Source organism: Phytophthora ramorum (genome assembly GCF_020800215.1).
Source record: "Phytophthora ramorum isolate Pr-102 chromosome Unknown Phyram_PR-102_s0002, whole genome shotgun sequence".
Classification (NCBI taxonomy): domain Eukaryota; phylum Oomycota; class Peronosporomycetes; order Peronosporales; family Peronosporaceae; genus Phytophthora; species Phytophthora ramorum.
Genome location: NW_027150648.1, coordinates 4,508,920 through 4,622,001, shown reverse-complemented (window position 1 = coordinate 4,622,001; position 113,082 = coordinate 4,508,920). Strand labels below are relative to the sequence as shown.

Below are 113,082 nucleotides of genomic sequence, written 5' to 3'. Positions count from 1 at the left end.
TCCTCGGGCTGGTCCTCCGGTCGGCCGTTCACGCACATGTCGGCGAACTTGAACGTCTCGCGCACCGTGAGCGTCGGGATGTGGTTGTCTGTCTGGTCGACCAGACCCACCAACTTGATGAGGTCGATCTCCTCGCCCTTGAGACCCGAGTACAAGATCTCACCGCCGATCTCCGTCTGCGCGTTGTCCTGCAGCTTGCCGGCCAGCGCCTTGAGGAACGTCGACTTGCCGGCGCCGGGGTTGGCCAGGATCAGCGTCATGGAGCCCGGCTTGATGATGCCGCTCATCGGTGCAGCGCGTGCTTGGTGTGTCATGGGGATCTTCTGCCACGGCGTGAAGATGGAGGCCAGGTGCGACCCCACCGTGCCGTACGCGCCAGCTTCAGCCGGCACCTGCACCGAGAACGACAGGTTCTCGAAGCGCACTTCGGGCGTGGGCAGCTGCAGGTTGATCTTGCGGGACAGGTGGTCGTACTTCTTGTAGAACCGCTCGAGGCCGCCGTTGAGCATCGTCTCGAGGTTCTCGGCTCGCAGCGTGCTGTACCGACTGGCCCTGCTGTCAGTGTGCTGGTATGGGTCTTGCAGGCTGCGGAAGTTAAGTGAATGGTATACACCAGGCACCTTCTCAGTGGGCCCACCATCAGCTTCAGGGCGCAGCAGACCTATCTTGTCTTCCTCTTTCGTCATTTCACTTGGGTAGACTGTATCCGAGAGCGAAGGTTGGCTTGTTGGTTGCGAGGAAAATTGAATAGTGAGACGACTTGGAGGCATACGAAAAGCTAACATCTACAATACGAAGTGAGGCACGTTATCATACCAATGGTCTAACGACAGGCGGGGCAGAATGCATACACCCGCTCGCATGCAATGGTTCTGACCACTTCTGTGGAGCTCACCATTTCGTGCAGGCGAGAAAAGGGGTACTAGCGAATACGTGCAGACAAACCACCGCTCACAAGCACAAGTGCCGACAAGAATGGTCCTATCGAAAGTGTGTTTGCGATTTCGGCGGTCGGTCATAAAAGTCCTGATAACTCAAGCAGAAGTTCACTAAACGCAAGTCAAATATTGCATTAGTGTACACTTCCAAGGCGGCGGTACATGTACTCGAATCCGACATGACATTCAGATATCTTCAGTCTACCGCGAGATGGACATCAGTGCGCATTGATCGCGTCCAACGACTCGTCTCGCTCGTCGTACTGGGGATGGGGTCCTGTGTCGGTGCGGTGGGGTCGCTGGTGCTGCTACTGCGGGGATTTTAGCAACTTTTGCCATTGAAGACTCGTGTTCTCGGGGCGATAAGACGCTCGTAGGGTTCAGCGCTAGAGTTCGTTGGAAGACCGGACGAGGGGTGAGTGCAAGATTTGTACGCTGAAACACCTCGAACTCGTTGTAGCCTCGGTTCTCCAGCGGTCGACGCGATCGAAAAGCGTGGGGCCAGCGAAGGGTTAAAGGCACGGACGCACTAAGCTCCTCCTCACAGATCACTTTTTTTCCAGCACGAGGCAAACGTCCAGGCTTGCACCGGGCCCAAGCGGCCGGGGCGTTTTCGTAGTGGTGGAGGCGCTATGCCGTGCGGTCAGCGTCGCTCTGGCCTGATATGAGCTCGTGAGGGGATTACAACCGGCAGCGGGAACCCAATCCAATATCTTCGCGCTGGCGCTTCGCTATCGCACATGAATCCGCGCCAGTGGTGTGTCGGCGCTATATTTCAGTGCGGGGCTGGCGTTAGAAGTCGACGCGGTTTGAATAGGCAGTATCAACGCTGTAAAGTTGGGTTTTCTCTATAAGGAGGCGACATTTCGATCACACGATAGTTCTCGTCGAAGTCTTGGCGTCTTATTTGCTCCGCCATGGAGCTGCTGATTTGCGTTGTACATGTACGTCAAGCAGTCATACTCGAAAGTACATGTATGGGTTCTGCAGTCCAGACTGCACCCGTGCTGACTGGTTTGTACAGCAATTTTTGCTTTCACGTACCAGCACGCGCAAAGGCAACATGCAACGCACGCTTTATCATTGTATTCTTGCTGACTGACTGAGGCGATAATCTATGCATCGTAGCCACCGGGTGCCCAGTGGAATTGGTAAGCGGTTTTGATGCAGAGCTCGTCCGAGCGTAATCGACGTTAAAGTTAACGGTAAAAATCAAACCAAACCCAAAACAACAACGCGAAGATATTGGATTGGGTTCCCGCTGCCGGTTGTAATCCCCTCACGAGCTCATATCAGGCCAGAGCGACGCTGACCGCACGGCATAGCGCCTCCACCACTACGAAAACGCCCCGGCCGCTTGGGCCCGGTGCAAGCCTGGACGTTTGCCTCGTGCTGGAAAAAAAGTGATCTGTGAGGAGGAGCTCTAGTGCGTCCGTGCCTTTAACCCTTCGCTGGCCCCACGCTTTTCGATCGCGTCGACCGCTGGAGACCGAGGCTACAACGAGTTCGAGTGTTTCAGCGTACAAATTTGCACTCACCCCTCGTCCGGTCTTCCAACGAACTCTAGCGCTGAACCCTACGAGCGTCTTATCGCCCCGAGAACACGAGTCTTCAATGGCAAAGTTGCTAAAATCCCCGCAGTAGCAGCACCAGCGACCCCACCGCACCGACACAGGACCCCATCCCAGTACGACGAGCGAGACGAGTCGTTGGACGCGATCAATGCGCACTGATGTCCATCTCGCGGTAGACTGAAGATATCTGAATGTCATGTCGGATTCGAGTACATGTACCGCCGCCTTGGAAGTGTACACTAATGCAATATTTGACTTGCGTTTAGTGAACTTCTGCTTGAGTTATCAGGACTTTTATGACCGACCGCCGAAATCGCAAACACACTTTCGATAGGACCATTCTTGTCGGCACTTGTGCTTGTGAGCGGTGGTTTGTCTGCACGTATTCGCTAGTACCCCTTTTCTCGCCTGCACGAAATGGTGAGCTCCACAGAAGTGGTCAGCGTGGGAGCTAAAACTTTGTCTGCATCGCGCTGTGAATACCGTAAGGCGTAGGATGTTGTGAGCTCGCCCATGGCGGCTTGTACATGGAACCAGCGGAAGGCCGAACCGTCGAGGTCGTCGGCGTCGACCGTTCTCAACGCCCCGACGGCATCAGCTGCACATTTGCCATGTTGCCGCCATTGAAGCGGGAGAAGAAGCGCAGCCCGCTGTCAGGAAATGAATACTCGCTCTTGCTCTGGCCCGTAGTCGCCACGCGATGCAGAACCGAAGCCTCGTCATGCTCGTGAGTGGGCATGTTGCTGGGGTTGCGATGTCTACTGGGATAGTTCAACTTGTTACGGCACTGACGACAGGGTATTCCTCGAATAAAAAACTCGCGTTCACATCGTCAATTCGGTCATCTGGACAACGTAGTGTTGAAATGAACCCAAAAGGTAATCCTTGGATTCATCGACGAGTTGATAGAAACACGCTTGCACCAAGCCAAAATGGTTCGGATGCAACAGCACCAGCTCTTGGTAGAGCTCGACACTTCTCCGAAATGGAAACGAGAGCGCCTTGCGAAAAGGGTAAAACAGCAACCTATCCTCCGCAAGCTCGAGGATGTGCTTAGGAGTAAAATCCTTGAACGGCATGTAGAATTTGCAAACCACTCTGCCAGATTTTCCCAAGTCGCTGGGTCTCGATTCAGCGTAGATACGCTCACCTATATCCGCCGTGCTCAATCCGACTGTCGTTTTCGTTTTCCGCTGAGGTACATTGATGTCACTTAGTTATCCTAAAAACGACGTATTATGTCCGTTCTAGTCACACTCAATCCGACTTTGCCACATACGACGTGCCCCATATCTCCCGTAAAATTCAAAAGAGGTGCGAGCTGTAAGAAGTACAAGCCCTTTGTCCTTGCCCCCCCCCCGAATTGGTGTCTCGTTTATCAACCGGTCTGTTCTCGACCGGGTCGGGCACTCCTCGTTCACAGGACGATCCACTTGCTCCAGAATCATTTCATCCGGGCCGCAACCGCGTCAAAAATGTGTTTTCCCGTCGCCACTTTTGAGCAAGCCACGTGATAATTGGGCACACACACACCGGAAACGAAGCGATGCTCGATCTTATACTTCCCATCAGAAGCGCGGACGAGCAGTTCGTTGTCAAACCATCTTGAGAATATTCACGTCCGCCGCCATTAGCTCCTGCATGCGTCTCTCGACGTGAAGGGCTGAGCGTGAAAGACAGCATACTGACACCATGGAGAGCGGAATCCGCTCTGACATCCGCTGTGGGCCTCCTTCGTGCAAGCAAGGCAAATCTCGCCTGTGGGATGCGGATAGACTGTCCGAGAGGCACAGCCCAAAACGATATCTTTAGTTTGTTTTGGGTTCGCCCGGAGAGCCAGGAGGAGTCCATAGAGTCTATGATAGACTGAAGGCATACGGTCCGGCATCCGAAGAGCGTGTGACTCGTTGCTTCAAGCAGCAGCATGTGGTCTCTTCAGCTCTTGAATGCTCCTCGCTGGCCTAACCACCGCATATGGTGCGCTGCAGCAGCGCTTAAATTTGAAGCGAATCGAAATTAGGTACGAGCACAGGAAAAAGATTCATTCAAAGCTTCATGACAAACATCATACAAGGCCCGCTTATCTCTTGAGGTGGCTCACATACTTGAGCGTCAGGTAGATGGCGATCTGCACCACTGCCCAAATCACGAGCAGCCCGACCATGAAGTTGTACTTGCGGTTCGGCCGGAAGTCGTACGTGATCTCGATGTAGTGCGCCACCGTCATGTCCGTCGTCGTGTTGCCCGACGGCACAGAGATAATGTCCTGGCTGTCTCCGAACTGCGCACCCACCAGCGCCGACAACGAGTAGCTCGACGGCATCAGGTACGTGAACCACTTGTAGCCCGCCTTCATGGCCGTGCGCGGCAGCAGGTAGCCCGAGAACAGGTTGAACAGACATGAAATCGCACCGACTGCCACGTTCGCCACCTTCTCGTTCGGCATGAGCACCGACATCCACTGGCCAACGTACGTGCACGCCGACGTGTACAGGTAGAACACGAACATGAAGAAGAAGAAGTCGCCAGCATTGTCACTCCAGCCCACCAGCCAGTACTCGATCGCCACGAACAGGATGATCACCACAACCAAATATGGAACTTCGGCGAACCAAAGAGATAGGCTGTACGGCAGCGGGCCGTAGTAGTTCGACATGCGCTCGCGGTAGAACACGGCACGCTCGGCGCATGTCACCTCTAGCACTGTCATCAAATTCACGACGCCAATGAAGTCCATGCTGTTGTAGATGAGACCGATGTGCGAGTTGATACGCTTGACGCTGTCTGCCGACAACTGGTAGAACGTCGTGCCGAAGATGACTGCAAAGATCGGGAACAGGAACATGCGCATGAAGTTGTACTGTGGGTTGCGCCAGTACGTGAGCTGCTGCTTCTTGGCGAGTTGGCCAAGCTGGTTCCAGAACCCCGTGGCGATTGACCGATAGTTCAGCGTTGAGTGGCGCACAAAGTCATCAGACACCTCACAGAGCTCTAAAGTGCGCTCTCGGTTCTTCGCACACAACTCGCTGTTCTTGTACTCGACCGAGTAGTCCTTCACGTCGCGACCGATACCAGCACCGATCACCTCCAACATGTACGTGGCCGGGTTGTATTGAGGACGAATCTCCTCCGTGCCAGGAATCGACGCGAAGTACTCGAGCATCTTCACCGAGTCCACGCCCAAGTCGCCGAAGTAGGCCGTGAAGCCACCCTTCTGCAGCAGCAGCAGTCCGTCGAAAAGCTCGAAGATGGAATCGGCTGGTGGATCGTGCACAGCACCGTACGGCCCGTACGCGCAATCGACTGCACGCCGCGCATCACGATGAGTGCTGAGCGAGCATCGAGGCCGCTCGTCGGTTCATCCAGGAACAGGACGCTAGGGTTCGACACCACCTCCACGCCAATCGTCACGCGTTTCTTCTGCTCAACTGATAGCCTGCCCACCATCTCGCCAGAAATCGCTGTCAGCTCCAGTAGATCAAGCGTCTCGTGCACCAGGTTCATGCGCTCCTCCACAGTGAAGTTGGGCGGTAGACGCAGATTGGCAGAGAACACCAGCGCCTCGTAGATAGAAGCTGCCTCCGAGTGGATGTCCATCTGCTCGCAGTACGCCGTGATGCGGCTGAAGTTCGCCGGGTCCTTCAACTCGCCGTTCACGTAGATGTCACCCACAATGCGGCCACCGGTCTTACGTCCGGCAATCACATCCATGAGCGTCGTCTTACCGGCACCCGTCGCTCCCATGAGCGCCACCATGCGGCCAGGCTCGAAGTGTGCGGTGATTTTCTGGAGCAACTGCCTCTCCTCGCCCGACGGCAACGTCACAAAGTAGTCCAAGTCCTTGATGCACAGGTTTGAAGGAGTGAATGGTAGGCCTCCTTTCGCACCCACCGATGCCTGGTCTGGCCCGCCAGGAGTCTTGACTTGAATGTACACATCGTCTTCATCGGGTGTGTTATCCTTCAAAGCCTTGGGCGTGACCCCCTTGTACTTTTCATATCGGATAAAGTGCAGTGCAAGGCCGTTAAACGTCGTGAACACGAAGTAGTATGCCAGTAAAACAATGACACCGAACCAGATGTAGCCCGTGCCTTGGGAGATCGAGAAGCTTTCGAGTAGAGTCTTGCTCTGCGCATCCGAGTAGCGATCGCTTGAGAACTCCGACAGCATGTTACTGCGTAGCGCCCACGAGATCGGAGAGAACCAGTACATCCAGATCCAGTAGTCCGGGATCAAGTCAGCCAGGATGATGTTACCCGAGAAGAGCAGAAGAAGCTCACAGAGATCGAAGCAAGAGCCTGGCCCACCGTAATACTCGGTGACAGTGCACTGAGCATCGTCATGTAGGCGCTGATGGCGTGCTGGAAGGACACGAGCACCAGGAAGAACACGATGTACTTCTCGAACGTCCGCGTCAAGCCACTCATGAAGTAGAAGAACGTGCCAAGAACGAACGAGACGACCAGGTTCACCGGAATCTGCACCACACTCTCGGCAATTGCGTAGGATCGTACGGAAGAAGTTGCGCGGACGCTGTTTGTAGAACACCCTGCGCAGCTGGAACGAGATGGTGATCTGCTGCCACGCCTGCCGCTGGAACAGCGCGATGCTGAAGAAGATCATGCGCAGGTAGTACGTCGAGCTCACGTCGAAGTAGATCATCCCCATGACGAGTCCAATAATCAGCGCCTCCGTCAGCTTGCCCCACAGCAGCGGGGGGTCCCGCAGCCACACGAGCTTCTGTCGATTCAGTAGCAGCAACGTGCTTGGCACGAAGGCCAGCCCAAACTCGGACTTCTCCTTCGAGCGAGCCAAGTTCACCACGCTTTTGGCCTTCTTGAAGTCTTCAGGACTCTCAAACTGGTGCTCATTGAAGCCCTTGCCGATCGCCTCGTGGGTTTTCCGGTAGATGCTCGACTGGCAAAATAGGTTGTTGAAGTCCTCCGATGCCACCGCCAAATCTTTGATCGGAATGCTGCCGTTCGCGTAGCGGTGGCCCCGTCCCGACGTTACTTCAATCAGGAAATCTGCCGGGTCAACACGAGGCGGACACGTGAACCCATGACCTTCAAAGTAGTTCAAGATCTCCGTCCTCGGACCATGGTAGACCATGTAACCTTCGTTGATCATCAAAATGTCGTCGAACATCTCCACCACCTCCGGCGTCGGCTGCAGCAGTGCAATGACCGCCGACCCGCCGAGCGTCTTGCACCACGTGCGCATCGACTTGATGATCAAGGTTGCGCACTGTCCACCCGTGGAGATCTCGTCACACAGAACAAGCTCTGGCCGCCCACCAGCACTTCACCAATCGTCACACGCTTGCGTTCACCACCACTGACGCCTCGTAGCAAGGCGTCACCCACGACGGTGTTCGAACAGTCTTCAAGCCCAAAATCTGGATAAACAGCTCCGTCCTCAACGCAGCAATGTCGCTCTCTCGTCTGGTTGGTCCTCGGTCGGCCGTTCACGCACATGTCGGCGAACTTGAACGTCTCGCGCACCGTGAGCGTCGGGATGTGGTTGTCCGTCTGGTCCACCAGGCCCCCAGCTTGATGAGGTCGATCTCCTCGCCCTTGAGACCCGAGTACAGGATCTCGCCGCCGATCTCCGTGCTCGCATTGTCCTGCAGCTTGCCGGCCATCGCCTTGAGGAACGTCGACTTGCCGGCGCCGGGGTTGGCCAGCACCAGCGTCATGGAGCCGGTTGATGATGCCGCTCATCGGGTGCAGCGCGTGCTTGGTGGTCATGGGGATCTTCTGCCACGGCGTGAAGATGGAGGCCAGGTGCGACCCCACCGTGCCGTGGGAGCCCACCTCAGCAGGCACCTGCACCGAGAACGACAGGTTCTCGAAGCGCACTTCTGGCGTGGGCAGCTGCAGGTTGATCTTGCGGGACAGGTGGTCGTACTTCTTGTAGAACCGCTCGAGGCCTCCGTTCAGCATCGTGTCCAGGTCGTCGGCACGCAGTGTACTGTAGCGACTGGCCATGGTGTCGCGGTTGTTCGAGTACGGGTCCTGCAGGCTGCGGAAGTTGAGCGAGCGGTAGACCTCGGGCACTTGCTCGCCGCCGTCGTTGGCCTCCGGCTGCAGCAGGCTGGTTTTGGCCTCGTCCGTCGCCATGGCTGGGGATCTGATGGAGATCGACTTGCTTGGCGCGGCGCAAAAGCGGGAGTGAGCGGAAGTGACCGAGGCCGCCGTGGCAGAGCTAAGGGCTCACGAGGAAGTTAGTTGCCGGTGAGCGTGGCGCGATATACTCAAACCGAGTCATTTTTTTCATGTTGAAGTGAGCCGCGCCGTTTCACAGGCACGCAGCTTTTAAGCGCGCTTGGATGGGTGCTTAGTTTAGTCAAGTATGTTTGAGCGGCTGCGTTTGCAAGTCAAAGCTCGGCTTTTACGGGCTATGCGCGCCGTCATCTTTCGACGCTGGCCCAGCACTCGGCAAACGCTCTCGCTGGCCGCACTGATCCGATGCCCGCAGCGATTTGCTGCCTACGCGTCATATATCGGCGGCGCTGGCAGCTGGCGCGGCTGCCGGCTGAGCGAGCGGCTCGTTCTGGCACCACATTGCAAACTGCAACGGTCGGGGCATCTACCGGTAGTCTTCGCCGCTTGAGGCAAGCTCTCTGGCAGGGCTCGCGCGGTTGGCTCCCCGCCACTCGTGCGCTTTGCCGTCGAATAGCTTCGCCGATCTCGACTTGCCTTGCGTGGCGCCAGAGCGCTTCAAGGTGATCAAGCAGACGTGCGTCAACGTGCAATTGAGGCCTCTCGACTCAAGCGCTGGACATGTACGTCCGGACCGTCGGGAACGACTATCGAGGTGTTGTCGGCGTTGTCGCAATAGAGTGCACGGTACCGCAAATCCTGTCAAGAAGGTACACCGACGGACATTATGCAAGGTGACGAGCGCGGCTCTCGTTAATGCATAGGACCAGCAGTGCAACCAAAAGCAAACTTCAGACTGGGTGCAGGCTGAAGTTTCGCACGGTGGCTCTCGCGCGGGATCACCTGTTCAACACCGTACATACATGGCCGAGAGGAAACAGGCTGCTGCTGCTGCTGCTGCTGTGGAGCACAGCTTTTTTGCAGTCATAGAGGCTGTACAATTACAGCCGCGTATGAATCTCGCTGGCAGCACAGCATACATGTAATCCGCGACCAGCGTCGACGCGAATCGAGCCGGTGCATTGACTTCACCCTGGAGAACAAATACCCCGGCGAATCCGCTGGCATCGTCTTCGGTGATGAAATCGTGTAGATGGTGAAGTATACTTGACCCTGCCAAATTGAGTACTTGTGCCATCGGATGTACTGTAGAATCAAGTACTAGATAGGGACAGCCCAAAATTTCGCATTCTGAGGTGCCCAATAGACCGGCTATGCGCGGTCCAGTCCCAAAATAGCCAAAAGATATCATTTTGGGTCGCGCCCGCTCGCGCAATGGCGGTCTCTGCCGCGAAGTCCGTGGCGGCCACTATAATAGGGCTCATTCGCATTATGATCGCCCCAGCGCTTGCCCGTCTGCCGCTGCCATCGATGTACGAGCTTCTTTAAGTCTACGAAACCGCGAGCTGGCTAAACCCTGACCCGAGCTCCGCTGCACAGCTTGATTTGCTGATCCGAGCGGCTTCAAGCCACAGTCGAATTCGGGCCGGAACAAGGCGCGGGCCCGTCGTCGTCTTGGCCGCGAGTCCAGCTGGTGGAGCGCGACCGAAGACAAGTCCGTTCATTGCATTTCCTGCGTACATGTATTCCTCCGCTTCGTCAACGCGCGGTATGGCGACAAGGCACAACGTAATACACAGGTTGATTAAAGTCGCAAATCGCCGACGCGGGCCACGCGCCTTCGCCTTCGAGGGCCTCGAGGCGAGGCTATCCTGCCGAGCCCAGCGACCTTTCACGGCTGTCAAGCCCGCTTATTCGTAAAGGTACCACTTTGGAAATCGTCTCGGCGCTGCATGTATGTTATTTCCGAGTCACACGGCCCATCTGCTTCAGTCGTTAAATCGCATCACCCTAGCCTCCGCTACGTACGCGCCGTGTCCCTCTATACAGTGAGCCTGTCAATCAGAGTGAGCGTCTTGGTCCACACAGCTCGCTCTTGAGCGCCTTCGCCACCCACCAAGTCACTCTTCAATTTGCCTCGGACCGCGAGCTCCATCCGAATCGAAGAGCCCCAGTCCAGACCACCCATGGCCACGGAGGACAAGAAGACCGAGGCTACGGCCAGCCTGCTGCAGCCGGAGGCCAACGACGGCGGCGAGCAAGTGCCCGAGGTCTACCGCTCGCTCAACTTCCGCAGCCTGCAGGACCCGTACTCGCACAACCGCGACACCATGGCCAGTCGCTACAGTACACTGCGTGCCGACGACCTGGACACGATGCTGAACGGAGGCCTCGAGCGGTTCTACAAGAAGTACGACCACCTGTCCCGCAAGATCAACCTGCAGCTGCCCACGCCAGAAGTGCGCTTCGAGAACCTGTCGTTCTCGGTGCAGGTGCCTGCTGAGGTGGGCTCCCACGGCACGGTGGGGTCGCACCTGGCCTCCATTTCACGCCGTGGCAGAAGATCCCCATGACCACCAAGCACGCGCTGCACCCGATGAGCGGCATCATCAAGCCCGGCTCCATGACGCTGGTGCTGGCCAACCCCGGCGCCGGCAAGTCGACGTTCCTCAAGGCGATGGCCGGCAAGCTGCAGGACAATGCGAGCACGGAGATCGGCGGCGAGATCCTGTACTCGGTCTCAAGGGCGAGGAGATCGACCTCATCAAGCTGGCGGGACTGGTGGACCAGACGGACAACCACATCCCGACGCTCACGGTGCGCGAGACGTTCAAGTTCGCCGACATGTGCGTGAACGGCCGACCGGAAGACCAGCCCGAGGAGATGCGCGAGATCGCGGCACTCCGCACGGAGCTGATGCTGCAGATCTTGGGTCTGGAGAACTGCGCCGACACTGTTGTCGGTGATGCTCTGCTGCGAGGTGTGAGCGGTGGTGAACGCAAGCGTGTGACGGTGGGCGAGGTGCTGGTGGGTGGCCAGAGCTTGTTCCTGTGTGACGAGATCTCGACGGGACTGGATAGTGCCGCCACGTTCGACATCATCAAGGCGCTTCGCACGTGGTGCAAGACGCTGGGCGGTTCCGTCATGGTGGCGCTGCTGCAGCCGACTCCCGAGGTCGTGGAGCAGTTCGACGACATCCTGATGGTGAACGAGGGCCACATGGTCTACCACGGCCCGAGGACGGAGATTCTGGACTACTTCCAGGGCCTCGGTTTCACGTGTCCCGCCGCGTGTGGACCCTGCTGACTTCCTCATTGAGGTGACGTCGGGACGTGGCCACCTCTACTCGAACGGCAATGTCCCTAACAAGGACCTCGCTGTTTCGTCCGAGGACTTCAACAACCTCTTCTGTCAGTCGAGTATCTACAAGAAGACGCACGAGGCGATCAGCAAGGGCTTCAACGAGCACCAGTTCGAGAACGCGGAGGACTTCAAGAAGGCCAAGAGTGTGGCCAACCTGGCTCGCTCAAAGGAGAAATCCGAGTTCGGCCTGGCGTTTGTGCCGAGCACGATGCTGCTGCTGAACCGGCAGAAGTTGATCTGGCTGCGCGACCCGCCGTTGCTGTGGGGGAAGCTGTTCGAGGCGCTCATCGTGGGTCTGGTGCTTGGTATGATCTACTTCGACGTGAGCTCGACGTACTACCTGCGCATGATCTTCTTCAGCATCGCGCTGTTCCAGCGGCAGGCGTGGCAGCAGATCACCATCTCGTTCCAGCTGCGTAAGGTGTTCTACAAGCAACGCCCTCGCAACTTCTTCCGTACGACATCCTACGCAATTGCCGAAAGTGTGGTGCAGATTCCGGTGAACCTGGTCGTCTCGTTCATCCTGGGCACGTTCTTCTACTTCATGAGTGGACTGACGCGGACGTTCGAGAAGTACATCGTGTTCTTCCTGGTGCTCGTGTCCTTCCAGCACGCCATCAGCGCGTACATGACGATGCTCAGTTCTCTGTCGCCAAGCATTACGGTGGGTCAGGCTCTTGCTGCTATCTCCGTGAGCTTCTTCTTGCTCTTCTCGGGTAACATCATCCTGGCCGACCTGATCCCGGACTACTGGATCTGGATGTACTGGTTCTCTCCGATCTCGGGCTGCGCAGTAACATGCTGTCGGAGTTCTCAAGCGACCGCTACACCCCTGTCGAAAGCCAAACGTTGCTGGACAGCTTCTCGATCACGCAGGGTACGGAGTACGTTTGGTTCGGTATCGTCGTCCTCTTGGCGTACTACTTCGTGTTCACGACGCTGAACGGCATGGCGCTGCACTACATCCGCTACGAGAAGTACAAGGGAGTGAGCGTGAAGCCGATGACGGCCAAGGCTGAAGATGAGGACAATGTGTACGTTGAGGTGAACACCCCTGGTGCTGACGGTGCCAAGGGTAACAGCGGTGGCCTGCCGTTCACTCCGTCGAACCTGTGCATCAAGGACCTCGAGTACTTTGTGACGCTGCCTTCTGGTGAGGAGAAGCAGTTGCTTCGTGGCATCACGGCCCACTTCGAGCCTGGCCGCATGGTGGCGCTCATGGGAGCGACGGGTGCTGGTAAGACGACGCTCATGGATGTGATCGCCGGACGTAAGACCGGTGGCCGCATTGTGGGTGACATCATTGTGAACGGTGAGAAGGACCCGGCGAACTTCAGCCGCATCACGGCGTACTGCGAGCAGATGGACATCCACTCGGAGGCCGCGACGATCTACGAGGCGCTCGTGTTCTCTGCCAACCTGCGTCTGCCGCCCAACTTCACGGAGGAAGAGCGCATGAACCTGGTGCACGAGACGCTTGATCTACTCGAGCTGACGGCAATTTCGGGTGCCATGGTTGGCAGCCTGTCCGTGGAGCAGAAGAAACGTGTGACGATCGGTGTGGAGGTGGTGTCGAACCCGAGTATTCTCTTCCTGGACGAGCCGACCAGTGGTTTGGACGCGCGTTCGGCGCTGATCGTGATGCGCGGCGTGCAGTCGATTGCGCGCACGGGCCGTACGGTGCTGTGCACGATCCACCAGCCGAGTATCTCGATCTTTGAGCTGTTCGATGGACTTCTGCTGCTGCAGAAGGGTGGCTTCACGGCCTACTTCGGCGACTTGGGCGTGGACTCCGTCAAGATGCTCGAGTACTTCGCGTCGATTCCTGGCACGATGGAGATCCGTCCTCAATACAACCCGGCCACGTACATGCTGGAGGTCATTGGCGCTGGTATCGGTCGACGTGAAGGACTACTCGATCGAGTACAAGAACAGCGAGCTCTACAAGTCCAACCGCGAGCGCACGCTGAAGCTTGCTGAGGTGTCGGACGAGTTCGTGCGTCACTCGACGCTGAACTACGATCCGATTGCCACGGGCTTCACCAACCAGCTTGGTCAGCTTGCCAAGAAGCAGCAGCTCACGTACTGGCGCAACCCGCAGTACAACTTCATGCGTATGTTCCTGTTCCCGCTGTTCGGCATCATCTTCGGCACGACGTTCTACCAGTTGTCGGCTGACAGCGTCAAGCGTATCAACTCGCACATTGGTCTCATCTACAACAGTATGGACTTCATTGGTGTGATCAACCTCATGACGGTGCTGGAGGTGACGTGCGCCGAGCGCGCCGTGTTCTACCGCGAGCGCATGTCGAACTACTACGGCCCGCTGCCGTACAGTCTGTCGCTGTTCTTCGCTGAGGTGCCGTACCTGGTCGTGGTGATCATCCTGTTCGTGACGATCGAGTACTGGCTGGTGGGCTGGAGCGACAACGTCGGCAACTTCTTCTTCTTCATGTTCGTGTTCTACCTGTACACGTCGGCGTGTACTTTCGTGGGCCAGTGGATGTCTGCTTTGATGCCGAACGAGAAGGTGGCGAACGTGGCGGTGGGCGCTTTGTCGTGCCTGTTCAACCTGTTCTCGGGCTACCTGCTGCCGCGCCCTGCCATGAAGGCGGGCTACAAGTGGTTCACGTACCTGATGCCGTCGAGCTACTCGCTGTCGGCACTGGTGGGCGTCCAGCTCGGCGAGGTCCAGGACATCATTTCTGTGACGTCGGGTAACACGACGACGGAGATGACGGTGGCTCAGTATGTTGAGGACACGTACGACTTCCGGCCGGACAGCAAGTACAACTTCATGGTTGGCCTTATCGTGATCTGGGCGGTGCTGCAGGTCGCCATCTACCTGACGTTCAAGTACGTGAGCCACCTCAAGAGATAAGCGGCGACGTTGAAGACAAACGTTGTCACAGAGCCATCGACACACTGTTTAGCAGCGAAGAGATAGCTGCTCCTGCATTTGACTTTACTTTTGAAGTAGATTTTTGTTTGATTGCATCCTTGTTCAGTTTTTCGTTTACATGCACATTGCTGGAAGCAGAACAACTTGCTCGGCACCATAAGCTGCGAAGGTGGCGCCGACCAACGCAGTGGACTCACAGCCCGAACACGCAGTGCCGCATGGTCGAGTGCCCCGTGCACAGTACGTACCTGGGCGAGGGCTTCCCCGGCACACCTTTGGACGCCACCAAGCCCATCCAGGGTCCGTACGGCACGGTCAGTCCGGCCCGGCGTTCGGCAAGTGCCCCGTGACGAGCAACACGGCGTTCGAACAGGACGACGACGTCGAGTTCGCCCGCAACCTGAACCTCAAGAAGCTCAACGCGTTCGCGCTGGGCCACGGCTGGTACTTCTGGAACTTCAAGACGGAGCTGGGCTCGCGCTGGAACTTCCTCGAGCTCGTGCGGCAGGGCGCGTTCCCCAAGAACGTGTCGCACTACCACGACAGCGAGGCCGTGTTTCGGCCTGCGAGAAGGAGGACCGGGGCGAGTTCCTGTGCGCGGCCAAGCGGGGCGTGCACCCGGACGACCTCAAGCGGGGGATCGGCTTCGCGTGCGGCGGCGACCACGTCGACTGCTCCGAGATGGACACCAAGTTCTTGACGCTCGAGGAGCGCGCCGACTGGGTCTTCAACGAGTACTGGCACTCGCACCGCCACTCGGGCGCCACGTGCGACTTCGGAGGCGCCGCTCACCTCCTGAGCACCAGCCAGCAGCCCACGCCGAGTCTGGACGAGCAGCACCTGCACCTCGCCACGTCGCCCTCCTCGCCCGCGATGGTCGTCCTGTGGAGCTTCGTGGGGGTCGCAGCGGGCATCCTGTTCGTGGTCGTCGCGGGCGTGCGCATCATGGCGCGCCACAAGCGGCGGCAGGAATACTCGCCGCTCATGCAGGTGACGCAAGTGGTGTAGATCATAAAGCACCAATGCACATTCATTATTCAACCTCTGCGTTCTAGTTCTAGCTACCATGCCTTGGGTCTCTCTTGCCATCGCGGAGACAGACTTGCCTGCTTCAACCTGCTGGCTGGCTGCCGTTAAGCTTAAGCGCGCTTACCTGCCACGCCCTATGCATCGCGTCGGCATTGGCCAGGCAGCGAAAAGGCCGACCCTTTCAACAGCGTGAAGTGATCGCTTGAGCGCTTTGCGTGTCGCGGAGGTGTTGCCCGCCGGGTGGTGGCGGTGTCTTCGCCGCGACGTGCATGCAGGCCGACGACGTGAATCTGCGGCGGCAACTTTATGCGCGCTCGTCGTGAGGAGCCCAAAATTCCCTTGGGGGCGCCCAACGCTGACTCCTATAGTGAGAGCAAGTGTAACGATTTAAGCGCGGCGTCCCGGCTGTGCATTCGGACCCCTTTCTCTTGCAGATGGACCCCTGGCTCTGCGTGCGCACCCAAAACAAGCCAAAGATATCGTTTTGGGCTGTGCCTCTCGGGCAGTCGTCTTGCCTTTGACAATCCTTGCCTTGTTTGCACAAGGCATGAAGACTCCCATCTGCCAGCACAAACCACAAAAGACTTATCGCCGACGACGGGTTACGCTTGCCAGCACAGGCGAACAAGCCTTGCTGCAAGCGCCTGACGGTCAGGCTGCAGTGTGGAGGCCAGGCGACTCAGCGTGAGGTCGCGGCACAGCGCAGGGCCAGCACGCAGCCGCGCTCTTCACGCTCGCTCGCAGATAAGGGTCTTGAAGAGATACTCTCTTGCACGCTCAGCTCTTCACGCCGCCGAGAGAGTCTCTCGGGAGACCCACGCCTTGGTTGCCTCGACGACGAGCGTGACCGCGAAGCAATCGTGTGCTGAACACGCATCCAACGGTGATGGGTACAGGCCGGAACATTACATTAGAGAGCCGACCAATCACAGACGCCGGCCCTCCATAGATTATAAATGACCGACAACGGTTGACACCTAATTACATTACTGCATGCAGGCGAGGCCGCCACTGCTCCTGCCTGCCTTGCTGCAACAGCAATGCCCAGTCATGCAAATAAAGCGCGGGGGCGACAGCCTCGTTGAGGGAACGACACCTTCTGCTCGACGCCGACGACCTCGACGGGTCGGCCTTCCGCTGGCCGCGTGCAGGCCACCAGCTCCACGTTGATGCGCGACTGCGGCCCTCGTATGCCCGGGTACTTCAGCGTCCCGCGCAGCCTCTTGGGCGACAGCTCTCCGCCTTGGGCCAAGTGCTGCACGTCTCAGCGGCAGCACACCTCCCCAAAACCGGAACTCGTCCAGCAGCCCATGGAACCCGTACCAGCCTACGAATTCTGCATGTGGGAAGTCGCCCCCGCCTGCTGTGATGTATCCCGTCCCGACCTGTTCGTGGAGTAGATGCTGCCACTCGCGATGCAGTGATCCTGTTGCAGACCACACCTTCTCGCCGTCCAGGTACACGTCTTGCCGTTCACGATCGAGATCGTACGTCAGCACGAGATGGTACCAGCGATCGCACTTGAGGTCCTTAGCTACGGGCGTCTTGAAGTCCAGCACCGAGCAGTACAAATTCCGCTTCGAGTCCACCATGACGAATTGCTGGTGGTACTGCGGCCAGTTCCTGCTATCTCGTTCCTCCGACTGCAGTCCGAAGATGACTCCTCCTGTGTAAGGGGTCTCGAGGCCCGGTTCAGGCGTCACCTCGGGCAGGAGACTGAGCCACAGGTCAAAGCTGAAGCTCTCCTCGTAGAGCGTTCGTAGTCCAAAGTACATCCGTCGGAATTGGCCCCAGTCGGTCGGCGGCGGGTACTCCACGCAGGCGAAGGACGCGCGCATGAGCTCGTCATTGTCGTCCGTGGCCAAGCCGTGGAACTGCATGGATCTCGCCCTGCATATAGCGCCGCTTCCATGTGTGCAGCAAGTGCTGCTGGTTCTCGGGGATTGCGCCGTGCACCAGCCTCTCGTGCCAGAATAGTCCGTCGGACAGCAAGCGCAACCACCAGCTGCTCGTGTGCGACAGCTGAAAGGCATCAAAGCCCGGCAGGAAGCCGCAAATCGCCTCCACCACCTCCGACGGCAGCTCTTCCAGGCGCATGGAACCGAAACGCGCGCGACCAGTGCAGTTGAAGAATGACAGCCCGGCTGCCGCGCCGCTCTGGAGCTCGGAGGCAGGACCTATGGACAGCCCGCCCTAAAAAGAGCCTTGAAGTTGAACCTTTCATAATTTACAGTAGTTTACAGATAAATTACACGCAGGCGACTTCTCTGAGCGACTATAGCTTGCCTACCGGAGCCGGCTTATCTAGATCCAAATGAGCCTCTCCGTCCGACCACCACTCTTGCCATTCCGCACTCAGTTGCCAACCGAAGATGGCGCACATGTTGGAAGCGCGCATATGCTCGTTCTTTCACTTTTGGTGCAAGGTCAGGATTTGGTAGTAAATCGATAGTAGTACTATGTGATTAAGTATATAGTACTATTGTAAAATCTAAATGTAGCCGCTGGTACTAACGAAAAACTAGTAATCCGAAATGTTGGGTGCTAGCACTAAAATTAAATACTATTTTACAGGATCAAGGAACATCTGTGTCGAGTCAGGCCACTGAGGGCGATGCGGCCGGCCTCGTAGTCTCTCAAAGCTAAAGCGACACTGAGTCGCAAAATTGATGCTGGTATTCCTGAAGACATCGACCATCACTAGTCTCCAAGAGCTCGTGATTCTGTGTGGAATGTGATTCATTTGTGGACGACGCCTGTGACCGTCAATAGGAAAATGTACACGCACATTTGCACGATTCGTACAAATACACAGCCCTGGAAGAAAAATCTCTATGTATATGTGCGTACAGCTAGAATACCTTTCCAGCGATAGCTTTTGCTCGCGCGAGTCTGGCTGGGCCGTTGTTCACCGACAGCTTTACAAGAGTGAGAGTTTTCGCCGAGATATTTCGTCATACTAACTCTTCGCACGCTTACAAGCAATGAGCGAACTCAGCGTCAGCTACATGTACCATCACAACACTGTTTTGACTCGAAGCTTTCTATCTTATTATTGTTCTTTTTAATTAGTAATATTACCTTTTCAACCTCACTCACTTCGTAACTACTATTCATATAGTTTGTAAGTAAAAAACTATCTCATATTAGTACTATTACTGATATCCATTTTACTACAATCGCCATCAATTTAGAGAGACCTCCACGTTGCTGTTTCAATGGCTCGGAAAGTCGGATCCTCCACGTGCTGTTTAAATGGCTCGGAAGTCGCAAAGTGGGCAAATCGTCCTCCACTGGAGTGTGAATTGCCTACTTTCCGACTTTCCGAGCCAAACAAACAGCAACCAAAATAATATTTGGGCAGTACCACGATGCTCTCGCCACCTAGCCCTAATTGCCGTTTCTCTGGACTGCGGCACTCTCCATCGACATAAGCGCGCTTTCCAGTGATCCCACTTCAACCAGCTCGGAAGTGTTCCTCCACAACAACAACGTCAAACCGCGCGCCACGCCTCCGCATCGCTCACTTCCCAATTTGCCAAGTCCCGACCCAAGCTCCTCCGTCCAAGTCGGCCATGTCCAAGGAAGGCGCCAAGACGAGTTTGCTCCAGCCGGAGGCTGCCAAGGCCGACGGAGACGTGCCCGAGGTCTACCGCTCGCTCAACTTCCGCAGCCTGCAGGACCCGTACTCCCAGAACCGAGACACCATGGGCAGTCGCTATAGCACGCTGAGGGCCGAGAACCTCGAGACGATGCTCAACGGAGGCCTCGAGCGCTTCTACAAGAAGTACGACCACCTGTCACGGAAGGTCAACATCCAGCTGCCCACCCCCGAGGTGCGCTTCGAGAACTTGTCCTTCACGGTGCAAGTGCCCGCGTCCGTGGAGGACCACGGCACGGTGGGGTCCCATCTGCGGGGCATCTTCACGCCCTGGAAGAGACCTGCCATGGTCACCAAGCACGCGCTGCACCCCATGAGTGGGGTCATCAAGCCTGGCTCGTTGACGTTGATCCTGGCCAACCCTGGCTCAGGCAAGTCGACCTTCTTGAAGGCTCTAGCTGGCAAACTCCAAAGCTCGTCAAAGACCAAAGTCGGGGGAGAAATCCTCTACTCGGGGCTGAGGGGGGACGAGATCGACCTCATCAAGCTGGCCGGTCTCGTGGACCAGACGGATAACCACATCGCCACGTTGACGGTGCGGGAGACGTTCAAGTTCGCCGACATGTGCGTCAACGGGCTGCCCGAGGACCAACCGGAGGAGATGCGCGACATCGCCGCGTTGAGGACCGAGCTCTTCATCCAGATCTTGGGCATGGACGAGTGCGCCGACACGGTGGTGGGGGACGCCCTGCTGCGAGGAGTGAGTGGTGGTGAACGCAAGCGCGTGACTATCGGCGAGGTGCTGGTGGGTGGCCAGAGCTTGTTCCTGTGTGACGAGATCTCCACGGGGCTGGACAGCGCCGCGACCTTCGACATCAAAGTCGCTGCGTACGTGGTGCAAGACGCTGGGCGGGTCGGCGGTCATTGCACTGCTGCAGCCGACGCCCGAGGTGGTGGAGATGTTCGACGACATCTTGATGGTCAACGAGGGCCACATGATGTACCATGGCCCGCGGACCGAGATCCTCGACTACTTCGAGGAGCGCGGCTTCACGTGTCCGCCTCGTGTGGATCCTGCTGACTTCCTCATTGAGGTGACGTCGGGACGCGGCCACCGCTACGCAAACGGCAGCATCCCGACCAAGGACCTCCCAGTGTCGTCGGAAGACTTCAACAACCTCTTCTGCCAGTCCAGCATCTACCGGAAGACGCACGAGGTCATCGGCAAGGGCTTCAACGAGCACCAGTTCGAGAACGCGGAGGACTTCAAGAAGGCCAAGAGCGTGGCCAACCTGGCCCGCTCCAAGCAGACGTCCGAGTTTGGGCTGGCCTTCGTGCCCAGCACGATGCTGCTACTGAATCGACAGAAGCTCGTGTGGCTGCGGGACCCCCGCTACTGTGGGGCAAGCTGACGGAGGCGCTGATTATTGGACTCGTCATGGGGATGATCTACTTCGACGTGAGCTCGACGTACTACCTGCGCATGATCTTCTTCAGCATCGCGTTGTTCCAGCGTCAGGCGTGGCAGCAGATCACCATCTCGTTCCAGCTGCGGAAGGTGTTCTACAAGCAACGGCCTCGCAACTTCTTCCGTACGTCGTCGTACGCGATAGCTGAAAGCGTGGTGCAGATTCCCGTGAATATGGCCGTCTCGTTCGTCCTGGGCACGTTCTTCTACTTCATGAGTGGCTTGACGCGCACGTTCGAGAAGTACATCGTGTTCTACCTGGTGCTGCTGTGCTTCCAGCACGCCATCAGCGCCTACATGACCATGTTGAGCTCGCTCGCGCCAAGTATCACGGTGGGCCAGGCTCTAGCTGCTATCTCCGTGAGCTTCTTCCTGCTCTTCTCGGGTAACATCATCCTGGCCGACTTGATCCCGGACTACTGGATCTGGATGTACTGGTTCTCTCCGATCTCGTGGGCGCTACGGTCCAACATGCTGTCGGAGTTCTCGAGCGACCGCTACTCGGACGCAGTGAGCAAGGCGCAGCTGGAGAGCTTCTCCATCAAGCAAGGCACGGGCTACATCTGGTTCGGTGTTGCCGTGCTCATCGTGTACTACTTCGCCTTCACGAGCTTCAACGCTTTGGCGCTGCACTACATCCGCTATGAGAAGTTCAAGGGGGTGAGTGCGAAGGCCATGCAGGAGGAGAGCTCGCACAACGTGTACGTTGAGGTGAGCACTCCATCAGCTGCGCAGCCAGGCATCGGATCGACGAAGGTCAAGGGTGGCGGTCTCCCGTTTACCCCTACGAACTTGTGCATCAAGGACCTGGACTACTACGTGACGCTGCCGTCGGGCGAGGAGAGACAATTGCTGCGTAAGATCACCGCTCACTTCGAGCCTGGCCGCATGGTGGCGCTCATGGGAGCGACGGGTGCTGGTAAGACGACGCTCATGGATGTGATCGCTGGGCGTAAGACCGGTGGCCGCATCGTGGGCGACATCTACGTGAACGGCGAGCTGAAGGACCCGTCGATCTTCAGTCGCATCACGGCGTACTGCGAGCAGATGGACATCCACTCGGAGGCCGCCACGATCTACGAAGCGTTGGTCTTCTCCGCAAAGCTGCGGCTACCGCCCAACTTCACGGAGGAAGAGCGCATGAACCTGGTGCACGAGACGTTGGAGCTGCTGGAGCTGACCTCGATCGCCGGTGAAATGGTGGGCAGTCTGTCGGTGGAGCAGAAGAAACGCGTGACGATCGGTGTGGAGGTGGTGTCGAACCCTAGCGTCCTGTTCCTGGATGAACCGACGAGCGGCCTCGACGCTCGCTCAGCACTCATCGTCATGCGTGGAGTGCAGTCGATCGCACGCACGGGCCGTACGGTGCTGTGCACGATCCACCAGCCGAGTATCTCGATCTTCGAGCTGTTCGACGGACTTCTGCTGCTGCAGAAGGGTGGCTTCACGGCCTACTTCGGCGACTTGGGCGTGGACTCGGTGAAGATGCTCGAGTACTTCGCGTCCATTCCTGGCACGGAGGAGATTCGTCCTCAATACAACCCGGCCACGTACATGTTGGAGGTGATCGGTGCTGGTATCGGTCGCGACGTGAAGGACTACTCGATCGAGTACAAGAACAGCCAGCTGTGTGCGAAGAACCGTGAGCGCACGCTCGAAGTGTGCAAGGTGTCGGACGAGTTCGTGCGTCACTCGACACTCAACTACGATCCGATTGCCACGGGCTTCACCAACCAGCTCCGTGCGCTGACGACCAAGCAGCGACTCACGTACTGGCGCAACCCGCAGTACAACTTCATGCGTGTGTTCCTCTTCCCGATCTTCGCCATCATCTTCGGCACGACGTTCTACAGTTGTCGGCTGACAGCGTCAAGCGATCAACTCGCACATCGGTCTCATCTACAACAGTATGGACTTCATCGGCGTGACGAACCTCATGACGGTGATCGAGGTGACGTGCGCCGAGCGCGCCGTGTTCTACCGTGAGCGCATGTCGAACTACTACAGTCCGCTGCCGTACAGTCTGTCGCTGTTCTTCGCCGAAATCCCGTACCTGATTGTGGTGATCATCCTGTTCGTGACGATCGAGTACTGGCTGGTGGGCTGGAGCGACAACGCGGGCGACTTCTTCTTCTTCCTGTTCGTGTTCTACCTGTACACGTCGGCGTGCACGTACATCGGGCAGTGGATGTCTGCGTTGATGCCGAACGAGAAGGTGGCGAACGTGGCGGTGGGTGCTTTGTCATGTCTGTTCAACCTGTTCTCGGGTTACCTGCTGCCGCGCACGGCCATGAAGGCGGGCTACAAGTGGTTCACGTACCTGATGCCGTCGAGCTACTCGCTGTCGGCTCTTGTTGGCGCTCAGTTCGGCGACAACCAAGACATTATCGCGGTGACGTCGGGCAACGTGACGACGCAAATGACGGTCTCCAAGTACATCGAGAACATCTACGACTTCCGGCCGGACAGCAAGTACAACTTCATGGTCGGGCTCATCGTGATCTGGGCGGTGGTGCAGGTCGCCATCTACCTCACGTTCAAGTACGTGAGCCACCTCAAGAGATAAGCGCGATCGACCGTGACCAACTTCTGCAACCCCAAGCTTCATCTGGTGCTTCCTTTCTGTATTAACACCCACAATCAATCCATGCGTAGCTCGTGACTTTCACTCGTGTTCGGTCACGCTGCCTGTGTAACGTCGTTGGGGCGCACCATGAGGCCGTGGCTCGGCGAGCACTCGAAGTATCTCACGCCTTTGATGGAGCCGTCGTTCTTCCCTACTGGAGAGCTCAGCGCGACGCCCACAAACTCACCTTTGGCGTAGTGAACGTTTCCTGTGAACATGACAACCTGCAGTTCCATTCATTGTTAGCCTTGGCGACTCAGCAGCACCCAGAAGGAGAGTACGTACCCCAGAGTGCTTCCCATGGATGCGCACTTTGCTGCCGATGGTTGGCGCCGATCCTTCGTGCTTTGAGCACTCGTTCGGTGAGGAAGGGCTTGCCTTTGCTGCTTGCTTCAACGGACCCCTCTCGACCTCGTCGTCGTCGCTGCTCCAAGTAGGACTCTTCGAGCCGAAAGCCACACCCGAGTGCTCGAAGAAGCTCATGAATTCGTCCTCCCTGTCACCACAAGGAGCCGCCGATGAGCTACACAGCAAACACAAATCTCACCAAGGAATACTCATCACGTACAGTCCTGCACCCGCGCCGTCGAACATCATGCCGTGCGCGAACATGTCCATGAGCTCCTGGTCGACGTAGGACGGGAAGCCAGGCGGTTCTTGAGGCACTTGGCGCTTGCCTGTCCGTCGGAGATTCACTCGAACTCCCCCGTTCTTCTTCCCGTTCTTGCGGCTCCGACCTGGTGGCGAGGCCCCAAACAACATGTCAAACATGAAGAGCATCTCGTCCATCGACGGCATGTCGAGATCGTCGTCAAACTCGAACTCCCCATCGAAATCTCCTCCGAAAAAGTCTTCAAACTCCCGATCGCCCGCACTCGGCTCTCGTTTCAAGTGATCGTCCACGCGCTTGTAAGCCGCCGAGAGCTGCTGGAATTTGGCGGTCGCGGCCGGGTCCGGATTCTTGTCTGGGTGGAACTGCAGTGCCAACTTCCGGTATGCCCTTTTCACTTGATCTGCGGTGGCATCTCGCGTCAAGCCCAAGGTATTATACGCTTCGTGGATGGAGATCGTCATGACAGGATCAAGGTGGAGCGCGAGTGCCTGGCAGGCGAGCGACGCTTCAAATGGATGAAATCTTTCGAGGTAACGGACAGGAATTCATTCGTGACATGGAACTCTACTTAGGTAAATGTATATCTACTTACACGGTTGTCCCCGTCTTGGTGCCGTGACTACGCGAGGCGGCATTGTACAATGCCCACGAGCGGGTGAGCCCGTCGTCCATGGTGGCGTCTTGGAGCTTGGTCAGTGCGTCTTCCTGGTCCACAGCGGCCTCGTTCACTAGAAGGAGCGAGAGCCAAGCGTTCGTCGTGTTGGCCTCGGTGACGATGGGCTCCTTGGACAGAATGTCTTCCCACTCCTGCTGGATGAACTTGGTAGTACGCACCATGGCGTTGATGGGGGACACGGGGATCATTTGGATGCCGTGGATGGCGTACTTCTCGCGCTGAACCACGTCGCGTACGCCGCCTTGTTGTCGAAGAAGATGCCCGTCACGTGGTTGGGCGAACTGCTTGGGGTGGATGGTGTTGTCCGACGTCATGAGGAAGTAGGTGCGGATGGCGCGCGCGTTGAGGCGCAGCATGAGGCTTCCGAGGTCTTCCACGGCCTTGTTCTTGGACACTTGGCCCAGAGCTTCATGCCGTAGTAGAAGTTGACGTCTTCGGACGTGCTCTCTTCGTCCTTGCCATCAAGCATCGGAGTCACGCCGTGCGAGTACGAATGGCCGAGGTAGAAGGAGAAGTGGCGGAACTTGGGGAAGAAGGCGTCTTCGGAGCTCGGGTTGGCCACGTCGCGCAGCATCATCCAGATCATCGAGTCGAGGTCTTTCATGCGCGCCCACTTGGGGTCGAGGCTCTTGAGCATGGCAGAAGCCGCCACCCAGTAGCCGTAGTGGTAGTGGTGGTCGTTGTACACGGTGTTGCCAAAGTCGGCGTTCACGTCGTTCACGGTGAACCCCAGGCTGCTCACGAGACCACCGTACGACGTCTCATAGTTGAGAGCAGGTGCGAGCGTGTTGTTCAGGAAGGGCTCGATGAGCGTCTCCAGCTTGGTGAGGCAAGTCTTGAGCAGCTTTTTATCTTTCCCCACGACAGCAGCGTCCGCGGCCAAGAGGCACAGCGACGCGTACTTCTGGTACATCTTGCCGTTGAAATACCAACTCGTCTTGTTCAAGGACCATTCCTCTGCAATGTCGGACTTGAGGGTCTTCAGGAGACCAATCTTCGAGACCACCTTGGCGGACGGCTTGACCGTAGGGTAAAAGTCGGCTTCCAGGTCGTCTTCAGGCTCTGAAAGCGACCAAGACCCGGTGGTGGTCACCTGAGCGACCATTTTACCTCTCGTGGCTGAGTTGAGCACGATGGCGCCACGGCTTTTGGCCTTGATGGCGCCCTTCAAGGCTGGCAAGTGGTGAGGCAGGGCGAAATGCAGCAAGCCGTGCGTGCCACAGCTTTTGCCCACCGTTTCCCACTGGAGCGAGTACTCGGTGCGGGACTCCACGGAGATGTTGCCGCCACGAACATGGCACGTCCGGTACTTATCGTACACGCTTGTGGCTTTCGCTGACGGCAGAATGGCAGCGCGAACCGTGCCGGTGTAGACCGCGCTGGAGACCAGAGCCTTTCCCGTCTCATCAAGTGCGAACTTGGCCTTCTTGTCCGTGTACACGACCCACGTCTGGTTGCCACCGAGCTCGACGATGTACTTGCCAGGCACCGACTTGTCGACGATCTCCATGGTGTACTCCGACTCGATTCTGGCCGTCAGACGATCGTAAGTCGCGGTGATGAAGGCCATGCCGTGCACAAGGGCCGAGTCCATACACTGCTCCTTGTTCTCGAGGCACGCGCGGACTTCGATGCCGAAGTCACTGAACGAATACACCTCGTAGATGGGCTTCGCCTCGGCAGTAAACTCCGCGGCCGACAAGGTGATGTCATTGACGAAGTCGTGCAGGTAGAACTCGGCTACACCGTCGGTCAACGCAGACAACTGGCGGTAGTTGTACGAGTAACACGCCTGGATGCCGTACGGGGCCTCCTTGGGCAGCTTGACTGCGTACGGGTTCGACCAGCCGGGGTTGGCCTTCGTGTTCATCTCCTCGGCCGTCGTGTGGATCATGTTGCCCCACCACTTGTTCGTCGGCAGCGGCTTGCCTAACAACCCTTAGCAACGTTAATGATCGGTGCCATCTCTCCGAGGGCATCCCGAGGGAACAGCGTCTCGGGTGGTTCTTCCGTTGCGAATGGCGCAAGGAAGCCGCCACTTCCAGTTGTGGGCGTAGCAGCGGATCCTGAAGAACTCGCCACACTTGGAGCGGATCCAGAAGACGACAGACTGGCAGCAGTCGAAGTGGAAGCAGCAGACCCAGAACGCGAATAGCTGGCAGCGGAGCCGGACGTCGAGAGGCTCGCAGCGGAGCCGGAGGTCGAGAGACTGGCACTGGAGCCCGATGTTGATGCTGACGTACTACCAGAAGCAGATACAGCACTTCCGGAATCTGAAGTGGAGGCGTCGGATGCAGAGGTCGAGAGACTGGCACTGGAGCCCGACGTTGATGCTGATGCACTACCAGAAGCAGATAAATCGCTACCGGAGGCATCGGACCCAGAGGCCGACAGACTGGCGGTGGAACCCGACGCGGAGAAGCTGGTTGTGGATCCCGAGGTTGATGCAGTGAGGGAGCCCAACGCAGGAGCTGGAGTTTCGATCAAAGCTTCGCGCTCTTCTTCTTGCTTTGGGGCGTGCACGGTGCCCTCGTGGAAGTTGGTGTCGTCGTCCAGCAACGACAAGTCGAACGCGGCTGCTGAGGCAGTCGTCATGGCGATCGCCGCAGCGACTCGCATCCATCGTGTTATCTTCATTCGCTGGCAGAGTTACACGAACTCGTCGCTTGTATCGCGTTAGCCGTCCAGTGAGCAAATTTGGGAATGACAACTTCGACGTCTCGCAACATGGCGGTCTCTTGATGACGAGGGCAGCCAGCGATGCATTGACAGATCCGAGCGCTAATCTTACGCGCAGGAAAATTTTGGTCGGCGGTTGTCTTTGTGAGCCCCAGCTCCCCGAATCGTAGCCTGCAGCTCAACTCTGGCAGCACCAGCTGGGTCTAGCGATCGGGACTAAACAACACTCAGCACCTTTGTACGTGTTGTCAATGCAGGTTCATGCAACAACAGACCCAGTGTTGAACTTGCCATCCTTGTCGAGCAGAAAAAAACGGAACAAAAACTAGGAATTTGATATAGAGTCGCAGGCCGATCTCAGCAACGCTCCTGCGGGCGCAAATCCAAGCACGACTGCTGCATTGCCGTCGCGGTTGAGACCTGTGTCAGCGCCTGCGCGAGTAAGTGGTGACAAAGTTCACTGATTCTACATGTGCGTTTGCTTCATCGGTTGGCAGTAGTTGCCAAGAGAATGAACCCTATTTTGAACACCAACACGACGAAGCACGGGGCTATCGGGTTTGGCCGTGGTGCACGTCTATACTCGGTAGGAAGTTTGTTTTGTTTTGCTGCAAGTCTTGTCATTACTGAAGTAATACTGTAGCATTGCGTGTTCGTCAACGCGATTTGCACCACGCAGCACACCGAGTTCTCTTCATACATCTGGCCGCGGCAATTTTTGCCAAAGAAACGAAATATCCCTGTGGAAGATCGTTTTTGGGAACGGTCCTCCTGGTCTACATGTATAATACAGTGCTCGCTGTCCAACACCTTCAACACGAGCCACTCAATTGCACCGACGAACTCCAACTACATGTATTATAGTAACACCGTGATGCACCCGCAAAATTTCCAGTGCCGCATCAATGAAAGATGCGTAGTTGCAGCTACCTACGATGTGAGTGCGAGAATTTGGTTTGCTACTACCAAGGGTGTGGAAATTACTTTATTTGGTCGAGCCATTAAAACAAAATCAGCCAACGCAAGGGTGCCGACACCAATACCATAACGAATTGAGTTGCAAACATACTGCAGTATTCTGAAGGACACGACTTCAAACATGCATCAACAATCAAGCAAACTGCTTGAATAATCGTTCTTGACTGGACGACTGAATCGTTTTTTAGTTTCTTGTGCATCAACAATCAAACAAAGTGCCCGTAATCGTCAGAATCATTTTCAGTTTCTTGGCTCCAAGCCGATTTGTCCGACATGACTTATGCGGATTGGAAGATTGCAGCTTTTTCAATGGCAAATTATCATGCTACGAGTGAAGTCGAAGAATGGCAGTAGGCAATGCTCGGAGCACGCAATCGCGTGTACTACCTGTATGCATCAGCGGCATAAAAAGAAAGGTGTTCACGAATGGTTTATAGCCTCCGAACTAGCAGTTCATGAAAAAAGTGTGGCTTGCCGTCTCCTTCAGGTCGTCGTGAAAAAATGCAAATCAATACAGATCAATACTTGTGTACAGTCCAGTCCAGTCGGCAGTGTCGCGACCAAATTGATATCGATGTCGGATCCAGGGACTGCGTATTCCTTTACATGTATTTGGGACAATATCCTCAAACATGTTGGCGACATTAGCCACATTCATCAAACCTCCAGTTAACAAGACAGCAACAACACCAGTCACTCTACAACAAACCACTTGTCCTTGGTAATACCCTAGGTGGTGCTAGCGGATTGGTGGCCTTTCCAAAATGGAGTCCCACCCACATGGTGCGAGATATGCGATCAACACGGGCCCAACACCGCTTCAGGTCACTGCAAGACGGCGTCGAAGCGCCGGATAAAGTGCATTTGGTGAAACTGTCCGCTAGGCCGAAGTGGACGCACCCAGCTACGAAAATGCCGAAATCAGCGGAGGATAGCAATAGCAATGCATCTTCCCAGCAAAACTACACAAGCTGCTTGACTAGTGGAGGAGCTGAGCGAGTGACATGGTCGATTCTTTCAGTTTGCCGTGCTCGCAATGATCTGACCTTCGCCTGCGTGGAATACCCGCCGCCGACCGACTGGGGCCAATTCCGACGGATGTACTTTGGACTACGAACGCTCTACGAGGAGAGCTTCAGCTTTGACCTGTGGCTCAGTCTCCTGCCCGAGGTGACGCCTGAACCGGGCCTCGAGACCCCGTACACAGGAGGAGTCATCTTCGGACTGCAGTCGGAGGAACGAGATAGCAGGAACTGGCCGCAGTACCACCAGCAATTCGTCATGGTGGACTCGAAGCGGAATTTGTACTGCTCGGTGCTGGACTACAAGGCGCCCGTAGCTAAGGACCTCAAGTGCGATCGCTGGTACCATCTCGTGCTGACGTACGATCTCGATCGTGAACGACAGGACGTGTACCTGGACGGCGAGAAGGTGTGGTCTGCAACAGGATCACTGCATCGCGAGTGGCAGCATCTACTCCACGAACAGGTCGGGACGGGGTACATCACAGCAGGCGGGGGCGACTTCCCACATGCAGAATTCGTAGGCTGGTACGGGTTCCATGGGCTGCTGGACGAGTTCCGGTTTTGGGGAGGTGTGCTGCCGCTGACGGACGTGCAGCACTTGGCCCAAGGCGGAAAGCTGTCGCCCAAGAGGCTGCGCGGGACGCTGAAGTACCCGGGCATACGAGGGCCGCAGTCGCGCATCAACGTGGAGCTGGTGGCCTGCACGCGGCCAGCGGAAGGCCGACCCGTCGAGGTCGTCGGCGTCGAGCAGAAGGTGTCGTTCCCTCAACGAGGCTGTCGCCCCCGCGCTTTATTTGCATGACTGGGCATTGCTGTTGCAGCAAGGCAGGCAAGAGCAGTGGGGGCCTCGCCTGCATGCAGTAATGTAATTAGGTGTCAACCGTTGTCGGTCATTTATAATCTATGGAGGGCCGGCGTCTGTGATTGGTCGGCTCTCTAATGTAATGTTCCGGCCTGTACCCATCACCGTTGGATGCGTGTTCAGCACACGATTGCTTCGCGGTCACGCTCGTCGTCGAGGCAACCAAGGCGTGGGTCTCTCCGAGAGACTCTCTCGGCGGCGTGAAGAGCTGAGCGTGCAAGAGAGTATCTCTTCAAGACCCTTATCTGCGAGCGAGCGTGAAGAGCGCGGAAGAGCGCGGCTGCGTGCTGGCCCTGCGCTGTGCCGCGACCTCACGCTGAGTCGCCTGGCCTCCACACTGCAGCCTGACCGTCGGGCGTTTGCAGCAAGGCTTGTTCGCCTGTGCTGGCAAGCGTAACCCGTCGTCGGCGAGAAGTCTTTTGTGGTTTGTGCTGGCAGATGGGAGTCTTCGTGCCTTCGTGCAAGCAAGGCAAGGCAAGGCAAGGGTTCTCAAAGGCAAGACGACTGCCCGAGAGGCACAGCCCAAAACGATATCTTTGGCTTGTTTTGGGTGCGCACGCAGAGCCAGGGGTCCATCTGCAAGAGAAAGGGGTCCGAATGCACAGCCGGGACGCCGCGCTTAAATCGTTACACTTGCTCTCACTATAGGAGTCAGCGTTGGGCGCCCCCCAAGGGAATTTTGGGCTCCTCACGACGAGCGCGCATAAAGTTGCCGCCGCAGATTCACGTCGTCGGCCTGCATGCACGTCGCGGCGAAGACACCACCACCACCCGGCGGGCAACACCTCCGCGACACGCAAAGCGCTCAAGCGATCACCTCACGCTGTTGAAAAGGTCGGCCTTTTCGCTGCCTGGCCAATGCCGACGCGATGCATAGGGCGTGTGGCAGGTAAGCGCGCTTAAGCTTAACGGCAGCCAGCCAGCAGGTTGAAGCAGGCAAGTCTGTCTCCGCGATGGCAAGAGAGACCCAAGGCATGGTAGCTAGAACTAGAACGCAGAGGTTGAATAATGAATGTGCATTGGTGCTTTATGATCTACACCACTTGCGTCACCTGCATGAGCGGCGAGTATTCCTGCCGCCGCTTGTGGCGCGCCATGATGCGCACGCCCGCGACGACCACGAACAGGATGCCCGCTGCGACCCCCACGAAGCTCCACAGGACGACCATCGCGGGCGAGGAGGGCGACGTGGCGAGGTGCAGGTGCTGCTCGTCCAGACTCGGCGTGGGCTGCTGGCTGGTGCTCAGGAGGTGCGCGGCGCCTCCGAAGTCGCACGTGGCGCCCGAGTGGCGGTGCGAGTGCCAGTACTCGTTGAAGACCCAGTCGGCGCGCTCCTCGAGCGTCAAGAACTTGGTGTCCATCTCGGAGCAGTCGACGTGGTCGCCGCCGCACGCGAAGCCGATCCCCCGCTCGAGGTCGTCCGGGTGCACGCCCCGCTTGGCCGCGCACAGGAACTCGCCCCGGTCCTCCTTCTCGCAGGCCGAAAACACGGCCTCGCTGTCGTGGTAGTGCGACACGTTCTTGGGGAACGTGCCCTGCCGCACGAGCTCGAGGAAGTTCCAGCGCGAGCCCAGCTCCGTCTTGAAGTTCCAGAAGTACCAGCCGTGGCCCAGCGCGAACGCGTTGAGCTTCTTGAGGTTCAGGTTGCGGGCGAACTCGACGTCGTCGTCCTGTTCGAACGCCGTGTTGCTCGTCACGGGGCACTTGCCGAACGCCGGGCCGGACTGACCCGTGCCGTACGGACCCTGGATGGGCTTGGTGGTGTCCAAAGGTGTGCCGGGGAAGCCCTCGCCCAGGTACGTACTGTGCACGGGGCACTCGACCATGCGGCACTGCGTGTTCGGGTAGCCCGGCAGGTTGTCGTTGAAGCCGTTGAGCCACATGGCGCAGTTGTCGGTGCCCAGCGACCACTCGCCGACAATCACCGGCATGACCGCGTTCTCCATGCCAGCGATGGTGTACTTCTGCTGGCACGCGTTGGCGTAGTAGTCGGACTTGGTGCCGGGGGCGTTCCAGGCCTGGTAGATGTGGGTATCCAGCGCGATGTCCGGGCAGCCCACCATGAACTGCGACCAGTACTGCACTCCGAAGCGGAACGAGTCGTGGATCACGAACTTCCAGTGCGGGGCGCGCGCCTTCACGCGCTTGTACGAGCGCCAGTAGTATTCCTTGAGTAGATCCATCGGAGTGAGCTCCCACGGCTCGTTGGCAGGCTCCAGGCCCTCGATCGCCGGGTGCGACGCGTAGCGCTCCACGATAGCCACCACCGTGTCGAGGGAGTGGGTCATGTGCTCGTAGTTGATGGATGAGTAGGTGCCAGTCTCCGCATCAAAGTCTCCGACCCATTCGGCGGACCGAACGGGCCAGTGCTCGAACATCGTCGCACCCACCGGCTGCGTGCTCATGGTGGACGTCCACTTGACAGTCGACGTCTTGCCGCTGTTGTCGAAGCCATTCTGCGAGCCCACAAGGCCGTGGATGTCCAGCAGGAGGCCGATGTTGTACTTTTGCGCCAGGTCGGCGACGCGGTCCAACTCCTCGACAGCACCATCCGTGCAGCCGACGTAGGGCTCGTAGGGCTTGAACATCCAGTCACCGACGGGCACTCGCAGTGAGTTCACCCCTGCCTCCGCCATCTCCTTGAGGTCGGCTTCGGAGACCCAGTTGGCGTAGTGGATCCGAAGCTGTCGGTTGGCCTCCTCCTTGCCCAGTGCAGTGCAGAACGAATGAGTATCCATCGCTGTCTTCTCCGGTTCTCGCGTCCCCAAGAACTGGTAGAAGAGCGAAGGAGTGATCCACGGCTCGAGCACGAGCCAACCACCGAGGTTGGCACCTCGAACTTGCTTGTCGAATGGGGTGGCGTGCAGGTCGCTGGAGCACGTTTGGTTCTCGTCGTTGGGGCGGAAGTCCGCGAAGAAGCCCGTGTCGGCAGCGTACACCGGGTCCTCCTCGTTCTCCCAGACCCACTTGGCGTCCTTGTGAATGGAGGTCTCAGCGGCAGCGAGACCCAACGTTGTCGCCAAAATGGCCGCTTGGAGCAGGGAATTGCGCAACACCATCGTGGAATGCAGCGAAGTCGTCGGCTTTGGTGGCTTGTGGTCTTCGAGGCGCAAGTTTGAAAATGAACCAAGGTCGTCGCCTGAAAACCTCGGGCACTGCTACGCACTAGAGACGATCAACTACATGCATGAGTGTGAGCGCCATGTATGGTACCTCCTCGCGCGCCGACAACCGGCTGCTCCCCCGGGAAGCAGCCGGCATGGCAGCCTCCCCTTTGAAACCAACGCGGCGCAGCCGACGCGCCCGAAACTTATCCTCTCGATGGGAGAGCGCCAAGCGAGACGTTGATGTTGGGCGAGCCTGTCCCGGTAGGAGGATGCCCCCACCTCAGCTCTACCCAACGAGAAAGGCCAGCTCGTCGGAATATCCTTCACGCGAGTATGCATGTGTGCATGACATGTAGAAGTTGCGACGACCGGGAGTCGTTGAGGGCCCAAGTTGCGGCTGGAAGCGCGATTGCAGCCGCAATTCGCGGTGGACCATTGCAAATGCTCGTCGCCCACAATGCGGTGCCTGTAGGAACTGGTGCTGGACCAAGTGTGTGGAGGTAGACGGATAGCCTCGCACTAGCAAAAAAAGGTGATGGAGCGCGCGTCGGCGGCCTCGGCCTCGACACCAAGCAGCCGATTTGCTGTGCTTCACTCGACGATCAGCCTTTTGGGGGGCGTGGGACTCGGACAATTTTGCCGACGAGCCGCGCAATTGCGGCCCAAGCAGCGACAAACCATAACGGACAGAGGGGGCCACATGACGCCCATAACGGACGCCCCAAGCTGAAGTTGCCTTTTGCAGTTGCACCGGCATCACCAAGATGGGCAGCGATGGGGAGGAATTCACTAGACGCACGGCGAATGGAACTTGACAGCGCCCGCAGCGCCACCTTTTGATCGAAATGCTGCATTTTCATTTCAAACGTAGCGCAGTGAGCTGCCGCCGTGCCGATAGAGGAAGACTTTGACTTGCATTCTCACCTTTTTGAGGAAGTCCCAAAATTTCGCCCGCCTGGCTACGTCCGTTTGTCTTGGTTTGACTATGCCTCCATATGTATCCATCAGTAAAGGAACCCAAAATAAGAGAAGATATCGTTTTGGGCTGTGCCTTGAACGTGAGGCTGCCATCACCTGGAACATTTCCACTCGGAAGAACAGGTCTGCCCGCCTGGAGTGCTGGAAAGCACCCGGAAGGGAATGTGAGGCTCGTTCGCTGTCTGGGACTTTGCCTACCAGGGATTGATCCTTCAGGATGCACTGAATGGGTCGGGGTTCTCTTCAATTATTAACTGATCTGATCGGCGTGGTCGAGGTTGCTTTGTGCATGCATACATGCACAATCGGGCTATGCGCTGGATGATTTATTGGGTATATTTTCATCGCAGTGAGGTGCCGCACTCCAAGGTTGTGATCTTCGATTCGAAACAAGCTCTTGGAGCCACGATTGTCCATAAGTATGGACGCATACTCTCACCAGGCCTCATCGACGACAGTGCTTAAGGCTACTCCAGCCTCGACGGCTATTGCAGTGGTGCGATATTGCTTTGACGTCTGCAGAGCTCTACCGTCTTGATCATGAACCTTACGAGCACTTGTTAATTGGGTACCCAGAATACCGCAAACTCGTGAGGCTAGCACAAGACGAAGTTCTGATCGTAGGAGTCCTCCCGGCAGGTTACCACATCCGAAAGTGGCGTTTCATGCTCGCACTTTTATCGTAATTCGCTCGAATTACTCACTGCAAACTAACTAATCGACACACTGATGCTATGTCTGATAGTCCACGAAAGTCGATGATACTGATTCGCCGTATGTGATGGATTCGGGGCTCTTTAGGCTTTGGAGAGAGGGTTTTAGCTGCCAAATTCTTGTGAATTGCAGGCTGGGAGCTCGTGAAAGTGCCGTCTTTAGTAGGTGCTAAAGCGATGCCATCCTCGCCGTCCGCGGTTGCAGCATAGACGTTATTCAGAGCCATGAGCAGCTAGTGAACAATCGAGACATCAGCTGAGGCGGGGAAGTTCCCAATCACTAATTTGTACTACTACAGTAGTATACGTGAGGAATTCCAACAACGACGAGCTTTATTTGGGAATTGTGACGAAGATGGAGGTTTGGTCGGTCTCGAGCACTAGACATTATGTTTTAGCCGTAAGTCATGGACTCCTGCAGGAATGAGTAGTTTCACTCGAAGTGTGTTCAGGACTTTCACGAAACCAAGTTCGGAAAGGTAAACATCTTCATCAAAGACATGCATGCAGTGTCGAGCCTGGAGACTTCACTTTTAGCGAGTTTACGTTTGTTTTCTTCATGTGAGCAATTCCCCGTTTGTTGGGTAGAATCTCTCTCAAGAATCGCCTCTAGTACTGCGACTCGGGGTTCTTGCTGGTTTGTGTTTCTGGAAGCCTCAGCACGGCGTTGCAGTATGAACTCCTTTATTTAACCCATTTCTTGCATTCGAGCGCTCTACGCTTTCATCTTTTCGGATAATATCTCCATTTGATGTTACAGACGAGGAAGAGCACCGACGGAAGTGGGAAATGAGCGTCTTCACACCTTCGATGTTACCACTGACTTGATCGGCATCGTCGAGCTTGCCAGCTTCTATCGGTTGTGGTGAAATGCGCCCACACATTACGAAGAGGAGACCACTTTGGAGAAAGACGTGAAAGTCATGCGAGGCACAAGCACAAAGCAAATCAAGTCCATGAACGTTTTGATTCGTGGAAGGACGACCGTGGGGCTGCAACAGGATAAAACAAAGCGGACGCTTGCGAATATTGGACGCACGTCGACGATGTATAAGAATGTAACGGACGATTTCTTGAGAAGCAGTCGTTGATGGCGACGAATTGTTGGGAGCTTGCGCTCGAATTATTCGCGCTGTTACCGATCGAGGTGTTCCCGTGTGCTTTGGGTTTGTACGATGCACTGCACGTAGCGCACTTTAACAAGCTTTGTCGAGTCTACAAGCTACGCCGCTGCTTCACGAGATCGAGTACGATTTATTCCGACCAACCCTCAGGCATTAGGAGTCTCGTACGGCCGATAGGGTTTTGCGCAGGTGCCTACTACTGGGTAGTATGCGGGTATATGTTGATTGGTCACGCAGAATGCGGCATCTCCCTTCACAAGTGCGATCCTAACGTTGAAACGAGCTGGGTCGTCCGAGATCAGCTCTTCGGAGCGACAGCAAGAAGAAAGTATGACCGAACGCTGTACTGGGCTTCAAGAACGATGCTGCTGGGCTATCAATACCGACACGCTTTTCGGCATCTTCGTTGAAGTCACGGGCGTGCTCTTCAGTTCGTCAATGCTGGCAGCAGAATCGAACCAGAATGACACCACAAACAGATCTTGAGTCAGAAGATAGACCAGTAACACCATCTGACGAATAATGATATGTATTTCGTGGTTACGACAACTTGAAGTACTTACCTAACATGCAAGCATGAAGCTTTGAAATCACACTTCGACTCGTCTTTCGACCGCTTATCTCTTGAGGTGGCTCACGAACTTGAACGTCAGGTAGATGGCGACCTGCACCACCGCCCAGATCACAATGAGCCCAACCATGAAGGTGTACTTGCTGTCCGGACGGAAGTCGTAGATACTCTCGATGTAGTGCGTCACCGTCATCTCCGTCGTCCCATTTCCTGAAGTCACAGTGATAATTTCCTGGTTGTCGCCGAACTGCACGCCAACAAGAGCTGCTAGCGAGTAGCTCGACGGCATCAGGTACGTGAACCACTTGTAGCCCGCCTTCATGGCCGTACGCGGCAGCAGATAGCCCGAAAAGAGGTTCAAAAGGCAAGATCGCACCCACCGCCACGTTCGCCACCTTCTCGTTCGGCATCAAAGCAGACATCCACTGCCCGATGTACGTGCACGCCGACGTGTACAGGTAGAACACGAACAGGAAGAAGAAGAAGTCGCCCGCGTTGTCGCTCCAGCCCACCAGCCAGTACTCGATCGTCACGAACAGGATGATCACCACAATCAGGTATGGGACCTCAGCGAAGAACAGGGACAGACTGTACGGCAGCGGACTGTAGTAGTTCGACATGCGCTCACGGTAGAACACGGCGCGCTCTGCACACGTCACCTCGATCACCGTCATGAGGTTCGTCACGCCGATGAAGTCCATACTGTTGTAGATGAGACCGATGTGCGAGTTGATACGCTTGACGCTGTCAGCCGACAACTTGTAGAAGGTCGTGCCGAAGATGATGGCGAAGATCGGGAAGAGGAACACACGCATGAAGTTGTACTGCGGGTTGCGCCAGTACGTGAGTCGCTGCTTGGTCGTCAGCGCACGGAGCTGGTTGGTAAAGCCCGTGGCAATCGGATCGTAGTTGAGCGTCGAGTGACGCACGAACTCGTCCGACACCTTGCACACTTCGAGTGTGCGCTCACGGTTCTTCGCACACAGCTCGCTGTTCTTGTACTCGATCGAGTAGTCCTTCACGTCGCGACCGATACCAGCACCGATCACCTCCAACATGTACGTGGCCGGGTTGTATTGAGGACGAATCTCCTCCGTGCCAGGAATCGACGCGAAGTACTCGAGCATCTTCACCGAGTCCACGCCCAAGTCGCCGAAGTAGGCCGTGAAGCCACCCTTCTGCAGCAGCAGAAGTCCGTCGAAAAGCTCGAAGATCGAGATACTCGGCTGGTGGATCGTGCACAGCACCGTACGACCCGTGCGTGCGATCGACTGCACTCCACGCATGACGATGAGTGCTGAGCGAGCGTCGAGGCCGCTCGTCGGTTCATCCAGGAACAGGACGCTAGGGTTCGACACCACCTCCACACCGATCGTCACGCGTTTCTTCTGCTCCACCGACAGACTGCCCACCATTTCACCGGCGATCGAGGTCAGCTCCAGCAGCTCCAACGTCTCGTGCACCAGGTTCATGCGCTCTTCCTCCGTGAAGTTGGGCGGTAGCCGCAGCTTTGCGGAGAAGACCAACGCTTCGTAGATCGTGGCGGCCTCCGAGTGGATGTCCATCTGCTCGCAGTACGCCGTGATGCGACTGAAGATCGACGGGTCCTTCAGCTCGCCGTTCACGTAGATGTCGCCCACGATGCGGCCACCGGTCTTACGCCCAGCGATCACATCCATGAGCGTCGTCTTACCAGCACCCGTCGCTCCCATGAGCGCCACCATGCGGCCAGGCTCGAAGTGAGCGGTGATCTTACGCAGCAATTGTCTCTCCTCGCCCGACGGCAGCGTCACGTAGTAGTCCAGGTCCTTGATGCACAAGTTCGTAGGGGTAAACGGGAGACCGCCACCCTTGACCTTCGTCGATCCGATGCCTGGCTGCGCAGCTGATGGAGTGCTCACCTCAACGTACACGTTGTGCGAGCTCTCCTCCTGCATGGCCTTCGCACTCACCCCCTTGAACTTCTCATAGCGGATGTAGTGCAGCGCCAAAGCGTTGAAGCTCGTGAAGGCGAAGTAGTACACGATGAGCACGGCAACACCGAACCAGATGTAGCCCGTGCCTTGCTTGATGGAGAAGCTCTCCAGCTGCGCCTTGCTCACTGCGTCCGAGTAGCGGTCGCTCGAGAACTCCGACAGCATGTTGGACCGTAGCGCCCACGAGATCGGAGAGAACCAGTACATCCAGATCCAGTAGTCCGGGATCAGGTCGGCCAGGATGATGTTACCCGAGAACAGCAGGAAGAAGCTCACAGAGATAGCAGCTAGAGCCTGGCCCACCGTGATACTTGGCGCGAGCGAGCTCAACATGGTCATGTAGGCGCTGATGGCGTGCTGGAAGCACAGCAGCACCAGGTAGAACACGATGTACTTCTCGAACGTGCGCGTCAAGCCACTCATGAAGTAGAAGAACGTGCCCAGGACGAACGAGACGGCCATATTCACGGGAATCTGCACCACACTTTCAGCTATCGCGTACGACGACGTACGGAAGAAGTTGCGAGGCCGTTGCTTGTAGAACACCTTCCGCAGCTGGAACGAGATGGTGATCTGTTGCCACGCCTGACGCTGGAACAACGCGATGCTGAAGAAGATCATGCGCAGGTAGTACGTCGAGCTCACGTCGAAGTAGATCATCCCCATGACGAGTCCAATAATCAGCGCCTCCGTCAGCTTGCCCCACAGTAGCGGGGGGTCCCGCAGCCACACGAGCTTCTGTCGATTCAGTAGCAGCATCGTGCTGGGCACGAAGGCCAGCCCAAACTCGGACGTCTGCTTGGAGCGGGCCAGGTTGGCCACGCTCTTGGCCTTCTTGAAGTCCTCCGCGTTCTCGAACTGGTGCTCGTTGAAGCCCTTGCCGATGACCTCGTGCGTCTTCCGGTAGATGCTGGACTGGCAGAAGAGGTTGTTGAAGTCTTCCGACGACACTGGGAGGTCCTTGGTCGGGATGCTGCCGTTCGCGTAGCGGTGGCCGCGTCCCGACGTCACCTCAATGAGGAAGTCAGCAGGATCCACACGAGGCGGACACGTGAAGCCGCGCTCCTCGAAGTAGTCGAGGATCTCGGTCCGCGGGCCATGGTACATCATGTGGCCCTCGTTGACCATCAAGATGTCGTCGAACATCTCCACCACCTCGGGCGTCGGCTGCAGCAGTGCAATGACCGCCGACCCGCCCAGCGTCTTGCACCACGTACGCAGCGACTTGATGATGTCGAAGGTCGCGGCGCTGTCCAGCCCCGTGGAGATCTCGTCACACAGGAACAAGCTCTGGCCACCCACCAGCACCTCGCCGATGGTCACGCGCTTGCGTTCACCACCACTCACTCCTCGCAGCAGGGCGTCCCCCACCACCGTGTCGGCGCACTCGTCCATGCCCAAGATCTGGATGAAGAGCTCGGTCCTCAACGCGGCGATGTCGCGCATCTCCTCCGGTTGGTCCTCGGGCAGCCCGTTGACGCACATGTCGGCGAACTTGAACGTCTCCCGCACCGTCAACGTGGCGATGTGGTTATCCGTCTGGTCCACGAGACCGGCCAGCTTGATGAGGTCGATCTCGTCCCCCCTCAGCCCCGAGTAGAGGATTTCTCCCCCGACTTTGGTCTTTGACGAGCTTTGGAGTTTGCCAGCTAGAGCCTTCAAGAAGGTCGACTTGCCTGAGCCAGGGTTGGCCAGGATCAACGTCAACGAGCCAGGCTTGATGACCCCACTCATGGGGTGCAGCGCGTGCTTGGTGACCATGGCAGGTCTCTTCCAGGGCGTGAAGATGCCCCGCAGATGGGACCCCCACCGTGCCGTGGTCCTCCACGGACGCGGGCACTTGCACCGTGAAGGACAAGTTCTCGAAGCGCACCTCGGGGGTGGGCAGCTGGATGTTGACCTTCCGTGACAGGTGGTCGTACTTCTTGTAGAAGCGCTCGAGGCCCCCGTTGAGCATCGTCTCGAGGTTCTCGGCCCTCAGCGTGCTATAGCGACTGCCCATGGTGTCGCGGTTCTGGGAGTACGGGTCCTGCAGGCTGCGGAAGTTGAGCGAGCGGTAGACCTCGGGCACGTCTCCGTCAGCCTTGGCAGCCTCCGGCTGGAGTAAACTCGTCTTGGCGCCTTCCTTGGACATCGTGCACCGCGAATTGGAAAGTGAACGTGGTGGGACGGATTTGACAAGATGTTGAAGTTGCTTGAGCTGGCTTCTGATTGGTCAAGAACGACTTTTAACGCCTATATTTTAATCTGTTCGACAAATTTATTATGCGCCGGAATACGTCTGACAAATAAAATAGTTGCGTCTGCCGACATTTACCGACATGCCCATCACCGTTCAAGATGGGTTCAACAGTGAGTCATCCGAAATTCCAGACAGTGTTTATGCGGCCGATTACTCGCCACAATAAAGACCTTCAACGTGACCTATCGCTCCGGGTGGGCGACATAGTGGTTTACCCCGGAATCACGGCTTGCGGGAAGGAAGACCTGTTTGACTGGTGCGTGCGACTGCAAGCCATTCTTCAAATACCTTTCGCCTGCGCAGTCGCCTCGATGAAGCTGGAACTGCTGCCAGTGGAGCTTGTCGAGGCCGTTTGCGGGTTCCTGACGGGCTTCGACGCCTTTGAGTTGTCGCACACGAGCACGAAGTGGCTGCGTTTGCTGTCCGATGGCTGGGCGTGGCATGTGCGATTGGTTCACGGCCCTGCTCCTGCAAACCAGCAGCATTTGCTGCACACTTGGAAGCGACGGTACATGCTGGCCACGTCCATGTTGTTCCACGGGTTGGGCTCAGACGACAATGACGAGCTGGCTCAAGCATCGTACGCGTGTGTGGAGTACCCCCCGCCTACGGAGTGGGGGAGGTTCCGATGGAGACACTTTGCCTTGCGGACACTACACGGAGAGAGCTTCAGCTTCGACGTTTGGTTTTGTCTCTTGTCTGTGCAGACAAAGTCTGTCTACCCCGGCGGCGTCATCTTTGGACTGCAATCGGAGGAGCGAGATACTCTCGACTGGCCAACGTACCACCAGCAGTTCATCGTGGTGGACTCCAAGCGCAGCTTGTACTGCTCGGTACTGGACGCCAAGACAGCAGTGGCGAAAGACCTCCAGTATCACCGCTGGTATCATCTCGTGCTCAGCTATGATCGAGACCTTCAACGACAGATCGTGTACCTTGACGGCGAGAAGGTATGGTCCACATCTGGAGCTCTCCATCGTGAGTGGCACCATCTTGTGCACGAGCAAGTCGGCACGGGGTACGTGACAGCAGGTGGGGGCGACTTCCCTCATCCAGAATTCGTCGGCTGGTACGGGTTCCACGGCGTTCTAGACGAGTTCCGGTTCTGGAGCACAGTGCTACTGGAAGACGATGTTCGCCACCTTGCTCGTGGTGGGGCAATGTCGACGACGAAGACGTTGTGTGGGACGCTAAAGTATCCAGGGCTGCGAGGACCCCAATCCGGTATTAACGTGGAGCTAGTGACCTGCACACGACCAGCGGAAGGACGGCCCGTGGAGATCATCACCTATGGACCAAAGGGTAACACCGTACCGCTCGTCAGAGAAGCAAGCCGCTCCCGTGCCGCCTTTGCGTAGCATCAAAGTTGCAGCGAAGATCTGTATTTCTATTGGCTGGCTAGGTTGAAGTTGTTTTGTGTGGCTCACACAAATATTCACTTGAAGTCGTTCACCTTGCTGTCGAGTTAATCTCACTGTTCGTAGCCAGTTGGTCACACAAAACTCGAAGATCAGTACTATGCCTCTAGCCGCCCGCATTGTTGGCTCCTTCCAGGGTTCAGCTCTACTGGTGTTCAATCCAGACATGCGCAAAGAAGATGGGTTCAACTGGTACGTCTATGCGCCGCAAAAACTCGTCATGGTGCGGCGGAAACGCTCTAGTGTTCGCACGAGAGGTCCGGCACGAGACCTCACTTTCAAAGACCCCACTCCTGCTCAACGCACGCTGCCGACTCCAGCCAAGGAATTGATTTGCCAGGATTCATGCGCCAAGTCGAGAGCCTTCTGGTGCTCGCCCTCACTCTCGTAGCACTTACGAGATGTGGTGTGTCTGCAGTGATGTACTCGGTCACGACACACTACGCGGACAAAGACACTTCGTGCGGCGGCACTCCATACAGGATCAACGTCGAGGAAATTGTGAGTGAATGCAGCGGATCCGACTGTGCTGCATCTGTGAATGGCTTGTACGATGGCGTTGCCTCGTCCACCTGCACCAGAGACTACCAGAATGAGATCTGGACGCAGTTCGGCAGCTCTGTGTACATCCTGAACGTCATGTACCACGACAGCGAGTGCTCGAATTTCGCGTACGCGCGGGCTTATCTTGCGGATGGCGAGTGCCAAGTGGAATCCACAAGCGCTTGGTACACTGCCAAGCTTGAAGCTAATGGATCGGCGACTCTGCATCACTTCACATCCGATGCATGCTCGCCTGACGACATGTTCATGTCCACTGACCGTGCAACCAAGGAGGACCTAGCTAGCGGCGCGTGTGATTCCAGCTTGTCTCAGTGGTTCACGAACCAAGGCACCACGGCGGCACCTCTAGTTAGTGCCACAACATCCGGCAGCGGTAGTGCTTCCACCAGTGGAACCGATGCGACGGAGGCCACTTCAACCGACACTGCAGGCAGCACAGCATCTACGGATACTACAGACACCCACGACGCAGCAACCAGCCCAAGCACTCCCACGGTGGACGCGTCTTCCTCATCAGGAGATGGCGACTCCGGTCTGGGCGCTGGAGGCATCGCTGGCATCGTCTGTGGCGGCATCATCGCCATCGCAACAGTGTATGCGATTGTCTTCCATCGCGACCGCCCCATCTCGATCACTTGCTTCTCAGCCTCTGCAACCTAACGTGTGAATCTACCTTGACCAGCTTCCCGAGAGGTATTCTTCTTCTTATGAACATCTCGATCGTTTTAGGCATCGACTGCGCTGTTACGCGGCAGCATAATTCGGCTCCCATTGCGCTCTTCTCTGTGCCCGGGTCTCGATCGTTTAGCTCTGTTGCTGGTTCATGCTGGGTGCTTGACCGAATTCATGTGGCCTTGTTGGCATTTGCAAATCCCGACAATTCCACATGGATTCGGTAGATGATGATGTGTGCTCTGCACGCCACGGTGGACAGCACGCTCCAGTCCCGTTCGCCCCTGCAGACGTGGCAACAAACCGCCGAACGGATAAGTATAGGAGCCGAGAAACCGACCAGAGTCGGCAACAATAGAAAGCAGACCGGACGTCGACCGACGAAAGCTCAGAGGCAGCCTTACCACATGACCCGGGTGTAATGGCTACAGCAAACCATAAAAACTACAAAGAGACGCCCCAGGTGATCCTCTGGTGGTTGCGGCCAGGAATGAGCTAAGCGAGGCATTCCCCAACTTGCCCCGTTCCGATCACCCCCACGTCCGCCATGTCGCCACTGACGCCGACTTCGCTCACCAACTTGCTCGAGCATCTTCACCTGGAGAGCAGTCAGGCTCCGGACGAGCGGTTTGCGTGGCTGCACCGACGCTCGCAGCACTCGCGGCACCCGCTCGTACAGTTCGACTTCTCTGAGACGCACTGCACGCTGCACATTGTACCCAAGCGACTGCGCAGGAGACCGGACCGCCGTCACAAGTCCGTCGACCATGAGAAGCCAGCGACGGGCAACAGCGGCACTAGCAGCAGCTCGGAAGAAGACAAGCCACGAGACCCGATCTTCATGGAGCTCAAGTGGGAGGAGGTGCTCGGCGCCCACCTGCAGACAGCGTGCGGCCAACCGCTTTGTCGACGATCGATCGTGCCACGCCGAGTGTACTTGCTTGCGCTCTATGCGTGCCCTCCCGAGGGGCTGCTGATCGATGAGAGTCGTCAGCGTAACCACCACCACAAGGATGATCTGCCTACGAAGCGCAGTCTGCGGGAATGGACGTTCCGGTTCTACGGCGACGAGATCGACCGAGTCACTCAGTTGCATCACGCGCTGAACAGGTTTGCCGATCCTCGTTGTACTCTGGAAGATATCCACAGTCAAGCGCTGCTAAAGCCTGACGAGGCCATCTCCAGACCGCTTCGGAAGTTCCGAGTGCTTATTGATCCTAATGAAGGATCCGGCTGGGGTCTACACAAGTACGAGCAGATTGTGGCGCCAATGTTTCGAGTCGCTAACATCGAAACGACAGTGGAGGTCACTGGCGACGCGGAGCGGGTTCGTGAGCTTGCCAAACAGCTCCCACTGGATCACTTCGAGGTCGTCGCCCTCGCTGGAGGAGACAGCTTCCTGCATGAATGTAAGTCCGTGAGCTTTGCTCAAAGAGATTTCCACTGCCACTAATGCTGTTCCTTGCGTTGTGCAGTCATCCAGGGATTGATGGCAAGGCCAGACTGGAAGCACGCGATCCGACAGCCTCTGGGCATTTTACCCATCGATAGCGGATCGTCGAACGGACTAGCAGCCTCCGTTTCTCACCACAACCACGAGTATTTGGACGTGGTGAGTGCAGCTTTCGCGCTGGTCAAGGGCCGGGCGACCGACCTCGACATCACTTCGGTAAGCAACGGGACCGAGACGCGCTATTCGTTCCTCAAACTCGAGTGGGCTCTGTCGAAAGGAGACCAATCCGCTGTGCCTGCTCACACCACCGGAGTCCTCGGAGATCTACGCCACACGATGTCGATCCGTCGGCAGATTGCGCGGACGCCAGCGTTTTCTGGTAGAATCTGGTACCTGCGCCAAGACGCCGATGCCCAGCAACCTCGTAGATACTTACAGGAACATGCCGATGAAGACGAACAAGCTCCTTGCCAGGATCTATTCTCCACTGATCTCGGTCGTGGAAAGTGGATGGAGCTGCAGGGCCCATTCCGTAGTGCGTGGGTTACCAGTACGAGCCACGCAACCCCCTCCGCGTTTGTTGCTCCCGGCGCACAGCTGGATGATGGTTATACCTACGTCACTGTGATCGACGGCACCCACCCGCGCAGCGAAGTGTGGCGCATGCTGTTCTCACTGGAGTCTGGGCGGCATCTCAAGCGGCCAGCAGTTCAGCAGATCGGAACGAGAGCACTCAAGCTGCAGCCCGCGCGTGCGACTGACCGCTTGTGTGTTGACGGACACCCAATGTCCGGGCCATCTCTGATTGCGCAGGTACATCGCGGTCTGGCACGGATAGTCGCTTTACCTCGCCAACGACAGAGAGGAGTCACCTACACCGGATGAACTCGATCAACAACAGCTTGCACATTCAAAATTGTTCATTACGCGAGATCATGTTGTAGGTTGTTACTCAGGGAGCAAGCACTTGGGAAACAGAGTTCGCGCCCTAAAACCCCAGCACCAGAAGCCAGTCGTTGTCCACGCTGCCACCCGACGGAGGCGTGAAGTCCACGCGAGTCACGTTGGCAGGGACCTCCACCGTTGACGTCGAGTAGTACTCACCGTCACGAGGAGAGAACCAGCGAGCAGTTCCCGATCGCTCCGACCCGTTGCCGACTTTGAGGCCGAACGAGTCGCCGTGGCCCGTGTACACGTAGAAGCGGTTGCGGGTCTCCGATGCCAGCACAGAGATGAACCTCGTGCTTTCAAACGCGTTGACAGCAATGTCGGTGTATCCGCTGGGACTCGAGAGGAGGTGGCGGGCGGGTTCTAGCTGTTCGAGTTCGTTGATCGTGAGGTTTTGCAGCGGTTTGGTGGTGTACTGAGCCTGTTGCCCCGCCTCAAAGAAGAGATCCCTGCGCCACGAACTCGTCGAGTTTTCACCCGACGAAGGGGAGTAGTAGTCGCTCTCACGAAGCAGGTCTGTCTTGGGCTCGTACATTTGCCAGACGCTGTTGGCACCGTAGGTATAGCCAGCGGCACCTCCGTAGACGCCGCTGTACAGCCCGGTTCGCACCTGTGATGCGTTCCAAACCATAGGCTGGTCGGCGTCTAGGTTGTCGTGCGCACCTTCGTAGTGGTTTTCAAGGTCAAGTACAGGGCCCGTAAAGCCGTCGCGCATGGCGGCAATGAGCTCGTAGTTCTTGGTCGAGTCCCACGTCTCGTACGGGGTGAAGCCCCCAAGCGCGTCGGGCGTAGCATGACCCGACTGCACTCCATCAATCGACACACGATCCTCCTCCTTTGGGAACATGAGGTGTCCGTAGGCCATGGGCGTGCTCACAGGACGCGCGATCCTACCAGCGGTGGGGTGGAAGATAATGATCGGCTCGTAGCCTTTCCCAGTCTCGGCGTCCTTCACACCGGAGCGCATGCTCACCCAAAGGTGAGTCGTGTCCTCGATAGGACCCAGGAGCGTGGCCGGGTCCACGTCCGGGTTGGCAGCGTACGAAATCATCGCAGCAGTCGTGTTGCGCACCCAGAAGCAATTGGTGTCGCCGCCGAGGATCTTCGGTAGTCCCGGGTAGCGCTCACCGACATATTTGCCCCATTCGTAGGCAGTCGACTCGTTAAAGAGCGACTCCTTCGTACCATGCCACGCCCCGCTGATCCAATTCCCCCAGGCAGGCACAAGAGCGAGGAGGATACCGTAGCTTGCGGCCAAGTCGGCAGTCCAGTCGATCAGCTCGAAGTAGGCTTCATTCGGTTGCGTCGTGTCGGAGTTGTTGAATGGCAAGTCTCCGTAGAAGTTGGGGTGCGTGGTGCCATTGTACGCGGAGACCACGACAGTCAGCACCACGTTGTAGCCCTGCTCAGCGCGGGTACGCAGATAATAGTCGATCGACGTCTTGTTCAGTCGGTGCGTGAGCTCCCAAGCCGTGTCGGCCTTCCAGAAGAAGGGTTCCTCGGAGGTCGTGCGATACAGATAGCGGCCGTACTGCGGGGCGGTGATGGCGAGGTCGTGCCAGGACGGGTCGGCCAACGACGTGCTGGCCAGACCTGCGAGCGAAACCAGACTGGTAAGTGCGGCTTGGATCTTCATGAGTGGTGCGAGACAATTGGTGCTCGAAGCAAGTCGAAGAATGGGTCGGGTAAAGCATTCTAACAAGGTGAGAACGCGCGCTCAACTTCATCCACGACGCTAAGATTCGCACTCGAGTTGAAGTGGGAAAAAGGCAACTATTGTCTTTATTTCCACATCTTCCGTTCATACGCCCGACACCAAGTGACAGCACCAGCGACCGACATGGGCCATGGCATCGATATACTTCGTAATTGAAGTACCCCATTAAAAGGGAGGTGCTGTGCAAGCAGGCAGGTAGACTTGCTTCGTATTCCTGCAGCATCCTCCGGCTTGGAAGCACGCGCTTCCTGAGAGAATGGATAACGCAATTTGTGATGACTCGGGGCAGAAAAGTATCTCTCTAGTTGCACCCGATCCATGCCTGATTGCTGTCGTGGTTGAAGGCCTTCGCTCGTGGGGTCACGTGCCGGAGGATTGGTACCGGTTGATCCTTGCCGCTGGAGCAGTTTCCTTTGGACGAGTACATGCATCAACCGTACAGCAACACGCAGAGTGGAGCAGTGAATGAGATAGCTTCAACCGTTCCACTGCTTTTGACAAACTTTGTAGCTTGGGCGTAAGAATGTTTGGGCATCGCCTTTTGCGCTTCAATATCCTCCAAGTGAGCAGTGAAAGCGAATTCAATGGGCAACCTCATTCTTCAATTCGCCTTCAAGTTCGCCCAATGAAGGCCGGCATGATAATAGTGTCCTTAATTGGGCTGACCAGCACCAGCACTGCGGTGGCCACCCCTTCGTGGCATGATCTTGCTATCACCGCCCCGCAGTATGGCCGCTACCTTTATCGCACCGCTTCCGAGGAGCCTTTCTTCTGGCAGGCCGACACAGCTTGGGAACTCGTGCACAAGCTGAACAAGACCTCCATTGACTTCTACCTGCGCACTCGCGCTGAACAAGGCTACAACGCGGTGCAGACCGTCGTCATCTCGGAGAATAATGGGACGACGCGTGCTAACTTCTACGGTGACCTGCCGTTTGCCAACTCGGACACGACGCAGCCGAATGACGCGTACTTCCAACTGGTCGACTGGACGGTGGAGCGCGCCGCGAGCTACGGCATTTTGATGGTTCTTGTCCCTGCTTGGGGCAACTGGATCAGTGGTGGTTGGCACGGAACCGAGGAGTCCCTCTTCAATGAGTCGACTGCCTACGAATGGGGCAAATACGTCGGTGAACGCTACCCTGGTCTACCGAAGATTCTTGGAGGTGATACCAATTGCTTGTGGGCGCGTAACCTCATGGCTGCGAGCATTTCGTATTCGGGTAACCCGGACGTGGACCCTGCTACACTTGTGGGGACCATCGAAGACACGACCCACCTGTGGGTGAGCATGCGCTCTGGTGTGAAGCATGGCGAAAAGGCTCAGGGATACGAGCCAGTGATCCTCTTCCACCCTACCGCTGGTAGGATTGCAAGACCCGCGAGCACTCCGATGGCGTACGGCCACCTCATGCTCCCCAACGAGGAAGACCGCGTGTCAATCGATGCGGTACAGTCAGGTCACGCTACGCCTGAATCACTCGGGCCATTCACTCCATTTGAAGCACGAGACTCGACCAAGAACTACGAGCTCATCGCAGCGATGCGCGATGGATTCACTGGCCCCGTCCTCGATCTGGAAAACCACTACGAGGGTGCTCACTACAACTTCGACCCAGAGTATCCGATCTGGAACGCTTCGGAAGTGAGAACAGGTCTCTACAATGGCGTGTACAGTGGAGCTGCAGGGTTTACCTACGGTGCCAATAGCGTGTGGCAAATGTACGAGCCCCGCTCCGATCTGCTCCGCGATAGCGACTACTACTCCCCTTCGGTGAACCAAAACGCCTCAGGATCTTGGCGCATTGACATTTTCTTCAAAGGAGCGACGCAGATCCAGTACGTTACCAAACCGCTGCAAAACCTCACGATCGACGAACTCGAACAGCTAGAACCCGCCCGCCACCTGCTCTCGAGTCCCAGCGGATACACCGACATTGCTGTCAACGCGTTTGAAAGCACGAGGTTCATCTCTGTGCTGGCATCGGAGACCCGCAACCGCTTCTACGTGTACACGGGCCACGGCGACTCGTTCAGCCTCAAAGTCGGCAACGGGTCGGAGCGATCGGGAACTGCTCGCTGGTTCTCTCCTCGTGACGGTGAGTACTACTCGACGTCAGCAGTGGAGGTCCCTGCCAACGTGACTCGCGTGGACTTCACGCCTCCGTCGGGTGGCAGCGTGGACGACGACTGGCTTCTGGTGTTGGAGTTCTAAATGTACCTGGCCATGGGCTAGGATTCGTATTGCTGCAAGTTTGCGTAAATGAAAAGCTTTGATGCATGGGTTTGTCCTGGCAGACTTCGGAGCTCGAGACAGTGTAAGGTCGTCAACACAAGCCTCCAGGACGTTCACTTAAAATAGCAAGCCATATATAGGCAGTTTTTACTTGTCCAAACAACACTTTCTTTTATTCGATTGAGTAACTTTGACGTTCAAAACGGACAAGGTTCTGTGAAACGACGAGCAATTGAACGGTAAGACGCCATTCTCCAGCAGCAACCGCCACCTGCAGCTGTGTGGCAATTGCATCGCCGGCGACCAGAATTGACGCAGCCAGCAAGCGCAGCCGGTAGCTCTGACGCCAGCACACATGGTGGTAAACTCGGAAGTCGCCAGCTTTAGAAAGCATACAAAAAGGCAACTGAATGTAGCCATCTGAACCGCCACCCCCGAATCGCCGCCGCGTCGGCTCGCGTTGCGATCTTCCTGGCCGCAAAATCAGAAACCCCCGCTGGCCGTCCACGCCATTCTGCAGTCGGAGCTCCAAGCCGCACAAGTCTCCAGCACCCAAAGTCTCCACCATGGCCGAAGACGCCGCCACCACACCCGCCGCGTCGCCCAACAAGCTGGCGCAGAAGCTCTCGTCGGCGCAGCTCACGGACGCCAAGATCACGGGCTTCCCGCAGTTCACGCCGGCGCACCGCTCGCTCATGGCCAAGCACCTGACGCGCGAGGTCTACTCGCAGCTCAAGGAGGTGCACACGTCCACGGGCTACACCTTGGAGCGCGCAATCCAGACGGGCGTGGACAACCCGCACCTCGGCGTGGGCGTCACCGCCGGCGACGAAGAGTGCTATGAGCTCTTCAAGCCGCTGTTCGACCCCGTGATCGAGGGCTGGCATGGCTACAAGCCTGAGGACCACCACAAGTGCGACATGGACCCAACCCACGTGACGAACGGCAAGTTGCCGGACGAGTTCGTCATCTCCACACGGATCCGCGCGGGCCGCAACATCCGCGGGCTGCCGCTGCCGCCCGCCACGTCTCGCGCGCACCGCAAGGACGTCATGAACCTGCTACAGTCGGCGCTGGGCGCCATGAGCGACGACCTGTCCGGCAAGTTCTACAAGCTGTCCGAGATGTCCCCCGAGGACGAGCAGCAGCTGATTGTGGACCATTTTCTCTTCCAGAAGCCGGGCGGCGGCACGCTGCTGGAAGCCGCGGGCGCCGCGCGCGACTGGCCGTCGGCTCGCGGAATCTTCCACAACAACGACAAGACGTTCCTCGTGTGGTGCAACGAGGAGGACCACATGCGCGTCATCAGCATGCAGGACGGCGGAGACGTGGGGGCCGTCTTCGAGCGCTTCTGCCGCGCCATCAAGAGCGTCGAGGAGAGCATCAAGGCCCAGGGGAAAGAGTTCATGTACAACGAGCATTTGGGCTTCATCGGCACCTGTCCGTCCAATTTGGGCACGGGGCTGCGCGCCAGCGTCATGGTCAAGCTGCCCAAACTGACGGAAGACGTGGCTCGATTCGAGAAGATTTGCGCGCTCTTGCACTTGCAGCCCAGAGGCACAGCCGGGGAGCACTCGGCGTCCGTCGGAGGGGTCTATGACGTGAGCAACAAGCAACGGATTGGCCACTCGGAGGCGGAGCTGGTCCAGACCATGATCAACGGCATCGCCTTGTTGATCGCCATGGAGCAAAAGCTCGTGGCTGGAGAGGCCATTGACGCTCTGATCCCGACGGAAGCGGCGACCCCCGTGGTGATTGACGCCGGGCCGCCGCTGGTGGCGTCTCAGACGAGTATCGCCGTGCTGCCGTCGCACGAGGACAACTACCCCGTGTTTACGCCCAAGCACCGCAGTCTCATGGCTAAACATTTGAGCAAGGAACTGTATGACAAGTTGAAGGACAAACACTCCAGCAAGGGGTACACGCTGGACCAGGCCATCCAGACAGGCATCGACAACGCCCACTTGGGGGTGGGTGTCGTCGCCGGCGACGAGGAATGCTACGAAGTGTTCAAGGAGCTGTACGACCCGGTTATCGAGGGCTGGCACGGGTTCAAGCCCGAGGACAAGCACCACACGGACATGGACGTGTCCAAGCTCGCGAACGCCGACAAGATCGACAACGCCTACGTGCAGTCGACGCGTGTGCGCGCCGGACGCAACATCCGTGGACTGAGCTTACCGCCCGGAACGACGCGTGCCGAGCGGCTGGAGGTTGAGAACCTTGTGGCGACGGCGCTCTCAGCGCTGGGCGACGAGCTCAAGGGCAAGTACTTCCCGCTGAGCAGCATGACGAAGGAGGAGGAAGACCAGCTCCAGCAGGACCACTTCCTCTTCCAGAAGCCCGGAGGCGGGACGCTTCTGACTGGCGCCGGTGCTGCCCGCGACTGGCCTAGCGGTCGTGGCATCTTCCACAATGACCAGAAGAGCTTCTTGGTGTGGTGCAACGAAGAGGACCACATGCGAGTGATCTCCATGCAGAGCGACGGAAACATCGTCGAGGTGTTTGCCAGGTGGGTCAAGGCGGTGACGGCCGTGGAGGAGAGTATCAAGGCCAACGGCTACGGCTTCATGCACAACGAGCACCACGGGTTTATCGGCACGTGTCCGTCCAACCTGGGCACGGGGCTTCGAGCGAGTATGTTCGTCAAGCTGGAGAAGCTGGGCGCCGACCCACACGCACTCGAGGCCATTTGTGCCCCATTCGGTCTGCAGCCTCGGGGCTCGGCAGGTGAACACTCGGCTGCCGTGGGCGGCATGTGGGATATCTCCAACAAGGCGCGAATCGGCAAGTCGGAGGTGGAACTCGTCCAGACGATGATCGACGGCGTCGGGAAGCTCATCGAGCTGGAGAAGGAGCTGGAGGGCGGCAAGTCCTATGAGGACGTGCTGGCATCAGTGGGCGTCACGCCTCACGCACATTGAAGTCGTCTGTAGCCGCTCGAGCCAAGTGGGGCTGATCGCGAAGCTCCTTGCGAGTTGCTCGCGGCAACTGCCAGGCGTTGTGGGAATCTATTGAACAGCCAGCGACCAGAGCTCGGGAGCATTGTACGCCGCGCGAAAGTTCGCCTTTATCTTTTATATTTCCACGTTCAATATATCCACCTCCGCTCTTGCCCGTGCCTGAACTGCTACTTCAGTAAAGCTAGTGGTGGAATGAACGTTTCCTTACAACACGATGGTAAACACACGCATTCAAAGTCAAACTGATGCTCAAAGGAAGTCACGCACTCGCTACCAAGATCACAGCAGCTACAGGAACCAAGAGCTATTCATCTTCCGACAGCATGGCGTAAATCTTCCCCGCAACGACTTTCAAAGCCCCAGGATTGCCCGACGACATCATCACCACATCTCTTTCCAGTTTCCCATCCACACTTCTCGAAACACTTCCGTCAACCCTTCGACGTCCATGAGTGCTTCACCTCCGACGTAGGCTCGAGCCTGACCCTGCCGGAAATGATCTCGCTTCGCCTCGACAACACACACGCGCTTACTGCCGCGTTCAATGACAAAATCGAAAGTCACCTGTCCGTGAACGCGATTCCCGGAAATGGTCACCTGATCCCAGATCCGAGCGTCTCCATCGAAAAGCGTACACACACAGGTGAGCACTGGGAGAATGTAGTGCTTTCGTTCGTTGGCACACAAGCTGGATCCCAACGCTTCGGTCAACATCGCTAGGTATTCCTGCACCACCTCGAGGTTTTCATCCGGAATGGGCTTCCACAGTTGTTCATAAGATCCCACTTGTACGATGTTGTTGACTTCATCGTAAGGAAAATCCGTTGAGGCCTCAGCAGGATCGCTCTTAGCTCTCTTGTTGCTCTCAAGAAGATCGTTCAGCACGTCCCATCTTCTTTTCCGAGCCGGATGTGGTTCTTTTGCAGACTCCCGACTTTCCAGGTCTGGAACAGCCACGAGCATGTGAATTGCGCCATCTTCAGCGTCCGCGTCGTCTTCTTCTGGGAAGCCGAACACAGCGTTGCTGAGACGATAGGCTACGTGCATTTTATTCTGATGGATCTTCATGATATCGTCTCCTTGCACCAACTTGTGCACGTCGTTCGACTTGAGCCATCCGCTGCCGTCTTTCTTCTTAGCGACCCAGAGCGTCACGTCTGCAGCTTCACACGGGACAATGGACGGATGCTTCTCCTTGAGCAGGTTGATGAGATCTCCGACTTTCAGAAAACTCTCAATCCTCGCGGTGACGATTTTCCCGCTTCCAACGGCCAGACACAACTAACGACTTCATTCTAGCGGCAGCAAACAAAAGCAGCAAATGAGAAGACGTTGCAGGCAAGATGGTTTCTGACACTGTTCTTTGTAGTCTCCAATTATCAACCCACAGAATCTGCCCACCATCACAAATTTTTGCTCAACTGCCATGGCGGCTATGTGTACGACTCGGTTAGCTCAGCCATTGAAAACTAAGATCTAGAACCCGGAGTTTCTCGGTGCCTCAAACTCGTTTCACCATCAAGCTTCCGCGAGGAAGCACCCAGCCTCGAGTCGCCTGATTACGGCAGCGAAGACGAGATCTCAACAAGTCAGCATAAATATCTGTCGTATTTATTTTGCCAAAAGCCTCTAAAACGTCCTTCACGACGGCGACTTCCCATGGTCGTCTGTCGACTGCTCTGCGTGCCACCTGGCGTACGGGTGCCGGCGACATCTCGGCTTGGCGTAAATCTCGGGCGACGGCGGCGGAGACGACGAGAAGCCGCTCCAGATGGCCGACAGCGCGCATACGGCCTGCTGCCGCTCCAGTCTCGGGTGCGAGCGAGGCCCACGCAACGGGAAGCCGCTGCACGGAGGCGGAGAAGCTGGCGACTCGTCGCTGGACGACATGGACGACATGGACGAGCAGCTGGACGTCGTGTGGCAGCATCTGCGGCGGTGGGCGCCTCTGTGTCGGTCTCTGTCGTCGTCCATGGCCTCGATGCGCTTCTTCCACGACTGCAGCAGGCACGGGAGGCCCACAGCGTCGTCTGCTCGGTTGCGCAGACGCTGGCGGAGCTGCTGGAGGCGGTCGCAGAGCGAGTCTGATGGGGAGTCGGGGGCGGGTGTGGGCATGGTCTGTGAATGTCGGGTCGGGTCTGGTTCGGGTCTGTGCTGTTTGGGACGCAATGCCGAATGGAGGGATGCGTCGCTCTTCTGGAGGTCCAGCGCTGTGCAGTGCGAGGAAGGAAGGCGAATGGGCTTATTGGTCACTCGCGTTCTTTGTGCGAAAAGCAGGAATGATGGTAAGTTTTGAGACTTGGGGTCGGGTATAGTCGGTTTAAGTGCATTGGGGCGAACTCGATAGCTTGATGACGATTGTGGTCGAGCGATACCGCAGCGCCAGGACAACAAACAGATATTCTGTTGTTTTCGACGGGATCGCTATTATGTAGTGTTGGTAAGCATGCGCAGCTTGGAGCCGATCACGGCAAAGCAGCTTGAGCTGGGGCGCCGACGAAAACCGTCAGTTTACGCTGCTTTTTTTCGAGGACGTAAATGGACCAGACGGCATGCATTCGCAGCGAATGTTGGCTCGGGTTGAGTGATGCCATTGCCCCAACGCAGTACATTGCACATGTTGCGTCGTGGCATTGCGAGATCAGCGCGCTATGCTAGCGGGTCGAAATAGAAATCAGCTCACGCTCCGGCCTGAGGCTCACCTGCCCAGCTCGATTTCTACTCGCCCACATTCCTGGGCCTGCAGCTCTCTGCGAAAACTCTTCTCCACGCACGCCTTGCCTCAGTCTTGATGATCTTCGAGAAGGTGGGCAGGTGCCTTCAACGCGCGTTCCTTGGCAAGTTTTGGACCAATTTTTGCTCTTTCGTCGCAGAGGTGAAAGGGCTCCGCCAAATCCTCGAGGCATGCTAACAACCGTTGCCTTGCCAGCTCGATGTCGATGGCATCTCAACTTCGCAAGCGTCCCGTCATAGTGCTATACTCGCCAACAACGCGAGTGCTCCTGCCATTTCCGAAAGTTCCGCCACGCGCAGCAAGAGAAAGCAGGACGAACAGCGCAAACGCAGAGCCAAGTCCCTCGCGTTCTCAGATCAGTGGACAAATACAAATGGACATGGCGTAGGATACCCCCACGTTCGTCAAACAGGTAAGGACAGCTTGCGTACTTCTACAATCTGGCAGACGATCGAAAGGACAGCACCGCGAGACTGCAGCGTTAAGCTCTCCGACAATACAGCAGCGACTTCGACGCGATTACTTTGGCGACAGCGTAAAGCGGGATGACGATGGCGGCAGGTCCACCGCCACTTGATCCTGGCGGATCGGTATCTTGGAGAGCGGCAACCCCAACGCACAGTTCACGCAGGCAGCCCTCAAGACAACATGCCGCATTTCGTCGGCGCAGCAGCTTCTTCCGCTATTGTCGAGCCAAAGCCCGCAGGTTTGTTTTTCCTCGCGTTGATAATCGTTTCTCAACGGATATCACATCTCACAGTGCTATAAGCGTGATTCATGTTGTTCAGTCGTCATGCATTATTTCAGGGTATGTGTTCTCAAAGCTTCGCCGTGCGATTGGTCCCGTCCGTCTTTCTCAGCACGTAATCACATACAAACGGCAAGTCAAATTATCCGCCGACTTAATCGCTCGTCACTTTGCAAGTTGCTCCAAGACCTCAAGCCGTCCATGTCGCTCTCCAGCCCCAGGCCGCTCTCCTCGCTACTGGCCGAGCTCCAGCTCGAGCAAGTGCACAAGTCCATGTGGCGCGGAAGCAGCCACGAAGCTGTGCACCTGCGCCTCTCGCCGTCGCATTGTGTCGTGGACTCGAAGCTGCAGCCGCTGAAGTTGCCGTGGGGCGACGTATTGGGCGCTCACGTGCTCACAGCCGACGGGGAACATGTGCAGGCACATCTGGAAGTTAATGCTGTCAAAGACGAGGACCAGTTCCTCTTGGGGATCTTCGCCTGCGTGTGCAAGAGCCACAAGCCCAAGACGTTGAAGAAGAGAAGACTCAGCGAGTTCTTCTTCCGCTTCAGCGGGAAACACATGCAGCACGTGCTGCAGCTACAGAAACTCCTCAACTTTGTGGCGGACCCGAGGAACCAGCAGGTCGTGCAGAGTGCAGAGAGTCTCGAGACGTTGCAGGTGCAGGAGACAAGTCCACGCAAGTTCCTAGTGCTGCTGAACCCAGTTAGTGGAGCAGGTAGGGGGTACAGGTTGGAAAAGAGTGTCGGGTGGAGTGTTGAATTATTGATTCTTGCAGGTCGAGCACTACAGATTTACGAGAACAAGGTGGCGCCCGTATTCAAGTTTGCCAATGTGGACGCGGAGCTCAAGGTCATGGAACATGCCAACCATGCCATGGAGGTGGTCATGGAAATGCCTCTGGGCGTGTATGACTGCGTCGTTGCTGTGGGTGGAGACGGCAGCCTCTATGAGAGTACGTTAGGACAGCTACAGGTTGGGTTTGTGAGGCTGATGGTAGATTTTGGATGCTTGCAGTCGTGCAGGGGTTGATGAAGCGGTCAGACTGGAACGAGGCGATCCGACAGCCGATCGGTATCATTCCTGGTGGGTCGGGCAATGGTCTGGCCCACTCGATTGCACACCAGAGTGACGAGAAGGGCAAGCCGGTGAACGCTGCGTATATCCTGGCCAAGGGCATGCCGCACGACCTTGACATCACGTCGGTTCGCAACGGGAAGGAGACGACGTACTCGTTCCTGTCCCTTGAGTGGGCTTCTATCGCTGATGTGGATATTGGTTCCGAGAAGCTGCGGATGCTGGGAGGACTTCGTTTCACGGTTGCATTTGTCAACCAGCTCGTCTTTCAGAGACCGGAATACCCGGGGAAGATTTGGTATCTGGAGGAGGGCGAAAGTGAAGAGCCCGCACACTACTTCGAGACACACGACCCGAAGTCGACGGATCGCCCGACGATGGACCTGTTCGACGGTGAAGGCCAAGGCCCTCCTAGCGCTACCGAGCCTGAAGAATCAAAGGAGACTGCAGATGACCCAGAGAAGACTGAGAAGGCAGTGACAAAGGGCGGCAAGTGGAAGGAGCTGGGCGGTCATTTCCGCATCGTTTGGGTGATGAACGTTTCCCACGCGGCTTCCGACGCCCACATTGCCCCTGGCGCCGAGTTCGATGACGGATTCAACTACATCACGTTCATGGACGGCGCGCACTCGCGCAAGGACCTGCTCGCGATGATGCTGGCCATCGAGACGGGCGATCACATGGACAAGAAGGGTGTGCAGCAGGTGCGTACACGAGCGTTCAAGCTGGTGCCGGAGCGGTCTACAGACCTCATGTGCGTGGATGGCGAGGTGGTGGACGGCCCCTACCTGGAGGCACAGGTCCACCGTGGCCTGGCTCGCATCATGGCCGTTCCTCGCTGGGAGAGCAAGGACGACAACTGATAGCTGCTACACGATTGAGTAGGTCGACAAGCTGCGATGGATTCGGTGGACTGGTCCCGTCTTGTGGTGCGTTTTCCAGCAGCTAGGCCCCTTGAAAACAATTGTAACGGCTCCAATTTGCCAGCCATTTTATCCTTCACAACTCGGCCCCAATACTGTGAACTGCCGCAAAATAGTCATGGGTGGAATGCTCAGCAACCAGGTGCCCGTAGCGGATGAGCGTATGCGGCACATGATCACTAAACTTAAGCGTAAGTGGCGACGACACCTGCCCCTGCGTCGAGCAGAGACTTACTCACTGCTGCAGTGACTTCCAAGGACCTCAGCGTGCTCTACGGCAGATTCTCGCGATATGATAAAGAGGTGAGCATGGCTTTCGCTTGGAATGCGCTGTCTTACTGCGCGGTACTGACCGTGAGTGCTTGCCCACCACACAGTAGCAACACTGAATGAAAGCCTGTGTGAATAGCTTGTGCAGAGCTGACAGCGCTCGTGTGTGATGCGATAATGCAGCAAGAGCGGCACGATCGATCGTGGCGAGTTTTACTCGTCCATCGACGAGAAACACTCAGAGTTTGGCGATGCGATCTTTGCTCTCATCGGTACGCTTCCACCCTCTTCCATTGCGCCTACAGAGCTTCTGCTCACGCTTCATGCTCTTGCAACAGACGAAGACAGCAGCGGCGTCTTGGACTTTAGTGAATACGTCGAAGCGCTGGGGAAGTTCTGCCTCCTGAACAAGGAAGACATGCTCAAATGTACGTTCCCATGGAGCCCGAACCAAGTGCGCAACGCTCACCCTTCGTCCTGTGCAGTCTGCTTCAACGTCTTCGACGACGACAAGAACGGCACGATCGAGGGCGAGGAGCTGACCCACTTGGTGGAAATCCTGCACGAAGACGACCAGACCAGCAACATGAAGCAGGCGCTCAAGAGCTTCGACTTCAACGGCGACGGCAAGATCGACTTCGCCGAGTTCAAGCAGCTCAACTCGCAGTTCCCGAGCCTGCTGTACCCCGCCTTCCGTATCCAGCAGAACATGAAAATCTTCACGCTGGGCGAGAAGTGGTGGGAGCGCAAGATCGAGGAGCTGGTCACTGAGCATCAAGAGAAGATCGCGAACCACGTGGCAGCTGGCAACGTCGAGGACATGAGCGACGAAGCTTTAGCCGCGAAGAGGGCCGAGATCGACCGCGTTGCGAAGTTGAAGCGGCAGGACCAGGCGATTCGCATCCGAATGGGGTGCATGTACTACACGTGCTGCCCGTGTCGACGGAAGCTGTACATCGTCGACGACGAGCAGCCCAGCGACAGCGATAGCGACTCGGACGAGGAACGAGCACGGCGAAAGAAGAAGGCCGCGCCCACCAAGCGCAAAAAGGATGGCAAGAAGAAGAACATCGTGCCTGTCGGGCCTCGGAAGCCTCTCAGCCAAGAGGAGCGGCTTGAGCGCGCGCGGAAGCGGAGACTCCGGGATATGCAGGACCGCCCCACACGCAAGGACTGAGCGGATCTCCCGACATCGCCAGTCTCCAGCCACGCGCGCCTCATCCGTCGCCTGGGAATTCAGAAATGAGCTCGCTGTCGCAGCGCCACGAGTTGGATTGCTCGACGTAAATGCCGCTGGTGTTCATCCGGTGCCGCTGACGCTGCCATCGGAAGCAGACCAATTGACTCGACAGCTTTGTCGTCGCCGAGGACCAACCCTTGACAGCATGCACGTCTTATCGTGCACGCTTTGCATTAATCTGCGATTAACCCTCATGACACAACAGAGACCGTGACACCCTCGCATATAGAGAGCTCTTCGCCAGGAGGTTTGCACGGCCAAGGCAGTAGAGAGTCAGAGGAAACACCGTATGCTGGCAGCAACCCTCGGAGATGGACGTCTGGCGGGCATTTCAAGCGTCCATCTTCCTCATTTGGCAGCAAAGACGTCGGGGATCCACCCCCATCAGTGACATCGCCACCAGATTCCAAGCATGGCCTCGACTATTAATACATGCCATGTGAGCTATTAATAGTGATGGCCGCGTGCATGTGTCGTCTGCTTTGTATCGCCTGACAAGCGAGACTTGGTGGTGCCGAGGCGTATGTCGCGACGTCATGACGACCAGTGCCTCCAGCTTCAAGATGGGCACCTGCGTTTCTGGGCAGAAGGCAGCAACTCAGTCAGAAGGTCATTTCTGAATTACCCAGACAGCAGGAAGTTCTTTGGGTGGCGGTCGTTCCACAGCGCTAATTAATGGCGTCGCGGTTGCTGCTACTGTTGGCGGTGGCACTGCTGGGCCGAGCTGTTGCAGCCAGCGACGATGACGCTACGGTGCCCTTCAACTCGTGGGGCAACACTGTGGACACGCTGCAGTACGCGCTGGCCTTCATCGTGGTGCTGGTAGCGGCCCATCCGCTCGGGCTCTTCTTCCCCAAGCTGTTCAAGCTGCCGCTCATCACCGGATACCTCGTGATCGGTATCGTCGCCGGACCGTTCGTGGCCAATCTGCTGCCCAAGGCGCTCGTGGACATGCTCTCGGGCTACGTGAGTGCGTTGGCGCTGTCGTTCATCTCGTTCCAAGCCGGCCAGGAGATCTACCTGCCGGAGCTGCGGCCGCAGCTCAAGCAGATCTTCATTCTGCTCAGCGTGCTCTACGTGACGGCCATGGTGATCCTCACGGGCGTGCACTTGCTGGCCAACAACGCCTTCTTCTACGACGACTTCATCTTCAACTGCCAGTTGGGGATTGCGCTCATGTTCGGCTCCATCTCGGTGCTGGGCTCGCCTGCAACGGTCATGGCGATCAAGATCGAGCTCAACAGTGTCGGCCCATTCACCAACCTGATGCTGGGCGCGACCATGACCGCCGAGTTCGTGGTGCTGGTTTCCTTCTCCATCTCGCGGATCGTGTGCTCGATCTACTGCGCGGATCTGCAGGTTTCCGTGGGGAACTTGTTCTTCACGCTATCGGTTGTACTGTCGAACCTGCTGCTCGGGGCTCTGCTAGGACTCGTGATCATCCTGATCTTCAAGATCCCGGGCAGCGCCGCGGACGAGCACATGGATCTCCACGACCCCCAGTCGATCGTCGGCTCCAACTACAGCCAGAAAGTCGACCTGGAGTCGTCCATGGACCCGGACAGGATGCCGCACCCGCACAATGCGTACGTGGAATCCACGGACGGCGAGCGCAAGGCCAAGAGGCCGTCGTTCTGGACCACGAGGATGTCGCTGTACGTGAAGGGCTTCCTCTGGCTCACCATGGGCTACGTGTTCTACATCTCGACCACGACCATCGGCGAGGCGACGGTGGCGTCCTACGGCCTGTCGTGGGAGGTCAAGTTCGAGCCTTTGCTGGTGCTCATGGTGGCGTCCTGCCTCGCCGGCCACTACTCGTTGATCCGCCACGACATGCACGTCATCCTGGACACCGTGGCGCCGTACATGTTCCTGCCTTTCTTCGTCATGACTGGCGCTGCCTTGAAGCTGGACAAGGTGGTGGACGCCATCCCGCTCATGAGTCTGTACGTTTGTCTGCGCTTCGTGTCCATCTTCATCGCCTGCTACTTGGGTGGGCGCTTTCTGCTGAAGCTCACGCCGAGGCAGTACAACAACCTGTGGCTCACCATGACTCCTCAGGCTGGCGTGGCGCTCGGCTTGGCCAACGAAGTCAAGGCGCTGAGCTCGGATGCGTGGGCCGGCGAATTTGCAGCGACCATCGTGGCGGCAGTGGTGGTGAACCAGATCATTGGCCCTGTGCTGTGTGCGATCGGCCTGAGTCGCGCAGGCGAGAGCATGTACGACCGCGTGGCTGAGCTCCAGCCAGCTGAAGACGGCGCCGATGTGTCGGACAGTGAGTCCAGCGTCAAAGGCGGCAGGTCTTTCCACCGCGCTCGCAGTCGTCTCTCCAGCAGCAACATCACGCAAGGAAATGGCGACCCACGCGCCTTGCTCCCGTTCTACAAGGTCCAAAGCGCGGTGGTCATCGGAGAGGACGAAATCGCCTTCGAGGTTGCACTGGAGCTGTCGCTCTACGGGGCTCGGGTGAACGTGCCGCTGCTTGACCAGGAGCAGGCAGAGAAATGGCACGCCATCAACGAGACGATTTTGAAGCGATCCGCCAAGGGCGAGCTCATCCAGTTCAAGAACAAAGTCAGAGAGCGGCAGGACGACGAACACGTGCAGGGGATGTCCTCTGCAGACGTGTTGATCTTCACGGGGGACGGCCAGCGCACCTTGGAGCACGTGCGAACCATGAAGGCGCTACTGGGAGAAGCGCACCCGCGCATGATCGCGGTGGTCCCGGACTGCACGTTGAGCAAGGACCTCACGGACCTCGGCGTGCTCATTATCCAGCCGTCGATCGCGCTGGCAAACATCGCTACGCGCATGGCGCTGCTCGACCAGAGCCTGGCCGAGTCTCTGTCGCAGGAGATCAGCACCACCAGCGACTTCGCCACCGCCGCGTACTTCATGAGCCGCGACTCCGTGCACTCGCTGTCCGAGATGCGCCTCGACGGGCGGCGCCTGGCACTTGGCAGAAGCGTCGTCAACCACCACTCGGTCAACTACGACCGACTAGCGGAGGCCTTGGCGGCCGAGAACCTGCCGATGCCGCCGCCGCCATCCCGCGTGTCCATGTTCGGCACTTCCGCTGCCGGGTTCGACCCGTTCGCTCGTCGCGGGGACGGCATGTCGGCCTACGAGCACTTCGTGGTGCAGGATGAGCCCGACGCGAACGACGAAACAGTCTTCAACGCCCAGTTCGTCCAACGCTCGCCTCGCTTGGGCGTTTTCCCGTCGCCGCACGCGACCAACCCGTACGCCTTCGTGCGCTCACGCTCGTCTCGGAACTCCGGAGGCAATCGGCCTCGTTTGAACTCGACTGGCAGCGTCCAGCGTGGACTTCCTCGAACATACTCGGATATCGTGTAGAGTGGAGCCCAACCTCACAGTTCTAGCTGCTCAGCAGCCACAAACAATAGTTAAAGCACGGCGGATGCAAGCTCCAGCTCTAACGCCGAGCCTAAGTTATGAGAACGAGTACATGTAGCAATTGATACTTCTACTGCGGGATATCAGTGGATTCCGAATGTTGCTGAGAGCGAAGAGATTCAAACATGGACTACTAGCAGCTCAAGCTGAAATCGCTGCTGGAGAGATTCCCAGTTGGAAGATATCGCCCGTGATATAGCGCTGCTATCAATTGTGGACACAAGACTACCGTTCCGAATGCGGCTGAATTGCTCGTGAATCGAAGATCAGAGTGGCCATCCAACAAGCCTGCTGGGATCAGTATGGTGATCGAACTCAAGAAGATAGTCAAATTCTCCCATTTGTCTCAAGCTCTGGGCCGACTTGCAAGTTGCAGTCCCAAAGCACCTCTGCACTGTTATCCGCTAAAAACAAATGTTGGCGGTTGTGTCAGAAAGAGAAGGCTCAGTTCCATTTCATGCTTTATTCATTGCCCCGACGCTAAAGAAGCTGAAGGTAGATGATTTTTTGCCGTTGCCAAGTGATGGTGCCGATGAGATGATGGATTGATGGCTGGCGAGTTGGAACCGGAGTTCTTGACGGAGAGAAGAATGGAGTATGCTCAACACTTGGTGCAGTCGATGCCTATGTATACTCACATGTATGTGTAGGCACGACTTTAAACTACTACCAAATCGCACTAATTGTGTAAATTGTGCTCACACGTTCTCCTCTTCAGTGCCGAAGTTGTTTGCTGCCGCTAGAATGAAGTCGTTAGTTGTGTCTGGCCGTTGGAAGCGGGAAAATCGTCACCGCGAGGATTGAGAGTTTTCTGAAAGTCGGAGATCTCATCAACCTGCTCAAGGAGAAGCATCCGTCTATTATCCCGTGTGAAGCTGCAGACGTGACGCTCTGGGTCGCTAAGAAGAAAGACGGCAGCGGATGGCTCAAGTCGAACGACGTGCACAAGTTGGTGCAAGGAGACGATATCATGAAGATCCATCAGAATAAAATGCACGTAGCCTATCGTCTCAGCAACGCTGCGTTCGGCTTCCCAGAAGAAGACGACGCGGACGCTGAAGATGGCGCAATTCACGTGCTCGTGGCTGTTCCAGGCCTGGAAAGTCGGGAGTCTGCAAAAGAGCCACATCCGGCTCGGAAAAGAAGATGGGACGTGCTGAACGATCTTCTTGAGAGCAACAAGAAATCTAAGAGCGATCCTGCTGAGGCCTCAACGGATTTCCCTTACGATGAAGTCAACAACATCGTACAAGTGGGATCTTATGAACAACCGTGGAAGCCCATTCCGGATGAAAACCTCGAGGTGGTGCAGGAATACCTAGCGATGTTGACCGAAGCGTTGGGATCCAGCTTGTGTGCCAACGAACGAAAGCACTACATTCTCCCAGTGCTCACCTGTGTGTGTACGCTTTTCGATGGAGACGCTCGGATCTGGGATCAGGTGACCATTTCCGGGAATCGCGTTCACGGACAGGTGACTTTCGATTTTGTCATTGAACGCGGCAGTAAACGCGTGTGTGTTGTCGAGGCGAAGCGAGATCATTTCCGGCAGGGTCAGGCTCGAGCCTACGTCGGAGGTGAAGCACTCATGGACGTCGAAGGGTTGACGGAAGTGTACTGCGTCGTCACGAATTTCGTGGAATGGCGTTTTTCGAGAAGTGTGGATGGGAAACTGGAAAGAGATGTGGTGATGATGTCGTCGGGCAATCCTGGGGCTTTGAAAGTCGTTGCGGGGAAGATTTACGCCATGCTGTCGGAATATGAATAGCTCTTGGTTTCTGTAGCTGCTGTGATCTTAGTAGCGAGTGCGTGGCTTCCTTTGAGCATCAGTTTGACTTTGAATGCGTGTGCTTTCTCACCAAGGTTGCTTCGCTTTGCACGAGAAACCGATTTGTGCTTTGCTCAGCCTGGTGCCGGTCAAATATTTCACGAGATTGAGATAGTTGGTGCCAATACGCAGTCTCTCTGCAGTCAACTTCTAGCAAACTCGTATATTCGACGACTCGCTTGGTTTGTACACGCTGGAAAGCAGGCGCACTATAATACTGATTTTTGCAGGGTGCGCAGACGCTCCACGCTGCTCTCGGGCTCGACTTTCGCTACACGAGAACAATTCGCTGAAAGCGGGACGTGGAACTGTGGCGGAGCGACATCACGTTTGACTCGTCTTGAAGCGCTTTCAGCTTCGTCTCCAGCTCTTTCTGTTGGCGCTTGGTATTTTCCGCTGTCACCCGAGCTGCACCAATCTGTTGTTGGCATCTCAACTCGCCTAGTTGAGCCTCACGAAGTTGTTGCTGAAGCCGCGAGTTTTCTATCTGGGGCTGGCCTTGTAGCGTGGCATGCGCAGCCAGAACTCCTTCGTGCATCTGCTGCAGTTGGTGAGCACTGCGGTCCCATTCTTCTCGTTTGGCCTCCATCTTGGTCGTCTGCTCGATCTGCGCGTTCGTAGTGTCATATTGTTTAGAGTTAAACCAGCGATGCACGTTGCCCTACAGGCATTTTCCTGCTGCAAAGAGAGCAAGCAGTTTTCAGGTCAACTGAAACTCGCTCTTGTTCCCGCAGCCGCTGGTGGGCTGCGTCGCCGAAGACTTCAATTGTTCACTTAGCAATCGCTGCTCAGCGGCGACGAAAGCCTCCATTCCCCGCGCCTCTCGTTTCATCCAAGCAGCGCATTGACGATAATCACGCCCCTGAGCAATCGGCCACGCCAAGTTTTCTTTCACAGTTTCACAGTCGGCCTCTTTAGCCGACAGCTCCACACGGTCCAGCAAATATCGTACGACAGCTTTCACCTCGTTTTGCACGTATGAGTGCAAGTTCGACTCGAGCCTTTTACTCCTGGCACACAATGTCTTGCTGCAGCTTTGTGCACGCTAGTTCGCGAGCAGTGATCGCTTCCTCTAGCGCTCAAATGTCCCGTTGCGCTCACCGTTCGCAACTTAATTCCTTCTGCCGCCCACGAAACAACCTCTTCATGTCAGATTCCAGATTCTTCCCGGCGTGGCGACTACACGCGAGATCTCGACGCAACATTCGCTTCTCAGCCTTTAGGCGTTTAGTCGTATTCTTCAAAGCTCCACACGTTCGCAGACCCATGTCGAGACTTGCTCCATCATCCATGAATTCTCATACATGTAGATCAGCGATGTAATTCGGGATGTCAACACTGGAAGACACCGACTTAGTCTTCGAACATCGACGCCCGTGCTGAGAGCTGGAGACCCGACTTTGCTTGCTTGGATTTCGCCGTCGCTGTCAACGCCGCCTTTCTTGCCCAGCGACCGGATGTTTGTCAACACAGCTTAACTTGGCACGGTTTGTTGCCTTCAGCAGCGCACATACTGCGATTTTGTAGGGAATGTGAAGCCCCAGCGCACAGACGCTCCTAGCTCGTTAAATATGTACGGACGCGCGATGTTCGTCATCGTGCTGTAGTTTCCCGTCAGGTCAGGCCTTCCAAAGTAGCAACGACATCCAGCAACGAGGCGCGGATAGCTTCATCACAAGTGTCGACTTGCGCGCACATGAGCAGCACGTTGCACGACTCTTTGGTCTGCTCTTGGGCCGATGTCTTTTGTGCCTCCAGTTCGCTGACCTTCTCGAGCAACTTCCAGCACTTGTCTTCAGCAGCAGAGTAATAGCGCTGAACGAACATCCGCAGAGATTCTTTCTCCGCAGTTTGAATCACCAGTGCATTGTCAGCGCCAACCGAGCTTTGCTTGTCGCCTTCGTTAGACGGTTGGCCGACGCTTTGGTGCTCCTTCTTGACCCGCTGCTCCCTCAAGGCCTTGTTTTGCGCCTTCAGCTCCGTCATTTCCGACTGCATCTTGCCTGCCAGCTTCTTCTGCTGAGATTCGACCACTTTCAACTCCGAATACTGTTTCTGTACGGTAGCTAGTTCATCGTTCACATTTTCCTTTTCAAGGCTTCGTGCTGCTGACAGATCCAACTTCTCCTGTAGTTGAGCAACCTGCTTCTCAAGCCCCACTTTCTGATCCTGCATAGCTTGCGCGTCGCTCTTCGTATCTTTCATCTCCTGTTCGAGCTCCTCGAGCCTCATCGTCTTCTCGGACACAGAGTCCATACTCGAGCTGAACTTGGCGTACAGGATGTTGAGTTCCTCCTTCCTCTGCTTACTTTTCTCCATCTGCTTCTCCGCACCTTTCAACACCGCAGCCATCTTCGCTTCCCTCGCCTTGGCTGCCTGTAACTGTGCCTTCAGCTTCTTAATCTCCGCCTCCTGCGCCATACTCTGCTGCACGACTTGAGACTCGTTGGCCTCCCGCTTTTCACGCGATTGTCTGGTCTCCTCCAGCAGCTTCAGATTGTGCCGTTTCAAGCTCGCCCGCTCCTCCTCCACCCTTTCAAACTCCTCCTTCAGCTGCTTCAGCTCCACATCCAGTGCCTTCTTCTCCGCCGCCAACACCTCAAACTCCTCGTTCGGCTCCACAAGACTGGAATGCATGAGCTCTTCCTGGTCGGCTCTCAACGACGACAGCTCCATCTCCTTCTCTCTCTCCACCGCCCGCTTCTGGGCCAACTGCGTCTCCAACTCCACGACTCGGTCGTCCATCAGCTGCCTCTCCACGGCCTCGAACACCTCTGTATCCTGTCTGCGCCTGGCCCCGTCCTGCGAACAGCTTGCGGCGTCCGCTTCGAGACAAACTGCCAGCAGCAGCTGATCCTGCTGAGCCTTCACCTGCTTCTGCAAAGTGTCCACCTCGACTCTAGCCACGACGTCCTGCAGGACGCCTGAGACCTCCTGCGTCTCCATCCTGTCCACTCTGTCCGCCAACTGTCCACTCAGCTGTCCTAATCTCGTCTGCCAGAGCTCGCAGCTCTGCAGAAACCTGTCCATTTCCTCGGTCGTGCGCTTATCCTGAAGTACCGAGGTATGTATACCCTTAGACCCCTCTCGTCCTGCAGGACGTCCTAGGATCGTATTCTGGCTCTGCAGCTTCTGCTCGAATTCTTGGCGCTGCGTCTCCATGTCCTTCTGCTTCTGGCGGTACACGCGGCCCATGTCGTCCTCCAGGACCCGCAGGCTGCGCTGGGCCTGCGCCAGTCGCTCGTCGAGCGCCTTTTTCTCTGCCTTCAGGACGTCTCGGTCTTGCAGGAGCTGCCGGTTCTCGCTCCGTAGCGCCTCCGCCACAATGCGCAGCGTATCGTCGCGCATGGTGCCATCATCAGGAGACAGTCGGCGCTTCTTCTCGGCGGACGAGAGCGGCGAGGATGCGCGTGGGCGCTTAGGAGAGCGCGGCGAAGAGGACGCAAGACGGTCTTCCTCCATTTTGAGTTCTTTTGGCGCCCTGGGATTTGAAATGCTAGACGGGCGTTATGGTGTGTGTAACGGATAAGTTCGCACCTATGAGACTTGATGAGGTCGACAAATTGCGCGCAAAAGTTGCCAAAACCTGTGAAACCGTATATGTTAGTAGGCATACTTTTTCACAGGTTTGACAAACTCTCGCAGGCGAATTTATCACTAAGTTCGTTTGTTATCATACAAAACGAACTTAGTGGTAAAAATGACAGGACGCGCTCCAGGAGAATGAGGTCCCTCCAGTCGGAGAAATACCACTTGTGATTCGGGTTTGGTTTGATTTATACCGATAACTTTTAAACGTCGATTGCACTCGGACGAGCTCTGCATCAAAACCGCTTACCAATCCCACTGGGCACGCCGGTGGCTATGATGCATAGAGTATCGTCTCAGTCAGTCAGCAAGACTCAAGATTTAGGACGAGGGTACTGTAACTTTTATCATTTCCTTGAGCAATAGCGTTATGTAGTTGCGCTCTTCGGGCCGGGTACAATTGTTTTAAAGTTTATAAGCGAAGCGGGAACGAAGTTCGAGGGAGTTGTTGATGTTGGAATTGGTAGGTGATTAAGGACTTGCATGTAAATGTGAAAATGGATTGATGTGCTTATTTGGAGCCTGGTAAGGAGAGCAAGGAAACCCTTTTGTACTGCCTAGATATGAAGTCGAATCTAGCTATCCATACAAATAGAGTGTTATCCAAGTCACCTGCAGAGCGATCAACCGAATCTACTCAGTCCAGTTCAGCCGTAGCCCCCCGTCGTCGTGAAGATGCAGCCTGCGTCGAGTCGAGCTTCCAGATTCGAAGATGAAAGTACAATATCGTCTTCGCTAAAGCTGACGAACGCATTGGCGGTCGTTGAAGTCAGCGAGTAGTCGGTGCAAAAGGATGTTAATCCCTCTGTATCTTGGAGTCGTGCTCAGTAAGATGCAGATTGGAAAACGAGTGACATTAATGAGATAGGCTACGTCCTGATTCACAACTGATTCATTAGTGTGCTCTCCTGGTGATCTTCTTCAATTTGTGCTGTAACCACCCGCATCCATCATTATGCGCACTTGTATGGGTAATTTTATGTTCGATACCACATGAGATCGAGCTTGGAATCTTGTTGGCGCTCCCAAGTTATTAATACGCAACCCAATCGCAATCAGTTGACCGAGAACATCCGAGCGTTTGGATAATGCAACTAGCTAATCTGTAGAGCTGATGCAGCTACTGATACTCCCCCTCAAGGTGCATAACCCACTAGCCCGCACATCTTGGTCAGTTTCACAAAATGTGGCGTGGTCAGCACCTTGGCGAAGAAGCCAGCTTACTGAGATTTGGATGGTGTTCGCTGAACCTCGATGACTTCACGAGTGACTTGATCCCGGATACAATGGAGTCGTAAGTCGATGATTTTTGCTCTGGATATACAACCTTGGTTTGTAGCAATATAAAGCACAGCCTTGTTGTCCACGTAGACAGTTGAGTATGGAAGTATCTGAAATCCCATATCGGCAAGTAAGTGCAGTAGCCAAATAATATCCTTGGTGGCAAGAGCCAATGCCGTATACTCTGCTTCTGCAGTAAACAATGTGACGGCAGATTTCTTCTTCGATTTGAAGACAATTGGGCCGCCACTGATCTTGATCAATACACCGGAGGTTGAACGACATGGTGCGGTGACTCTTTCCCAGTTTGCGTCACTGAAGCCCACAATTGTAACTATTGCTTGGCTTGTTCGCCGAAATCTCAGTCCCATTGAATGGTGTCTTTTACGTATCGGAGCACTCAAGTACCTGCTTGCCAGTGAACTTTATGGTGATTCTCCAGAAATGTAGACAGGAGACTGGTTGAAATACAGATTTCTGGGCAAGTGCCAATAGCGACGTAGAGTAGTGATCCAATTAGTTCACGATATGGCTTGTTTAACATTTCCAAACCGCTATGCCTCTCTGAATGAAATTCGTGACCAGGAACATTGGTTTCTAACTGCATGTGCCTCCAATTAGTCAAAATTCTTCAGCTGTTGATAAACTGTGTCTGCTTGAAAACAAGGTGACCTTCTTGACGATTGTACTGTACATTTATCCCAAGGATAAACCTCGTGTCGCCAAGTGCCTTCACCTTGTAGTGCTCAGCCAGGGCATTATCCACATTAGTTGCTTCTCCTGCGTCTGCTCTAGTGTTGTAATTCACAGAAAAATCGTTCGTGCGGCTTCCACGCAGCAACCCACCAATTCGCCGTACCAGGTCGGCGTTGTTGGGTTTGTGCAAGGCTCTTTGGTTCCCTTTGCGGTTCGGCCCATCCGAGTATAGTTGAGATTCCGCTCTCGCTAACTACAAAGCTTCAAACAGCTCCAGAAACTCACCAGAGCGGGGCAACTTCAGTTCCTCAAACTCTGTGACCCCCGCCAAAGGATGAACTTCGGCACGCGAGCGCTTTTACAGGTCACCAAACTCTGAATACACTCAGCTAAGAGATTGCGGTGTCCTGGGTTGTGCAGACCTACCGACTCGTTGATTCAACGAGATTTCCCTTCTCGGGTAGCGAGATGTGCCCACCCCGGGTCGACATTGATCTCGTGGCACTATCTGCCGATTCTCCTACAAGTTATGCCTCTCGGGGAACGACGGCAGACATAATCCAGCCCACGCAGGAACTTACCGGAAACTGTACGCTGTTCTTGGACTTAAAAGATTCTGCTCTGTTTTGTTATCTTTGTGTCTTCGGGGAGTCCTTTTGGGCTCTCCCCTTTGGTCTGCTATCAATCATATACAAATACCTAGTGAAATGGAGTCGTTATAGATCTCCCTGTGACTCTTCGCTCAGCTTCCTAATTGATCCTCGCCGAGTCGGGTCGCTATGGATCTCCGCCGACCCTTCGCTAGGATCCCTGATTCATCCTCTCCATCTTGGAATAGCTCGCAAATAACATACACTCGCTGAGTTCTGCCGGTGAGTCTTCGATTAGTGCGCACTCCAGTTAGGTGCGATGTACCTAACTGTCCCAAACAAGGTGGACCACCAAAAATATGAATTTCCCTACACCAGGCTGGTAAGTGTTTCGACCATCACTCTGATCTCCAACTTTCTAACGGTGAGAGCTTCGTTCAGTACCTCGCCCACGCGGTTTGATGGGCACATCGAGCTGCTCGTCATCTTCCTCCGGCGACTAGGTATGCTCTGCTGCTCCTCATATTGCTTGTCCTTGTCAGTACCCAGCTGTTGTTTCACCCTTACGCGCCTGGTAATCTCTATTCGACTCGTCGCGCTCGCCGCCGTTTCAGCTGAGGTGTCGTCCATATCAAATTTCTAGACCGTCGTCAGACCTCGTTCCCACCGTGCCCGGGCCGTGTGAGTCTCCTTTGACCCTCGATTGGTTACCGCCATGCACAACAAGGCAAAGTTATCCATGTAGTCCTCTGACGGCTCTGCTTGAGGTCGTCAAACATTGTGGAATTGCCGAGTCATGACGGGTCTTCGGCTGCGCCTCTCGTTCGACTCCAATTGCATTGCTGGAGGTTTCAGCGGTGTCTGATAGAGCTAGAGCTCCCGTAAGTTCATGGGATCCGCTTCTAAACTTGATTTGCATCGCTGAATCCGAGCATGATCCAGCGCTTGCTCGCGGAGCAAGAAGAGAACCAGCAGCAGCGTGGCGCTTCACTGGCTCAACTCATCTCCTATCTACTGACAAGCGTTCCTTCTCCAGACGATGCTTCGTTGCGTCAGTCAATCCTGGACGCTGATACTCCCGTCGGTATTCTATCGGTTTTGAAGCAAGGCGTAGTTCTGTTTCCTGGCGCGGTTATTGAGGTCACTGACCTTTGGACGAAGTTCTCCAAGTCCGAGCGGATCGCCGCTGCTCGCCTCAAACAGATGAAGTCTGTCATCGCTGAGTTGGCCACTTAGCACCATCGGCTGGACACGGTTATCCAAGAAGAGACGGCCGGCGTCGTTGTTGAGGACTTCAGATCTCGTCGAATCCTTCAACGCGACCATCGCCAGCTCAAAAATCAGGTCAAGGTGGACCTGCAGCTGCACGATGAGCGACCCTAAGCTGTCGAGAGGACTATTCAAGACCTTCAAACCGAGTTAGCCTCTCGAGAACGAACAATCGATCACCTCAGCCGGCAGTTAGTCGAGGCAAATACAGCGCAGATTGTTCTCCGCGGTGTGGCCACTAAGTACTTCCGTGATGCGCAAGAAGCCGCTGTGTTAACGTGTTCGAGTGGCGACTGCGCATTGGCTAATGTCGTGCGTGCCATCGCGAGGCAGGCAGAGGTGATCTTGAGCTAAAAGGCCGTGGTTCGTTACAGTGTGTTCATGACCCCCACCTGGCGGTCGCTGAACTTGTCGGGGTGGACGTACTGGGGCTGAATCGACGGGATCTCCAGATGCATTCCCCTTTGTGCCGTATCCCCGCCGAGTGTTTTCCAGAGACGATCGAACTCACCAGCTCGACAAGGCCCAGTGAGACCACATTCTGCGCTCGTCCCGTTGACTCGCCGAGTGATTTTTCTTCTAGCTCGGCGAATGCGGTTCCGTCGAGCTTGGTGTTGTCGTTTCCACGCCTCCTTCGATAGATTCAGCTGCTCGTTTGAGACGATTCCGTTCCAAGCACCGCCGCTCGGTCTCCCAGTTGCGGAACACTTTGGGACCTGGATTCCACGGAGCGTCTCCGTCGATACAGGAACCCAGCTTCCCCCATAGCTGGTGGTCCTCGTCGAAGTCGCTCGATAAGTGTCTCGCGTGGGGCTTATGAACGCCCAATCCTTGGCGAAGAAGGGTTCGACCCAGCGATGACCATGCTTAGCGTAGCGATGATCGATAAATATTCCGCTTCTCTTCCGATTAGGTCGGACCAATTCGTCTTGTTACTGGTCTCAGTGGGCGTCGTTGGGTCCTTCCCCGAGCCCAGTTCAACCAGAAGTCGACGACTTCAGCAATCCTTCATCGGACTCGCTGAATACGGTCAATCCAGACATCGCCAGCGCATTGGCTGTGTTGGTGAGCTTGTCGCAAGCTCAGATTACTGTTCTCAACGGCCCCATCACTTCGCTGAGTATTATATCTACGCAACCTTTGGACTCGTCAACCAAAGCGGTTTCGCCTGCGCACTCGAGATGGGTGTGGAGGATATACTTACGTTTCGTCTTCCTCGGCGAGCGTTCCTATGAACGTGATGTCGAGCAGCACAGCGATAGTCATGCTAATCAGAAATGTGTCCGACAGTCTGAATGAGAATGTTTTTTGGGGCCAGGGCTATTTGGACCCCTCTGAACTTAGACGTTCTAAAGCTAAATGACGCAGCAATAGACATGCTACAAGGAAAGACCAAGGAATACGCGTCGGTTGATACAGTGGAAGACACACGCACAATTATCAGACACGTAAATGTTTCCGGAAGAGTATCTAAACTCACCGAGTATTTCCGGGATGTCGCCACACAAACTCCGGATCAAGGTTCGTGCTCCGATTACACTTCTCCGAAAACTTAATTGTGGGAGCGAATTATGTCGCTGAACGCGTCTTCAGGTATGCCAACATGTACGACCACTACATCGGGGCAAAAAGGCTGACAGGAATCCTCACCGGAAAAATAGTTGTCATTCCACGTATTCCGTTGGTCTCTCACAACACCGGACTCCCATTTGATCTTCGTCGACGACAATTCCCTGTGTAACTGGTCTTCACAATGGCGATTAACAAGCTCAGGGACAGATTTTGTGCGAACTCGGCGTTTATTTACCACAGTCAGTGCTTGCTCATGGTCAGCTATACGTTGCGCTATCGTGAGCTCATCAAGGAGTCAAGTCAAGATTGCGATGGACTATAATGTACGTCGCAATGAAGGTAGGTATTGCATACTGAATGTTGTATATCGTGAAATAGTTGAGTAGGAGAGCAGAGGTTCCTCTCAATACACGCACCTCGTTGTTTTCGATGCCCTTCTATACATGATCATCCATACGAAATTAATCAGTGCACATCCCACTGAAATCGAATCTGCCAATCCCTGGTATTACTGAGAGGAACCTCTGTACTACCAAATGGTGACAGAGTCTGCTTACCGAATTCCCTATGTCAAGAAGTACATACTATGCGAAGAGACGTGAGGTAACAAGCCAAATTGGGCCAAACAGGCGTTTTTATTGGCTAAAAACGCAGTGTATGTCTTGACATAGCGAATTCGGTACTCCATCTTGTGACATTTTTACAAATCGCTCGTCTTTCACAAATCGCGATTTTTGCTTTCTAAGGGATGTTATCTGATCGATCCTAACAGGCACCTCTGACCCTAACAGGCACCCTCCCTACGCACACCTACGGGTGCGCTACGATCTCTGTTTGCAGGAAAGGAGGGCTCAGTCGGCTACAGCTGCTCAGTGGTGCTACAAGGCTCTGAGTGCGGAATCCCCTCATGATAAACATGGGATTTGACACCGATTTTGATTTGCAATGTACTTTTTGAGATGGTGCTGTCGTCCTTATATCACCGAGTTGGTTGGTCACCATTGCGTCGCTTGCTCGAAAGCAGAGCTGGGAACAGATCAACAGGAGCGTTTTTGTCGCCCTCCTTTCGATTGCAGCGTGCCTTGAGCCTGTACAGTTGAGAGTTTATATTTGTAGGGATAAGGCTCGTCATGAGTGGAGATTCCTACCACCGATAACAATGAAACCACGCGAGCTCGACGCTGAGAACGGCGAATTGCATCTTGCGAAATGACGAGACTGCCATCATCAAAAATGCCTGGCGTATCTGTGGGATTTGGTGCAGAGCGCGCCAAGAGCGCTATCGCGCTAGCTGCAAATAATAAGAACAAAATGCCTGGTAAAACTTCATGTACATGGGAACAGAGTGCTGTGCAGGAAGAAGCGCGATTCGTGGGTGAGCAGCCTGCTCAGGAAGAAATTCTTGTAGAAATTACACTTCGCCATGCTGTAAGCAGGTCTATCCAGACAAGAGATGCGTCTGAGCGATGAGCGAGAAGCACGGGAAATCATGACGGAGGCTGCTCTGTTTCCCGGCGGTTCGTTTAATGACAATGCTCTGGGATCGACTAAACTGTACTGTTCTTTGCAGTGTGCTTCGAACTACGTGAACTATTAATTAGAGCATTATAATGCAAGTACAGACAATCCTCTCCTTTGTGATAGCGTCGGGAACCACCACATTATCACTCGCTGGAGTTATTACAAGGCAGAAATGTGCCGTAAAATTGGTACATTTGAACTTAACAGCTCTACAGCGTCGACGTACAGCAGGCAGTACTGTGGAGCATCGAGAGCTGGAACGCCCTGCTTCCCAGCGTCTTCAGTAACTGCTGGAAGAAGACTGGCTTGCTTGACTACTACACGTGCGAGTACGCCAAGCCGGGCGTGGAGGATGACATCGTGAACGAGCTGGCAGAGATGCTGACGCGTCTCCACCCCTCGAATCCGATGTCGGTTGAAGAGCTGCTGAACCCACCGGACGAGAACATCCTCGCGGATGAACCAACGGACGAAGATTTCTGCCGGGTCGAGTCTTCAGAGCGCGAGAATGGGTGCGGTCAAGATGTCGGTGATGGCGGTATCGAGGACGAAGAAGAAGAAAGCACTTCTTCAACCTATCCAACGCCCGAAAACCTGTCCACAGAGGAGCTGAAGTGTGGAGATGGCGTGTCGAGCTCCGCCAGCTCACAGCTGACCACCTTGAGGTTGAAGTTGCTTGTGTCCAGTCTTTATAGGCGGTTGACTATTTGTATGCGACAGATAGTTCTCTGCATGTATAACTATCAGAGGAGGTTGTCACCTGCGAGGTTTCCTCCTCAATCCCAATTCTTCTCTGTGGGAACCAAGTGTCTTCCTTTTCGGTCTTCTCCACTCAAAGGTCGCTCGCTCCTATCTGCCTGCATCTTCTCAGGTTCTGAGCCCAAAATTACGTTTGGAGCCTATCGCGACTGCAATGAGTGGAAGACAGCCGCCACCGCCAGGAACGTCGCCGCCGCCGACACCTGCAGCGGGTGGAGCACCGAGAGCGCAACAAGTGACGACTACTGGGACTACGATTCGCGTGCCTTCAGCGACGACGCCTGTTATGGCTACACTAGCTGGTCAAGATGGATCTACCGGAGGTCTTATTGCTGGTGCTGGTGGTCATGTCGCGGGTGTTGGAGATTACGTTGCCGATGATGGTTTGCCTAGAGGTGGACTACCTTTCACTGGGTTTGTACCTGGAAATGGAATGCAGCCTGCTGGTGGAGTGAGCTTGTCTCGTGGTGAGGTAGTGCCGAGCAGTGGTCTCGGTGTGGCTACTGGAGCTCGTCCTATTGGGATGCGAACACCTGGTGGAGCTGCTACTCATGGTGCTGGCGTACTTCCAGTCGAGGCTGGAGTGGCTCAAACTGGTGCTGGAGTGCCTCGAGTTGGTTTGACTTCTGTGAAGCTGGATATTTCGCACAAACCACCAGTGATGAAAGGAAGTTTTGATCTTTATTCAGTACAGCTTCGTGCTTTCTTAACTCGCCTAGGTTGTTGGTGTGTGGTGGATGGATCTTACCGTAGTGATCAGCAGAACTTTACTGACTTAGCAGCACGAGATAATGCAGCTCGTGAGGCCATTTTATATGGCGTGCCAGCAGCTGATGCTGAGATGATCTGCCAAGAGGAGTCTGCGGAGGCTATGTGGAGTCGCTTTGTTGACAGACAAACGAAGCGCGAATACTCCAATTACATCTTCACTAGAGATGAGTTTGTCTCGAATCGGTACACACCTGACAAAACTATGGACCAGTGGCTTCGGGAAATGGAGACACTGCGCCGCCAGCTTTTCCATTACGGCAAGCAGATCACTGACGAAGATTATGCTGAGACTTTGCTGGGTCATGTGTCGAGGACACATCGTGATGTCGTACGTCAGTTCTCGAAACACTACGTGGTTCGTGATGGTGGAGCTGTACGACCTGTACCTACTGCAACGCAGGTGATGAATGCCCTACGTGCTGAGTCTGCTCTTGATGAACGTGTTGCTTGCGAAGCGGACGCGAAGCCTGTGCATGTTTGCTCATGTGGAAAGCAAGCGAAGGATGACTCGGCTACGACAAAGCCGAACGGGAATTCAAGTAGAGGCAAGCAGAACAGAAGGAAAGGTCGTTATAAAGCAAATCAAAGGAACGAGGAAAGGAAGCAGAATTGCAAAAAGAAAGAGACCCGAACCTGCCATGAGTGTGGTGAAGTTGGACATCTTCGAGCCAACTGTCCAAGTCGGAAGTCGGATGAGTCTGACCGTCCTGCCATCTCGGAGTTCAAGCGGTGGGAGAACAAGAGCGGTGGTAACAATACCAAGCGCACTAGCAAGAATTCAAGTGGTCTTTGTTGTCGTGTGCGTGGTGCTTCTGTTATTGCAGCTACGTCGGTCAAGACCTCTGCTGGTACTGAAATGGAGTGGGTCCTTGATTCGGCGAGTGACGTGCACGTATGCAACAACCGCTCAGTTCTGTACAATATCCGGAAGGATCAATTGCACTTCTTCCTGGGGTACGACGGAAATACAAGGGAAGATGAGGACGTTGGTGACGTGACTCTGCGGGTGACGAGCAATAAGTCACCATATAATGAACTGATGTTGCCCTTCACGAATGTGTTGCTCTCACCAGAAGCACCAGACAACTTGCTGAGCCAGGACATGCTGGAGAACGATGGATGGACTGTGAAGTATGGGTTTATCAACTCACAACGTGTGTGTTGGCTACGTAAAGAGCATGTTGAGCTGCTATTGACAAAGACTAACCGTCGATACCGCTTGAAGGCGATGGCAGCAGCTGTGTATAAGGTGCAGAGTGAAGTTCGACAGCAGACAAATGAAAGTGACTCAAGAGTGATTTTGAAGCGTAAGAAGGACAGTGATTCTTTGCTTGAACGCTGGCATTTACGTCTGGGTCATCTCAACCCGCCTGCCCTGCGGCGGATGGTGCGAGACGAGGTCGCTACCGGCATGAAGGTTGATCTGTCTGAGGACATGAGATCGCCGTGTTGGTCGTGTAGAGCGGCAAAAATGATCCGCATGTCGTACAAGAAGACACTGACTCGTCGAGCAACTCGGCCATTCCAGAAGCTGATGAGTGACATGTGCTACGTTAAAGAGGTCACTTACGATGACTATGAGCACTTTCAATTGATACAGGATGAGGCTAGTCGCTATCTCTGGGGCTTTATGTTATATCGAAAGGAGAATTCCTCTGATGTGGTGCTGGCTCACCTGAAATGGGTCATAGCGCAAGGAAATAAGGTGGAGGTGTTCAACTCGGACCAAGGCAAGGAGCTCTTCAACAACAAGTTGAAGACGTTCCTCCAAGGCAACGGGATCGAGTACACCACAACGAACTCATACAGTCCTGAAGAGAACGGGTTGGTGGAGAGAATGAACGGAGTGGTGCTCTCTCGTGTTCGATGCTTGCTGACTGCGGCCAATATGCCGTGGCTACTTTGGGGTGAAGCATTCGGGTTTGCTATCGAAGTGATGAACATCAGCGGAAACAATGCACTTGAAGGTGATACTCCATACTTTCGCCGCTTCGGTGAGCGCCCGGATATGACCTCGTTGCGGACGTGGGGCTGCATAGCTTTCATCTTCACGCCCAAGGTGTTGCGCAAGAGCAAGCTAGAAAACCCTGGGAAGCCGGGATTGTTTGTAGGGTACGCGAAGCATTCAGAGAGCTATCGCATCCTGAACTTGATTACGGGTAACATTGTGGAAGTTCGCTCAGTCGAGTTTGAAGAAGACTGGACTGTGGAGGCTTCGTATGTGATCAAGCTACTCTCAAACCGCTATGGTCGAGGACGGCATGCGTTGCCTCAGATCATACCCTACGTGCGACTACCTGTTATGCATCGAGAGACTGTTGACGTGACGCGCCGCTCTCATGATGATTGCACGGGCCCTTCAAAGCGTCAACGTTGTGAAGTTCACGTTAGCTGTGGTTGTCCTGCTGATGAAAGAAACGAATCTGCTGTTTTGACAACGTCAGGTGCGCCTGGTCGTTGGCTGATAACGGGGCAAGAGGTTCCAACGGAGACTGCTGCGGCAGTTGCTCTGCCGACATCCGAGGGTGTCCTTCAGCGGGGAGCTAACGCTTTTCATCGTGAGGTGTCTGAACATGAAAGTGGTGTTGATAGCGTTGTAGACTTGCTTAATAGCAGTCAGGAGGCAACAGCCAGATCTCTGCCGGATCGACAGACTTCGCCTTCAGTGGGAGACCACGATAGCGGTTATTTCGCAGGAAATGATGTTGATACTGGTAATGGCGATCAATATGAGGGGGATGTTAGTATTGGAAACCCGGCCGATCTATTGGATCGTATCACGTCGTACGAGGGCTTTGTGGATATGAACAGTGAAGACGACGACGAAGCCGATGGGTGGAGAGATGAAGCCTTGCGCGCGGCAACATCGTTTCGCCGTTCTTCACGTGTTCGTCGTCCCAATGTCCGACTGCAGGACTATGAAGTTGAGATTCCCGCGAGTTTAGTGGTACAAGCTGTAAACTTGCTCATGGAGCCACAGAGTATCCAGGAGGCTCTTCAAGCACCTGATGCTGAGAAGTGGAAAGAAGCTTTGGAGAAGGAGTATTCTGACTTGATGCGCAACAACACTTGGGACCTGGTGGAGCGCCCAAAGGGAAAGAAGGTTCTGACTAACAAGTGGATCTTCGTGAGGAAGCGGAACCCAATGGGACAGGTGATCCGCCACCGCACGCGCATTACGATCAAAGGTTGCCAGCAGCAGTACGGGGTAAATTTTTGGGAGACGTACGCTCCGGTGGTCTCGTACGAAGCAGTCAAGTTGGTTTTGTTGTTTGCGTTGCATTACGGTCTGTTGTGCGAGCACATTGACTTTGTCACGGCATTCTTGAACGGCCCGATCGGGGACGACGTAGAGATTTACATGGAAATGCCGGAGTATTTTGACGACGGAAGCGGTCGTGTGTGTAGGCTATTAAGAAGTCTATATGGATTAAAGCAAGCGCCGTTGATCTGGTACAAAATGCTCGACGAGCACCTACGTTCATGCCGCTTTAAGCGATCGAAGATGGACAATGGGGTGTACTGGCGAGTAGTGGGAGGAAGTCCGATATTTCTGACTGTCTACGTGGACGATGTTGTCATCGCTGCCAATGCAAAGAACATCAAGCTTGTCGTGGGCGAGTTGGAACGCAAGTTCAAGATCAAGGATTTAGGGTCTGTGAGCTTGTTGTTGGGCATGGAGATTAACTACATTCTAGGCCAGGCAATGTGGATCTCGCAGCGCGGCTACATCGAGAAGATTCTTAGCCGATTTAACATGGACAAGTGCCGAGCAGTTGCCACGCCGCAACCCGTTGGTGCTCTTCCTTTACCTGCAGCTTCGGATGCAGAGGAAGTAAATGATGAGAATCTACCATATCGTGCTATTGTGGGATGTCTTCAGTACTTGGTACAGTGCTCTCGTCCAGAGCTGGCTAACGCCGTGAGAACGTTGGGCAAGTACTTGAACAAGTACACACACGTGAACTACAGCATGGCCAAGCGGATCCTACGGTACTTGCGAGGTACCTCGGACTACGGTCTTGTGTGGGAGAAGAAGGAGACGCCCGACTTGCACTTTGTGGCGTACGCGGACGCCGATCTTGGAAACGAGAAGGATGACCGCCACTCGATCACGGGGTACGTGTTGCAGCTTAACGGCTGTACGTATGCCTACAAGTCACGCAAACAGCGGATCGTCACAGACGACACGTGCTGCGCCGAGTTTGTCGCCGCGAGCGAGTGCTCAACCATGATCGTATGGACGCACAACTTGTGCAAAGAGCTCAAGCTCAAGCGTCATAAACCTACAGTACTCTACCAAGACAACCAGGCAACGATCACTGTGCTAACGGAGATCAAGGGAAACTACAAGACGAAGAGCGTGGACCTGAAGTACCATAAGGTGCGGGACTTTCATGAGCGTGGCGAGTTCGAAGTGCGCTACTGCCCATCGGCAGAAAACCTCGCCGACATCTTTACGAAGGCGCTCGGTCCTACGTTGTTTCGAAAGTTTCGAGAGCGGTTGAACGTAGTGCCGTTGCCGCTGGCCATTGCGGATGGCAATGCAGAAAGCCGTGACTAGCTTGCGAGCTAGGCGAACGACTGCGAGCAAGGCTGACTCGAAGTGGGAGTGTGGAGATGGCGTGTCGAGCTCCGCCAGCTCACAGCTGACCACCTTGAGGTTGAAGTTGCTTGTGTCCAGTCTTTATAGGCGGTTGACTATTTGTATGCGACAGATAGTTCTCTGCATGTATAACTATCAGAGGAGGTTGTCACCTGCGAGGTTTCCTCCTCAATCCCAATTCTTCTCTGTGGGAACCAAGTGTCTTCCTTTTCGGTCTTCTCCACTCAAAGGTCGCTCGCTCCTATCTGCCTGCATCTTCTCATGAAGGAGCGTCTTCAATGGATAGCACAACTTTTCGTTACCGCCGGTGCGATGGGGGTCCGTTCAAGGGACGTTATCGGGCTTCGAACGATGCAGCGAGTATTTAGAGAGGAGCTTGCGTGTAGACAAGGCCACAAGCAGCAAAAGTCGATGCTCGACTTCTTCGGACGTCCTGCACCAAATGGACCTTAGCAATAGTTAAGCACCTTTGAATAGTGATAATGACGTGTTTTGTATCACAAACCAGTAACTAGAGGGTAGAGGTATATTTGACTCGTGCTTGTATGGTGACGGTCATCGGGAGCCCTCCCCATATCTCTCCGTGGAGGGTATCACTACTCAGGATATCACGACCGAGAGGATTGTCTGTACATTTAAGATGTGCTGAAATGGATGACGCTGCTCTGTAGTTGAACGTAGATCTGTAAAGCTTTGCCGCTCGCAATCAACGAGCCTCCCGTGGGTGTGTAGCATTGTACACAATTGATCGGCGCTCACCGAAAATGCCGACCGGGCATGGTCTCTGGCACATCCGGCTCGTTAGACAAGTTGTAAGACAACCAATACAACTGAACATTTGTCTCCAGTTGGCTTTGCAGACGCGCAAGCGGTTGTGGACGTTTCTGTTTGTGGGTTCAGTCACCGTAGGTCATTTACGAGTTTTCTTTCTCGTCGATAAGCTGCCCGCCGTAGAGCATTAAAGGTGACGACGCCAACTTTGATCCGTGAACAAGCCCAGCAAAATGAAAATCAGTGCCCTCATTTCGCCCAGCGTCATTGAGCCTGAAATCGGCGCCACCACACCGTCAGCAGACGAATCGACTGAAGGTTCGAGTGCAGCCAGCCCGAGACCTGAGAAAGAGAAGGCGTCGAGTCTCACGGAAAAGCAAGCCCTTCGACGTGAGCAATGCCGAGCGAACCAGGCACGCTATCGCAACAAACAGCTTAACCGCAAGCGCCAACTACACCAGCAAAACCAGCGACTTGAAGAGGAGATTCAAGGCTTGAAACTGAAGCGACGAAGCATCAAGTTCGAGCGGAAATCAAACCAAAGTCCGTGGACTATCGTCGGGGAGGTATTCCGCCTACTCGAAGACGGCTTCCGATCCCCCTGGCGATTGGCAAGCGTGGAGGAGATGATGAAGTATGCAGACACTCGACAGAGTTTGGAGTTACTGCAGAAGTCATTCGTGCACGATGTGGCAATGGGTGAACTGCGTGGTATCAACGCGCTTATGGACCAGTGGAGACGCTACTCGCTGTACTTCGAAGACACCCATCTCGAGCTCGCGCGAGTTGAAGCTGTGACTGCGGGCGTCGTGTCTGCCATTGCCGTACTCAGTGTGACGGTGACAGAGTTTACGCTGAGATGCGTCCTGCCTCACCTCACCAATCCAAAAAGAGGGAAATCGAAAGCGTTGTCGCTCACTAGACAGCTTTTGGGCCAACGGCTCGACTGCAATTGCTCGCTTCGCTTTCTCTTCGACGAGGCCAGTGGTCGCGTCGTACGCCTAGAGCCCAAGATCGATTTGGTTTCACCATTACTTCGGCTGCTAGGAAGTATCAAGGACGTGGCACTCGTACTCCAGCATGCACATATCACTCCAGAGTATGTGGTTGGCGATCTACTCAACACAACACTTGAACTACATCTACACGTGTAATAATATATATATGTAAACCTCTCTAATATTAAGTTAGAGTGGTTTAGTTTTGTTCACGTTTTGCATTATCTCCAATTGACCTCCCGCTAATGAAATTGAACACCAGAAGCTTAGCACAAAAGCTTTGCATCATCCCGGCGAGTACATTGATCACTCTCGCTATGCAATTTATTTTCGAAGACGCCCACTACCTGTAGATAAATGTAGCTGGCGGCAACGTTTATATAAAAGATGAAGACCAATCCACGCCGAGATGGAGGACGAGGTTGAGTAGTAGATATCAATACCAGCCGCAATTGCAGCGGCCATGTTCATCTTGCGTCAAAACCAGTGATGGTTTGCCAGCCACCGAGTGGCTTCAAGCCCCTTTGACTAATTGTAAGCGAAATGGACAGACACATTACGCCTCCAGTTCGTACATGTAGTAAAATTCACGAACATGTCTGTGGAGAACACTCCGATCGGAGACAAGCTGCTGCTTGGCTTTTGGCCGATGTATTTACCTGATCGATATAAACAGGATCTGTGTTCTGAGGTCTATAATGCGAGGAATTTGTTAGCTGTGATGGCTTTGGGAGCCAGCATTTTATTACTGAATGGAGGCATTACAATCAAGAGTGTACCAAATCTGGGTGGTCGTGATTGGCAGTGCGCGGATATGACGCCCCCAAATTGCACCATTGACTTTTGCTGTTTGTGGTCTTGCTTTCGGTCTAATTCATCTCTAAAGCTAGCTGTAGTGCACGAAGGCCACCAACACCTCTAAAAGATACACCATTGTTTCGACCCTAAAAAATGAAGTCATATCTAAGCTTTTGATTAGTAATATTCCAGATTTTGCAACGAGAGGGTAGAGGTATACTTGGACTTTGTAAAGAGTTGGTCATTGGGAACAGCTTCCGTATCTGTCCGCGGAGTGAATCACAATACAGAATATCACGACCTAGAGGATCGTTTGTTCTTATACTTATTATTCAATTTCACTCAGTTGTGGGGCATGAATCTTGATGTATTGACACCGCCTCCTGCACGGGTGTGGCGAGGAGGGTTTTAACTTACTCTAGGGGTACTGGACTTGCTGGATTCGCAGCAAATAAGAGAATGAACAGGTTTCCGCTGCGTTCACCGTCTTGCTCTACTGGCCAGTCATCCGAACGATTGGCGACCGTGATGCCTTCGGTGGCAGCGCGATGAAGTCCGAACCCTCACCCAACCGCAAAAAGTTACTTTTACTAGGCCAGCCCAGCAAAAGTACACAATCTCACGGAGATTTCTTGTCTTCCGGATTTTGGAAGGGACCCATTTTTGATTCTTTTGGGCATTTTATAATGAAATGCATGGTCTTCGGTGTTACGTTTTCAAGAAGTATTCGCCAGCTCTGCTTGCTCAAAAGAGGTAACCTTGCTGGCTGCGAAGTTCTCAATGACGTCTATGTAGAGTTATGTGCGTTGGTGTCCACGAGAGCTATAATAGCAACATTGGAGTACCCCCGCCCACGTATCCAGTGAGAATGAACACTTCATTAGCAAGTCCGAGGCTTGATATAGTACTGTATGTATTAATAGCGCGTGGTGTTGGAAGCCAATTGCTCACACTTATATCGGTGAGCTAATCGACTCATATTCAACATCCAAAGCAGGCGGCAGCTTTGACATCAAACACTTAAAACTCGAGCACAAGAAGCCAGTCATCGTCCACACTGCCACCCGAAGGAGGGATGAAGTCCACACCCGTGGAATTTCCACTAGCAGGAACGCTCACCGTCGAGTTGGCGTGGTACTGACCGTCGCGAGGAGAAAACCAGCGAACAGTACCCGACCGTTCAGACCCGTTGCCAAGTTTGAGGCTGAACGAGTCACCGTGGCCAGTGTAGACGTAGAAACGGTCGCGAGTCTCGGAAGCGAGGACGGAGATGTATCGGGTGCCCTCGAACGCGTTGACAGAGATATCCTGGTAGCCGTTGGGGCTGGAGAGGAGGTGGCGAGCAGGCTCAAGCTGCTCGAGAATCTCGGTCGAGAGGTTCTGCAGCGGTTGGGTGACGTACTGGATCTGCGTCGCGCCCTCGAAGAAGACGTCCTTACGCCATGAGCCAGAGGCGTTTTGACCGGCCGAGGGGGAGTAGTAGTCGCTTTCGCGCAGCAGGTCCTCCTGTGGCTCGTACATCTGCCACACGCTGTTGGCGCCGTACGTGAAGCCGGCCGCACCCCCGTAGACGCCGTGATAGAGACCCGTGCGGACCTGCGAGGCATTCCAGACGGGGAACGCCGCCTTAAAGTTGTCGTGCGCGCCTTCGTAGTGGTTCTCGAGGTCGAGCACGGGGCCGGTGAAGCCGTCGCGCATGGCAGCAATGAGCTCGTAGTTCTTGGTCGAGTCCCACGTCGTGTACGGCGTGAACCCGCCCAGAGCATCAGGTGTGGCGTGGCCCGACTGCGCCCCATTAATCGACACTCGGTGCTCCTCCTTTGGCAGCATCAGGTGAGCGTACGCCTGCGGAGTGTTCTCGGGTCTTGAGATCCAGCCAGCGGTGGGGTGGAAAAGGATCACGGGCTCGTACCCGTGCGCAGTCTCCGCGTCCTTCACTCCAGCGCGCATGCTCACCCAAATGTCCGTCGTGTCTTCAATGGGGCCCAGCAGAGTTGCAGGGTCCACGTTGGGGTCAGAGGCGTACGACACCATCGCTTTCGTGGTGTTACGAGCCCAAAGGCAGTCCGAGTCCCCGCCAAGAATCTTCGGCAGACCGGGGTAGCGGTCGCCAATGTACTTGCCCCACTCGTACGCAGTCGAGTCGTTGAAAATGGACACTTCGTCGTTGTGCCAGCCACCGTTGACCCAGCGGCCCCACACAGGCACCAGAGCGATCAGAATGCCGTAGCTCGCAGCTAGATCCACCGTCCAATCGACCAGCTCGAAGTACGCCTCGTTCGGCTGGGTCGTGTCCGAGTTGTTGTACGGCAGGTCGCCGTAGAAATTCGAGCGTGTTGTGCCGTTCAGCTCCGAGATCACGACGGTCTGCACGACGTTGTACCCTTGTTCAGCACGCGTTTTGAGGTAGAAGTCAATGGACGTCTTGTTGAGGCGGTGCGTCAGCTCCCACGCGGTGTCGGCCTGCCAGAAGAAGGGGTCTCCGGAGGTGGTCCGTGTGAGGTATCGTCCGTAGTGCGGCGCGGTGATGGCGAGGTCATGCCAGGACGGGTCGGCCGAGGCGGTAAGGCCAGTGAGCGCCGCCAGGCTAGCAATTGTAGCTTGGATCTTCATCGAAGAAGTGGATGGTGATCGCAGTCCGAGGTAAGTTGGAGAATGACATGAGATCGAGGAAACTTTTCCAGTCGTCCTCCGGCAATGACACCGCCGTGCATGGCGATTTGCTGCCCCCTACTTCATCCACGAACTTCCCGGCGTGTTGAAGTGGCAACAGCTGGACGATAAAGACGATGGCGGCGCACAGAAGCTCCAAGCGCCATCGAGATCAGGCACAGCGAGGGAATCAAATGGAATTTCAACTCCTGCACCAGCAATTGCGTTAAGAAGTGATCACGCTCACGCCGCTAATACATGTCCAATACCAAGCAGGGCCGACTGCACATCAAAATTGTTCTTTACACGTACTAGGAACGTTGACAGACTCCGACGGGTCTATCTATCCTAGCTTACACAAGCTAAGCGTGTCGAGACCTAGTATTATCCAGTCCTCGCATTCTAGAACTCCACCACCAGAAGCCAATCGTTGTCGATGCCACCGGTCGACGGAGGAGTGAAGTCCACGCGAGTTCCGTTGCCACTGGCAGGGACGCTCACCGTCGAACTCGCGTAGTACTGACCGTCACGAGGAGAGAACCAGGTCGCGCTGCCCGAACGGCTATTGCCAGATCCGTTCTCAAGCTGCAGACTGAACGTGTCGCCGTGGCCCGTGTAGACGTAGTAGCGGTCACGGTCCTTCGACGCGAGGATGGAGATGTATCTGGTGCCCTCGTACGTGTTGACGGACTTGCCAGTGTGGTTGCTGGGACTGGACAGTAGTTCGCGAGCAGGTTCGAGCTGTTCGAGTGTAGCGGTGGAGAGGCTGCTGAGTGGTTTGGTGACGTATTGGATCTGCGTAGCACCTTCGAAGAAGATGTCCTTGCGCCACGAGCCCGACGTGTTCTGGTTGATCTGGGCGGCGTAGTAGTCGCTGTCGCGCAGCAGGTCGGAGCGGGGCTCGTACATTTGCCACACGCTGTTGGCACCGTAGGTGAAGCCGGTAGATCCTTCGTAGACGCCGTGGTACAGACCCGTGCGGATGTGGGAAGCGTTCCAAATGAGGCGCGTCAGGTCGAAGCTGTCGTGGGCCCCCTCATAGTGGTTCTCGAGGTCGAGCACAGGGCCAGTGAACTTGTCACGCATCTCCGCGATGTTCTCGTAGTTCTTGGTCGAGTCCCAGCCGGCTGCAGGGGTGAACTTGGAGGTCGGGTCGGGTGTGGCGTGACCAGATTGAACAGCATCAACCGAAACGCGGTCCTCTTCGTCGTCCAACATGATGTGGCCGTATGGCAGCGGCGTGACCTCGGGCTTGACGATCCAGCTATTCGTAGGGTGGAACAGAATCATCGAGTCGTAGCCAACCTCCCGCTCAGAATCTTTGAGCCCACGGCGCATGCTCGCCCATACAGCGGACGTATCCTCGATAGGCGCAAGTAGAGCCGGGAGGTCCTGGTCCGGGTCCTCCGCATAAGCAGCCTGGACCTCAGATATGTTCCACGACCACAGCGCGTTCGAGTCGCCGCCCAGGATCTTCGGCAGACCAGGGTACCGGCTTCCGATGTACTGGCCCCATTCATATGCGTTTGACTCATTGAAAATGCGCTCCGTGCTGTGCCAGCCGCCGTTGACGTACATGCCCCACGTCGGCACCAGAGCGATCAGAATGCCGTAGCTAGCAGCCAGATCCACCGTCCAGTCCACCAGCTCGAAGTACGCCTCGTTCGGCTTGGACGGGTCCGAGTTGTTGAACGGCAGGTCGCCGTAGAAATTGGGGCTGGTCGTGCCGTTCAGCTCCGAGATCACGACGGTCTGCACGACGTTGTACCCTTGTTCAGCACGCGTCTTGAGGTAGAAGTCGATGGACGTCTTGTTGAGGCGGTGCGTCAGCTCCCACGCGGTGTCGGCTTGCCAGAAGAAGGGTTCCTCGGAGGCCGTGCGATAGAGGTATCGTCCGTAGTGCGGGGCGGAGATGGCGAGGTCATGCCATGACGGGTCTGCAGCCGAGGTGGTGGAGGCGAGGCCGGCAAGGGAGAGGACGCCAGCGAGAGCTGCTTGGACCTTCATTAGTGATGTTTTGGGCAATGGTGTCTCGGTTACTTCTCTTGGTGTGTTGCAGTCAAAGCAAATTGGCGAATGGTGTCAATTGTCTGCGGATCTAGAGGTGATTGCCCCCAGAGCGATGTATCGGAGAGAAGCCGGATTGATACGCTTGAACGAAGTCTAGTGGTGACTACCGTTAATAACACACTTCTGTACGCATGTCATGGTGCAGTAAGCACACGATATCAAAAGGCATACGGATCCTGGAGTTTCACGAGTCTGCGCAGATTACGAGCACAAGCCGTAGATGGTTGGGTTACACCAATAACATCGCAGGATCCGACACCCCGATCGAAGGACGCTCGCAATCGTTGGCCCTTCTCGGCAGCTACACCTGCTGCTGAGCGCAACAAAAACTGTTCACAGCTTGGTGATGATCGAGGGCATAACGCAAAATGTGAAACTAACTTGAGGTGCTCAAAGGCCGTACATGTGCAACTTGTAAATACTGTACATCATTTGATTCGTACGTGTAGACGCTACTAGCGAGAAAATTTATGTTGACTGCCCAACTGACTCATTTGATATGGGGCAGTCAAACTCTTGTTCTGGCCAACTGTAAATTGTTCGGACTTAAGTAGCCGCTACCTTTATACGGATAGGTTAGAGTGGTAGATTTTCAAGTGAAAAACTTTGAGCATAATGCAAGCAGGTCAAAGCCATCATGTACACATAGTTGAGCCAGCATTTCCCCGTCAACTAGGCACACAGCTATAGAGTTGATTGATAAACGCAGACACAAAATTGAGGGTTTCGCACTTAGAACTCCACCACCAGAAGCCAATCGTTGTCGATGCCACCGGTCGACGGAGGAGTGAAGTCCACGCGAGTTCCGTTGCCACTGGCAGGGACGCTCACCGTCGAACTCGCGTAGTACTGACCGTCACGAGGGGAGAACCAGGTCGCGCTGCCCGAACGGCTATTGCCAGATCCGCTCTCAAGCTGCAGACTGAACGTGTCGCCGTGGCCCGTGTAGACGTAGTAGCGGTCACGGTCCTTCGACGCGAGGATGGAGATGTATCTGGTGCCCTCGTACGTGTTGACGGACTTGCCAGTGTGGTTGCTGGGACTGGACAGTAGTTCGCGAGCAGGTTCGAGCTGTTCGAGTGTAGCGGTGGAGAGGCTGCTGAGTGGTTTGGTGACGTATTGGATCTGCGTAGCACCTTCGAAGAAGATGTCCTTGCGCCACGAGCCCGACGTGTTCTGGTTGATCTGGGCGGCGTAGTAGTCACTGTCGCGCAGCAGGTCGGAGCGGGGCTCGTACATTTGCCACACGCTGTTGGCACCGTAGGTGAAGCCGGTAGATCCTTCGTAGACGCCGTGATAGAGGCCCGTGCGGATGTGAGAGGCGTTCCAGATGACCTTGTCCAGGTCGAAGCTGTCGTGAGCCCCCTCATAGTGGTTCTCGAGGTCGAGCACAGGACCTGTGAACTCGTCACGCATCTTGGCGATGTTTTCGTAGTTCTTAGTCGAGTCCCAGCCACCGAGAGGCGTGAACTTGTACGTCGGGTCGGGCAAAGCATGGCCCGACTGCACCGCGTCGATAGACACGCGGTCTTCTTCGTTCGGCAGCATGGCGTGGCCGTACGGCTCAGGCGTGACCTCGGGCTTGACGATCCAGCTATTCGTAGGGTGGTAGAGCACCACGGCTTCGTAGCCTTGAGAGGTTTCAGCGTCCTTCAGACCCCGACCCATGCTCGCCCATACAGCGGACGTATCCTCGACAGGCGCAAGTAGAGCCGGGAGGTCCTGGTCCGGGTCTTCCCCATATGCAGCCTGAACAGCGGACATGTTCCACGACCACAGCGCGTTCGAGTCGCCGCCCAGGATCTTCGGCAGACCAGGGTACCGGCTTCCGATGTACTGGCCCCATTCATATGCGTTTGACTCATTGAAAATGCGTTCCGTGCTGTGCCAGCCGCCGTTGACGTACATGCCCCACGTCGGCACCAGAGCGATCAGAATGCCGTAGCTAGCAGCCAGATCCACCGTCCAGTCCACCAGCTCGAAGTACGCCTCGCTCGGCTTGGACGGGTCCGAGTTGTTGAACGGCAGGTCGCCGTAGAAATTGGGGCTGGTCGTGCCGTTCAACTCCGAGATCACGACGGTCTGCACGACGTTGTACCCTTGTTCAGCACGCGTCTTGAGGTAGAAGTCGATGGACGTCTTGTTGAGGCGGTGCGTCAGCTCCCACGCGGTGTCGGCTTGCCAGAAGAAGGGTTCCTCGGAGGCCGTGCGATAGAGGTATCGTCCGTAGTGTGGGGCGGAGATGGCGAGGTCGTGCCATGACGGGTCTGCAGCCACGGACGTGAAGGCAAGACTTGTCAGGGCTAGTAGGCCTATAAACGTGGATGGGATCTTCATGTGTGTTGCTTGAAACAACGAGGTGGTGAAGGGGAGGACTTGATGCGTTGATGTCAATGGAAATTGATGAATGACTAATTCATGCCAGGCTGTACGAAAAGAGTTCCCGTAGGGTCCAGACACGATGGCCAAGTAGTGAAATCTCCAGCGTACACTGTACGCTTTTGTGGTAACAATGCCTGTCAATGAGTGAGTCAATCGAGATTGCGAGCGTTGAAGCGGACATGTCAATCAAACGCATAGCTCGCAGGCGGTTGCTCGCAATCGCCACTAGATTTGTTCCTGGCGGTGTTGAAGCTGTACTCGAATTCCGGTAGTCGGATAACGAAAACCGTGAAACCTCAACTTGAAGACAAGAGGTTTCCACTGTACAAGGTGTATTATGATCCTTAATACATGTACATCTGTACCCACCGCTTACCTGGCACAAAACGCTACAGCAAAGTTCCAACTCTACCGAAGTTAGCTTAACACTACCGTAAGAACCACAAGAATTAATCCAGAACACATCAGGTATGTTTTCTGGACGCATTGACGCGTGGAAAACGGGTTTTCCAGCGAGAGAAATTGGTGGTCGTGAGGCAACAAGTGTAGGATAGCCATTGTTCAATTTGCCGCGTAACCCACCACAACCCACCACGGGGCTAGCCACTGCTCTCCGCAGTGGCCGTCGGCGATAATACACTCTTCCCGCTCTGACGAGCGTGGCCCCCACACCTGACAAGATCACTATGAGCTACGATGGAAAACACTTTTTTAGGCCATTGCCAACAATTAAAACTCAAGCACAAGAAGCCAATCGTCGTCAACGCTGCCACTCGAAGGAGGAGTGAAGTCCACGCGCGTGCCGTTACCGCTCTCGGGGACGCTCACCGTCGCGTTGGCGTAGTACTGGCCGTCACGAGGGGAGAACCAGCGGGCACTGCCCGAGCGAGCACCTGAACCATTGTCAAGCTGCAGACTGAATGCGTCACCATGGCCGGCGTACACGTAGTATCGGTCGCGCGTATTCGATGCGAGGACCGAGATGTATCGCGTGCCCTCGTACGTGTTGGCCGACTTCCCGGTGTGGTCGCTGGTGCTGGCCAGGAGTTCACGTGCCGGCTCAAGCTGCTCCAGTGAGCTGATACTGAGGTTCTGCAGCGGCTTGGTGACGTACTGGATCTGCGTGGCGCCCTCAAAGTAAATGTCCTTGCGCCACGAGCCGGTCGCATTCTGGTTGATCTGGGGGTCGTAGTACACGGCATCGCTAACCAGGTCGGAGCGGGGCTCGTACATCTGCCACACGCTGTTGGCTCCGTAGGTGAAGCCGGCCGAGCCTCCGTAGACGCCGTGGTACAGACCCGTACGCACCTCCGAAGCGTTCCAGATGGGGCGCGTCAGGCTGAAACTGTCGTGGGCGCCCTCGTAGTGGTTCTCGAGATCGAGAACGGGACCAGTGAACTTGTCGAGCATCTCGGCGATGTTCTCGTAGTTTTTGGTCGAGTCCCAGCCAACCGCGGGGGTGAACGTGGACGCCGGGTTTGGCGTGGCGTGGCCGGACTGCACCGCATCGATGGACACTCGATCCTCCTCATCCTGCAGCATGTTGTGGCCGTAAACCAGCGGCGTGACTTGGGGCTTGACGATCCAGCCACCCGCCGGGTGGTACAAAACCACCGATTCGTAGCCTTGCGCACTCTCAGACTCCTTGAGACCGGCACGCATGCTAGCCCAGACGGGGGACGTGTCCTCAATGGGTGCCAACAAGGACGGCAGGTCCTGGTCCGGGTCCTCCGCCCACGCCGCCTGAACCGCGGACATGTTCCACGACCACAGGACGTTGGAGTCGCCGCCTAGGATTTTGGGTAGACCAGGGTACCGGCTTCCAATGTACTGGCCCCACTCGTTCGCGTTCGACTCGTTGAAGATGGGGGTCGTACTGTGCCAGCCGCCGTTGACGTACATGCCCCACGTCGGCACCAGAGCGATCAGAATGCCGTAGCTCGCAGCCAGATCCACCGTCCAGTCCACCAGCTCGAAGTACGCTTCGTTCGGCTGTGTTGGGTCCGAGTTGTTGAACGGCAGGTCGCCGTAGAAATTGGAGCGCGTCGTACCATCAAGCTCCGACACGAGGACAGTCTGAACGACGTTGTAACCCTGCTCGGCACGGGTCTTGAGGTAGAAGTCGATGGACGTCTTGTTGAGACGGTGAACCAGTTCCCACGCAGTGTCGGCTTGCCAGAAGAAAGGCTCGTTGGACGCGGTTCGGGTGAGGTAGCGTCCGTATCGTGGGGCGGTGATGGCGAGGTCGTGCCAGGAAGGGTCCGTCGAAGCGGCAGGAGCGAGTCCAGCCAGTGAAACGAGGCCGGCGAGAAGGACTTGGATCTTCATCACTACTGCGTTGCCAGGGGGAAGTGGCCAGTGCCAAGATGATGCGAGTGCTGTCCGATGCAAATCCGAGAATGAAATTGGGATTGGAAGCGTTCCTCTCGTCGTGGATCAAGGTGAGCAAGTTGATTGTATGCATCGTTGAGTTTAAATGGAACAGTCCGAAAGCGTTGTCGGGCCTCTGCTACTTGTACTTGTACTATCTGTCAGTATTGAAGCAGGCATACTGATACCTGGACGGCACTTGAAGACCGAGCAGCGTAACACCTTGACTCAACTCAAATGTCCGGCGGGTCCCGATCTTTGAAGAGCCCGCGGTCATTGAAGCTCCGTTCAACCAGCTGGCCCCCATGCTGAAGACGCGCGCCGTGGTGTCCATTTCTACCCAAGCAGACTCGAAAGTGCATGGTTGAAGCCGCATGGGGCTCACTTGAAGCCGTCAGCACCTCGCGCAACCGCCCGCTTTCTTCGAGAGACGAACTGTAGCAAGTCTTGATGTTGGGGTACGGTGGGTGTTTCTACAGATGGCCGACATGACTGAGTGTCAGCACTGCTGGTCCCTTCGCGGCGGGGTTTGTAGCGACCAAAGCCGTTCTAGACAACAGACTCGCTTCTTTCGTGGCTGGAACAGCTGGATAATGCAACATACAGTAATAATCCCGGCTGATGACCACGTCAGCACTGCTTGGTGTATGAAGAGGGTAATGGCCAGCGCGTTCCGAGGCGCAAGAAACGTGTCTGCAAGGCGTCGAGGGCTCCGATCGTCGCGACATCAGAAGAAAACCTGCCCATTTCACAATTCGCGTCGTCCCAAGTTGCAGCCCTTCAAGCTTCACTCGTAGTCACCCAGCACCGATGAAAGTCCAAGCAGCTCTCGCTGGCGTCCTCTCCCTTGCCGGCCTCGCCTCCACCACCTCGGCTGCAGACCCGTCATGGCACGACCTCGCCATCTCCGCCCCGCACTACGGACGATACCTCTATCGCACGGCCTCCGAGGAACCCTTCTTCTGGCAAGCCGACACCGCGTGGGAGCTGACGCACCGCCTCAACAAGACGTCCATCGACTTCTACCTCAAGACGCGTGCTGAACAAGGGTATAACGTCGTGCAGACCGTCGTGATCTCGGAGTTGAACGGCACGACCAGCCCCAATTTCTACGGCGACCTGCCGTTCAACAACTCGGACCCGTCCAAGCCGAGCGAGGCGTACTTCGAGCTGGTGGACTGGACGGTGGATCTGGCTGCGAGCTACGGCATTCTGATCGCTCTGGTGCCGACGTGGGGCATGTACGTCAACGGCGGCTGGCACAGCACGGAGCGCATTTTCAATGAGTCAAACGCATATGAATGGGGAAAGTTCATTGGCGATCGGTACCCTGGTCTGCCGAAGATCCTGGGCGGCGACTCGAACGCGCTGTGGTCGTGGAACATATCTGAGGTCCAGGCTGCTTATGCGGAGGACCCGGACCAGGACCTCCCGGCTCTACTTGCGCCGATCGAGGATACGTCCGCTGTATGGGCGAGCATGCGCCGTGGGCTCAAAGATTCTGAGCGGGAGGTTGGCTACGACTCGATGATTCTGTTCCACCCTACGAATAGCTGGATCGTCAAGCCCGAGGTCACGCCGCTGCCATACGGCCACATCATGTTGGACGACGAAGAGGACCGCGTTTCGGTTGATGCTGTTCAATCTGGTCACGCCACACCCGACCCGACCTCCAAGTTCACCCCTGCAGCCGGCTGGGACTCGACCAAGAACTACGAGAACATCGCGGAGATGCGTGACAAGTTCACTGGCCCTGTGCTCGACCTCGAGAACCACTATGAGGGGGCCCACGACAGCTTCGACCTGACGCGCCTCATTTGGAACGCTTCCCACATCCGCACAGGTCTGTACCACGGCGTCTACGAAGGATCTACCGGCTTCACGTACGGTGCCAACAGCGTGTGGCAAATGTACGAGCCCCGCTCCGACCTGCTGCGCGACAGCGACTACTACGCCGCCCAGATCAACCAGAACACGTCGGGCTCGTGGCGCAAGGACATCTTCTTCGAAGGTGCTACGCAGATCCAATACGTCACCAAACCACTCAGCAGCCTCTCCACCTGCTACACTCGAACAGCTCGAACCTGCTCGCGAACTACTGTCCAGTCCCAGCAACCACACTGGCAAGTCCGTCAACACGTACGAGGGCACCAGATACATCTCCATCCTCGCGTCGAAGGACCGTGACCGCTACTACGTCTACACGGGCCACGGCGACACGTTCAGTCTGCAGCTTGAGAACGGATCTGGCAATAGTCGTTCGGGCAGCGCGACCTGGTTCTCTCCTCGTGACGGTCAGTACTACGCGAGTTCGACGGTGAGCGTCCCTGCCAGTGGCAACGGAACTCGCGTGGACTTCACTCCTCCGTCGACCGGTGGCATCGACAACGATTGGCTTCTGGTGGTGGAGTTCTAGGTTTGCAATCTTAGACGTAATTACAGATGTGGCGAGCTCACAGCCTTCCTACAAACACTAACTGGATTGTTGCTAAAGTTGTTTCTTTGTGTGAAACAAATCTACCTTACACGTAGGTCTGTATTGTACTACGCAGTATTATTGTGCTTTGGAACCATGCATTAGTTATACCCTGGAAACGTCAAATTACCAGCCTGGAGATGTTTAGCAAATTCACCAGGAAGGGGGCCGGATACAGGGTTAGTTTGAGTGAAGGGTGTATTTGTTTGGAAGGAAGAATGCACGGCGATGTCCTTCTTCACAACTGTATTTAGTGGCATTGGATATGGCCCCCGAAACGCATATTTGGGCACGTTTATCCAGACCTAAGGACATCGGTTCTTGAGACAGGATCATGTGCTACATGTATCATTCCATTGCGTTCGACTTAGTTACGCAGGCTGCGCTCAGGCGGAGCCGTGGTCGGCGTTCCCCACGCCTGCGAGCCCGTGCTTGAGCCTTCAGTCGACGGAGCTTCAGTTGCCGGCGCTGATTCCGAAGTTCCCGATCCACCCGTCAGCGGGATGCACTCCTTGTACACTTGCCACGAGTAGTCGTTCTTGAGGAAACGGATGCCCAGCCAGTACCAACGAAGCGTGCACGTGCCCTTGCAGGACGAGTAGTCGACGGTGTAGTCCTTGCCAGGGAACTTCTCGTGACAGTTGTCGCCGTCGAGCACCATCGTGTCGTCAAGCCACACCTCGCACGGACCGTCGTGCGTGTATCCCGTGGAACGCATCGCGTTACCAGCCGGAATGGGCTGCGGGGTTCCCTTGGGGTCGGTAAAGCCGCAAGAGAAGTCGGCGCCGTCGGCCACATTGTACTTGGCGTTGTCCATGAAGTCACGCAGCGACTTGTAGCCGTTTTCGTCGCGCCACGACGCGAAGTCCTCCTGGGTCGTGAAGCCTTCGCTTTCGAGGAAAGCCAGCGGGTTGTACTTGGTGTCCTTGTCGTCGGTAGTCCATTGGGGTTCCGGCAGCAGCACAACCTGGTGAGCGTCGGCAGTAGGCGCCAGCAGCGCCATGCTGGACAGGACCGAAGCGACTGCGAGGGTTGGAACGATCGGATGAACCATTGCGAGCTGGGTTGGAATTCTTGCAACTGTCGGGCAAACGGCAAAATGGAAAAATGAACGCGGAGGTTGGCTATATGCACATGTAGAGTGGATCACCCCTGATGTGTGCCCCTGGATTCTACGTAGATCCAAAAGTGCGATTAGCACGGAAGTAGCAATGCGCAAGGTCGCTACAAATTTGCTAGAGCTGTACGTGCGAACAGTGCAATGCTCGGCTTAGAGCCGCTCTTACTGGCAAAAACGCCGCAGAAGCGAGGCACAGTACGCAGTCGTGGATGTTGAAAACAGGAAATAATACATGCGCGAATTGTTGTCAAAACTTCAACGTCGGGTCTACCGATTTGCTGTCATCATCACTCGGAACATTACGATGAATAATCAGTTCTCGTATACAATACGTACATATTTTAATTTTTTACATCCATTGATGATGATAAATGGCCTTCTACAGGTATTTACAGTACGTACAGATGATCTCCGAAATTGTAATTTCACGTACACATGTAGAAGCGGTCGCGAGTCCCGGAAGCGAGGACCGAGATGTATCGGGTGCCCTCGAGCGCGTTGATGGAGGCACCCGCTGGGGCTGGAAAGGAGATGGCGAGCAGGCTCAAGCTGCTCGAGAATCTTCGTCGAGAGGTTCTGCAGCGGTTGGGTGACGTACTGGGCCTGCGATGAACCAGAGGCGTTTTGGCCGGCCAAAGGGGAGTAGTTGTCGCTTTCACGCAGCAGGTCCTCTTGTGGCTCGTACATCTGCCACACGCTGTTGGAGCCGTAGGTAAAGTCAACCGCACCCGTAAACGCGCGGACACCACCTTAAAGTTGTCGTGCGCACCATCGTACCGATGCATGTGTACTGTAGTGGTTCTCGAGGTTGATAACGGGACGCGATATGGATAGGCTATCGGATGATCGATATGCGACCAAGACGTAGGCTGGACTGTTGCCAAGCTCTTTTACATGTATTGTGCGCCAATTTGGCGGGTGGACTGTTAATTTAGGCCAACTTCGAAGTAATTAAATCCATAAACAGGCAATTTGCCTTTATTTAGTGCTAATTACGCACTGAATTAAGGTAGCTCGCCGCATGAAGACAGTATAGAGCAAATCGCCAATCCGTCTCCGTATTTCGTCTCGATCGTCCAAGGTCTGCCTACCCATAATTAAACATAGGATTAACTGACGGAAGGCAGAATTAAGGATGGGACTAGAATTACGACAGAATTATCGTGGTAGAACTAATGAAAGGCAGAATGTATGAAGATCATCGAAAGATACACGATTACCTAAACAAAAGTAAGGCCGAAAGCATGACCGCAAACAGCACTGCTGTTACAGCAGAAGGGCGTCGGACAATTTCCATAGTTAAGCAAGCACCTTTGCTGAACGATATTGCAGCATTTTGCATTACACATTGTAATTTACAGTCTATTAACGAGAGGGTGGATATTTGACTTGACTTTGTATCGAGTTGGTCATTGGGAACAACTTCCGTACATATATCCGCCTGTAGAGTCTACACTGGCCACGGCGGCTCGTTCAGCCTCAAGCTTTGCAACAGATCGGAGAACTCGGACGCTGCTTGCTCGTTCTCTTCCCAACTCGACGGTGAGTGTCCATACGCGTGGAAATACCATGCGTGTGGACCTCACCCCTCCTTCAGGGCTGCAGTGTGCATGGTGCCTGCTGGAGTTTTAAGCAGTTTGGTATTTGAGCTAGCGCCTGCTTTGGATTTGAATATGCGCGATCACCGCTGATACATGCATGTATGAACAAGTTGCTTTCACGTGTTGCCAATACCACGCGCTGCATGTAACATTGAAACAAGCCTCGGCTGTGGTAATGGAGTGTTCATTCTCGCTGGATTGTGTGGTGGTGGTTATTAGCTCTAGTGGACACCAACGCCCATAACTCTACGAAAACGTTCATGCACGAACGACCCTGTTTTTGAGCCAGTAGAGCTGGATGAAAGCTTCTTGCAAGCGTGAAGACGCAACTAATGTCAGGTATTCGTTCTGATCCCAAGACCTCAATATATATACAGTACAATAAGCCCAGTCGCCTCTCATTGTGGCATGTTGGGTAGATCTCCCTACAACATACTCTGAAGTGATATGTGCATGCTGGAGTACGCGTGCCACGTCCTTGATACTTCCTAGCAGCCGAAGTAATGGTGAAACCAAGTCGATCTTGGGCTCTAGGCGTACGACGCGACCACTGGTACCGTCGAAGAGAAAGCGAAGCGAGCAATTGCAGTCGAGCCGTTGGCCCAAAAGCTGTCTAGTGAGCGACGACGCTTTCGATTTCCCTCTTTTTGGATTGGTGAGGTGAGGCAGGACGCACCTTAGTGTAAACTCTGTCACCGTCACACTGAGTACGGCAATGGCAGACACGACGCCCGTAGTCACAGCTTCAACTCGTGTGAGCTCGAGATGGGTGTCTTCGAAGTACAGCGAGTAGGCGTCTCCACTGGTCCATAAGCGCGTTGATACCACGCAGTTCACCCATTGCCACATCGTGCACGAATGACTTCTGCAGTAACTCCAGACTCTGGCGAGTGCTTGAATGCTTCATCATCTCCTCCACGCTTGCCAATCGCCAGGGGGATCGGAAGCCGTCTTCGAGTAGGCGGAATACCTCTCCGACGATAGTCCACGGACTTTGGTTTGATTTCCGCTCGAACTTGATGCTTCGTCGCTTCAGTTTCAAGCCTTGGATCTCCTCTTCAAGTCGCTGGTTTTGCTGGTGTAGTTGGCGCTTGCGGTTAAGCTGTTTGTTGCGATAGCGTGCCTGGTTCGCTCGGCATTGCTCACGTCGAAGGGCTTGCTTTTCCGTGAGACTCGACGCCTTCTCTTTCCCAGGTCTCGGGCTGGCTGCACTCGAGCCTTCCGTCAGCGTTGACTCCGATCGCTCTCGTGGCGTCGATTCGTCTGCTGACGATGTGGTGGTGCCGATGTCAGGCTCAATGACGCTGGGCGAAACGAGCGCGCTGACTTTCATTTTGCTGCACTTGTTCATGGGTGTCGTCGCCAAGCGTTTTAAAATGCTCTGGGGGCGAGCTTATCGACGAGAAAGAAAACTCGTAAATGACTTACGGCAGGCTGAACCCAGAGACAGACACGTTCACTGTGGACTCCACAATCATCGGGTGTCTGCACATCTGCAAAGCCAACCGGAGCTTCATCAGATCAAATGCTTGAACTGTATTGGTCGTCTAGAGAACCGGACGCATGCCCGGTCGACGACCTGGATGCCGCCGATCCTTCCTATAATAGTCAATATTCATTGATTGCGAGCGGCAAAGCTTCACAAACCCACGTCAACTACAACGACCCATGCAGGAGAGTTTGCAGACGCCGCAGCGTCATCCCTTCCACGGAGTCTCGGTATGAATCAAAGACTTGCAATGCCATACATGTATTGCATATGTACACGCATCACAATTTTCGTTAGTAAACCGCAAGGAAAAGTAGTTGTCCCCAGAGTTCTGTCACTGAGGCAGCCATGGACATGTTTCTCGTGCTGCTCACTCATCGTTCAGACGCGTCTCTTGTTTAAACGATCGGCATGGCCTCTTGGATAAGGTCCATCGTAGACGTGCTCAAAAGAGGGGAGGGGGGATGGTCTTCTATTTTGATGTTACAGCTTTGTAGTTTTGTTTTCCTTACTAGAAACCTGATATGCAGTACATGTAAGACGAGCAAGCAAATGTCCCTCTGCCAGATTGGCGCGGGAATGTCTGCTCCAAGGATCACCTCATTGTGAAGTGTGCATACACCAGCCACACTCTGGCCTCATGAGGCTCATGTACCTCGAAGATTCGCCAGGCTTTTTTGTTGTCTTGGGGCTGCACCAGTCCCAGTCCCGTTATTTCACCAGATGCATACATGTGTCGACGTTCTCAGCGTCGCGTTCGCATGGTTTCTTATCAGACAGACATCGTGATAGGGATCTTCGCTCATCCCTACAAACACAAACTACTTTCAACTACAGGCTCGAGGCACGCTGCGACCTGAAGAAGGGCGACAAAAACGCCTCTGTTACCAGCTCTGCTTTCAACCAAACGACGCAACAAGACGCTTAGTGACCAACCGATTTCGTGATACAACGTACAAGGCTCCAAGAATGAATCTCTCGCAACGAGAGGTTCGTGTGCTGTAAGTCCACAGAGACCGGTAGCCCCTCTAAAGTTTGCTAAAAGGTGCAGCGTAGCATCGTTTTACCGGTCGCACCTTAGCCTGCAAGAACAGCTCGTCAAGGTTAGGGCCGGGAGCACTTTGAGCTTGAAAGCACAGAACCCCCAACGACTAGCACAACGCGGTCAAAAGTCCAGACCTTTGAGCAGCACTGTACGCACAATACTATGTGAATAGTATTTTAATATTAAAATACATTATCAAGGCGTTACACTCTGTCCCATTTAGCATATTCAAATCGTCCAGACAATCCCAAGCACCCGCGCGCGTCCTCGTCGCCCCCGTCCCCGAGAAGAAGCGCCGACTGTCGCGTAATGATGGCACCATGCGTGACGATACGCTGCGCATTGTGGTGGAGGCGCTACGGAGCGAGAACCGGCAACTCCTGCAAGACCGAGACGTCCTGAAGGCAGGGAGAAAGGCGCTCGACGAGCGACTGGCGCAGGCCCAGCGCAGCCTGCGGGTCCTGGAGGACGACATGGGCCGCGTGTACCGCCAGAAGCAGAAGGACATGGAGACGCAGCGCCAAGAATGCGAGCAGAAGCTGCAGAGCCAGAATACGATCCTAGGACGTCCTGCAGAACGAGAGGGGTCTAAGGGTATGCATACCCCGGTACTTCAGGATAAGCGCACGGCCGAGGAAATGGACAGCTTTCTGCAGAGCTGCGAGCTCTGTCAGACGAGATTAGGACAGCTGAGTGGGACAGGGAGATGGAGACGCAGGAGGTCTCAGGCGTCCTGCAGGACGTCGTGGCTATACGCCAAGTTCAGCTCGAGTATGGACTCTGTGTCCGAGAAGACGATGAGGCTCGAGGAGCTCGAACAGGAGATGAAAGATACGAAGAGCGACGCGCAAGCTATGCAAGATCAGAGAGCGGGGCTTGAGAAGCAGGTTGCTCAACTACAGGAGAAGTTGGATCTGTCAGCAGCACGAAGCCGCTGAACAGGAAAATGTGAACGATGAACTAGCTACCGTACAGAAACAGTATTCGGAGCTGCAAGTGGTCGAAGTCTCAGCAGAAGAAGCTGGCAGGCAAGATGCAGTCGGAAATGACGGAGCTGAAGGCGCAAAACAAGGCCTTGAGGGAGCAGCGGGTCAAGAAGGAGCACCAAAGCGTCGGCCAACCGTCTAACGAAGGCGACAAGCAAAGCTCGGTTGGCGCTGATAATGCACTGGTGATTCAAACTGCGGAGAAAGAAGCTCTGCGGATGTTCGTTCAGCGCTATTACTCTGCTGCTGAAGACAAGTGCTGGAAGTTGCTCGAGAAGGTCAGCGAACTGGAGGCACAAAAGACATCGGCCCAAGAGCAGACCAAAGAGTCGTGCAACGTGCTGCTCATGTGCGCGCAAGTCGACACTTGTGATGAAGCTATCCGCGCCTCGTTGCTGGATGTCGTTGCTACTTTGGAAGGCCTGACCTGACGGGAAACTACAGCACGATGACGAACATCGCGCGTCCGTACATATTTAACGAGCTAGGAGCGTCTGTGCGCTGGGGCTTCACATTCCCTACAAAATCGCAGTATGTGCGCTGCTGAAGGCAACAAACCGTGCCAAGTCAAGCTGTGTTGACAAACATCCGGTCGCTGGGCAAGAAAGGCGGCGTTGACCGCGACGGCGAAATCCACGCAAGCAAAGTCGGGTCTCCAGCTCTCAGCACGGGCGTCGATGTTCGAAGACTAAGTCGTGTCTTCCAGTGTTGACATCCCGGATGGCATCGCTGATCTACATGTATGAGAATTCATGGATGATGGAGCAAGTCTCGACATGGGTCTGCGAACGTGTGGAGCTTTGAAGAATACGACCAGACGCCTAAAGGCTGAGAAGCGAATGTTGCGTCGAGATCTCGCGTGTAGTCGCCACGCCGGGAAGAATCTGGAATCTGACATGAAGAGGTTGTTTCGTCAGCGGCAGAAGGAATTACGTTGCGAACGGTGAGCGCAACGGGACATTTGAGCGCGAGAGGAAGCAATCACTGCTCGCGAACTAGCGTGCACAAAGTTGCAGCAAGACGTTGTGAGCCAAAGAAAAGGCTCAAGTCGAACTTGCACTTATACGTGCAAAACGAGGTGAAAGCTGTCGTACGATATTTGCTGGACCGTGTGGAGCTGTCGGCTAAAGAGGGCAACTGTGAAGCTGTGAAAGAAAACTTGGCGTGGTCGATTGCTCAGGGGTGTGATTATCGTCAGTGTGCTGCTTGGATGGAAGCGAGAGGCGCGGGGAATGGAGGCTTTCGTCGCCGCTGAGCAGCGATTGCTAAGCGAACAATTGAAGTCTTCGGCGACGCAGCCCACCAGCGGCTGCGGGAACAAGAGCGAGCTTCAGTTGATCTGAAAACTGCTTGCTCTCTTCTGCTGCAGGAAAGTGCCTGTAGGGCAACGTGCATCGCTGGTTTAACTCTAAACAATATGACACTACGAACGCGCAGATCGAGCAGACGACCAAGATGGAGGCCAAACGAGAAGAATGGGACCGCAGTGCTCGCCAACTGCAGCAGATGCACGAAGGAGTTCTGGCTGCGCATGCCAAGCTACAAGGCCAGCCCCAGACAGAAAACTCGCGGCTTCAGCAACAACTTCGTGAGGCTCAACTAGGCGAGTTGAGATGCCAACAACAGATTGGTGCAGCTCGGGTGACAGCGGAAAAGGCCAAGCGCCGACAAGAAGAGCTGGAGACGAAGCTGAAAGCGCTTCAAGACGAGCTTAAGGCTGTCAAACGTGATGTCGCTCCGCCACAGTTCCACGTCCCACTTTCAGCGAATTGTTCTCGTGTAGCGAAAGTCGAGCCCGAGAGCAGCGTGGGGCGTCTGCGCACCCTGCGAAAAGCAGTGTCGTGAAACGCTAACGTTAAATTCGATTAGCAAAACGCGAATGCTGCGAGTTGTTGAGCATGCAGTACTGTACTGCTCATACTCTCTCGTTTGGAAAGAGTCATATTTGGATGAAGTATCTGACAACAACGTACTACACGCGATTCCACCCCAGCCTAATGACCTGGTCCGTCACCGCATTCACCATTTAGCGAAACGGTACGAGTACCCGATCAACCAGTCGCTGTGGAGTGCACAATCTCATGAAAGAAGCAGTGAATCGCCGTGTTTATCAAGTGTTAGCTGGGATACGTCGTGGAGTGAAAAGAGAGTTGCGAGACGTCTTTCGTGTGCTCTAGACTACGGCAGGACGTTCGTTTTGAGAATCACCACCCCCAGCCGAGTCCCCCGCCCCCGCCCCAGCCACCGAGGCCACCCCAACCTCCGAGGCCACCTCCGAGACCACCGCCCCAGCCCCCGCCCCAGCCCAGCCCAGCCCCGTCCCCAGCCCATGCCTCCCCACGGACCACCCCAACCGAAATGCTCCTTGTTCTTGTCAGTAGGAGCGGACGCGTCCTTGGCCACTGCCGGAGCCGCCTCAGCCGGTGCTGCCAGTGCGCGCAAAGAAGGTTGCTGCTCGGCGGCGACGACGCTGGCGACAGCGATCACTGCCGCAGTGGTGGCAAGCGTGGAGAGCTTCATGGTGTCGAGATCGGTTATCCGTCAAAGGCCCCGGTGGTGGTGCTGCTGCTGCTGCTGGTGGTGGTGGTGGTGCTGCTGCTGCTGCTGCTGGTAGTGGTGTGTCCGTGGCGGTGAATTGCGTTGTGGTTGGCTGTAGTGTGATACATTGCAAGCGTCATTGTGTCGGCGGCTGGAAGTAAGATTTCGGAGAAATGCTGACAATGTATTGATGGCGCGCCGATGTATGCGCAGTAGTCGTATAGTTTGAGCAAAACCTAGGAAACACGCGGAAATATATTCTCGTAAGCCAAGCTAACTCGAGGCTGGCGACGTCAATTGCTTTTTCAACTGAAGTTTGACACTTTGTAGGAGTGGAATGTTGGGTATGGTTTCTTACTTTCGACGTCTACTGTCGTCGTCTACTTACATCGCCATTGCTGTAGTTGCTACTCAAAGAGAAGGAACCTACGGTTCTGCAGGAAGTTGGAAAATCGCTTTTGTAAACTTACTGGAGTTACCCTACCCCAGTCGAGCCCGACGCGGGGTACTTCGAAACGTATCCATCATACTAGGCCGTTGCCCATCGTTTTAGCGACTACGCGAAGTTTTGCGTGTTGTGAAGAGATCAAGTGTTAGCAGACTCATGTCACCGCTACGGAAGTGTTCGAGGACTCGACCATTCACGAAAACGGTACGAGTACCCGATCAACCAGTCGCTGTGGAGTGCACAATCTCATGAAAGAAGCAGTGAATCGCCGTGTTTATCAAGTGTTAGCTGGGATACGTCGTGGAGTGAAAAGAGAGTTGCGAGACGTCTTTCGTGTGCTCTAGACTACGGCAGGACGTTCGTTTTGAGAATCACCACCCCCAGCCGAGTCCCCCGCCCCCGCCCCAGCCACCGAGGCCACCCCAACCTCCGAGGCCACCTCCGAGACCACCGCCCCAGCCCCCCCGCCCCAGCCCCGTCCCCAGCCCATGCCTCCCCACGGACCACCCCAACCGAAATGCTCCTTGTTCTTGTCAGTAGGAGCGGACGCGTCCTTGGCCACTGCCGGAGCCGCCTCAGCCGGTGCTGCCAGTGCGCGCAAAGAAGGTTGCTGCTCGGCGGCGACGACGCTGGCGACAGCGATCACTGCCGCAGTGGTGGCAAGCGTGGAGAGCTTCATGGTGTCGAGATCGGTTATCCGTCAAAGGCCCCGGTGGTGGTGCTGCTGCTGCTGCTGGCTGGTGGTGGTGGTGCTGCTGCTGCTGCTGGTAGTGGTGTGTCCGTGGCGGTGAATTGCGTTGTGGTTGGCTGTAGTGTGATACATTGCAAGCGTCATTGTGTCGGCGGCTGGAAGTAAGATTTCGGAGAAATGCTGACAATGTATTGATGGCGCGCCGATGTATGCGCAGTAGTCGTATAGTTTGAGCAAAACCTAGGAAACACGCGGAAATATATTCTCGTAAGCCAAGCTAACTCGAGGCTGGCGACGTCAATTGCTTTTTCAACTGAAGTTTGACACTTTGTAGGAGTGGAATGTTGGGTATGGTTTCTTACTTTCGACGTCTACTGTCGTCGTCTACTTACATCGCCATTGCTGTAGTTGCTACTCAAAGAGAAGGAACCTACGGTTCTGCAGGAAGTTGGAAAATCGCTTTTGTAAACTTACTGGAGTTACCCTACCCCAGTCGAGCCCGACGCGGGGTACTTCGAAACGTATCCATCATACTAGGCCGTTGCCCATCGTTTTAGCGACTACGCGAAGTTTTGCGTGTTGTGAAGAGATCAAGTGTTAGCAGACTCATGTCACCGCTACGGAAGTGTTCGAGGACTCGACCATTCACGAAAACGGTACGAGTACCCGATCAACCAGTCGCTGTGGAGTGCACAATCTCATGAAAGAAGCAGTGAATCGCCGTGTTTATCAAGTGTTAGCTGGGATACGTCGTGGAGTGAAAAGAGAGTTGCGAGACGTCTTTCGTGTGCTCTAGACTACGGCAGGACGTTCGTTTTGAGAATCACCACCCCCAGCCGAGTCCCCCGCCCCCGCCCCAGCCACCGAGGCCACCCCAACCTCCGAGGCCACCTCCGAGACCACCGCCCCAGCCCCCGCCCCAGCCAGCCCCGTCCCCAGCCCATGCCTCCCCACGGACCACCCCAACCGAAATGCTCCTTGTTCTTGTCAGTAGGAGCGGACGCGTCCTTGGCCACTGCCGGAGCCGCCTCAGCCGGTGCTGCCAGTGCGCGCAAAGAAGGTTGCTGCTCGGCGGCGACGACGCTGGCGACAGCGATCACTGCCGCAGTGGTGGCAAGCGTGGAGAGCTTCATGGTGTCGAGATCGGTTATCCGTCAAAGGCCCCGGTGGTGGTGGTGCTGCTGCTGGTGGTGGTGGTGGTGGTGGTGGTGGTGCTGCTGCTGCTGGTAGTGGTGTGTCCGTGGCGGTGAATTGCGTTGTGGTTGGCTGTAGTGTGATACATTGCAAGCGTCATTGTGTCGGCGGCTGGAAGTAAGATTTCGGAGAAATGCTGACAATGTATTGATGGCGCGCCGATGTATGCGCAGTAGTCGTATAGTTTGAGCAAAACCTAGGAAACACGCGGAAATATATTCTCGTAAGCCAAGCTAACTCGAGGCTGGCGACGTCAATTGCTTTTTCAACTGAAGTTTGACACTTTGTAGGAGTGGAATGTTGGGTATGGTTTCTTACTTTCGACGTCTACTGTCGTCGTCTACTTACATCGCCATTGCTGTAGTTGCTACTCAAAGAGAAGGAACCTACGGTTCTGCAGGAAGTTGGAAAATCGCTTTTGTAAACTTACTGGAGTTACCCTACCCCAGTCGAGCCCGACGCGGGGTACTTCGAAACGTATCCATCATACTAGGCCGTTGCCCATCGTTTTAGCGACTACGCGAAGTTTTGCGTGTTGTGAAGAGATCAAGTGTTAGCAGACTCATGTCACCGCTACGGAAGTGTTCGAGGACTCGACCATTCACGAAAACGGTACGAGTACCCGATCAACCAGTCGCTGTGGAGTGCACAATCTCATGAAAGAAGCAGTGAATCGCCGTGTTTATCAAGTGTTAGCTGGGATACGTCGTGGAGTGAAAAGAGAGTTGCGAGACGTCTTTCGTGTGCTCTAGACTACGGCAGGACGTTCGTTTTGAGAATCACCACCCCCAGCCGAGTCCCCCGCCCCCGCCCCAGCCACCGAGGCCACCCCAACCTCCGAGGCCACCTCCGAGACCACCGCCCCAGCCCCCCCAGCCCCAGCCCCGTCCCCAGCCCATGCCTCCCCACGGACCACCCCAACCGAAATGCTCCTTGTTCTTGTCAGTAGGAGCGGACGCGTCCTTGGCCACTGCCGGAGCCGCCTCAGCCGGTGCTGCCAGTGCGCGCAAAGAAGGTTGCTGCTCGGCGGCGACGACGCTGGCGACAGCGATCACTGCCGCAGTGGTGGCAAGCGTGGAGAGCTTCATGGTGTCGAGATCGGTTATCCGTCAAAGGCCCCGGTGGTGGTGCTGCTGCTGCTGCTGGTGGTGGTGGTGGTGCTGCTGCTGCTGCTGCTGGTAGTGGTGTGTCCGTGGCGGTGAATTGCGTTGTGGTTGGCTGTAGTGTGATACATTGCAAGCGTCATTGTGTCGGCGGCTGGAAGTAAGATTTCGGAGAAATGCTGACAATGTATTGATGGCGCGCCGATGTATGCGCAGTAGTCGTATAGTTTGAGCAAAACCTAGGAAACACGCGGAAATATATTCTCGTAAGCCAAGCTAACTCGAGGCTGGCGACGTCAATTGCTTTTTCAACTGAAGTTTGACACTTTGTAGGAGTGGAATGTTGGGTATGGTTTCTTACTTTCGACGTCTACTGTCGTCGTCTACTTACATCGCCATTGCTGTAGTTGCTACTCAAAGAGAAGGAACCTACGGTTCTGCACATCCTCCGGCATAACGAGCGCCACTTCTCCGGAGTGCACCACCACGAAGACGTATTTTTGCGGTGGAGAGCTGAAGGGGACCCAATTTTCGCAGAGGACAATGTAGCGGACGCGTATAACTGGAAGGCTGACGTCAATGTGTTGACTGACTTCGAGAGTAAGGTGAACCTGAGCACAATCAATCGGCTAGCGGATGAGGAGAGAGTCAACGCGCTAATGATCAAAAGACTGGAAATGCGGCTGCGCCTCGACCTGGTACATGCCCGTCTTGGAGTTCCTACATTGGACAGCGTTGGGATTGAAGCGGACTGGGATGTCGTTCTCGCTGAAGAAGAGCAACACATTCACGCGGGTTATGGCATGGTCGGATATGTCTCCTCCCAATCTGAATCGGAAGGGGGAGGAACCACGGAGGCACCGTGCATGAAACGGGGTTACCTGAAGAGTGCCCGTCACTCTTCCGGGTTGGGTATATGGTGTACCCAACACCACTGACACGTGGTGGTGGCCCACAGCCACCCATACATAAAACATATAGGATAAACTATAGTTGACTTAGGAATTGTATTGCAAGACGATCTCTAGGTAACTAACTATAAATATATCAGTCTATAAACTACGTTGTCTAAGTCAACCGTTCCCCAAGACCGGGAACTAGTGAACCGTCGTTCACTTGGAGTTTGTATACTCCTAGCACTTCCTCGAGCGCAAGGTGCTGTGTGACTCCCGTCACACTTGGTAGCACTTGTAGTCAATCCTCGCCTACGCGGGTAAGATTGGACTACCTGAATCCTCTGTGGTCTCAAGCATTGAGCCACCATGGATCGCAGTGAGTTTCCTCACTTGAACGACTCGCAGTTCGAGTCCGTTCGGAAGATGGCGGGCATCTTCGGGATGGATGCCCTCCAGAGCTTGGCGGCAGCAACACCTGCCGAGCAGCTCGAGCGCGTAAGCGCTTTCGACACGTACGAGCAAGGGCTAATCGCCCATGTACGTGGGAGCCTACAGGCCCCTGTGGCTGAACGAAAACCAGTTCAGCCCAAGCCTTTGAGGCTGAAGGTTAACCCCTACGAAGGGAAGGAAGGGGAAAACCTTCACTTCTGGGTCCGAGAGGTCGAGCTCGCTACGGACGCGGCTCTCGTCTCGGACGAGCGACTCCGCGTCGCTTTTGCTCTCTCTCACCTTAGTGGTCGAGCAAAGAGCTGGGCGTATACGCGTGAAGCGACAACGCCTGGATGCTTTGCATCCTGGGCTCAGCTGTGTGAACAGCTTCGAGCCGCCTTCCTCCCGGCGAACTATGAGTATCGCCAGCGCTCACGCTTCCTTGCGTGCAAGCAAGGGAGACGTGAGCTGCACGAGTACATCCAGGAGATGCGGGAGCTCACCGCATCTCTGGTGGGAAACCCACTCCATGAACACATCAAGGTGACGGTGTTCATGGACGGCCTGCGAGTAGGCCCAGCGCGCACGCAGCTGTTTCGGGTGCAAGCAAGCACCCTGGAAGAAGCGATTCAAATCGCTCTTCAGGAGGAGTACAGCCATCGACAGGCTCGCACTCCTGCCACTGCGTGGCTTGGGGGCTCCACTCAGGGCGGGCCCCAAAGTAGAGGCCCCTTCAACGGTCCTGTGCCGATGGACCTGAGCCTTGCCGAACAGCACGACATTCGCTGTTTCGGCTGTGGCAAACTGGGGCACATGAAACGTGCGTGCCCCGCGGGAGGAACAACACGGCGGTTTCCTCCCAAGCCCTTTGGTCCTAGGGGTCGCTGGCAAAAGCCGCGACCCCGTGGCCAGGGGAACGCAGGGAACCAGTAGGGGCGGGGCGCCCTACTGGGGAAGATCTAAGTCTTCATGAGTGGTGCGCGGGTGGTGCGCACCATGAAGGCTTAGCCCCTGAGAGTCTCTGTACTCTCGAAGCGGAGAAGGGCAGCGGAGGGCTGCTTGTAGTACATGCAAGTGTACGGGGATACGATCATCCCATGAGAATTTTGATCGATTCTGGGGCGTCAAAGAACTTTGCACGCCGCCGGACGGTCGCTCGCAAGAGCGACCAGTTCACCGATGCTTTACGAGAAAGTAAAGGGAACGGGCATGTCCTAGTCAGACTGGCTGACGGGACTGTAGTGGAGGTGCCCAAGGTCTTTATGGACCTGTCCGTCAAGTTTGAGGACTTTAATTCCACTGAACGATTCCTCGTTCTTGATATGGACAAGTACGACTTGATCCTGGGCATGCCATGGCTTGAGAAGCATGAGCCCTGGATAGACTGGCGCGGCAAAGCCATCGGGGCTAGCCGGCCTGCTGCTACTGACAGAGCATTGGTGAGTCATGTTCCCACCTCTGTCAGCAGCCGGGCCTACCACCGGAGCCGAGTCGGAAATGACTCCGAAGAATTAGTTGCGGCAGGAGCCGCAACAGGTGTCATGACACCGTCCACCGCGGGCAACGGACCGCCACAGGCAATGCCGGTGGACAGGACGTCGAGTCCAGCGAGGGGAACTGCAATGCCAGCAGTACCCACCGCTCCTGACTATGGCACCGTACGGCCTTCGGCCTTATCGACGCCGGGGAAAGTCAACTCCCCAAGGGAAACGAGCCCACGTGAGACCAAGGAGGTCGAGACCGTGGCCAGGGTCGAGGTTGCTGGGAGCACCTCTGGTGTGGGTAACAATGTGCCACACGGAGTCGATGGAACTCCCGACTCCACCCTTGAGTCACCACCGGCTGTGGGTAACAAAGGACCATGCCGTGGTGGGCATCGACGACGTCGTCGCCGCCGTAAGCCGAGTCTGGTGAGACAGACTGGAGTCGCTACAAGCGACTCGGAGAGAGAGAACTCTCCTCAGGCACGGCCGGCCGAAGAATGCTATCACTTCTTCGACGGCGAGACCGGGTGTACGGTCAAGGTGGGCTCCACAACGTTGGCAGCCCTGCCTGAGGTGTCAGAGCTACTGAACCTCGAGGAAATGTCGATGGACGATTTCCTGGCACAACTGAAAGCCGAGGCAATCGCGGAGATGGTGCTCCTGAAGCCGGAGGCCTCTCCAGAAGAGCTGAGCTCCTCTTCCGTTATGGACAAGGATGTCCTGGACGAGCTTGGCAAGAAGCGCGCAACGCGCACGGGCTCTGCGATCCTCGAGAACCCCAAGGATCCAGTGTATCCTTTGGTGAAGGAGTTCTCGGACGTGGTGTCCAAGGACCCGCCGTCCCAACTCCCACCTGACCGAGGAGTTAGGCACGAGATTGATCTTGTGCCAGGCACAAAGTACTGTGTGACCAGGCAATGGCCACTGCCTCGCGAACAGTGCGAGGTCATTGATGCCTTCTTCGCCGCGAAGGCAAAGGCAGGCATGGTGCGTGAGTCGAAGTCTCCGCACTCGACGCCCACCTTCTGCGTTCGCAAGCCGAACGGGAAGTGGCGTCTGGTTCATGTTTATAACAAGCTGAACAGCGCAACGGTGCCCGCCCAGACACCCATTCCCCGCAAGGATGTGTTGTTGAACAACATGGCGGGCTGCGAGCTTTATAGCGCGCTGGATCTGGTGGATGGATACTACCAGATCCTGATGCGCGAGCGCGACATCCCGCTCACGGCGGTGAGCACCCCGAGCGGCATGCTCTGGGAGTGGCTAGTGATGCCACAGGGCCTATCAAATGCCCCAGCGACTTTCAATCGCTTGGTCACACAGTTGTTTAGACCCTTGCGTGCGTTCACGCAGACGTACTTTGACGATATCTTCGTCCATAGCCGTGCCGGGGAAGGCAAGACGGCTATCGAGGTGCATCTCGAGCACCTCCGTCGAGTGTTTATGGTCATGAGAGCAAACAAGCTCTATGCCAACATCGACAAGTGCGTCTTTGCGGCACAAGAGATCAAAGTTCTCGGCTGCTTCGTCAGCAGCGTCGGCGTTCGAGCCGACCCTGAGAAGGTCAAGGCCATTGCGGCCTGGCCCACACCACGATCCCAAAAGGATCTTCGCAAGTGGTTGGGTCTCG

The 113,082-nt window shown here is 55.6% G+C and overlaps 26 protein-coding genes across 26 annotated transcripts; 16 read left to right on the top strand and 10 right to left on the bottom strand.

Annotated features, from left to right (window-relative positions):
- Positions 1-4,592: 4,592 nt before the first annotated feature.
- On the bottom strand, positions 4,593-4,868 carry KRP23_2867 (uncharacterized protein; the record flags this gene model as incomplete). Its single annotated transcript, XM_067887647.1, has 1 exon — positions 4,593-4,868. The coding sequence occupies one exon, from the start codon at positions 4,866-4,868 to the stop codon at positions 4,593-4,595; it is 276 nt and encodes a 91-aa protein (XP_067750221.1).
- Positions 4,869-10,703: 5,835 nt separating this feature from the next.
- Positions 10,704-14,761, top strand: KRP23_2866 (ABC transporter G family member 37; the record flags this gene model as incomplete). Its single annotated transcript, XM_067887646.1, has 4 exons — positions 10,704-11,039; positions 11,308-11,702; positions 12,675-13,344; positions 13,790-14,761. 4 exons carry the CDS (start codon positions 10,704-10,706, stop codon positions 14,759-14,761), a joined length of 2,373 nt encoding a protein of 790 aa, XP_067750220.1.
- A 239-nt stretch (positions 14,762-15,000) lies between these two features.
- On the top strand, positions 15,001-15,790 carry KRP23_2865 (uncharacterized protein; the record flags this gene model as incomplete). The annotated part of the gene is made up of 3 exons (XM_067887645.1): positions 15,001-15,096; positions 15,156-15,281; positions 15,356-15,790. The coding sequence occupies 3 exons, from the start codon at positions 15,001-15,003 to the stop codon at positions 15,788-15,790; spliced, it is 657 nt and encodes a 218-aa protein (XP_067750219.1).
- A 1,069-nt stretch (positions 15,791-16,859) lies between these two features.
- Positions 16,860-17,691, bottom strand: KRP23_2864 (uncharacterized protein; the record flags this gene model as incomplete). Its single annotated transcript, XM_067887644.1, has 2 exons — positions 16,860-17,066; positions 17,197-17,691. The coding sequence occupies 2 exons, from the start codon at positions 17,689-17,691 to the stop codon at positions 16,860-16,862; spliced, it is 702 nt and encodes a 233-aa protein (XP_067750218.1).
- A 1,695-nt stretch (positions 17,692-19,386) lies between these two features.
- On the top strand, positions 19,387-20,824 carry KRP23_2863 (uncharacterized protein; the record flags this gene model as incomplete). Its single annotated transcript, XM_067887643.1, has 2 exons — positions 19,387-19,647; positions 20,603-20,824. 2 exons carry the CDS (start codon positions 19,387-19,389, stop codon positions 20,822-20,824), a joined length of 483 nt encoding a protein of 160 aa, XP_067750217.1.
- Positions 20,825-21,351: 527 nt separating this feature from the next.
- On the top strand, positions 21,352-23,446 carry KRP23_2862 (ABC transporter G family member 32; the record flags this gene model as incomplete). The annotated part of the gene is made up of 2 exons (XM_067887642.1): positions 21,352-22,080; positions 23,066-23,446. 2 exons carry the CDS (start codon positions 21,352-21,354, stop codon positions 23,444-23,446), a joined length of 1,110 nt encoding a protein of 369 aa, XP_067750216.1.
- Positions 23,447-23,559: 113 nt separating this feature from the next.
- KRP23_2861 (Ascus wall endo-1,3(4)-beta-glucanase) lies at positions 23,560-27,390 on the bottom strand (the record flags this gene model as incomplete). Its single annotated transcript, XM_067887641.1, has 6 exons — positions 23,560-23,730; positions 23,792-24,002; positions 24,075-24,641; positions 24,712-25,227; positions 25,287-26,724; positions 27,039-27,390. 6 exons carry the CDS (start codon positions 27,388-27,390, stop codon positions 23,560-23,562), a joined length of 3,255 nt encoding a protein of 1,084 aa, XP_067750215.1.
- Positions 27,391-29,550: 2,160 nt separating this feature from the next.
- Positions 29,551-30,279, top strand: KRP23_2860 (uncharacterized protein; the record flags this gene model as incomplete). The annotated part of the gene is made up of 1 exon (XM_067887640.1): positions 29,551-30,279. The coding sequence occupies one exon, from the start codon at positions 29,551-29,553 to the stop codon at positions 30,277-30,279; it is 729 nt and encodes a 242-aa protein (XP_067750214.1).
- A 1,094-nt stretch (positions 30,280-31,373) lies between these two features.
- KRP23_2859 (Glucan 1,3-beta-glucosidase) lies at positions 31,374-33,398 on the bottom strand (the record flags this gene model as incomplete). Its single annotated transcript, XM_067887639.1, has 1 exon — positions 31,374-33,398. The coding sequence occupies one exon, from the start codon at positions 33,396-33,398 to the stop codon at positions 31,374-31,376; it is 2,025 nt and encodes a 674-aa protein (XP_067750213.1).
- A 3,480-nt stretch (positions 33,399-36,878) lies between these two features.
- On the bottom strand, positions 36,879-40,942 carry KRP23_2858 (ABC transporter G family member 32; the record flags this gene model as incomplete). Its single annotated transcript, XM_067887637.1, has 3 exons — positions 36,879-37,096; positions 38,085-39,723; positions 40,682-40,942. The coding sequence occupies 3 exons, from the start codon at positions 40,940-40,942 to the stop codon at positions 36,879-36,881; spliced, it is 2,118 nt and encodes a 705-aa protein (XP_067750212.1).
- A 419-nt stretch (positions 40,943-41,361) lies between these two features.
- KRP23_2857 (uncharacterized protein) lies at positions 41,362-42,408 on the top strand (the record flags this gene model as incomplete). Its single annotated transcript, XM_067887636.1, has 1 exon — positions 41,362-42,408. One exon carries the CDS (start codon positions 41,362-41,364, stop codon positions 42,406-42,408), a length of 1,047 nt encoding a protein of 348 aa, XP_067750211.1.
- A 160-nt stretch (positions 42,409-42,568) lies between these two features.
- KRP23_2856 (uncharacterized protein) lies at positions 42,569-43,692 on the top strand (the record flags this gene model as incomplete). Its single annotated transcript, XM_067887635.1, has 2 exons — positions 42,569-42,725; positions 42,887-43,692. 2 exons carry the CDS (start codon positions 42,569-42,571, stop codon positions 43,690-43,692), a joined length of 963 nt encoding a protein of 320 aa, XP_067750210.1.
- Positions 43,693-44,251: 559 nt separating this feature from the next.
- On the top strand, positions 44,252-46,042 carry KRP23_2855 (Sphingosine kinase 1; the record flags this gene model as incomplete). Its single annotated transcript, XM_067887634.1, has 2 exons — positions 44,252-45,113; positions 45,180-46,042. The coding sequence occupies 2 exons, from the start codon at positions 44,252-44,254 to the stop codon at positions 46,040-46,042; spliced, it is 1,725 nt and encodes a 574-aa protein (XP_067750209.1).
- A 4,582-nt stretch (positions 46,043-50,624) lies between these two features.
- KRP23_2854 (Creatine kinase, flagellar) lies at positions 50,625-52,982 on the top strand (the record flags this gene model as incomplete). The annotated part of the gene is made up of 1 exon (XM_067887633.1): positions 50,625-52,982. The coding sequence occupies one exon, from the start codon at positions 50,625-50,627 to the stop codon at positions 52,980-52,982; it is 2,358 nt and encodes a 785-aa protein (XP_067750208.1).
- A 420-nt stretch (positions 52,983-53,402) lies between these two features.
- KRP23_2853 (Crinkler effector protein 5) lies at positions 53,403-55,136 on the bottom strand (the record flags this gene model as incomplete). The annotated part of the gene is made up of 2 exons (XM_067887632.1): positions 53,403-54,282; positions 54,721-55,136. 2 exons carry the CDS (start codon positions 55,134-55,136, stop codon positions 53,403-53,405), a joined length of 1,296 nt encoding a protein of 431 aa, XP_067750207.1.
- Positions 55,137-56,704: 1,568 nt separating this feature from the next.
- KRP23_2852 (Sphingosine kinase 1) lies at positions 56,705-58,443 on the top strand (the record flags this gene model as incomplete). The annotated part of the gene is made up of 3 exons (XM_067887631.1): positions 56,705-57,221; positions 57,282-57,458; positions 57,521-58,443. The coding sequence occupies 3 exons, from the start codon at positions 56,705-56,707 to the stop codon at positions 58,441-58,443; spliced, it is 1,617 nt and encodes a 538-aa protein (XP_067750206.1).
- A 178-nt stretch (positions 58,444-58,621) lies between these two features.
- Positions 58,622-59,950, top strand: KRP23_2851 (Calcineurin subunit B; the record flags this gene model as incomplete). The annotated part of the gene is made up of 5 exons (XM_067887630.1): positions 58,622-58,694; positions 58,751-58,857; positions 58,961-59,045; positions 59,112-59,201; positions 59,259-59,950. 5 exons carry the CDS (start codon positions 58,622-58,624, stop codon positions 59,948-59,950), a joined length of 1,047 nt encoding a protein of 348 aa, XP_067750205.1.
- Positions 59,951-60,688: 738 nt separating this feature from the next.
- Positions 60,689-65,198, top strand: KRP23_2850 (Crinkler effector protein 5; the record flags this gene model as incomplete). Its single annotated transcript, XM_067887629.1, has 2 exons — positions 60,689-63,255; positions 64,208-65,198. The coding sequence occupies 2 exons, from the start codon at positions 60,689-60,691 to the stop codon at positions 65,196-65,198; spliced, it is 3,558 nt and encodes a 1,185-aa protein (XP_067750204.1).
- A 331-nt stretch (positions 65,199-65,529) lies between these two features.
- On the bottom strand, positions 65,530-65,847 carry KRP23_2849 (uncharacterized protein; the record flags this gene model as incomplete). Its single annotated transcript, XM_067887628.1, has 1 exon — positions 65,530-65,847. The coding sequence occupies one exon, from the start codon at positions 65,845-65,847 to the stop codon at positions 65,530-65,532; it is 318 nt and encodes a 105-aa protein (XP_067750203.1).
- A 1,025-nt stretch (positions 65,848-66,872) lies between these two features.
- KRP23_2848 (uncharacterized protein) lies at positions 66,873-68,720 on the bottom strand (the record flags this gene model as incomplete). The annotated part of the gene is made up of 1 exon (XM_067887626.1): positions 66,873-68,720. One exon carries the CDS (start codon positions 68,718-68,720, stop codon positions 66,873-66,875), a length of 1,848 nt encoding a protein of 615 aa, XP_067750202.1.
- A 14,195-nt stretch (positions 68,721-82,915) lies between these two features.
- On the top strand, positions 82,916-83,836 carry KRP23_2847 (bZIP transcription factor 1; the record flags this gene model as incomplete). The annotated part of the gene is made up of 1 exon (XM_067887625.1): positions 82,916-83,836. The coding sequence occupies one exon, from the start codon at positions 82,916-82,918 to the stop codon at positions 83,834-83,836; it is 921 nt and encodes a 306-aa protein (XP_067750201.1).
- A 12,959-nt stretch (positions 83,837-96,795) lies between these two features.
- Positions 96,796-97,482, bottom strand: KRP23_2846 (uncharacterized protein; the record flags this gene model as incomplete). The annotated part of the gene is made up of 1 exon (XM_067887624.1): positions 96,796-97,482. The coding sequence occupies one exon, from the start codon at positions 97,480-97,482 to the stop codon at positions 96,796-96,798; it is 687 nt and encodes a 228-aa protein (XP_067750200.1).
- A 2,412-nt stretch (positions 97,483-99,894) lies between these two features.
- Positions 99,895-100,500, bottom strand: KRP23_2845 (bZIP transcription factor 1; the record flags this gene model as incomplete). Its single annotated transcript, XM_067887623.1, has 1 exon — positions 99,895-100,500. The coding sequence occupies one exon, from the start codon at positions 100,498-100,500 to the stop codon at positions 99,895-99,897; it is 606 nt and encodes a 201-aa protein (XP_067750199.1).
- A 1,503-nt stretch (positions 100,501-102,003) lies between these two features.
- KRP23_2844 (uncharacterized protein) lies at positions 102,004-102,621 on the top strand (the record flags this gene model as incomplete). The annotated part of the gene is made up of 1 exon (XM_067887622.1): positions 102,004-102,621. The coding sequence occupies one exon, from the start codon at positions 102,004-102,006 to the stop codon at positions 102,619-102,621; it is 618 nt and encodes a 205-aa protein (XP_067750198.1).
- A 95-nt stretch (positions 102,622-102,716) lies between these two features.
- Positions 102,717-103,100, top strand: KRP23_2843 (uncharacterized protein; the record flags this gene model as incomplete). Its single annotated transcript, XM_067887621.1, has 1 exon — positions 102,717-103,100. One exon carries the CDS (start codon positions 102,717-102,719, stop codon positions 103,098-103,100), a length of 384 nt encoding a protein of 127 aa, XP_067750197.1.
- A 1,024-nt stretch (positions 103,101-104,124) lies between these two features.
- Positions 104,125-104,514, top strand: KRP23_2842 (uncharacterized protein; the record flags this gene model as incomplete). Its single annotated transcript, XM_067887620.1, has 1 exon — positions 104,125-104,514. The coding sequence occupies one exon, from the start codon at positions 104,125-104,127 to the stop codon at positions 104,512-104,514; it is 390 nt and encodes a 129-aa protein (XP_067750196.1).
- Positions 104,515-113,082: the final 8,568 nt, after the last annotated feature.